This window comes from Stenella coeruleoalba (genome assembly GCF_951394435.1).
Source record: "Stenella coeruleoalba genome assembly, chromosome: 8".
Classification (NCBI taxonomy): Eukaryota; Metazoa; Chordata; class Mammalia; order Artiodactyla; family Delphinidae; genus Stenella; species Stenella coeruleoalba.
The window spans coordinates 7,628,053-7,749,388 of NC_137154.1; the positions used below are offsets into that span (position 1 = coordinate 7,628,053).

General features: G+C 57.6%; 2 protein-coding genes across 3 annotated transcripts; one reads left to right on the top strand and one right to left on the bottom strand.

The window, feature by feature from the left end:
* Positions 1-8,174: 8,174 nt before the first annotated feature.
* Positions 8,175-108,138, top strand: NRXN2 (neurexin 2; the record flags this gene model as incomplete). Of its 2 annotated transcripts, XM_079929163.1 has the most annotated exons (21): positions 8,175-8,898; positions 19,917-19,934; positions 24,782-24,811; positions 27,183-27,254; positions 32,043-32,344; positions 47,921-48,082; positions 48,757-49,195; positions 52,862-53,248; positions 53,408-53,611; positions 59,658-59,684; positions 61,176-61,295; positions 61,633-62,014; positions 62,633-62,823; positions 64,487-64,660; positions 65,040-65,159; positions 78,204-78,385; positions 83,062-83,233; positions 87,438-87,527; positions 91,023-91,348; positions 93,899-93,977; positions 106,260-108,138. In XM_079929163.1, the coding sequence occupies 21 exons, from the start codon at positions 8,175-8,177 to the stop codon at positions 107,144-107,146; spliced, it is 5,088 nt and encodes a 1,695-aa protein (XP_079785289.1). In that variant the 3' UTR covers positions 107,147-108,138. The 2 variants fall into 2 exon arrangements, with proteins under 2 accessions (XP_079785289.1, XP_079785288.1); XM_079929162.1 differs by lacking the exons at positions 8,175-8,898; positions 19,917-19,934; positions 24,782-24,811; ... (10 more) ...; positions 64,487-64,660; positions 65,040-65,159 and adding an exon at positions 70,517-70,757.
* A 2,294-nt stretch (positions 108,139-110,432) lies between these two features.
* Positions 110,433-118,701, bottom strand: SLC22A12 (solute carrier family 22 member 12; the record flags this gene model as incomplete). The annotated part of the gene is given in 7 exon segments (XM_079928350.1): positions 110,433-110,465; positions 113,353-113,545; positions 116,606-116,774; positions 116,828-117,003; positions 117,500-117,603; positions 118,309-118,674; positions 118,678-118,701. Coding segments are annotated over 7 exon segments (1,065 nt in total).
* Between the last annotated feature and the right edge of the window lie 2,635 nt (positions 118,702-121,336).

Genomic DNA, 121,336 nt, shown 5'->3' on the forward strand with positions numbered 1-121,336 from the left:
AGAGAGGAGGGAGGTCGGCTGATCTGTTAACCGTAAAGCCTCCTGTTTTGTGGGTGCTTTGGCCACTCAGGTCCCTAACTCCTTCTGCCTCCAGGGATGCCTCCAGGGACGCTGGCATCTGAGACTCGGCTGGATCTTTCTAGGGGCAGGGGAGAAGGGTCAGGCTCGGGGGTTCCTTCACTCCTGCTAGAGGAGGTGTTCTCAGATCCATCCTGTCCTCATACCCACAGGGTGGGCGGGACTGACCGACAGGCAGAGGCCGGCCATCAGAGGATGGCTGGGGAGTTCTCTCCAGGAGCCGGGGCCTCTGCTGGCTTCTCAGCCTGGGCTGAATCCACACTATGGGTTCCTGAGAGGAGGGGGCTGGGTTCCAGAGGGACTGTGGGGGACCTCTTTCCCCTCCCAGGCCCTCAGTCTCTATCCAGGTCCAGCTGCTCCCTCCCGCCCACCCTTGCCAGTGACACAGACAACCTGACACTGATACATATGCTCAGTGGCACCCGCCCAGACACACACCTACACAGGCACACACACCTGCGTACACAATACACCTCCCGGCTGCACACCGCCTACACGCCCCGCCCAGAGACTGCCACCTCACTGCCTGCCTCAGAGACCTCCCCGAGGCGCCCTGCTCTCCTGTACGTGACACGCTCATGGCCCCTACCTGCCCCCAGAGCCCCAACACTGCAGTGTCAGCCCACACCCTCAGGTGCACACAGCCCCCCATGCAACCATTCACCTCCCCAGATTCACACAGCCATCTCAGGCACATCTGTATGCTTGCAACATACCTTCACTCCCCGGGACACACCCTCTCCTCCTAGCTGCATCCCACCCCCATCATTAAGCGCCACGTTCCCTTCTTGGTCCTGAGCTCTTTGCCCCAGGCTTTGATGTGCACGACCACAGCCCATTCCGGGTCTGGCCCAGCACTCAGCCACACCTGCCGTCCTCAGAACCTTCCCGTTTCTAGGCGCTCCACCCCCCAGCACTAATCCTACACTCACACCCTGCCTGGTGCCGGAGCCATGCTGTCCATTTATTCCCAGCCCTCATGGGGACACCCCGACCCACAGTGCGAGCCCACGCCACCCACCCTGCTCCTCCGTCTGCTGGGGCGGCTCCCGGCCTGGCCCCGTCCACACCGGTGGGCTACGGCTCTCAGAGACTCATTCAACAAATAATCTGGCATCTGCATGACACCTTGCCGATCCTTGATCCTTACAAAGCTGTCTCTGCTGCTGTCACGCTGGAGTGGGGTGAGAGTGAGGCCGCCTGGGCTCAGCTCTGCCCCTCTGTGAGCCTCAGTTTCCTCATCTGTAAAATGGGGTTTCCCATACCTACCTCATGGGGTTCTTTTGAGGACTAGACCAGATGATTATGCTGACAATAATAATAGTAACAACTGTATCTACAGGCATACTTTATTTTATTGCGCTTCACAGATATTGCGTTTTTTGCAAATTGAAGGTTTGCGGCAACACTGCGCTGTCAGATGGTGGTTAGCGTAATTTAGCAAAAAAGTAATTTAAAATTAAGGTATGTACATTGCTTTTTAGACACGATGCTATTGCACACATGACTACAGTATCATAGACTATGGTATAGTGTAACTGGGAAACAAAAAATTCGTGTGACTTCCTTTATTTCAATATTCGCATTATTGTGGTGGTCCGGAATTGAACGCAGTATCTCCAAGGTCTGCCTGTACTCTGTACCTACTGTGAGCCTGGCTCTGTGCTAAGCACTCTGTGAACTTTGTCGTATGCCCCCGGTAAACGGCAGCTATTTCCAGCATTATCATGGCACGCGTGCACACACCTGTCACGGGTACCTTTAGGAAAATTCCCAGGCACCTCCTGCTTACTCACAAGTCTACCCCTGGAAACCATCTATCCTCTGCATCGCTGGGGTGTACCCACCTGCGGCATCATTCCTCAGCTGTGCATAGCACAGGGTGGGCACAGAGGTGAGCTCACTCCTTTCACTGACTACCCCCAAGCTCCTAGGCACCTGTGCTCCGGCTCCCACTCTGCCGAGTCATTCATTTGCACCTCGGTCCCCAGCCCACCCGTCTCCTCAACCCCCCACACCTGGCAACAGCTGCCGCTCTTGTGCTCAGCCCCCTTCACGAACACCTGCTCAGGGGGACCCTCGCACACACCTGCCCACTCCCAGCCGTGCTGCTGTGGGACCTCCACTAGTCTCCAGACCCATTCATCCCTTTCCCACCTTCCCAGGTAGGAGGAGGTGCTCAGCAGAGTGGAGGAAGGCTCAGCGGGCAAAATCTGAGTCCCAGCTCTGCCACTGACAGGCCGTGTGACTGTGGGGATTCTGCACCCAGTCAGCTCCCTAGCACCCCCTACCCACAGGTGGACTCTGCAGCCTTGAGCCAGCGGTGATGGGAGCTGGAGGGGGTCGGGGTGGGAGTGACTCAGCTGCTCTCAGGATCTCAACTCTTTCTTCCCCCACAGAATCCTGTCCCACAGAAATGGGCACTCAGAGGTCCCTTCTCTTCTCTGAGTGTCAGTTTCCCCATCTGCCAAGGGGGGCAGTTATAAGGGCTGCATTACTTACTTCTCTCATCTGGCCTTGGTGAGAACCAAAGGAAACAAGAGACACATGGAATTTTGCAAACTGTAAAATGATGAGAGGAGGAGTTTTAAAAGTGATTATTAATACAATACCTACTTTTCCACTTTAGTCTCTGCGAGGCACTGTTTCAAATGCTTTACATATATTAACTCAATTTTGACAGCACTACTAATATCTCTATTTTACACGTAGGGAAACTGAGGCCCAGAGAAGCCAAGCAACTGGTTCGAGGTCACACAGCTAGAAAGGGGTAGAGCTGGAAGGAAACCCAGGCCCCTGAGTCAGTGCCTCTAATCACTGCAGTATCTCACTTTTGCTTTTGCCCTCTGCCGACATGTGGCTGGACTTGGACTTGCCCAAGGTCTTCCCTTGTCACTTCTAGGTCATCAGGGCTGGAAGAAGGGAGGAGGAAGAGGGGGTGGGGCCTATTCGCAGCCCACCAATCCTGCCTGAGGTTTTAGGGAGGAAACAGGACCCTCCAAAAAACACCTTGTGCAACTGAAAGGGCCCTCAGAGCTCAAGCACTTCGATGCCCCCTCCCGTATGATTCAAGAGCCCCTCCTGAGCATCTCTGAGCAGTAGTCATCCTTTCTCAGCTCACACACCTCCACAGACTGGGAACTCACCGCCCCCCCCCTCCGGGAGGCAGCCTACTCCACTGTTGGCTGTTTCGCATTGCCGGCAAGTTTCTCTTTAGCTCGAGCCAAAATCTCCCTCCCCATAACACGTACTCTCCCACCTGTCCACGGGCTGCCTTCTGGGGCCACCAGAATGTGTGTAAACCCAGCTCTTCCTCCCTGATGTCTGGGGGAGGCCCCTGCTGTTACACTCCCAGCTGGCGAGAGGGAGCTGGCGTGAGGAGAGCCAGAGGGAGGCTGGTGTTCCCATGGCTGGAAGTGTGTGTGTGTGTGTGTGTGTGTGTGTGTGTGTGTGTGTGTGTGTGTGGTGTAGATGTGGCCAGAGAAGGGGCTGAGTGGATGCTGGGAGAAGACCCCTGACCAGGGGCTCTGCCGGGATGGGTGCAGACGATCTCACCCTGGAATTCACATCCATTCACTCAGTTTGTGCTGGTGGTATGGGGCTAGGCCTTTGGTCAGGCTAGAAGGCCCGGGAGTAGAATAGTGGATACAGGGGAAGCATCTAGAATGGGAGGCCAGCGACCTTGATTTTAGCCTTGCTCTTCTCTATGGCCCTGGGTCAGTCACTGCCCCTCTCTGGGACTCCGTTTCCACCTCAGAGAAAACGAGAGGGGTAAACTCCATGAGCTCTGAGGTCTGTGTCTTTCAGCCCCCAGGGCAGACTCGGAGTCTGGATGGTCTGAAGAGCGCAGGGGCCCCTGTGAAGGTTGGGTCGGAGAAGGGTGAGCTCTGTGGCCTGTGCACAGTGCAGGGTAGAAGGAAGGCCATAGATGCTGGAGCCAGCCGGCCCCGTACCTGCACTTGGGCAAATGAATCCATCATTTGAAGCTCAGAGTCCCTGCTTGTAAGCCTGGGGTGACAAAAATACCTCCTAGAACTGGAGGACATGTAAGAACGTGCATGTGGTGGTCCAGCCTGGCACCCGATGCACAGTGGGAAGCCCTGAAGTTGCAGCCCAGATGCCACACTGGCACTGGCCTGGCCATGGGAAGATGGGGAGGAAGCCGCCAGCCTAGGAGGACCCAGAAAGAATCGCTGGGACAGGATTCTGTGGGGGAAGAGAGTGGGCTGCGGCCCTGAGTGCAGCTGAGTCACCCCACCCCCAACCTCTCTAACTCCCATCACCGCTGGCTCAAGGCTGCAGAGTCCACCTGTGGGTAGCGGGTGCTAGGGAGCTGACTGGGTACGGGATCCCCAGTTACAGGGAAGAGGTCTGTTCCCCAGAGGAGCGGTGGCCCTGGGCCAGCAGTGGCTGGCAGTGTGCACTGCACTGACATCAGTCAGCAGGCAGGATATCCCGACGCTGCTCTGGCAATGTCCCTGCACTAGCAGTAGGCACTGGAGAAGAATCAATCTTGGGGAGCAGCACCTGGACACTGTGGGTGCAGGGGGGCTTCCACTGTACTGCATGAGCCTCGGGGAGGAGCCATGTGCAACTCCAGGGACACTGTTTACCTGATGTAATTGTGCAAGGCCATGGCCCTCGCCCACGGGGAGGAGACCTGAGGCCAGAGAACTGCGTACCAGGAGTTGAGGAAGGATGGAGCCTCCTAGGTTAGCAGGAAGCCCCTGCGTCCTGGGAGGAAGGGTGGGTTGAAGGCTGGGTCAGCAGAAGCTTGGTCCTGGGGAGGGGGGAGTCTGAAGGGAGGGGACAGGAATGGTGAAGAGCAGCAGGTTTCCTGGGAACTGTAGGGTGGCGTGGGGTGGAAAGAACCCGGGTGTCCGCTTAGCTCACACTCCTCTTGGGGCTATCTCTGCCTCGCAAGCCTGAAGCTGCCTCATTGGTCCCTGGGTCCCTGGAGAGAGGACGCAGGGAGGGCTGGGGCTGCCTCCTGGCCAGCTCTGCAGCCCCTGTGCCCCTGGCGCTGAGCTAGGCAGGCCTGTGCTGCAGAGCTGCAGGCTGTGGGGAGAATGAGTAATGAGCTTTGAGGGGCGGCAGGCCCAGACCCTGCCCCAGCCCCTCCCGGAGGCACCGCAGAAGCCCAGCCTCTGCCCTGGCAGGCGCTAGCAGGCACGTGCCTGCGCACAGCACCCTCTCCCTTGTCACACTCTTCCTCCACATCTGGGCACACAAAGACTGATAGAGTCATCCCCTCCTGGACTCTTACCCACTTTGCCGCTGCCGCTCCCATCCCCCAGCCAGGTAACATTCCTTCCGGCTTTTAGGACCTAGGCGCCTGCCTCCCAGCCTCTGGAGGCCGCCTCATCAGCCTCCACTCTTTCTGTCCTCTGCCAACTTCCTGAATGAGGGAGACCCTGACCCTTGGCTTTGCCGGCAGGAACCCCTCTGCCACCCTCTAGAAGGTGGGGGATGTGACTATGACAGAGGGACTGGGCTGGGGGTGGGGCAGGGGAACTAATCCCCTCCCTTTCCTGAGCTGAGGAGTGAGCGGACAGCAGCACGAAATCCTATTCCCTCTGCCAGCAGAAATCGATAGCTAATTAATTCCCTCCCCAAAATAGTGTCTGGAGGAGGGGGTGGGGGCCTTGCTCAGAGGCAAGGCCAGACTGAGACTGAGACCCTGGGTCGGGGAGGGAGGGAGGTTGCCATTCTCCGGCCTCCGGAGCCGTGCCTCTGCTGGGGGTCTCTGGCTGCTCCTTCTGAAGAAGAGGGGGAGTTTGGCTTTTCCCTCCCCCAAGCCTGAGGGTCCCTCTCCCCTGCCCTGGGCTGGGGTGAGGGTGCATGCGTGTGGGGGTAAGGGCGTCAATCAGGCTGGGAGCAGGTGCTGCATTTAATTTGATTGGCTAATTAGCCCGCGCATGTTAATTATCTCTATTACCCAGTGAGGAGAGGCAGTGGCAAAGCTATATATAACTGCGATAGTGTTTGGAAAGAGAAGGGACTGCTTGCCTGGAACACCTCCCTCCCTGGGGCAGCCCTTGGAGGGGTGCTGGGGCAGGACACTTGAGACCCTCTTGGAGCCTGTAGGAGTCGGTGGGGGGGCAGCAGTCAGAAGGAGCCAGATGGAAGGACCTGAGAGCTGGATTTGGAGGGTCTCTTGGAGATGGCTCCCCAAACTCTCTCTGTTGCCAGCCTCCTGAGGCCTTCTCTGCCCATCTTCTTTCTGCATACATATCACTCCAACCATCCTGCCCTCCCGTGACTCTCTGCTCACCCCCCTCACTCTGGCCTTTTCGGGGGGTCCCTAGGTTTCTCTCTCCCCCTTCATACCCCAACTTCCTCCCATGTAGGGAGGAACCACACTCATCCAACCTTCTCTCTCTCCAAGTCACCCCTCTTCTCTTCTTTTGGTTCACACCTCTCTGAACCACACCCGTGGCTGCCCTGCCCTTTGTCTCTTTTGTGGAGTTGCTGGAGTCAGACGTATGTGGATCTAAGTCCCAGTTCCCTGCTGACTAGCTGTGTGACCTTGGGCAAGTCCCTAGACTTCTCTATGTGGGCTTCCCCAATGGTTAATGGGAATAATGGGACATCCCAGACTGATTAAGTAAAATGACATTTGTAAAAGTGCTCAGCATCCAGGGCCTTGACAAATGCTGTTGGAATTTGGAATTTAATTTTCTCTGTCTTCTCATTCCTTTTCTCCCCATCAGGCCACCTTTCTCCTCAATTACTCTTCCTTTTCATGCGATTTCTCTTCTTCCTCTCCACGCTCCCCTTCAATCTTTCCCTGTCTCTTCCTAAACTATGGTCCTTCTCTGCTTCTCTCTCAGGCTTCTCCCCACCTCTTTCCCTTCCTCCCTCCCCAAAATAAAATCAATGCAATATTCAGGAGGGTTGTTGGATATAAATAATTACGACTCAGAGTTTAACGAGATGCAAATTCCCCTCCCCGGCGTGGGGTATAAATTGCTCTCTGACAGCCCGTTACAAGGGTAATCATTTCAGAAAGGCAATTTTATGCAAATGAGGCTGCCTGCCTCCTGGTGGCTCCCCCAGGCCTGGATGAGGAGGAGGGTGGAACTGAGGGGTGAAGAGAACCCAGTTATCGGAGCAGGTCTCAGGCTGAAGACTGGGAGCTGGAGGTTGGGGGTGACAGACACTTAGGTTCAGGAATGACCTGGGCTGGTGAGCAGGAGGTTGGGGCCCAGGAAGGGGTGAGTGTGGTTTTGGGGTAAGTGGAGACACAGAATCAGACGCCTGTCTCTTTGCATGGATGAAGAGGGCTTGGGGTCTGGTTGCCTGGGTCCTGGCTGGTTTCTCTCCCTTGCCCCCTTCCAGCCAGGTTACCCAGTGATACCATTGACAAATTGGCATTTAATTAATCCTAATGAATTATTTAGCAACTTCATTATCCAGCATCAGGAACTGATGAGAGAGAGCCGTGGCTGGTGGTGGGAGCCACGCACAGGGGTTGGGTGTCTCAAAGAGGAAGGGGCTGTGGTCACCAGCTGAAGGAGTCTTTAGGCCTCATCCACAGGAGCTGGCCCTGGTCCTGATGGGAGGCGGGGGTGAGGGCATCTGGGTTGGGCTCCTGCTGGACACGAAGGTGTTACCTCCCTACCTGTCTACATCTTAAACCAATAATGCCCCTAGCGAGTGTCATCTCCCCCACCCCCAGGGTTGAGCCCCCAGTGCTCCCGTCATGGTGGTGTCTCTTGTTTTGAGACCCTCTCCAGGTCAGTCCTAAAGGGAAACAGTTGAGCTCTTGCTGGTGTGAGGGGGGAGCCAGACACCGACACCTCCCCTCCTCCGAGCCCCTCATTAACACTTTCCTCTCCATTTCCCCGCAGGCATCCCTCCCCCATCTTCCGTCGGAGCCCGCAGCAGGGGAGGGGCGCCTCCGCCTCAGTCCGTGGAAGCCGGCACCTGGGCCTCTGCTCGCTTCGCCCTGCGGCCGGGCCCATGGCACTGTGAGCCGGCGAGGGAGCCCCGCTCGGCGCGGGGGGCGCCCGGCCCCCTCCCCGCCCCATGAGCCCGCGGCTCTGAAGCCTGAGCGGGGCCGGGGGCCGGGCGGGGCCGGGGCCGCCGGAGGCATGGCGCCTGGGAACCCGTGGCGGCCGCCGTCGCTGCCGCTGCTGCTGCTGCTGACGCTGGCGGCGGGTGCGGGCGGCCTGGAGTTCGGCGGCGGCCCGGGGCAGTGGGCGCGCTATGCGCGCTGGGCCGGAGCGGCGAGCAGCGGCGAGCTCAGCTTCAGCCTGCGCACCAACGCTACTCGCGCGCTGCTGCTCTACCTGGACGACGGCGGCGACTGCGACTTCCTGGAGTTGCTGCTGGTGGAAGGGCGCCTGCGGTTGCGCTTCACGCTCTCGTGCGCCGAGCCCGCCACGCTGCAGCTGGACACGCTGGTGGCCGACGACCGCTGGCACATGGTGCTGCTGACCCGCGACGCGCGCCGCACAGCCCTGGCGGTGGACGGCGAGGCCCGCGCCGCCGAGGTGCGCTCGAAGCGGCGCGAGATGCAGGTGGCCAGCGACCTGTTCGTGGGAGGCATCCCACCCGACGTGCGACTCTCGGCGCTTACGCTCAGCACCGTCAAGTATGAGCCGCCCTTCAGCGGCCTCTTGGCCAACCTGAAGCTGGGCGAGCGGCCCCCCGCGCTGCTGGGCAGCCAGGGCCTGCGCGGCGCCGCAGCCGACCCGCTGTGCGCGCCAGCGCGCAACCCCTGTGCCAACGGCGGCCTCTGCACCGTGCTGGCTCCCGGCGAGGTGGGCTGCGACTGCAGCCACACGGGCTTCGGCGGCAAGTTCTGCAGCGAAGGTGAGTCTGGGGGGAGCCCCCGCTGGGTGCCTGGGCGCGGAGTGAGGGGCGGGAGAGTTGTCTGGGCCTGTAGGGGCGCCTGCGGCCCGCGGGCTCAGGCATGGGGGCGGGTGAGAGTGTGTACCAGCACGCAAGTTGGGAGGGGCGTGTGAGGACGCCTGTCCCAAAGAGAGGGCGCGCACGGTCAGCCGGTGAGCTGCAGGAGCTGCGGGGTGCTGAGGGTTGGCGTGGGCGTGGCCGGCCTGCGGGTCCCGTGTGGGCGCGGCCCGTGTGGGCGCGGCCTCGTGAGCCCATCCAGTGCCCCTCTCCCTGTCCCCTAGTGAAGGTCCTGTGACGACCTGTGGGTAGGACTGTGTAGTCAGGTCCAGCTAGCGAGAGGATGAGGACCGGCCCCTGCAGGCGTGTGGATCGGGTGGGTGACTGATTGTGAGGCGCCCGTGAGGGCTGGTGGATGTGATCTCTGTGGGCGGGGCCTATGTGATGCAGTGGGTGGGGCCTTGTGGGTGGGGACGGTGGGAGTCCTGTGAAGGAGTCCCGAAGACGGTGTGTGGGGCTTGTACCGCTGGGAGCTGCGTAGGGCTGTGAAGGAGAGGGTCGGCACGAGGAGGGGGCGGGGCCTGCGTGGGCCGTGGGTGGGGTCGGTGCGGGCGGGGCCTAGGAGGCGGGCGCGTGGTCGGCCCAGGAGGGCGGGGCCGCAGTCTGAGGGTTAGCGCGTGGGCGGGAAGTACTGTCTGAGAGGCCGGCGCTGTACCACAGGATGAGGGCCCCGGACGGAGGGCGGTTGGCGCGGCGAGAAGGGCAGGGCGGCGCGTGCGAGGGCGGATGAGGGCGAGTGGGGTTCGCCAGGGTGCCCGCACGCGCCAGGAGGGCGGGAACCGAGTGTTTTGAGAGTGAAGGAAGCCCGAGGGACAGGGTGGCTGAGGCCTCTCAGGCTCGTGACTAGAGTTGCTGGTTTCGTTGACGGACAAAAAAAATGGCTGGTCGTCTCTCCCGGGTGAGAAACTGGAAGTGGAGGCCTCTGTTTAAAACACTGGAGCCCTCGCGAGCGTGGGGTTTGGAAGGGTGACTGGAGGGCTGGAGAGGAGTGGTGAGGACTCTGGAATATGGAATTGGGTGTGGATTTGGGACTTCAAAAGGAGGTCAAAGGAGGGAGAGGTTCCGCAGGCTCCCGGGCTGCCAGAGGCTGCAGTGGGCGAAGTGAGGGGACAAGGTCGAGGGTGGCGCCAGGCCTGGCGTGGGCTGTGGCTTTAGAGGGGGTGGGGGAGGAGGGATTTCGAGGCCCCTGTTGTGCTTTGGTCTGGCTGGCGAGTCAGGGAGAGGTTCCCCATCAGTTTGGGGACGGGGCGCGTGCATCTCCTGCTCTGTGGCAGCCGTTTTTTAGCAGATGTGTGCAGACAGATGAGCGTTCCGCTCCCCCAGCACCTCTAGAAGCTGGAGTACTTAGCAGTTGCGTGTGTGTCTGCCCTCCAGAGGTAGGGTCTTTGAGGAGTGTGTGTGCCCACAGACCAGCACGGCCCTGGGGCTGCTTTGGGGATGGTGTCCTACTGGCTGGGACCTGCCTCCAGCCATGGGAGGAGCCACATCTGCAGGTGTGGCTCTGGGCTTGGGAAGTGTGTAATTTGATTATGTATCTGCAGTTGTGGTAGAGGAATATATAAGGAAGGTTTTGGATGGCTCTTGGGAGTTGTTTGTACAAGGTTGGGGGATGTATCTTCAGGAACTATGTGTATTAAGTGAATCTGACACCTTCTCACCTTTTCTCCAAGGAGTGCAGGTGCTCCCTAAACTGTGAAATCGTGTGTCTGTGCGTGTTTGCTTGCACGCGGTGGTGCGTGAGTCTGGCAGTGTGTATGTTACGTGTGAATGGTCTGTTTGAAAAGTAGTGTTTGCAAATAGAAGTGCTGTGCCTAGTAGAGTGAGTAGTACACAAGTGTAAGGGTGTGGGTGCTTGTGTAGGTATCCACATGCATGCATTTTCATGTGAGATCTCAGTAAGACACCTGGACTTTATGAGGAATCTTTCATGACCTTTAACTTGATTCTCTGGCCCCTATGACCCCTCCCCTCCAAGCCTTCCTAAGAAAATAGGATGAACCACCCTTCTAACTTGATGGGAGGGAAATTTGAGCTACAGAGAGGCTACTGGTCCATGGTCTCACTGTGGCAGAATTGGCCTGGGTGTATGAAAAATGCAGCCAGAGGCCCCCTGGTCAACCAGAGCCTTTGTATTAATTCCCTGAAAGGGTTCATCGGCCAGAGGCTCCCAGTAAGCCATACAAGATGTGCGCTTCTGAACGCGCGTTGTGTGGTTGTGTGTCTGCGATGTGTTTGGGTCCCTGTGCGTGACAGGGATGGTTGTATCATGTGTATATGTGATGGGTGTGTATCAGCTGTATGTTTGTGGCAGCTGTGGTAGAGCTGTGAGAGGCAGTTGCGTATCTGACCCACTGTGTGTGTGTGTGTGTGTGTGTGACATCTGTGGAAGGAGTTGTGCTTTGTCTATGATAAAAAGGGAGGGATATTCATCTGGCACTCCGTGGGTGTTTGATAAAGATCTGTGTAATGACTGAAGAGATATTAACAAGTATTTGATAGAATAAAGGCTTGGAGTAAGGCTGTATGTGTATATGAAACGATGTATGTGTGTATTTTCAGATATATGTTGTAGGTGGCCATGGTGGTTATAAACACTGATTACATCTGGCGATGACAGGCACAGTGACAACTCTACTGATTCTCCTCCCCACCCATGACCTCATTCCCTCCCCTTATACTTGTTCCTTGCTTCCTGGGCAGCTTTTGTAATATCCTGTGCTCATTACACTTCTAGTACATTCCCATCCAGCCAGGGAGGACAGGAATGAGCTTCCACCCTTGGGTGTTGGGGTTAGGGTTGGAAGATTTTTAAGGGGAACAGGTCTGGCTCCAGATGAGGGCCAGAGTCTTCAAGCTTCCCTGGAAGTTACATTTACTTCATTATTATCTGCTTTGAGTGGTTCGCAACTTCTTCTGAGATTGGGGACTTTTTTTTTTTTTTTTTTTTGCGGTACGCGGGCCTCTCACTGTTGTGGCCTCTCCTGCTGCAGAGCACAGGCTTCGGACGCGCAGGCTCAGCGGCCATGGCTCACGGGCCCAGCCGCTCCGCGGCATGTGGGATCTTCCTGGTCCGGGGCACGAACCCGTGTCCCCTGCATCGGCAGGCGGACTCTCAACCACTGCGCCACCAGGGAAGCCCCCAGGAAAGCTTTTAGATGGCTTTGATGTTATATTTGCCATTGTGGTTAATCAAATATACATTAGGAAAAATAGTTTTAGCTTTATATGCAAGACATGCCAATCTGCCTTCAGATATTTGATGTGCATATGGATTTGTGGATCCTTTGGACCACGCTCCCCACCGCCCCCACGCCCCCTGCCCTGCTGATGCCTTCCTGGGACCGCTGACTGAGAACCTCCATGCTAGGAAATCTGTTTCTTTTCTCTGGGGCTCTGGCCACAGGTGATTGAAGGCAGAGCTAAGTATGAGTCACTGAGTGTGTATACTGCTGCTGATTGTCTGCCGAAGTGGGGATCAAGTAGGCTGGGATTTTGCATTGGTTTACGTGTGAACTCCGCCTCATGTCACTCGTGTGGGGAGAAAGGGCTGAAAAGTGATCAAGGAAGAAGAGTATGCAGGTGTGTGTGGGATACCTCGAGTGGAGTGGGGATGTAGATGTATACGATGGTGCGTACCTCGCTTGGGGGAGAAATGAAACCAGTGGTAATGCGTGTGTTGGCAGGGAGATAGACGCATGGGTCTCGTATTTTGTAGGTTTGTTGGCAATTTAATTCAACAGATTGTTGTCAAGTCCTCCTTGGTGATAAGCCTTGTGTTGGGGGCTGAAGGTGAGTCAGACATGAAGAAGACACTGCTCAGGGAGTTGCCTGATTAATTGGGGAAGCAGATGAAAAAGCAGTCCAGGGTGTGGTTAAGAGCACAGATGCTGTAGTCTGGCTGTCTGGGCAGTGACCTTGGACTTAAGCCGTCTCTGCCCTGGTTTCCTTATCTGTAAAATGGGGACAGTAATAGTACCTACGTTACAGAGTTGTTATGGAAATTAAATTGGCTAATTCACATAAAGTGCTTAGAATAGTGCCCGGCACGTGGAAAGTGCTCAATAACAAGAATAGCATGGCATATGCAGTGAGATGCAGAGATGCAGTGAGGCAGTGTAGCTTAGTGATTAGAGCGTAGTCTTCTGAGGCTCAGATCTGGGTTTAAATCTGATTTCTCTACTCACTCGGCCTGTGAGTCAGATGAGTACTAACCTTCCGACTAATTTTTCCTGACCTGTAAAATGGGGATAAGCGTGCTTATCTCACAGGTTTGTTTTGGGAATGAAGTGAGTGTCTGGTACATAATTAGTGGTGTAAATGGTAGTTGTTATTTATAACAGAGTACTCTTGGGGTTTTGAAGAAGGGGTGAATTTACAAGTCAGGGGATTAATAATAAAAGGCATACTATTTAAGATTGGCCTTGAACGTTGATCAGTAAACTTGGTGTGGGGAGGTCACGCTAAGCAATGGGACTAGTGAGGACAAAGGCGTGGAAGGGGGAAATGTACATCATCATGTCCTTAGAGGGGCACCAAGGAGTACAGGGAAAACAGTGGAATCTATAGCAGGAGAAGCAGGATGAGGCCAGGTCTTGGAGTTTTTCTTTTTTGGGGGCGTGCCGTGAGGCTTGTGGGATCTTAGTTCCTCAACCAGGATTGAACCTGGGCCCCTGGCAGTGAAAGCACTGACCACCAGGGAATTCCCCAGGTCTTGGAATTTTGACTTAAATCATTCACCTAACATTTATTGGATGCTGTGTATAGAGTATTGGTAAATGGAGCCACAAAAGAATTTTGAGCAGGCACGTGAATAAGAAGAGCTGTGTTTTGGAAGCTGGGAGTGAAGGGTAGAATGGAATATGGAGGGCAGAGTCATGCGGTGGAGGGATCAGTGGGAGATGGTTCAGGAAAGGGATATTGGGGCTCTGACCCTCGGCTGTCTTGGGGACTGGCAAGGAAGGGTGGTGGCGGCAGTGGTGGCAGTAGCAGCAACAGTGGCTGAGAGCTTTTGCTGAGACTGAAGCTGCAGGACTCTGCCTTTCCCACGTGGAGGGGCAGAGGTGATGAGGTTTCAGGTTTGCTTGCTCGGAAGGATGGCGGTGGGAGTTGCGGGGAGGGAGAAGTTGGGAGGGGGACCAGGTTTGAGCCACAGGTCATGCACCTGTCTTGGTGTTCCTGGACAGAGGCATCCAGACAGTTGGAAGTGTGAGACCAGAGCTTTGAGTTGAAGGTGGGCCTGCAGGTAGAGACCTGGGAGCCACGTGTGTGGAGAGAGTATTTGAAGCTTTGGGATCAGATGAAGTGGCCAAGGAGAAGGTGAAGAGACTTCAGGGGGGCTCATTTGGGAGGAAGAGGGAGAGGAGTGTCCGCAAACTCAGGGAAGGAGCAGTTAGAACAAAAAGTAAATCGGATCACACAGTCAAGGGAGGAGAGAGCGGGGCCTCACAGCTAGTGGGCATTTGCTGGGTGCCTTGAAGGCATGACCACCCCGTGAGATGTAAGAGCTGGGATCTGAACTGAGCTGACTCCGAGGCCCCCCACCTTCTCCATGCTGCCTCCGAAAAGGAGAGTCAGTCAGTCAGCTGTGTCCGTGGATGACCTGCATTTGGCTTACTGGAGGTGCCTAGGGACAGCGTTTCATTAGAAACCAGCAACCACCCCAGATTCCTTGGGCCACAGCTTCTCCTTTCAGCCACTATGTGATGAGGGTGTTCCTGTATTTGTCGTCCCAGCAGTGAGAGAGGGCAGTGGAAATCGATCAGGAAACTCACAGGCTTCCGGAGCCCGCGGGGAGGAACTCACCCTGGAAAGTGGGGCATTATCCCATTAAAATACACCGCTCACTAGCATTTACAGCATTACAGATGGAAATCTTTTAAAAATATGTTGCACACCGTTCTGCCTCCCTAAGCATATTTGGAATGTGATTTAACCTTTTTGGATGACTCAGGATGTCTCTATTCCCCTCAGGTATTGCACCGGACTGTCACACAGTGGTTCCTTTGTTGAGGTTTGTCCCTGCCTGAAATGATGCCTGACTTTTGAGTTCTTAATGTTAGCTTTTTCTAGTTTTTCCACCTCTGCCCTGAGGAGGAGTTGTCAGGTAACAATCCATATCCCTCTCTCTCTCTCTGTTTGTGAACTTGGAAATCAGCATTCCCAGCATGTTAGAATTGGATGTCGCTAAGAAGGAATGGATTCTGGGTTGGGTCTGAGAGGCTCTCCTATGAGAAAATAACAGTTTTTAATGCATAACTGTTATCGTGTCAGTTTTGGCTGCTCAGAACTGTTTCTTTTCTTTGGTTCTGGTCTTCATCCCTGTCCTTGATAATGAATCTGCTGGAATCCCCAGTTCATGTTAGCCAAGGCAATGCCATTTATGCCCTCGGGGGAGGCACTCAAGACCTGTGTGTATGAAAGTTGAGTAAATGAAGTCACATATGTGGAATCACTCTGTCAGCTCTAACATCTAATACCTGTGGTCCTGACAGTTTCTGCTGTTGGAAACGGCTCTAGGCAGAATGGGATGGACAGCTCGAGAGAGAGCTGTGCAGAGAGCGACTGCTGTAAGATCCCAGAGATGAGATAGATGCTCCCAAGGAAAGCCTCCTGTGGCAGAATGGTTAAGAGCATGGGCTGACGGGTTTAATCCCGGCTTTGCTACTTGCTAGCTGTGTGAACTTGGACAGTTTGCTGAATTGCATTGTTCTTCAATGTCCTACTCTGTAAAATGGAGGTCATGTGTTGTTGTAGGACTAAATGAGCTAATACATGGAAATCCTTTACAATGTGCCAGGCACTATTCTAAGTGATCAATAAATGCTACGATGATTATTAACCCTCGTGGTCAGAGAAGGCTTCAAGGAGGAGGTCGGAATTGGCTAGATCTTGAAGGATGACTGAGTGAGATTTGTGGAGGTAAAGGAAAGACCAGGGTTTCCCCGCCAGGAAAATGTTCTAAATGAGGAGTCCAGAGGGTATGAGTCGAGTGTATCAGACCAAGATGGTTGTGCTTTATGGGAAATAAAATCAGAACTGTAGATTAAAGCCAACTTCTAGAAGTCCTGAACTTCAGGCCAAGAATGCAGCCCATCGAAACTTTTAAAGCCAGACAGATTTGGTTCAGATTTTGACTCTGTCCCTCACCAGCAGTGTGACCTTGGATAAGTTTCTTCCACTTTCTGAGCCTTGACTTCCCCGTCTTTACAAGGGAGTAATAGTAGTATCTGTTGATGAGGTAGCACGGAAACGAGGCATGGAAAAAGCCAGGCACATTTGAAGTGCTGGGTAAGTGAGAAGTGTTCACTTCTTATTTTTTATTCATTCAACAAACACAGGCATGCCTTTTTCTGAGCCAGGAACTGTGTAAGCAGCTGGATATAGAGAGATGAATGAGACGTTGTCCTTCCTCTTGGAGATCTCACAGTCCAGCCAGGAAGCAGACGTGGAAACACAATCGCAATAGAGATGCGATAAGTGAAATAACAACCCGAGCTACATATCGAGAACTGGCACAAAAGAAGGATGGCTAGGAGGTCAGTTCAGAACATAGACCAATGTATACTGACTTGGTCTGAAAGCAGGAGTCGACTTTCTCAGGCAGCTGAGGGTGAGAGGAATGAGGATGGGGAAGGGTGTTTCAAGCGGAGGGAATAGTATGTGCAGAGACGCGGCATATTAGGGAAAGGGGGAGAAATTGGGTGTGGCTGAAGCCCGGACTGTCGCGGGAAAGGAGGTTGGAGGGAGGCATGGTCAAACCCAAATGGACTTTCCTGAGAAGATTGGACTTGATCCTGTAGGCCCTGGGAAGCCTTGAAGAGTTCTAAGCAGGGTCGTGACTCAGTTGGACCACTTTGGTGGTGCTTGGACTGTGACTTGCAGGATAAGAAGACTGGCTGTAGGGGGAGATCCTTTAAGAGGCTTATTAACATTCCGAGGAGAGGATCTGATGAGGGTTTGGCCTTGGGGCTTTGCTGATGGTGATGGAGGGATGAAAAGTGTTTCTAGGAGTCGAGTCGAGCTTTTAGAGTTTTACAAGTTGGAACTGATAGGACCTGGTGATTGGTGTGAAAAAAAAAAGAGCAAGGCTGATTTCTGGGTGTCTGACCTGATCCGGGAGTGCAGGCAGGAGGAACGGGCTTGCAGGAGCGAGGGTTTTGAGGTCCATCTTGGACATGAGGACATTCAGCCCATGAGACACTCAGGTCAAGCTTCTCTGAAGGCAGATCAGGAGCACAGAAGAGAGGTTTGTACCCAAGCTACTGAAAAGTTCTAACCGTGTGTGTGTGCGTGTGCATGTGTGTTGATCATGGCAGTACTTGTCAGGTGTACCTGGTACATGTGCCCAAGAGCGAGGCTGGGCATGGGCCGGGGGACCAAACAGCAGGAGGCTAATGAAGGAAACCGGGGGTCAGGGGTGAGCATGGGGGCTCTGATGACCTAGGAGCGCAGTGGACAAAGGCAGAGGTGATTTTGTGCTCCTGGGCAAGTGTCCTTTTCTTTACAGAGGAGGTAGGTAACACACCAAGCTCGTGAGGGCTGCTGGGAAGCTGATGCGGACAACGCACGTTGAGGGTCTGTACGGCGTCTGGCATGTGGCTAACTCTTGGCCTCTCTGGAGCCTGGCAGAGTGTGGGGCACATGCTGGGTGTTCAAGAAGCGCTGGTTGAGAGCAGTGCCTTTGCTGAAGGCAGGGAAACGGGAGCTTTGTTGCAGCGGGTGGAGATGTCAGATGCGGCTTTAGTGGTGGACTGGGTGTCAGGAGCTGAGTGATTGCAGAGCGCATGGCTGGGGGTGCAGGACTGGCCCCCAGGGAAGAGGCCAGGGATGAAAATACAGGTTTGAGGGTCCCTTAGCCGCGAAAGTGCACTCTCGTGGAGGAGTGAGGGAGAAGAAAGAGGAGCGTGGAGGGCCTGGGGCTGAGCCTGGAGGGGCCCATGATGGCAGGTGAGGGGCACAGATGAATCAGCAGAAAGCGAAGGGCAGCCGAGAAAGAGAGGCCAGTGAGTCCCCAGGGGACCCTCTGCGAAGCCAGGAGAGGGGAGACTCATGCAGGCAGCAGGCTGTACTTGGTCGTCTGACCTTCCTGAGCATAGCACGACCCACATTTGTGGCAGGTGGGAATAGGGTTTGGAATCCCCGCCATGTCGGGTGATGTGCCTCCTTGTTTGTGCAGGAGCTGGAGAGATGAGTGTGCTGACCGGCCAGGGCCCCGGCACACTGCGACCAAGAGATCCGGACACAGGGCTGCTCTCGAGAGTTCAAGGGTTTTCCTGAGGGTCCCTTCCTAGCCAGCTCCCCTCCCCACCATAAATGTCACGTGATTCAGTTTATTTAAGGAAATCATTGTATACATGGCCTCTGGGGGATGCAGCTGTCAGGTAAAAGAAGCTCTGTGTTGTATAGAAGTGCGTTTGTAACACACGTGGATATGTAAAGGCCTGTGTGTGTAGGTTTAGAAAACAGGAGACCGATAGATGGATAGATAGCGAAAGGGGGCTGTGTTCCTCCCGGGGGGGTGTGTCTCTAGTCCCTGGAGGGAGTGGGGGGTGGTATGGTGTGTGCATCTCATGTTATGTATTAGGTCACAGCGTGCGTATGATTCTGCATTCAGCCTGTGTGTGTGTATTGTGGGCATGCTATAAGGTGTGACAAATGACAGTGTGTGTTTCTGGAGTTTAGCTCACCCCCTAAGAGCGGATGAGAAGAGAACACAAAGTGAGGCTGGAGGTAGGAGGTGGTGTGTGCACACGGGCATGAGTGTGTCCTGAACAGCTGTTTGCGTGTACACGTGTGTGTCCCGGGTCCACATACGTGTGCTTGCGTGCGTGTGTGTTTGCCGGATAGGTCTGTTTGTTTGTAGGTCGTGCTGTTCCTTTTCCCCCTGTTGCCTCCTCTAAAGGCTCCCGGTAGGTGGCAGGTCAGAAATGCTTTCAGAGGGGCCTTCTTGGCGCTCTTAGGGAGCAGGCCGGAGACCAGCCTGCTTGAGCTCCGTTGAAGGAACTGCCTCTCTCCTACCTTCCTTCCTTCTTTCTTGATCTCTTTGGTGAGCCCCAGGGACAGGCCCAGGCAGGCCCCTGAGAGGTGAGGGCTGACTGCCCAAAGGCTGTGGCACGACAGAGGGATGGGCCCAGTCTGGCCCCCTGAAGTGGCCCGTCCGGCCTGGGGACCTTTTGCCACACCCAGCTGTTGAGAAGGCATTTATCCCAGAATCACAGAACCAGAGCCAGAAGGGTCCTCAGAGGAGCTCTAGTCCACCCGTCTCATTTTTGCCGAGGAGGTACTGGGGGCTCAGAGAGACTGGGCGACTGGGATGGGAGTCACACGGCACTCTGAGGCAGAAACTGTGTTTTCTGAGTACGTTGACTTTTCTCCCCCGACAGGGTGGCGGTGGGGAGTGCTTGGGCCCGAGTGTGCACAGGTTTCAGGCGTGAGTCGTGTGAGAGATTATGCATGTCTCTGCATCATTAAGTGCCTATGTGTGTCAGTGTGTCACTGAGGGTGAGCCCGGCGTGAGCGTGTCCCCATCTGTCTCTGAGACGCGATGGAGTGCGGGGGTGGGGGGAGCGTGCGGGGGGAGTCTGGACGCCTGACTGCTGCTCCTGGCTCTGCCTCTGATTTCCCATGTGACCTTGAGCGGTTAGCTCCCTGTCCTGGGCCTCAGTGTCCTGAAGTGTAACTCGAGGCTCATGTCCCCTTGGACTGTGTGACCCTGTGTGTGAGGCTCTGATTCGGGGAACAGCTTGGTCTCTGTCTCATCCCCACAGGGCCTTCCTGATTGGGTGACTTGTGTCCGGGCCTGGGGGGGCTTGGACCCACCTTCCATCACTCCCCTTGGAGCCCTGTCCTTGGTACCCTCGCTAACTGTCCTCCTTTTTTTCTCTCTTTCTGCATCCCCCTTCCTGAACCTCGCCGGCCTGTAGAGGAGCACCCCATGGAAGGTGAGTGATACCTCTCGGTCGCTGGGGTGGCAGATCAATCGCCGGGGGGCCTGGTGGTTCCCTCCCCTGCCCATGTGTGGGGCCCCCAGGGAAGGATGTCTGGGTGTCCTCTTGGCTGCCTTGGCCCGCCTCTCACCTGGTCCCTCTTTCCGGTTTGCTGGGGAGAACTGCCTGGTAGAGGCCGTCCCTCCATTGCCTGTCTTCAGCACATCTGCCCACCGGCCTTTCTTCTTTCCTGGGAGGAGACCAGACTGGGGGTGGAGCTGGAGGGATGGGGCTGGAGCATTCAGAAGTGTCCAGAAATGATTGAGGAGATGTGTTTTTGCCCAGCCCAGCTGAGGAAGCTTAGAAAGGCCACGCCGCCAAGGGTTGGGGTGTGGCCGGGGCTGGTGGTTGGGTAGAATCTGCTCCAGGGTCTGAAGAGCGCAGGCAGAGGCGGGGCTGTCGGGTCCCCAGGTCAGGGGATGTGGGCTGGGTGGCGGCTTCTCCTCTTTGACACACTTGTAGTCCCCTGTCCCCTGTCCCACGGGCTGGCCTAGGTAGGTAGGGGTGGTCTGCTTCTTCCTTCAGCCCAGGCCCGGGGAAGGGCGGGGAACGTGCCTCGTTTCGGGGTCTCTCTGTCCATTCTCTCCCTGTCTTCTGCTTCATTTGCCTTCTCTCTCTTTCTGGTTTTTGTCTTTGCCTCTCTTTTTCTCCAGGGTTCTGTCCCTGGACCTCTCCCTTTGTTTCTGTCCTTCCCCAGGCTCTCTCTGTGTTCCTGTCTGAACCTTCTCTCACTCACCGTGCTTTTCCCTGTTTCTTTTCCTTCTTCGAGGTGGACCACGTCAGGGAGGGAAGACTGGGTTGAATGGTCCAGGCTTGACACCTGGGCTGCAGGGGAGCTCATGTGGCCCACACAGGGAGGGCATGCAGCGGGCTGGGAGGGAGATAGGACCCCAGTCACCAAACCTGCCCCACACTTTCTTCTTGGAGTAGCAGGTGTGGGAAGCATATGCGCAGCCCCAGGCTGGGAGCTCCCCGGGCCTGGCCCTGCCCTGGATGCAGGAGTCTGGGGAAGGAAAGAAGGGGCTGGAATCCACTTTCCCTGGTGGTGTCCATGGTTTGGCTTGTCTGTCTCTCTAATGTCCCTTCTCCTTGGGTGCCCTCAGGTCTCCCGATCCCTCTGGGCAGGCACCCGTATGTGTGTGTGTGTGTGTGTGTGTGTGTGTGTGTGAATCTGTATGCACACTGTTCACGCAGCTCTGCTGCTCTGTTATGTCTGGGTGTCTTTGTGCACGTCTGTACACGTATGCCTGTGTACATGTGTCTGCGTGTGTGTGGAGGTGTGCGCCCCTCCAGCATCGTGTCTTCTGTGGCGTGGCCCACATCTCCGTGTGCCTCTGTAGGAGCATCTGCATCTGTGTCTGCATCTGTCCTGTCTGTGTCTGCCTCTCCGTGTGTCAGTGTTTACCTCTGTGTGTGTGTGAGAGAGAGTCTGCGTGTCTGTGTGGTCGCAGCCTTCTGAGGGCTGGAGATAAGATTTAGTGCTGATGGGACTTCTACTTGCTCTTGATGTCATGTCTCCTCTGGAACAAAGGGAGAGATGGAGGAGAAAGAGAGGGGAAAAGGGTGGAGGAAAGGGGCTCGGGGGGAGGGAGCAGGGGGCAGACAGACAAGAGGAAGGAGAGGGGGTAAGTAGAGGTGGGAAGAGGAAGGACACAGTGGAGGGAGGGGCAGAAAGGGGAGAAATGGGGAGGGGGAAAAGGCCAGCCCAAGAGAAGAAACCGGAGGAACAGTGGCCTGGAGCTGAAGGGGAGGAAAAAGAAAACAGTTCTTCTCCAAACAAGTAGAATAGTAGAATAGAGGGACGAGACGGGAAGCTGGGCCTGGGGGACAAGTGGGGAATGAGACCACTTAGCCACCTCTTGGGGGCGCCATGGTGGCCTGCTGGTCTGGATGTGGCCCTTCGTGTGCTTGCAGGTCAGTGGCTGTGCAGGGGTGTGTGTCTGAGGCTGTGTGTGTGTGTGTGTGTGTGTGTATACACCAGGGATGTGATGCATCTGTGTGTCTCTGTGTCCTGGCTGCTTGTGTGTCTCACAATCTTGTCCCCTGTAACCTCTTCCTTCTTTCGATGTTGGTCCTCCCTGGGGTTTTGTCAGGAGAGTGAGGGGGAGAGACTGAGAGTGGGGAGGTGGGTCTGGTAGGTGGTGGCTTCACGGGGGGTGGGCTGGGGGACTCCTTGGGGGCATTACGCTCTGGACTCTGCAGGTCCCTCTTCAGATCTCTGAGTCCTCCGTGCCTTCACCCTCTTGTCTGGTCCTTCGACACTGTGCCTCAGACCTAGCTTTCTCCCAGGGACCCAGCCATCCAGCTCCCCAGGCCCCTGCCGAGCATCTCCTTTTGGGGATCCTGGTAGCCCCACCCCCTTCCCCCTAGCTTTTTGTAGCAGGGAGAGAAGACCCAGAAGCAGCCAGATAAAGTGCCCTAGGAGGGGACCCTTGGTAATGCCATCCGTCACTACCAGCCTCTTCTCCAGTGGCTGGAGGAGGGACTGATGCCACAGGTAGAGGTGGGGAGGGGTGTAAGGAGGGGGGCTGGGGCATGGGGAGAGCAGAGATTTCAGGCCACGGGGTGAGGCAGGCTTTAGGGAGAGCACCCTCGGGCCAGGCTGGGCTGAGCCTCAGGTAGACGGGGCAGGGAACCGGCCTCCCCTTCCCCAAGATGGCTGGTGCTGTCACTCCTGAGGGAGCTGAGCAGCTGGTTGCCGTGGCGACAGAGGGAGAGTGCGTTATGCTAATGAGGCTGGCTGGGAGCTGGGCAGTGGAAGGGTCTTCGAGGCAGAGTTGCCACTCCCCCAGAGCAGTGGTACAGGCGGCAGAGGGGACAGGAGACAGGTTCACAGGTCCCTCGGCTCCTGGGCCTGGAAGAGTTGGATGAGGGGTTAGGGCCCTGGGTCTGGGTCCTGGATTTAGGGGATTTGGAAGATGCTGGTAGTTTTGGGGGAAAGAGTTGGTGGGGGGCGTTCGGAGCAAGGAATAAGATTTGGTCCAAATGCTTGGGTCCCCTCCGGTTTTGTGGATAAAACCTGTGTCTTCCCAAGAGCTGTTTTGTCCTGAGGCAGCCCTTGTCAGCTGTGGCCCCCTCCCCCGACTGGCCTCAGACCCAGCACTGGGGAGAGATGAGTGCTGCGCGAGACAAGAAGGGGGCAACATGAACCATCTACCCAAATCTTCCACAGGATCCCGGCCCTTGGCCCCCGGCCATGCCCTTCTGGCCTTTTTGCTGCCTTTCTTTTTGGAACCCAGGCATCCTGGCCCTCAGCCTTGCCCCAGAGACTCCTGGAGCGCTTTTCCCTGTCTTGCATCCTGGTCCCGGCTTTCTACCCCCAGGGCCCACATCTCATGGCCTCAGCAGTGGGGATGGTTTCCAAGGGTGAGGTGGTGCTGCAGGGCTGTTCCTTCCCCATCCTCTTGGCCAGACACCACGGGTGCAGGGATGGGGGAGGCGAGGGCTGCGGTTCGGTGGGGCTGGTCATCTCAGGGATCCCTGGGGTCTCAGCTCAGCTGTGGGGCATGTGCTGCAGCCTCTCTGAGGGAGGGTGTTCCTCGGCTGATGCCTTCTGGGGACTGGGGTACTGGTCCAGTGGGCCAAAGTCTCTCCCCCTAAGGCTGGGGGGGCCCCAAATCAGGGCTGACCAGGCTCTCTCAAGGGACCAAGGCACCGCTGAAAAAAAATCCCAGACAATCTTGCTCTCAGTCTTGGCTGTCAGGCTTCTGTTTTCCCTTTTCAAAATTCAGCTTTTGGGTCACCTCAGAGAGGGCCTGTCCAGAGAAAGGGGGTCGGTAGAATAGTTTCGAATGAGGTGTGTCGACCTCTCAGAGAGCTGGGGCTCCCGCCCATGGGTCTTGGCTGCCCTCTTTGGTCTTTGCTGTCCAAGAGTGCTGGCGTGGCCTCCCAGTCCTCCCTGTGGAAGGATCCAGGCCCCCATCCTTGCTCCAGTGTTTCCCTAGATTCTGTTTCCTCCAACCTGCTGTCTCTCTAACTTTGTCCTCCTGAATCTCAGTTTCCTCGTAGAATCCGGGTGAGCAGGGTGCCTGTTACCCATTTGGAGGCTGTTGGGAGGATTGGATCTGGACAGATGCCTTTCCACAGCCCCCTTTGGTGGGAGATTCCCTCTAGGTCCAGGCTCTTCATACCCCCGTCTTCCCGGTCTCTGCCAGGCTCGAGGGGTAACGGGATGGGGTGGGGTGGGGGGGTTTGGATATCCCTCTTGTCTGCTCAATCCCACGCTAACAGGACACTCTCTCTCTCTCCAGGTGGCTTTGATTTTTGTGTCGTGTTTTATTTTCTCCTCCATCCGAATCGTTTTTCTCGTTGACTGTTTTTTTTTCTCTCCGCCTCCCGGAAGAAAAAAAAAAGAAAAAAAGAAAAAGGAAAAAGCAGCCCTCCCAGCCTCATGCTTCTCCTCCTTTTCCTTTTTTTTTTTCCGGCAAGAAGAAAAAAAAAGAAACCAAAATCTCCTGTCCCCCTGCAGTGACTCCCTGCCCCAATCCTTCCTCTGGTTCTGCCTGTACCCCCCTCACCGTCTCCGGCGCCCCCCTTCTCTCTCTCTCTCTCTCGCCCCGCTTCTCGTGCCCTCCACCCTCTGTTTCGGCATCGGGCCCCTTTCCTCAGCTCTGGGCTGGGGGCTTTCCCCCGATGTCTGTCACAAGTTAAAAAGGGTTTTTAAATTGTGGCAGCAAAAGCTTTTTTCTCCCCTCTCTCTGGCTGATTTTGATGACTCGTGTTTTCTTTGTTTCTTTCCCCTTTTCTTTCTTTTTTCTTCTTTTATTGTCTCCTTTCTTTCTTTCTCTCCTTCCCTTTCCAAGGTCCGGCTCACCTGACGTTAAACAGCGAAGGTATGGTTTGAAGTTCTGGCTTGGTTTGGATTGGATTGGATTGGATGGCCCCCAACCTGCACCTGGATTTTCTGTCCACCCCCCCTTGCCCCCCTTCCCCCTCCTCCACTTGTCCCGCCTCCTTCCTGCCTTCCTACCCCCTTCCTCTGCCTTGTCTTTATTTTATTTGGGCGCTGGGGTGGGTGGGGGCTGGTCCCCGTGTGTGCTCTCCCCTCTCCCACCTCCCCCGACACACTCCATCCGCCCTCATCCCACCTTGGTTTCTGACATCAAGAGATGTTTGAACTCCTGCCGTTGTCTCCAGTCACCTTTTTGCGTTTTCCTGATAGTGTATCTTGCTTTTTTTTTTTCTTTCTCATGGTGGTGTTTTATTTCCTTCTGCTCATTCTGCTCATTCTTTCTTTTCTGTGAACCCAAATAAAAAGAGAAAAGCATGGGCTGGAGGAAGTGGATTTTAGGCAGCCTCATTCCCCTCATCGCTGTGGGATGCCCCCTTTCCACAGCAGTTCCCCCCACCCCCGTACACCCTCACCCTTGTGTCTTCTGGATGTCTCCTGACCCTGTTTGACAGATGAGGACATTTAGGTCCAGAGAGATGAAGTGACTTGCTAGTGATTACGCAGCGTTTAATTGGCGGTACCGTTGGGACTGCTCATCTATTTTTAGCCTCCCTTCGACCAAGTCCTTACCATCTTTAAAAGCCCTGGTGTTTGGCAAACCTGGAGACAGACCCCAGGAGTCCTGACCTTGATCCCCTAGCTCTGACCTCCCTGTTGCTGACTCCCTCCCAGATCCTCAGGCACTGCTTCCCTGCCCCGCTGGTCCTCTGTTGGGGCTCATCTTCCATAAGGACAGGGTGGTATTCTTAGCCTGTAGGCAGGAGAAGCCTACAGGATGAAGGCTGGGCTGTGGGGAGAGACTCAGATCGGGAATTTGGGATGGATTTAGGTCTGGGGAGGTAGAGGGCTGGGATTCTTGCAAGGATGTGAAGTTATGGTAAGAAATGTGGGGAAAGAGGAAGTCCCGAGTGGGGAGTCAGGGCCTGGTGGGTTTACTCACATCCTTCTTGCATCTCAGTGCCTGATTCTGGGTTTGCTGGCTGTGGCTCACCTTCGTCCTAGATGAAGCCCTGAAGGATCCCTAAAGCCACCCCTCCACCTCCCGAAAGGCCACAGCCCAGGTGTTATTCTAGCTTCAGTTCTGGGGATTGGGGTTGGAATAAGGGCCCAGACAAGGACTTTTTTTTTTTGCGGTACGCGGGCCTCTCACTGTTGTGGCCTCTCCCGTTGCGGAGCACAGGCTCCGGACGCGTAGGCTCAGTGGCTGTGTCTCACGGGCCCAGCCGCTCCGCCGCATGTGGGATCCTCCCGGACTGGGGCATGAATCCGTGTCCCCTGCATCGGCAGGTGGACTCTCAACCCCTGTGCCACCAGGGAAGCCCCCAGGACTTTTAAACTCCATTCTTGAGTTCCCCTTAAGAACCATCTCGTGGGGTCTGGCAGTAGGTGTGGTGCCTGGGAGCCGCTGGTCAGGGCTGGGTGGAGAACTTAAGGTAGCCTGGAGGCCAGACATGGTGACGAGTGCCTGCGGGACTCTGGAGGCCTGGGCTGGGGGCGCTGGGCGGTGGCGAGCCGGAAGTCCTCCCCGAGAAAGGCCTTCCCACATCCACTGTGAGCTCAGCCAGGCAGGACCTCCTGGTGTGCGCAGCCCTGCTGAGGGCACAGTGGAGGGACAAGGAGCAAACAGAGCGCGTGGCCCTGCCCCTGGGAAGCCCCGCGGCCTAACTGGCCAAGAAGTGGATGAAGGCAACATTGAGAGCGCTCACTGCAGTAAAGGAACAGGTGTAGAGGGAGAACCAGCTTGCCTCGAGGATGGGCAAAGAGGAGAAGAGGGCTTTGGTGCGGGAACGGGGCGGTTTTGGAAGAGGGGTGCTCTGTCAGGCTGTTGGACTAGTTGAAGAAGAGGAACCTGGCCCAGCAGAGCGCGGCCGAGAGTGGGGGAGAATCTGGATGGGAGGTCAGGGCCCCCAGGGCCAGAGGTCTGACCTGTTTGCACGTTGTTGGGCAGAAGGGGCTCCTGAACCAGCAGCGAGGCCTCTGCTCCTCTGCTCGTCTCCCTGCCCCTGGGCAAGGAAGGGGAGGTCAGTGGTCGTGAGTCTGACGGGGTTTGTGGGGCTGATGGTTCCCGGTTTGTCAACTGGCTCCTTCCCCAGAGGCCCTGAAGCGAGCGAGTCCCCAGAGCAGCACCCCACCCTGACCCTGTACCTCCAAGCCGGCCCTCTGCCCTGGACAGGGCCCTCCATCGCCTCAAGGCTGGGGTGGGACTGCCTGGGTAGCCCCCTGTGCCTGACTCCCCAATTCTGCTTCTCCAGTAGGGTCCTTACTGTTCTCCGAGGGGGGGGCCGGGAGAGGAGGAGCCAGCGATGTGCACCAGCCGACAAAAGGTCAGTGACCCCACGGTCCCCAGAGAGCCCAGCCCTCACCCTCTGTAGGCCAACTTCACTTTCTGGAGGGCAGCTGAGTCAATAGAGGCATGTACCCTTCAACTCCCTCTGAGGTCCACCCGCAGTACCTGCCTCGGTGTAAACGGCCACAAACCTCCATTTCTTTCCCAAAGCCCAGTTGTCCTGATGACCTCTTTCTAGAACACGGATGTCCTTTTTTTCTTGGCCGCGCTTATTTTAGTTCCCCGACCAGGGCTTGAACCCGTGCCCCCTGTGGTGGAAGCGCTGAGTCTTAACCACTGGACTGCCAGGGAAGTCCCCACAGATGTCTTTTGGTGGTAGTTGTTCAGGCCAAAGAACAGGGATGACTAGAAAGTATCTGTTTCTCTGGGAGAGTGGCTAGGCAGCAGGGTCAGCCCCCCATTTAACCATCAAATTCTGCAAGCACGATAGGTGTCAGCCCAGGGAGATTCTGGTTGGGAGATGTGGCATTTATAATAAGTTGTGTATCACATGCGTCACCTAAATGAGCCTTGACAACCCCCTGTGGAAGGGCTCATTGCCCTTGGTTTACAGATGAGGAAACTGACGCTTGCCAATGCCCCTGAGGCCAGCCCAGGGCCCTTTATCCTGTCTCAGGGCTGTAGGTTTCAAGCTCCTTTTTTTTTTTCTTCACTGAGGCTGCCTCTCTCTCTCTCTCTCTCTTTTTTTCTTTAAATAAATTTATTTATTTTATTTATTTATTTTTGGCTGCGTTGGGTCTTCGTTGCTGTGCGCAGGCTTTCTCTAGTTGCAGCGAGGGGGCTATTCTTCGTTACGGTGCGTGGGCTTTTCACTGCAGTGGCTTCTCGTTGCAGAGCACGGGCTCTAGGCGCGCGGGCTTCAACAGTTGTGGCACGTGGGCTCAGAAGTTGTGACTCGTGGGCTTAGTTGCTCCGCGGCATGTGGGATCTTCCCGGACCAGGGCTCGAACCTGTGTGAGGCTGCCTCTCTTAAGAGACTCTCTTCCCTAAGAAGTTTACAGGGCAGTGTAGCAACCCCTCAAGGAGTTCCAGTGGGTGCCAAGCCCTGGGGCTATCAAGTCCCATTCTTTAGTACTTGCTGTTCTGTTGGCCTGCATTTCTGCCATCCCTGCCCTCTTCCCCAACCATTTGGCATCCCTTTCAGCTGACTCTCGAAAAAGCAGCCAGGCCACCACACTGGAAGTCTCCCCCAAACTCCCCAGGCAAACCCAGAAGCTGCTCGGCGTTCCCTTTGTCTACACCTCCATTACATCACTCGCCACACGGCGAGTAACTGTCACTTTACCTGTTTGCCTCCCCAACTCCACCGAGCTCCCTGAGGATGGTGATTGGGTGTTTTCGTTCGTGTACCCCTGATGCTTTCCACAGCTCCTGGCACATATGTAGGTGTGTGTTCAGCAGATTTATTTTAAATGGGCGAATGGGCTCTGTTCTCAAGGGGCTCACTGATGTTCTAACAAAGAACTACGATAAAGTGTGGTACGTGCGAAGTATAGGGAAAGTGTGGACTTTGTGCAGAGGAGTTAATTTATTCATTGATCTAGAGAGAGAGGCAGCACATACACACAGAGAAAGTTACATTCCAGCGTAAGAGTCGTTTATTTGTGGAATGGTTTACAGTTTATGAAGCCTCACCTGGTCTGGTCTCTTTCTAGATGCCCACGGCGACCTGTGAGGTAGGCCGATGATGAGTTCCTTTGTCCTGAGGAGGAAGCTGGGGCTTAGAGATGTTGCCTCTTGGCCAAAGTCACAAAACTGGTGCAAGAGCCAGCATTAGTGCCCAGGTCTTCTTTCTCACATCACACTTCCTCTCAAGGGAGCAGTACAAGATGTTACTAGGCAGTAAGAGCCAAATGAGCTGAACAGACAGCTGTAGTGCTTGAGCGTAGGGAGGGGCTAAGGGGGCTGGAGACCTTCCCAGAGGAGGGCTTTGAGCTGGGCCTGGAAAGGAGGCAGCTGCTCTGCCCCCCCATGGCCATTAGAGATCCAGGACCACAGCAACTGGTCTCTAGCCACATTCAGCTTGACTGTGGACACTTGTGGGGCTCCATGTTCCCCGACCCTGGGAGATAAACAGGTATCAGCAATGACCCCCTTCCAGTGCCAGGGGCTATTAGGAGCCGGTAACTGTTCAAGTGCTGCTGGGAGTTGTGGTTCCGGGGTCGTCCGCGCGGTGAGGTGGGGGAGAGCGCCCCCTGCTGTTCCAGGTCTCGCTCCTCTTAGATCTGGTTGGTGCTCTTCTGAGCACGGTTGTCAGGGCAGCCCCCACTTGCTTACCTGACACACTAATCCCTAGAGGTCCTACTGCCTCCTCCCCACTCAGGGGCTATCTCTGTCCTTCCCACCACCTTGGGCTTTCTTGTTCGCATTTGTTCATCTATTTTGTCGCTTTCCCCCAATTCTTTCAGATTCCCTCTGGCTGCTCCAAGCCTCTTTCCATCCCTGGGCCTACCTGGGTCCGTGGCGGTGATGGGCGTTGGAGAACATGTAGACTCTGGCTCCAGAGTGGCTGGCTCTGCTTCCTCTCCTAGGAGACCAGAGCTAGAGCCCAGAGGAGTCGAGGAATGGCCTCATTTCTCCACTTTGCCTTGGCAGCCGTGGTCCAGCCTTAGGCCCGCCTCTCTCCTTTTTACTGGCCTCTTTTGTTCTGTTCCAATCACTTTTTCACGTGGTTGCCTTATTCTTTCCTTTCTTTCTTTTTGACTCTCCCTTTAATATTTTCTTTGACTGCAGTGAAGGTGAGGGAGTGGAAGGGGAGGCCCAGCTTCAGGGAGGGAGTAGGATGCAGAGCAAACTCAAGGTCAAACACATTCCCTTTTCTGGTCCTTGAGCACCCCCCCCTCCCGCTCTGCCAGTGCCTGGGCAGCAGGCCTGGTTGCTATGGAAACAGCAAGGCCCTAAGAAACCCTTGGCTTCCTTTCCTGGGAGGTCTCTGTCCCCTTTTCCTTGCGGGCCCTCTTCCCATCACCCTTACCTGTCCCCTCCCAGCTTGCCCTCATCTTTATCCAGATTGCTTCCCCCCATCACCTCTTGGTCCCTCACAGCTCTGCGCTGTCTCCATTTCCCTTCTGTCTCTCATGGTCCATCTTTCTCCTTCTCTACATGGCCTCCCTCCACATCGCCAGTCTTTCCCTTCTTGTTTCTCCTTGACTCCTTGTCTTTGTTTTCTGGCCCTTCCCACTGGAGCCCTAAGGTAGGCAGAGTGGGGCTTGTGGCTGTCCCCATGTGGCCCATGCCCCACCAGCCTCGCTGCCCTGTGACCTCAGGAAACCAGGCCTGGCCAGCTGCAGTGAGTGCGGTGCCAGGCTCTGGGGCAGCAGCTGGTGCCTTGGCATCCGGAAGCAGTGAGGACTGAGTCTGTGGGCAGACTGCCCGGAGGCAGAGAGTGGGGCCGTTGTGCAGGGGAGAGGCATCTGCAGGAGATGCACCCGGAGAGCCACGGCTTCCACACGCGGCGCCTGCTGCTGGGGCCCGGCCCCCAGGGGGGCGGGGGCCTCTGAAGGCCGCGTGTGCCCCCTGCACCGGCATCGTGCCCTGCTTCTTCCTGGGCCTGGGGGCCTGTGCTGAGAATCTCTGCACTCCATGAAGGCCCTTGGCCGGCCATCTTGTTCGCCCCCACATCCACCCTGCAAGGTGGGTGGGCCCAGCTGTTGTGCCACCGCCTGCTGGGAGGAGAAATGAGTTACTGTCAGAGTCCAGGTCCTCTGCGCTCCCTTGACTCCACGGCCTGTTTTCTTCCCTCTGCGTGGGCTCCGGCTTGTGAAGGTGTGGGGCTGGGACCCACCTTCCTTGCACGGAGCCATTGTCACCCACTTACAGGACACTAAAAGTCCCTAAGGCCCTTCCAGTTGTTTTCACTCCTGTTTAAAGCGTGCCAGTGGAAGGAGCCCCATGCAGGGCGCTTACCCGTGTACGCACACTCACACACACACGCACGAGGGCCGGGTCTGCCTGTGCACTTTTGCCCCCAGCCATCTCCTGGCACACAGGGTCCCACACCTGCCCTCTGGGGACCCTTGGAGGCTCTCTACCTAGGGCCTGTCTGTGCTGTCCTCTCAGGTTGGACTAGGAAGCTGGGGAGGCGGTGACAGCTGGCATGGTGGCCACCTGTGTCAGCCCCGCCCAATGGCCCACTGCTCCCTGACACACATCCTTGCCACCTGCATCGCCCTTCCATGTGTCTTCCCCCTGCCTCCTCCACCCCATTCTCCTCATCTGCTCACTGCTACAAAGTAGGCCTACTAGTCCCATCCCATGTGGTGAGGCCTCAGACTGTCCCCAGGCACTGAGAATGGCCATCACTGGAGAAGAGGCGGGAGGGGGAGGTGGGCTGCACTCAGGAGACCCTTGGTGCCCCGCCGTAGGGGGCACTCTGGGAAGATGTCCGGTGCAGTTTCCTGTTGCTCTACCACACCCTTTGGTTAAGGGGTGGCCGATGGAGGGCCAGTGGGGGAGGAGACAGTGAGAACGTCTGCTTCACTTGGCCCTGTGGCAGCTAAGTTGTCAGCTGTCAGTGTGAGAGCCACTTAGCAGCCTCCTGCTTTGGAGACAGACGTGGGGGAAGCTGACTTCTGACATCAAAGACGGCAGGGTCCAGAGAGGAGGGTGGACAGCACGGGGAGGGGAGAGAGCCTAAAGCTTGCAGTTGGGATCGAGGGGCTCCCGGTGCCCAGGACCTGCGCCTGGGTGGCTGGAGGGGAAGAGGGAGGGTCTGGAGTGCCCTGCCCCACTCAGCCCTCTCCTGTTTCCCCACCGCGGCGTCCAGGCAAGGAGGAGTTTGTGGCGACCTTCAAAGGCAATGAATTCTTCTGCTATGACCTGTCACACAACCCGATCCAGAGCAGCACGGACGAGATCACGCTGGCCTTCCGCACCCTGCAGCGCAACGGGCTGATGCTGCACACGGGCAAGTCGGCCGACTATGTCAACCTGTCCCTCAAATCTGGGGCCGTCTGGCTTGTCATCAACCTGGGCTCGGGAGCCTTTGAGGCCCTTGTGGAACCCGTCAACGGCAAGTTCAACGACAACGCCTGGCACGACGTCCGGGTCACTCGAAACCTGCGCCAGGTAGGGGGAGCAAGAAGGCCAGGGGCCAGCTGTATCTGGGACAGTACGGGAGTGGGGAGAGCGGGCTGCCTGGGGTGTGGGGCGAGGCTTCAGGGCCAGCAGCAAGGCGTGGTTCTGAAGAAGGTTTAGGCCGCGGGTGGGCTGGGAGGGTCCAGGAGCGCAGCCTGCAGTGTGCAGGCTTCAAGGACCAGGATGCTGCGCTGGGGAGGAGGCTGCCTCGGGGCCAGAGCCCGAGGGAAGAGGAAGGGCCAGGCTCCGATTGGTGCCAGGGGCCGGGTTCAAGGGTTGGGGCTGAGGAATCAGGTCATCTGGCAGGAGGGCGACTGGGGGGCTGGGAGGAATGAGATAGAACCTGAACTGGCGGGGCCCTTGGGGGCTACGGGATGGGGAGACTCTGGCCAGACTCTGGTTGAGTCGGTGTACCATTAGGGCAGGAAGCCTGGGCCATGTGGGGTGGGGTGGGGTGTGGCCTACCCTTAGGCGGGGCCTTTCTAGGGCAGAGGCAGGCCTGGGCTCAGAGCAAGGTCGGGGAAGCAGGCGTGAGAGGGGAACGGACTGGCGAGGTGCTTGGTCCTGCCTCTCGTCCGGGCAGTACCCTCTCTCTCCTGTCCCTTCCTGTCCCTCCAAAGGGGTGCAGGTTCTCCCATGGGTCGGTGGCTGTCTTTCCGTGGCTTCCAGGCCAGCCCATATGGGAGCTCGAGGAGACTCTTGGGGCAGCCCCTGCAGGCAGGACAGTGTCCTCAGCGTCCCCTCAGCTCCATCTCCCAGACTCCCCCCCACCCTGGGGGCTGATGCTTCTGGGCATCGGCGCTGTCCTCTCAGTGCAGTGGCCTCTTCGCCTCTCACAAGGCACAGGGTGGCTATGGCAGGCGAAGCATTCCCTCTGGCTGGGCTTCTGCTTGACAGCAGCCTCCACAGCTTGTTTCCAGCCCTGAGAAGTTCCCGCCTCAAGCAGAGTCCAAGCCAGACCCTTCTTCCAAAGCAGGAGAAGCCGCTGTGCATCCTCAGTGGCTCCTGGATCCACCTTCTGACTCCGTGCCCTGATCGCTTGGCACCTGAGGCCCAAGTGCCCAGACTCTTGCTGGTCCTTCTCTCCGGGTCCACCAGCTTCTGTAGCTGGTGGCAGGGACACTTTTCCAGCTCCACCCCCAGCAAGCTCAGTGCAACCAGGAACACGGAGCCTCTGTGCCTGGGAGGTGCTGTCTCGGCTGGTTTGTAGCCCTTCTCTTACTAGGTATCTGCTCTGTATCTCCTGGTTCTAGCTGAGCTTCCTGGTGGCTGAACTTCCGATGTCTCTCCTCTTCACCGTCTTTGTCACCTGCCCTCTCCTCCTCCCCTTCTTCCCCCTGAAAGGCTCATAGTGGGCGGGGGTGGGATTCCGGCTGACCTCACACTGTTCTTACCTGCGCTTCTTCAACCCACTGAGTGACGATCTAATGGGGAGTCCCCCTCCTCTGGTGCCTTCCCCTTGCTGTAGGGACACCGTGACTAATCCGCCTGCTCTTTCCGAGCCGCTGCTCCCTGCTGCAGTCGGGCTCCCACCCAGGCACCTGCTCTCAGTGCGCCCTGAGCTCTGAAGAGCGGCACTCCTCCTCAGGGTGGTGCCCCCTTCATGTCGCATCATCCCCTGACCCTGCCGGAGGGCTGTCTTGTGTTGTCACCACCGTCTGAGCAAACCTGAGTATTTGCGCTGTTTGTCATACTTTCAGGCTCCACCCACATTTACTGCAGGGGTGGGCGGAGTTGCCTTCTTGCTGATGTTCCCTCCCCAGGCCCAGTGCTGTCACCTGGTGCTGCCTTTGGCAACACGCTACAAGCCCAGAGTCCCTATCCACGTGTCCTTTGGCCAATGTATTGTCCATCTATACTGGATACCGAGGGAAAAAAGACATGGGCCCCGCCCTCCCAGCCCTTCGGCTCTTGAGGACACAGGATAAGTCTGTTAAAAGTGAACAGAGCAAAGCCACACAAGGGCCACCTGAGTGGCAGGAATCTTAAACGTTCTAGGAACTCGAGAGACCTAGAGAGGAGGGAGAGGTCTGTGACCAGGGAAGGCGGGAACGCCATACGGAGGGGGTGAGGCCTGGCCTCAGCAGTACTGAGTGTGGACAGGGCCCCATAGTAGCCTCGTCCCGGGGCTCACAGAGTCCTGGGTCTGAGCTGGTAACTGGTGACCACGTCCCCCTGGCCTGCTGTCCCGGATGGGTCAGAGCAGAGTCAGGTCATGACCTGAACATAAGCCTTCGGGGCCACAGAGGGTGTCTGCTTCAAGACTTGGATTGAGAGGTCTCCTTAGAAAGGGTTTCTGGAGAGATTTATTTGACTCCAGTCCACATCCGTAAATATGAGCTGCAGCCCGTTTTTGGTCATTGTGACCATCAGGGGGATGGAATGGCAGCCCTAAGGCTGTGCTCTGGATTCATTGCCCTCGCTCGGGGCCTAGCCTGTGACCAAGTCCATCCTCACCAGGCCTTTTGAGTGCCTGTCTTTCAGGGCTTCTAATAATTTATTGGGTCCTGCTGTCCCTAGAGCAGTGGTTCTCAACCGAGGGCGGAGTGCCCCCCAGGAGACACTTGGCAATGCCTGGAAGCATTTTGGGTGTCACAACTCGGGGAGGGTGCTACTAGAATGTAGTGGGTAGAGGCCAAGATGCTGCTAAACATCCCACAATGCACAGGGCAGCCCCACAGCAAAGAATTATCTGGCTCCAAATGTCAGTAGTGCGACGAAGGGGAGAAACCCTGTGCAGACACGTTTATACAGGGGCCACGTGGTGTCCTGGGGTTGGAAAGATCCTTTTATGATCTTAGGAGTGACGTTGGGTTGGGAGTGGCCAGGAGCAAAGACGGGGGTGGGGGGCTGAGGTAAGAAATGACATCTGCTTCTGCCTTTAGGGTAGATGGCTGGGATCTGAGGACACTGGGATCCACATTGTTTTCCCCAAGTGATTAGAACAGCTGGGGAGACTGCCTCCTGGGGAGAGCCTGCCCCAGGGCAAGCACTGAGGGGTCTCCCTTCCTCTTGGTCCTGCAGCTTTGGGAGACTGGAAGGAGGCATTTCAGCCCCTCCCCTGAACCAGATAGTGGTCCCCGGAATTATCCAGAGACTCCTAGAACATTGCAGTCAGGACCGGAGGACACCTGACTCAGACCACACCCCGCTCTCGCCCTCCTCTCCCTCCGAGCCCAGCCCTGAGGACCCTGTGCCCGGTGGTGTCTCTTGGGGGATCTTTGCAGGAATAATTCCATCTGAGGATTCCCTGAGGCCTATTTTTAATCCTGGGCCCACCCTCCTCCCACACCCAGTATGCCTCCCCCCACCATGCAAGCCGAGTGCCAACCCATTTCATCACTAGCCAGCATGAACTCTGGAAGACAAGCTGGCTTCCAAAATACCATGTGGAGCTTCCACCCGCTCAGCTCCCATGAGGCCGTTCCTCAGTGGGGAGATTTTCGGGAGCCCCCCTGGGCCCCAAGGAGGGACATCCCCCAAGGATGGGGCCTGGCAGGCACTTGGGACTTCCTCCCCTTCCGGCCTGGGCTGCCCTGTCTCTCCGGCCTGTCACACGCCCCATCTTAGGGCCTAACTGTGGTGCTGTACACACCCTGTCCATACTGGCTTCCCGAGCTGCCCACCTCATTCCCACAGAGCTCCCACCGTTCACCCTCCTTTCTGCCGGGTGAAACCCTAGAGCTGGGGTTTGAGTCGGATAGACTGGGTTCAAATCCCAGCTCTGCCACTAGTTGGAGTGACTTGAGGCAAGTAATGTAACCTCTCTGTGCAAAGTGAGAGGGGCCTTTGAGGACTAACTGAGGTGGTGGCCTGTGCCTGGCACCGTGTGAGCAGCGGAGGGCTTGCTGCCGTCATTATTGTTAGTTGTGGGGTTTTTTTTTTTTCCAATCCTTCAGGCCCAGCTGAACCGCCACCTTTTTGTAAGGTCTTCCTTGATCCTCCGGGTCCCCTGGCCAGTCTCCCTCTTTGCTGTGTTCTGGCCCTATCATCACACTCCGTCTGCATGGTCAATGATTTGTGTTCACCTCTTTTCTCTATTTCTGCATGGTAAGCTCCTTGAGGGCTTAATACCAGCAACTACTGAGTGTTTTTATTTGTTTTTCTAGTGGTTTTGCTGGTTCCTTTGGGCTCTTTCTTGAAGCCAGTTGGTGAGGTTTTGGACATGAGGATCCAGCAGATCTATTTCATACGAGCCCAGAAATATCTCTTGTCCTCTGGGAAAAGCTCCACCTCACTGTACTCTCCCGCCCCCTCAGAGTCTCCTCAGGACCTGTCCCTTTCTTACAGCATTGTTGAGATTGCACCCTCACATCTCTCCTCCTCCGGAACCCCCAAGTTCAAGGGTCTCTTTTCTCTTTTGAATCTCACCTAACTTTTCTAACAATCCTGTGAAGTGGGAGATACTCCTATTTCACCAGCGAGGTTGAAGAGCTGGCCCAAGGCTGTCCTGCAGGAAGTGGGAGGATGGGAGTCTGACTCCATTTTCCTGCCTCCCGGGAGGGCCTGGCTGTCGGCCTTGGTGCGCACTGCTAAGGTGCCTGTCGTTCGTCTTGTGGTACCGCCATTCTTGGGTGTTCCGAAATCTTGAAACATCTAAATGTTCTGCTTGTCTTTTGGAAAAATGGGCCCCTCTTATCTCTGAATCCTCTTTTCTTTGTCCTGAGCGTCTCTTGCTCAAGCTCCACAGAGATTGCCTTCACTCAGACTGTTGTGATTTGTGCGTATAATCCCCTTCTTGGCTTTCTTGAAGGGCTGGAGCTATGCCGATAGATCAAGGTGAAGATGGGGTAGAGCTTTGTCAAAGGCCCTTGGCCATGGTAAGTTACACTTGCTACAATGACTGACTTCTTCATGCCCTCCTCACTCATCATGCACTGTCATCCTTGTGCTCGTGGGCTCCAGGAGCCCTCTAGCTGTTTCTGTGGGTGGGGCAAAGCTTTCCTTGCTCATTTGTTAGTCTGAAGCCTCCGCCCTCCCGATCCCGACACTCGGAAAGGCGTGGGCTGCTGCATCACAGGTGCCAGGATGGGTTCCAGTGGAGGCTCCACTCTAGTATTTGGCCACAATTGCCCCCTCGGGCATGATCACCATGGACCGGGTTCTGGATCTGAAATACCTAGGTCTAGAGGGGCCCCGTCTCGCCCACCACAACCTCGCTATTTATCAGAGGAAGCCCGGATCTCCTGACACATCAGTGGAAGGCCCTCTCAATCTTGTTTCTTTCTTTCTTATTTTTTAATTTGGCTGTGCTGCACGGCTTGTGGGATCTTAGTTCCCTGACCAGGGATTGAACCCGTGCCTTCAGCAGTGAAAGCGTGGAGTCCTAACCACTGGACCACCAGGGAATTCCCTCAATCTTGTTTCTCTTTTTTTTCTTTTTACTTATTTATTATCTTTGGCTGTGTTGGGTCTTCGTTTCTGTGCAAGGGCTTTCTCTAGTTGCGGCGAGTGGGGGCCGCTCTTCATCGCGGTGCGCGGGCCTCTCACTGTTGCAGCCTCTCTTGTTAAGGAGCACAGGCTCCAGACACTCAGGCTCAGTAGTTGTTGCTCACGGGTCTAGTTGCTCCGCGGCATGTGGGATCTTCCGGGACCAGGGCTCGAACCTGTGTCCCCTGCATTGGCAGGCAGATTCTCAACCACTGTGCCACCAGGGAAGCCCTCAATCTTGTTTCTTAATTTGCTCTTGTACTTGTTAAAAAATTGAAGTTGTCCATGAAAGTCGAAAACTATTTTTTCCTTGTTTTAGTCTCCACAACCAGTTCTAATTAAAAAAGAGTAGTAGCTGGATTTTTACCTCGAATGCCTTTTTTCCCCTATCTTGTTTGACTAGTGCAGTGATACCAGAGCACTTGTACCTTTTTTTGTGCCATGGGTTTAGCTGCCCTGAAGCTAATGGTCTTGTCCTGACTAGTTGGCCTCTTCATTTCCCAACGGTCCTACTGGCTGATAGGACCAATCCTTGTACCACGTGTTATCCCCTGTTCCAGCCTCTGCATCTGCAGTTAGACTCTTGTCTTCCTGCTATGTAAACTGTTTCTGCATCACTAATAATTAATATTGGTTATTTAGCACTTCTTCTAGCTGCTTAATATTGAATTCTGTTATTTTTAATGATACAAGGCCCTTATTAATTGTCTTACTGAATTAGTCCTGTGCCCACTGGTTATAATAACTCTCTAACTAATGGATCTGTCTCTAGAAGACCTCTCCTTCTCACAGTCACACTCTCGGGCGCACAGTTTAGTATTTGATGGACATGAAGCAGTAGTGTCCCAATATCTCTGATACACTAAGTGAAGCTGCCTCAGCCCCTTTGCCATCTCCTCCTCAAAGCGTAATTTTGAAGGTGGTTCTTTGACCATGAGGAGAGGAAATGAACATAAAGCCACATGGGGGCGGGGCCTCCAGAGTCTGGGGTAGAAGAAGCTGGCTGATAGTTTACAGAGGAGTAAGGGATTTTAGAGGGAGGTGGGCCTCTCTGTTCCTTTTTATGGTGTGGTATGTGGGGGGGAGTGAATTTTTGCTGCTGGCTGTGGGGAGCGGAGGCGCGGGGGTCTGTGGGTGTGTGTGGAAGGAGGCTGGGCTGCTGGGAAAGCCTGACCAATTCCAGGGACTTATAGGAGTGGTGGTGGTGAGGGGGTACTTCATTCTGGGAGGAACAGCTGCCCAGAGGAGCATAAGAGAATAGGCATGGGGTGATTGAAGAACTGGGGGAAATTTGGGGGTAATATGGGCTCTGAAAGGTCAGTTTAGGCAGGAAGGAGGAGTCAGTTCTCTGTGGGAGGGCGAAGGGGAGGGAGGAGGTTTTGGGATGATTAGCTCTGATGTGAGAGTGAGCTTTCTGCCAGCTCATGGAGGGCAAATTTCCTTTTCCCTGTTCTGGTGGTGACTTACTCTCTCTTCCTTTCTCAAGGAACAGAAATGGGAAGAAAAAATCCCAACCCTCCCCCCACCCCTCTGCCAAAAACAGAGCTGCCCCTGCCCCCACCATGACTCCCTGGATCTATTTGCTATCCTCCATCCCCAGGAAAAGCAGACACCCATATCCCCTCCTATGCTCCCTGGGAACACCTTCTCCTTGCCTCCAAATGAAATTGCCTCTCATTTGAGCCAGTCCTGGGATTATCTGGGGGCCTTGGCCACTCTTCTCCCAGTCTGACAGCCAGCTGGCCCATCACCAACCAGTTAACCCATTAACTTGACATGGTCACTGGTCAGCCAGTTGGCCAGTACCAACTTGCTCTTTAGCCAGTTCTCTGGAAAGCCATCTGGTTGACCAGTTAGCCAACAAACCCATCCGTCCATTCCCTGAGTCAATAGCCCATCCCTTTCTCATACCCTGTTCCCCTCCCTCCCTTCCCCTCAACTCCCTAACATTTCAGCCCATAGGACTTACTAATACTGCATAATTGGGTCTGCTTCTTAACCGCCTGCCTTCCCTCTCTCACCTTCTGTTGGAAAACCCCGTTGCCAACTCTGTGTGTGTGACTAACACGCTTATAACCTGGAGGACCAAGGGATGGGCAGGGACAGGTGGGGCAAGGTATGCGTGAAAATCCGAACTAACCTTTCTGTCTCATCGCGGAATGTGGCCATCTTTAAGTCTTTGCTTTCCTGGTCCAGTTCTTTTGTTGTTTTCTTCTCTACTAACCAAGGTCTTTAACTGTTCCCCTTCTCTGCAGCCGGCTCTTCCCGGAGGGGATGATGGCGGGGAGAGGAATCCAGAGGAGGGTTGGGGGGGAGGGGATTGGGAGAAGGGATTTAATTTTTGTGTGTGTTTTATTTCTCCCTCCCATTATAATTTAATTTTCTTTAAACAAAATACTTCAGCTGAGCTTAAGGTGGGAGGGTCTGAACAACCAAACATATACGGATATATATTTTTCCTCCTTCCTTGAGTTTCACAGTTGGTCATTTTCTTTTTCTTTTCTTTTCGTTCTGTTCTTTTGTTGTTGTCTTTGTTGTTTTCTTTGACCCCACCCCACCCCCTTCCCCCATATCTCCGGTGAAGCACGCAGGCATTGGACACGCTATGGTAAACAAACTGCATTATCTGGTAGATATCACTCTAATTGTCTTACCCTTTGGTTTGCCGTGGGTTTTTTTAACTGTTCGATTCTGCCTCTTTCGTTACCTTTCCCCGTTTGGTTTTGGTTGTTTTGCTCTTCCTATTGTTTTCTGCGTCCTGGACAATCTTTAGATTTTGCTTCTCTCTTTTAGTTTTCCTCTTTCCCTTTTCTTTCTTTCTTTCTTTCTTTTTTTTTTTTTTTTTGGTTCAAACTCAAATCCAAAAGCAAATGGAAATCGAGGAATTTGGTCTGTCCCTGCCCTAACCCCCCACTGCTGAATTCAGATTCCTGGCCAGAGAGACCTGGGGCAGTCCCCATGTTCATCGGCTCTGGTTAGACCAGCCCCGATGCCAGGCTGCTTACTTTATTGCTTTATTTTCCTTTTCTCCCCTGCCCTGCCCCTTGTTTCTTTTCTTTGATTTAGCTTCTTTCTTGATCTCCTGAAAATCCATGGAAAACACCATCCCATGACATGCTACGCTCTGCTGACTGTCAGCTCCCGGACAGGCCCCTTGAGTTGGGGGAGGGGGCTGGGGGTGAGGCCTCCAGTGGCAGCCAGCTCCACAGGCTGCAGCGAGGGAGGTGGCCTTGGGGGATGCAGAGCCATCTGGGGCCGGTCCAGAGCTCCTTCAAATCACCATTCATACCAGTTTAGGAGCTGCCCCATGCTGGCTGCCAGGGAAGAAGCGGCATCCCCTCCCTCACTTCTCAGTCTTGAGGGGTCCTGGTTCCGTCTCCCCCGACATCTTGCATGGCATGAATGGTCTTTTCCCCCCACCAGGGACAGTGTCCAGTTCCCCCACCACTCTGCTGCTCTGACTAACACTGTGTCTCACACTGTCTTCCTTCCTTCCCTTCCATCTCCTGTCCCCTGTCTGCCCCCTGCCTGTCCCGCATGGCCTCTGACTGGGGTTGGTTCCCTTCCCTGTTGAGGGGGTGAGAGGAGGAGGCCCAGCTGGGGTGAAGTCGGGGTACTTGTCGCCAAGCTCCTCTGTTTGGGTTGGGCTCAGTCCCGGTGAGTGTTGGTGTGGGTGTCTGTGTAGACACAGCTGGTGTGTGTTGGTGTGTGGGTGCGACTGTGTGTAAATGTTGGTGTGACATTTAGGGGGCGTTAGTGGGAGACTGTACTGTGTGTTTGTGATTCTCTGCTGGTGATTCTACAAGTGTAAACGCCGGTGCGAGCCGGGGGCTGCGTGACTGTGTGCTTCTGAGCTGGTGAGGGCTCTTAGGGGGTGGGCTGTGGGGACAGGGAGGGCAGGAGCAGGGGAGGAGCTGAGGGCGGCCCTTTGCTCCTCGCCTCCCCTTGGAGCGTATGCCTGCAGCCCCTGCTGTGCGCCATCCCCCGGGATTCCCTCCTGCCTGCCCGGTCCTGGCTCTGCGGCAGCAGGCAGTTAGTCATCGCCTATTAATAATGCAGAGTGACTGAGCACCAGGCTGGGGACCCTGCAGTTGGACGTGTCTGCTCCCACGGGGCCCACGCTGCTTGGGGCAGCTGCCTGGCCTTCCCAGCCTCCCAGGTCTGCGTAGCTGCCTGGCTGCAGAGGAGGGAAGCCTGAGAGCCGAGGCTTCCTGTCTGAGTGGCTCCCCCACCTCCCCAGGAGGATGTACCTCTGAGGCCACATCTGGCCTGTCCTGATACTCTTGCAGGTCTGTGTTTCCCTGCGCCCACAGACCTGTGGTGGTCCCGTCCTTTGCCCTGTCCTGAGCTAGTGCCCGTGGCCACGGCCAGCCTAGCCCTCCCCAGTCCAAGACCTCATTTGGCCACTCTGTCGTCCCAGTGTTTAGGTGGAGCCATGTGGTGGTCCCAGCACGGCTCCTCCACGGGCCTTGTTCTCCAGCTGCTGCTGCTAGGAGTTCACTGCTGTCCACACCTCAGGCCAGGCCACTGAGTACCTGTTAGGAGCTGGGCATTTAGAACTCTTTCTTTACAGAGCTTCACTAGACAGCTGAACTGTGACTTCAGGGACAGAAGGGAGGCAAGATAAAGCCAACCCCTGGGGATACCATCTGAGAATCAGGGCCCTACAGACCTCCCCTTCCTTCTAGTCTCAGTTCAGTTAAAAACTGTGTGAACTGGGGCTAAAGCTGTTTTCTCAGCTACCAAATGAGCTGCTGATATACCTGCATTGCCTATGTCATGGGGTCAGTGTGAAGATCAGGAAGGGGAATGGAAGTGAAAGCGTGTGTATTCTGTAAAGGGAATTATAATTTTATTAAGCTTTATGAGATGTTAACTGATTATCTCCGTGTTTCCAGAGCAGGGAAGTTTTGTAAAGAAGCAATTCCCTTCTCATAGCAAACCCTGGAGAATACAGCATATCTGGCCCCATTGGAGATCCTATTACCGTCCTTGCTTGGGAATCAGTCCCAAAATAACTGCATGAAACCCCAGAATGCCCCAGGAATCGGGCCTGGGGAGGATGGAATGACTTGGTTAAGTTGGTCAAGAAGCAAACAACCCTGTCTGGTTTCAGACCTTGCCAGGAAAGTCCCTGTGAATTTCTAAGTCTCCAAAGTCCACGCTTTCTAGCATGAGCATCACTGCTTGACAACCAGAGCTGGTGCCCATGGGTGGCCTGAGTTGCCTCATAAACCCTCAGATACCTGTCCCAGGGATCAGCACTTTCAGCCAAGAATGGAGTCAGACAACCGGGCACCCAAGAGACAGGGTTCAACCTGCTCTGATTCCCGGGCATTCCTCGGCTGGACTCTGGTTGGTTTTGTATTTATTTTTACTAACTTCTTTATATGGACTCTTTTTGTTATTTGAGTATTCCTCCTTGGGGGAGAGGGTGGATCCGGATCAAAAAGGCCAACCAGTGGAGAGGTTTGGGTCAGGTGTGGTCAGGCTGAAAGAAGTGTTCTCTGCTCGTGACACTGGAGGCTTTGCTTCTTCTAAATAGCTCTCATCTTTTGACTATCATTTAAACTCGATGAATGCCTAGATTGCAGGCAGCAGGCAGAGATTATTCCCAGTTAACAGATGGGGAAACTGAGGCCCAAGAAGGCCTGGGGTCATATAGCAAGTAGTGGAAGAGTTCAGTGGTTTCACTTTATTGATCTCATTTGATCCTCATAGTAAGCCTGGGAGAAGCAGGAGTGATGGAAGTTGTTAAACCCCTTTTACAGATGAGAGTCAGAGATGTAAAGTGAGATTGTTCTGGAAGATGGTAAAAGCCACAGGAGAACTCAGGATTTGTGACATGAAGTTTCTGTTCCCAAACTTTATTAAATCCAGTCATCAGGATTCACCGTGGGGCTATCACTGCTGGTTAGGTCATCTTCCTGGTGTGTCTTTCCAACCTGTTTCTCTCTGCAGCTTCTCCCCACCCCAAGCAGATGGCTAAACTCAAACATGTAACAGGGCTGCACACGCTCCCTCGGCTGTCCTCCGTCCTCATGCCCTCATGCTCCCACGTCCACAGTCCTAAGGGCAGGCCAGGACCTTCTTCCTAGACTAGTTGTCCTTACCCGTCTTTGGCTCAGGAACCTTCTGAGAATTTGGTGGCAGCAGTGGACTCTCGCAGGAGAAAGAAGCCCATTGAAGCCGTTTGCATACAATGCCAAGGGGTGTCATGACTCCCCAAAGCCCATCTAGCCTACCTACAGGTTAAAAACAGTCTTATTCTCCCCCAAATAATCCCCCTCCCAGGAAGGTCAGCAACCCTGTGATGGTAGCAGGGAGCTGGGAAAGGCTCTGGATGATGTCAGAGGGGTATTTTCCTCTTTCATACCCTTTCCTCCAGGTGTGCGGTGGGCATGGAATGCCCGAGTGGATTTGTGGCCAAGACCTGGTTTCACGTCCTAGCAGCCTGCCTAAGGGGGAGAGGAGCAGAGCAGAGCAGAGCAGAAGAGAGGTGGGGCCAGTAGGGAGGGTTAAGAGCCCACCCAGGTCATAGGCTGCCCCCTGCAGCCACCTCTAGCCACCCGCCCCGTGCCCGGGGAACAGCGGGGGTTGGGCGCTGGGCTCCTGAGTCTCCTGGCTCCTTCCCCTCATCCCTGGCTGGCCGTGGCTCTTCCAGGGCAGAGCTGTGGCTCGTTCCTCTTGTCCTACTCAGCCCCACTCAGGGCCCAGCCTGTCTGTGTTGCGTGGATTGGTGTGGGTTGGGTGCAGGGTACCTGCTGTGTCTTGGGGTGCTAGCCGTGGTTCTGATGACAAAAAAGGATTCTGCTTGGAAATGAGCCTGTCAAGACTCCCTCCCACTGCCTTCAGTAAGACGTGGTGTGTGAGCAGGCGTGTCTGGGGTCGGTGATCAGTGATCAGTGGTGAATGCGTGGTGGGAATGAGTGTCTGGGTCACCCTCTGGGGAGGAAGGTCTGAGTCTAATGTCCCATCCCTTTCTTTCTCAATCTGTACATGTCTCTGTTCTAGTGGTGGCTCCTCTCCCTTCCTCTGTTGAAAGGAAGCTTCTCCTTCCTGCACCCCTACAGCTCTTTCGCCTCCATCTCGGCTCTTCCCAATGCCCCCCGGTCCCGCATGCCTTCCCACCTGTGGCTGCCTTTCTCTCGCCTGTCCTGCTGGGCCAGGCCCCCCACCCTGGCCCTCTAACCTGCACGCGTCCTAGCTGTGGTGGCTGTTCTGTGTCGCATGCCCCCGCTCTGCCCTCTTCCCCTGCCGTCCCCACCCCTTCCAGAAGCTGCGCGGGGGGATTGGGGGGCAGGGGCATCATGAACCCCTGGGGTGGAGGGGGACCGGGGGAATTATTCCCCTGTTTCCTGCTTTTACTAACGAACCTGCCATTTTTGTGTCTGGACTTTGATTTGTCTGAGGGAACAGTTGGGTTTTACTAATCTCAGTCATCTCCCTCCTTGCCTTCCCCAGAGACCTTCCTCCATTCCCCCGACCCTTGGCTTCCTTTCTACCCAGTGCCCGTCTCCCCCTTTCTCTCTCTTCTTCCCCCACCCCCAGGCTGACCACCCCCCCTTCCTCTGTGCACCCTGTGTTACCCTGCCTCCTGCTACCCTCTCCCCACCCCCTGGGCCGGGGTGGCTCTAAAATAGGGACAGATACAAAAGGGATTAAGTCAGCCCTTTCCCAATAGGGGCACCACGTGGTGGTGATTTGCGTAAAGCCATGGCGGGCAAGGTCAGATCTGTGCCCAGTCTGGAGGGGAGTTGAGGAGGGTCCCCCCCAAGTCAGGTCCTTCTAACTCTGAGGGCGAAGGCAGGTGAGCTGGCTGAATGGACTGGCGGAAGAGGGCCCATAGGGTGAGGAAGATGCCGGTAGCTGGTGCCCTGGCCTCTGGGGCTGGGGAGGGAAGACACCTGAGTGGCTCAGGCTGCTGGTAGGCCGACGTATATATAGAGCGAGGAAGAGCCTCTTCTGGGGGAGCTTTGGGGCTGGGAGGGCCCTCCTCATGCACAGGAGCAGGGTCATCCCATCAGAGCAGTCTTGGAGGACTGAGATTCTGTCCACCAAAGGCCCCCGAGGCGCTGGGTTCATAGATGGGACACAGGCAAGTGAGAGCCAAGTGTGGCCCTGGGTCACAAGGTGACTTGACATTCATTTTAATGATGGAGACGTGTCCCCTGGACTGTGCTGGGATTAGTAGGGTTACAAGGACACATCAGGCCAGGGGCCTGGCCTTCAGGAGCTGACTCTCTAGCTGGGGTGACCAGACACAGGCTCAGGAACTAATAGTGGCCCAATTCCTGGTCTCTCAGTGCAGCCCCGGGAGTGGAGATGGAGGGCAGTATGGAGGCCCCTTCCCCCTGCCTCCCTGTCTTACCCCCATCTCTGTGTCCCAGCCCCCTTCTGCCCTTTCTCCAGCCCCCTTCTGCCTGTTCTAATCTTGTCTGCATGTTTTTGTGACTAATACTTTGACCCTTCCCTTTTCCACCCAGATCTCCACTTCCTAGCCTCGGGTGGGGTGGAGGGAAGAAGAAATAAACAATAATGACGAACCCTCCCCTCAAAACAAGACTCAAAAGCTTCAAAGTGCCCGCTTCCACAAAGACGCCCCCTTACCTCTGTCCTTGAACCTAGTCCCCCCAGCACAAGATTTGATGGCTCCCAGGAGGGGGCCCCTTCGGCCCCTCCCCTCTCACTGTGAGGCTCTAGCCCAGCATGAGGGGGACTCGAGGGGCCTGTGAGGGACGTTCCCCTTGGCCCCATTCTGCCCATGTCCCTTAGGTGTTCCTAACACCCACTCTGCGGCCCTGCAACAGTGGAACCCTGGCGACCAGTCACTGGAAGATGGCTGGTGGCATGTGGGTATGGACTGATGTGGGGAGGACATCACGGGCTGCGATTAGAAGGCCCCAGTCTCCAGACTTGGCCCAAAAAGGGGGTGCTGAGGCATGTTTGGAGTGTGGGATTGGGGTGAGCTGTGGCCTGCAGAAGCACAGTGTCGGGTTCACCGCGAGTCAGCTTCCTGATCACCGCTGCAGGAGCCTGACCGTCCTAATCCACAGCCTCCAGAGAGCGGGGGCTTATGGTCCCCTGGCCTCGGCTCTTCCCCACAACCTGGCTGGGTGTGGGATGCTCCTACAGCTAGACTTTTCAGGGCTTAGGTGGACATTTGTCTGGGGAGCAGGGAATCAGGAGTTCCCTGTATTGTCACTGCCCCCCAAGGTCACTTCAGCCTTCTCCAGGCCACTACTGAGCCCCTTTCACCTCCTCAGAGCACCAGGTATGCCCCCATCCCTACCCATCTTGCTTTCTTACCTGACTTCTCAGCCCAGAGTCAAGGTAACATGAGGTTAGCCTGTCCCCCTCTGTTCCTTACTCTGGCCCCGATGACGGTGGTGGTGAATGAATCAGACAGACTGATGAATAGGCCAACGGCTGCCCTCTCCTTGGGGGACAAGGAAGTGACTTGGAGAGTAAAGAGACAGACTCAGCAAGGGGGCTAGGACCAGTTAGGGGGGTGCTGGTGGGAATCAGCCCTGAAGGGTGCTATGTGTCCCCCAGGAAGTTCCAAGTCTCCCCAGGAGTATCTGGGTTCCTGTTCCTCATGCCCTTGCTGTTGTCCACCTCCCTCCTGGCTAAGATTGAAAGGACTCCTCCACGCCCTGCAGGGAGAGCTGCAGGGGGGGTCCAAGCCACCAGCACCCCAGGAGAATGGGTGTTCTCTGCCTTGTTTATGAAAGATGCTCTGAAGTCACATGGGGGTCCAGAGACCCCTTCAAGAGGAGAGAATCGAGGGCGCCACTTGCATCCTGCCCTGCTGGGGCCCCTCCCGAAGCTCCCACTCCCGTCCAGAGCCACTTCTTGGTGCTGTTCACAGTGAGCACTTCGAGCGCGCTTCAGGCCTCTGCCTGCCGCGCTGGGCCTTAGCCCACCCTGAAACCATCAAATCTTGTGCTGCCTCCTTCCCCCACTTCCCCCCCACACCCCCACTGTTCCTCCTCTGAGACAAGCAGACATAAAAATGGGGGGGGTCCCCCTCCCCTGCTGCCCCCCGGCCCCTCCCTTGCTCAGCCCGAGGCTCTTCCCAGGGGGTTGATGCCGGTTGTCTCCTTGTCTCTCCCCCTCCCTCCCTGGGCTGGGCAGGTGACCATCTCCGTGGACGGGATCCTGACCACCACAGGCTACACGCAGGAGGATTACACCATGCTGGGCTCTGACGACTTCTTCTACATTGGGGGCAGCCCCAACACGGCGGACCTGCCGGGCTCGCCCGTCAGCAACAACTTCATGGGCTGCCTCAAGGATGTGAGTAGGGCCAGGAGGGGGCCAGGGGTAGCCCGGGAACCCTGTCTGCAGTGTGATTCGGTCTGACCGGCCAGCTGCCTGGGGCCTCTGTTCCTTCTGGTCAGTGGTGGGAGATCTCTCTTCAAAACCTAAGGCCCATTGACTCCGGCTTCTCTCTTGCCTCCTTGAGCCCCAAAGGCCCCCGTCCTCTCGGAGGACCCTCGAGGCAGCTGTGTACAGAGGCAAGAGTGGTGGACGTGAACACTAAAGACCTGTGTTTAAGGCCCACTCACTAGCTCCATGACCTTGGCCAGGTCCCTTGACCTGTCTGACTCTTAGTTTCCTCGTCTGTAAAACGAGTGGTCAGTACCTACTTCTCAAGGCGGCTGTGAGGAGCAGATGAGAGCATAAATGTCAACCAAACGTCAGTGGCGATTGTCCTGAGGTTATTACGAACTGCAATTCAGTAGCCCCGAGGGCCGCCGTGCTTGTGCTGGGCAGGGAGACAGGACAGAGAAATAAGTGGGGCAAGGGAGGTGCTGTTCACAGCCTCTGCTCGTGCAGTTCTAGAACAACGGTCTGGGGTGTGGAGTGGGGCCCCGGGGCTGGGTGGCAGGGGCCCATGCCACTGGGCAGGAGTGGCCAGGCCCTAAACTGCTTCCTCTTCTTCATCCCACCCCCACCCCTCGCTGCAGGTGGTGTATAAGAATAATGACTTCAAGCTGGAGCTGTCCCGCCTGGCAAAGGAAGGAGACCCCAAGATGAAGCTGCAGGGGGACCTGTCTTTCCGCTGTGAGGATGTGGCTGCCCTGGACCCTGTGACCTTCGAGAGCCCTGAGGCCTTTGTGGCGCTGCCCCACTGGAGCGCCAAGCGCACCGGCTCGATCTCGCTAGACTTCCGCACCACTGAGCCCAACGGGCTGCTGCTCTTCAGCCAGGGCCGGCGGGCCGGGGCTGGGGCCGGCAGCCACGGTGCTGCCCCGCGGGCTGACTACTTTGCCATGGAGCTATTGGACGGCTACCTCTACCTTCTGCTGGACATGGGGTCTGGGGGCATCAAGCTGCGGGCGTCCAGCCGCAAGGTCAACGACGGCGAGTGGTGCCATGTGGACTTCCAGAGGGACGGGCGCAAAGGTCAGAGGCCTCTGGACCTTCCCCTTTCCCCTGCCCGCCCCTCTCCACCCACCCTGACGGTCTCTTTGGCTGTTCTCCTCCCGCCCTCCCCTGGCCCTCCCAGCTCCTCTGTTGTTCCTGTTGAGTGGTGCCTTGGTGGAAAGAATGGAGTCAGTCGGACCCGGGCACACACCTCATGCTCCCACTTCCTGCGTGTGTGACTCTAGGCCGTCCCTCAACCCCCTGCAGCCTCAGTTTCCTTCTTTATAAAAGGATCATTAAACTGGGGTGCTCAGGAGGGAAAATCAAGAGAACACCTGTAAAAGCGTTAGTGCAGTGTGTAACACAGTGGTTATCCCGTTCTCTCTCTCTCTGTCTTTTTAAAACATTTATTTATTTTTGGCCGCGTCGGGTCTTATTTGCTGTGTGCATGCTTCTCTCTAGTTGTGGCGTGTGGGCTCCAAGGTGCATGGGCTCTGTAGTTGTGGTACACGGGCTTAGTTGCCCTGTGGCGTGTGGGATCTTAGTTCTCTGAGCGGGGATCAAACTCGCGTCCCCTGCACTGGAAGGCAGATTCTTAACCACTGGACTACCAGGAAGTCCCTATCTTGTTCTCTTAAAAAAACTTCCCAACCTTGCCTCCCTTCTATCTAGATTCATTCAAACTTCTTTATTAACTCACTTGAATATTTAGCAAGCACCTACTGTGCGCCAGGCGCTGTCCAGGGTGCTGGGATGGGGCAGTGCTGAGCTGGAGTCTTGGCTGTCCCGGAGCTCGTGTTCCAGTGGGGAGACACAGACAGTAAACACCACGCTCCGCGTGGTGAGGTTCTTGCACAGTAAAGCAGCGAGGCGGAGGGCACTGGGGCCGGGCAGGTGCTGTTCTTGAATCGTCTGCTGCTTCTTGCCACCCCTCCTCCGCTCTTCTTTTTCAGTCTTCCTTTCCCATCCTCTTTCTGTTTTCTGCCTATTTCTCTTTACTCTTCTCCATCTTGCTGGACATAAGAGAAAGAATTGATATAAATGAGAACTGACACATTATCCAATTTAAGCTCTTATCAACGTCAGCTAAATTTTCATGCTCCCCCAGCTGTCGCTGCACGGGGCTTCATGTCTGGATGGAGTGAGCGTCCCCGCACACACAGGGAGGAAGGGGCTGCCATGGCTCCCGGAGGTGTTGGCCTCTCGTGGGCTTGCTTGTTTCTTCCTCTCCTTTCCTCAGGGAAATGAGGCTTCCCCAGGCTTTGCGGTAAATGGCTTCGTCCCCTTGTTTTGTGTCATGATGGTACCAGGGAGTCTTCACAGAGAACTTGTTGCCTCCCAGGGTTTCCACACAGGGGATCTGTAACTCTCTAGGTTGGAAATCTGCTCAGGTCTTGCATAGAACCCCAGGGCCTTCCGCTCTTCTCTGTCTTCAGGAAGTGGTCTCCTTAGCCTCGCTCGATCTCCAGAGCCCACACACCAGCCCTGGCTAGTCCTTGGGTCACTTTGACCAGCTCTTTTTTTTTTTTTTTTAGCAGTACGCGGGCCTCTCACTGCTGTGGCCTCTCCCGTTGCGGAGTGCAGGCTCCGGACGCGCAGGCTCAGTGACCATGGCTCATGGGCCCAGCCGCTTTGCGGCATGTGGGATCCTCCCGGACCGGGGCACGAACCCGCGTCCCCTGCGTCGGCAGGCGGACTCTCAACCACTGTGCCGCCAGGGAAGCCCCGACCATTTCTGATGGCCCACATTTGTTCGTGTACACCAGCACAGACTTGGGACAGTCACTCCCACAAAGCTCTCTTTGACCTTCCCCATGTTTCTAAATTTTATTGTGGTAATTTATACATAACATAAAATTTACCATTTTAATCATGTTTAAGTGCACAGTTCAGTGGCATTAAGGGCATTTACATTGTTGTGTAACTATCCCCACCCTCCATCTCCAGAATGTTTTCATCTTCCCAAACTGAAATTCTGTCCACATAAATACTAACTCCCCGTCCCCCAGCCCGATTACCACCATCCCACTTTCTGTCTATGAATTGCCTACTCTAGGGACCTCCTATACGTGGAATCACACAATATTTGTCCTTTTGTGTGTGGCTTATGTCACTTAGCATAACGTCCCCAGGGTTCATCCACGTTGTAGCATGTGATGGCATTTCCTTCCTGTTTCACAGCTGAATAACGTTCCGTTATATGGATAGACCACCTTTTGTTTATCTACCCATCTGTCGTGGGACACTTGGTTTGTTCCCTTCCCATGTTTTAGAGTCACCTTGAAAGAAGACCTATATTCACTTTACTTTCCTTTTGCTGACTCTCCATTGTACACCCTTTCCCCACCATAGCCTTCCACCCCCTTCCTTCTTTCATATTCTGTTCGTCTGTGGAGAGTCCAGTTGGGTGGTGTCCATGTCCAGGAGGCCCCACAGGGGGTGGGTGGAAGCACCTGGGGAACCTGCTACAAATAGAAGTGTGGGTGATTGGGGGCCACGTTTGGGGGGCCGGGAGGAGCAGTGGGGATCGGACACCTTGTCGGGGAGGACAAGCCAGGGACCATGGTGTTAAAATGGGGCCCAGGGGAAGGGCCTCTCTGGTGCAGGGAAGGGTTTGCACAGAGGAGCACATGCTCCAGGTGCGGAGCCAAGTGTGCAGAGGAGGCCCTGGTCCTGCTCCTGCCGCTCCACGCTTGGTGCCCATGCTGTCTCTTACCACTCCCCACCCCCGATCTCTGCCCGATCAGGCCTAGCGTGGATCAAACCATCCTTACCTCTCTCTATTAGCCCCTCTGAGATAGGCAGACTTTTTATTTTTATCTTTTAAAGAATTCTTCCAAACTTGAGAAAGGAGAGCGGGAGGAGAATGTATGGAATAAAAATTACGAACGGAATAAGGCTTCTAACGTATAGGTTTTGGTTTCTTGAGATCTCAGGAAAGGCTTTGAAGCTCGCACCTGATCCCAAATCCTTTTTCTAAGATAACCAGCCGCTCCATCCAAAGAACTCTTACAACACAGAAGCTCCATGCTTGGTTTCCCTTTCCTGGCTGCCGTCCTGTCTCACAGGCTCCAGGAGCTGATCAGCCTGACTATCTCTCCAGGTTGGGGGGTGGGAGATGCAGGTTCTGGGGTCCTGCCATGTGGGTGGTACTTTGGCTCTGGTCCTTACTCGCTGCGGCACTTTGGGCAGCTTCCCCAGTCTCTCTAAGCCGCATCTGCCATTTCAAAGTGGGATCGTAAAGGACCAATTTCATAGGGTTACCGTGAGACTTAAGAGATATGATATACATGATGGGCTAAGTGCCTGGAAATATAGTCATTAAAGCTCAATAAATGTTAGTGGGGGAAACCCTTTGGATTCAAGCCTTTCAGCTTCCTTGGGGGTCTCTGCCTCTGACTCCTGGTCTAAGGGGCTGGCTGGGGGAAGGACATGTGAAGGATCCAGCCCTTTGGGGGCGCGTCCACCTCCTGTACATCCTCTGAGGACTTGCTCTGGTGGGAAGGAGGAGTCCGGACAGAGGCCCACTGCACACTGCAGCTGGGCTGGGGCTGGTTCACACTGGTTCCTGAACTTGGCACCTTTGTCAAGCAGTGTCTGCAGCCCAGGGCTGCCTGCGGTGTGAGGGCAGGACATCCTTTTCTGGCCTGTGGGGTCTCTCTGTCCTGCCCTCCCCACTGAAGCCCACTCTTTCTCCATCTGCAGGCTCCATCTCGGTGAACAGCCGCAGCACGCCATTCTTGGCCACCGGGGAGAGCGAGATTCTGGACCTGGAGAGCGAGCTGTACCTGGGCGGCCTACCTGAAGGCGGGCGGGTGGACCTGCCCCTGCCCCCAGAGGTGTGGACGGCGGCGCTCCGGGCTGGCTACGTGGGTTGCGTGCGGGACCTCTTCATAGACGGGCGTAGCCGAGACCTCCGGGGCCTGGCTGAGGCGCAGGCGGCTGTGGGCGTCGCCCCCTTCTGCTCCCGGGAGACGCTGAAGCAGTGTAACTCCGCCCCCTGCCGCAATGGCGGCGTCTGTCGAGAGGGCTGGAACCGCTTCGTCTGTGACTGCGTCGGGACCGGCTTTCTGGGGCGGGTCTGTGAGAGAGGTGAGGCTGGCTGTCATCCCGGTGCCCCCTGCCCATCCCTGTGCCCCTCGTAGACCAGCCCTGGGCCTGCCATCCCTGCACTGATTCTCTGGGTCTTCTCTCTCCCTCCACTGACCTCTGCCTGTTCCCCCCTTCTCCCTCCCCCCACTCCTGGGGCAGAGGCCACGGTCCTGAGCTACGATGGCTCCATGTACATGAAGATCATGCTGCCCAACGCCATGCACACGGAGGCGGAGGACGTGTCTCTGCGCTTCATGTCTCAGCGGGCCTACGGGCTCATGATGGCCACCACCTCCAGGGAGTCAGCTGACACCCTGCGCCTGGAGCTGGACGGGGGCCAGATGAAGCTCACCGTCAACCTCGGTAACCGCCCTGCCCGCGCCCCTGGCCCCTTCCCCGACCTTGCCTCTCACCCACACCCCCTCTGTCTGGAGAAGTTGGTGGTGGTGCCAGTGAGAGATTGGTGGTGGGGAGGCACCAGCCCTGGTCAGAGCCCCTGAGAACTTCGTCCCAGAGAGGATGCACAGCGTAGGGCGATGCCTCGCGCTCGGCGGCACTGTGGGGAGGGGGACCCCGAATGTGTCTGGGCTGTGACAGCCACCCTCCCGGGGCGCTCCTGGGTCTCGGAGGCATCTGTTCTGCGCGTGCACACGTAAGGACGTAGCTTGTTCCTGGTTGTCGGCTCATCCACTTGCTCATACGTTGGTTCATTCATTCGTGAAGCATCGCAGACACCGACTGGTGCTCAGCCCAAGCTCAGTGCAGTGGCAGATCCGGAGACAGGAGGACCCAGCCCTCACACAGCCGCCCTCGTCTGCTCTGCGTTTAGAGAGCCGTGTGTGTGTGTGTGTGTGTGTGTGTGTGTGTGTGTGATGCACAAGGGGACATGTCATCTTCCCCTTGTCTGCTTTCACATGTGAGTCCCCATAGCTGCCCCTGTTTTATAGATTGTGAAATCCATCTACTGACCTGTCCAGCATCACAAAGCTATAGTGATGGTCAGGGAAGACCCCGGACTCAAACGCAGGCCATTTGCCCCGAGGTTTGGTGCTTTCCTCATTGCCTCTGACAGAGCTGGGGGGTGGAGGGGCATCAGGGGCCCTTGCCACCTGAAGGCTCGATGCCTCTGCCCCTGCCCAGAGGAGGCACAGCTCCACTTCACCTGGCAGTCCCTGGGGCATCCATGTGGTGGGACCGTGAGACCTGTTGGACTCTCCGTAGGCTTCAGCTCTTGTGGGCAGGGTCAGAAGGAAAACAGCAGGGCTACTCATTCAGCTGACATTTATGGGACACCTTCTTAGTGCCAGTGTGTTCTGAACCTGGGGCTACAGTAGTGACTAAGGTGAGGTCCCACCATCATGGAGCTTTCAGTCAGGGGAACCCTAGAAGCTAGAGGGCCTAAGCTGCCCAGGCTGGGGTCACATCTGTCCCTTTCAGGCTAGCCTTTGAGCGTATAGAAGTGTAGCACCCAAGGGCCTGTCATGTGGGAAGTTCAGGCCCCTGGGGTTGCTTCTTGTGTCCTGGGCCTGGAGGAGAACTTGGGCTCTTCTGAGCAGGTTAGAATGCTCAACTGGAGAGAACACGGAGCTTTGAGCTTTAAATATTTATCTGGAGTCTACCTTAACATTGGTCTCCAGGGCATTTGGGGGACAGACTGTGGCCTTTTGGGGACCCATTACCTCGCTAATAAATTTATACTGTGTCCTTTCCCCTTTTGGCCACCTGGCCTTTGTACTCCTAGGACAAAGATTTGCCGAGTGAGGCGGGGGCTGGAGGTGGGGAGGTGTGCAGGCGGCCAGGGCCCCGGAGGTGGGGGACTTTAGGGTTCCCTGAAGCTCAGCTTCTGACCGCAATCACAGCCTACAGAGTGGGTGGGGGGTGGGTGGCAGTGGGAAGCGGGATAGGAGACACCCTTTGGCCAGCGCTCCACGGGTCTGTACAGCGGCCTCTGGCACCCCTGAAACGGTCACAGGAGGAAGGCGCCAGCCCAGGACCCCGTGCGTGGCCCTGCGGTTCTCAGACTGCCCAGGTTTGTGTACCCAGGGTGAGGTACCCCTTCACCCTGGCATGTGTTCTCGGTGTGGTAAGCACGTGGCTCTGTACTTGGTGGGAACACTGCAGGGGGAATCTGGGGCCTTCTATTTGCAGGGAAAGCAGATGCTTCTTCCTCATTTGGACTGTCTTAGTTTCCCTGTGAAGAAGCGTGGGTTCCTTCAGGTTCGACAGGAGGCAGCAGCCTTGGCCAGGACAGTGCCCTCTGGGGGACCCTCGGGACCTTTCACCCTCAGGATCTACCCTCTCCTTCCCATGGATATGCTTTTCTGTCTGTGCCACATAAGTATTTAGAAGTTAAGGAACAAGGTGGCCAGCAGGACAGTCCTCCCACATCTCTCGCTGCCTGCTGTGCCCGCCTCCATCCACAGAGATGCCATTTCTAACGGCTCATGACAAGCCGTGACCAAATGCTTGTTGCAGACACATCTGTCCACAGACACCAAGTGATGTGTGTACAGGGAGGCGTGTGACCTCTGTGTGAAGCACACAGGTGGTCCACACCCAGCCACCAGCCTCAGGCTATGATGGGAAGAGCACTGGGCCTGGGGCCAGAAGATCTGGGTTCTAGCCCTGGTCTCCTAGACTGCTGGGTAAGTCATTTCCCCTCTCTGAGCCTCTGTTTTTTTGTCTGTAAAGTGAGGATACGGATCCTCACTCTGCCTCCTTTCTGTGGTGGTTTTGAGGCTCAAATGGAATAGTGGAAGTGAAGACGTTATATAGATGCAAGCCACACACATAAAGACAGACCCAGCCGACTGGAAGGGAAATCGTACTGGGACACGGACCTAAGCTTAGAGCCAGGCCTGGGACTTGCTTCCACATTGCATGACCCAAGCTGGCCCCACCTCAGGAGCCCCATTCTGATCCCCATCCTGCTTGCTACCCAGGGCCTGCTCCACCGAGGCCCCGGTCCTGGTCTGGACTTGCTGCTGGAGGATGGAGAGGAGCCCGGCGGGCTTTGTCTTTGGCCTCGTGGTCCCATCCTGTAGTGAGGGAAGCCAGGCTCCCACAGGCAGCTGTGCAGCATGTCAGGGGCTCACTGGAATGACGCAGACTTCGTCCTGAAGACAGCGGAGCTGCCCCTGGCCATGTGGTGGGAGGAGGAGCTCAGTGCCAGCCTCAGGCGCCTGGGTGTTTGCTGGGCTGGAGAGGGCCGAGAAGGCCTGAGGCTGCTGCCTCCAACCAGGCAGGGGTGCCAGAGAAGCCGGTTGTGCCTCCTGCCCCGGCCCCGGCCTCCACCACGTACGCCAACGCTGAGCCGGTTCCCGGAGCTCTGCTGTCTACGGGCCCTGAGCAGGGTGATTGGTCTCTGTCCTTAGAGGACCGTAGAGTCCCTGGATTCTTCACCCTGTTCCAGTGTGACCTGGGTTCCTGGGTTCCTTCTACCTTGGGCGTGGCCTCTGGGGCCAGTGCCCAGCCTGGCCTGTCCCTCATCACCCCCCTGGAGTTGCCTTTCTCTAGGTGTGCCCGTTGGCAATCCCAGTTCCTAGTGAGGATGACATGAACGGCGCATTGTAACTGAAGAATCTCCAAGCTGGAGGGGCCCTCAGAAGGCACCTCGTTCAGCCCGCCCCCGTGGGTGCATCCTCTGTGCCTTCCCCCACCAATGGGAGGCTCTCCACCTCTGTTCAGATGCCTCCCGTGTCAGGAGCATCCCATCTCTGAGATGGCCACCTCAGTGATTCTAATCTCTGGGTGGTTCTTCCCTGGTGGAAGCTTCCCTTTCTGAAATTCCTACTTGTGGACCTAGTTCTGCCCTCTCAAGCTGTACAGAGCAAGCCTGACTCTCATTTGTGTTGTAAGCCAGGCTAAATGCACATTACGTTCCAAAGCCCTTTAATCTCTGGGACCGTGAGACGGTGCCTTGTTCCCATGGGGGCGCTGTTCAGTAGGTCTTGAGCTCCTTCTGAGGCTGGGCTGCTGGGGAGATGGCTGTGAAGGAGGGCTGCGCCGGAGTGCATGCTGCCACTCTGCGGTATCACCTCCAAGACTCCAGCCAGCGGGCTCCGGAGGCTCCTTGCATTGGAGCCTCTGTTCTCTCTCCCCCACCTCCAGTCCTTGGGGCCTGGGTGGGGGGCAGGTGGGTCACAGAAAGAGAAGCCTGGCTTCTTTTCCTGAGCTCCTTTCCATGCAGATGACTTTTTCCCACCAGTCTTATCACACATTCATACCATCACCCTGGTCTCCATGTCCTGCCAGGACCTTGGTGGGTCTCTGCAAACCAATCGCTTCTGTCCGTTTGCCGAACGTGAGGCGTAGGTTTCTAGTCAACAGATCAGCAGTTAAAGCTCCCTGAGCTGCACTCTGCGTGGGTGTGGGCACCAGAGGGCAGTTTCTCCCACTTACTCACAGTTCCTGGCTTTCCCCTGGGATGGTGCTGCCTGCTTCCTGGGGGCCCATCTTCAAGGGGAGTTTGCTCCTCTCAAGCCCCACTGGAGTGGTGGCTCCTGCGGGTGGGGTCACTGCAAGGGGGTGGGCCTGGAACTGACACCTCTTCTCTGGACAGATGGACCCCCCCCCCCTCTTCCTGGTGCTCCCCTGCTGGGGAGGGGAAGAACTGTGCTCCTCTCTAGACCTCTTCTCCAACAGGGGATCGGCCTGCCTTTCCAGCCCCCTTTTTTCTTTTTTGGACCCTTCATTGGTGAAGACTCTGCTGGCCCTGAGAGAGCCCCCGTGACCTGACTCCAGGCCTGGCACCCCTGCCCTCACCCCGACATCCTCCCCTTCCCACTCTGTCCAGCTCCTCCTTCCCTCTGCTCGCCCTTTCTTCCTCTTTTCTCTCCGCATCCTCTCCACTTCCTTCCTCTCCCTATGACTTCCGACTTGCCCCTGTATCTGCCCCTTGACCTCCCTCTGCCTCTCCCTTGGTGCCAGCCTGTGGCTCAAGGTCCCGGCTGCTCCCCCCACTCTTCTGCTGTGGTTGACAACGCGTGTGGGGCTCAGCTGTACTGCCCGAGGGGCCCATGCCCCCAGAGCCACAGGGGAGTCTTTCACCTCCGCTGCAGGAACCTTCAGGGCCCAGGGGATGCCAGGTTCCCCCACCCCTCTTTGCCTCCTGGGCCTTGTGGGCAGAGCCTGTTCCGGGAGGAGCCACGGGATGGCAGGATATTGCTGTTAACAGAGGCCTGGAACTTGCCCCTGTCTGAGAGGCAAGGGCCAGCCCAGTGGACACCTTTTCTTTCTCCCAGCTTAGGATCCTCTTGTTCAAGCCCCTCAGCTCACAGGGAGAGAAGAGATTTGCCCGCAGTCACATGATGAGATTTGGACCCAGCGTTTCTGCCTCTTCCTGCAGGACCTTCTGCAGCCCCAAGCTGTCTGGGTCTGATGGAGCAGGACAGGCGTCCAAAGGGCCCTAAGCCCCAGTTTCACAGGACGCTAGTGCTCTATTTCCTCGGCAAGGCTGGCTGACTCACATGGGGTGGGTAATGTATCCCACCAGGGGTGTGGCCAGAGGCCCTGGGGCTCCGGGCTGCAGCTCTGTGTAGACAGTGTGCTTTCGGAGCCCATGGGGCCCTCCGAGCCTGGAGTTGCCGGATAGGAATGCTGGGGCTGGGGAAGGGGCAGGAGACTTTGCCTATGGTAACTTCTTGTCCCCGAAGTCCTCAGGAGTAATACACTGGGGGCCTCGGTGTCTTCATCTGTGAGCCCCTGGCCCTCCCCTAGGAAAACGGATTAATACTAGTTCCTCTTCAGGGTGAAGGACCACCCTGGTCCCCAAGGACAGCCTGGCATCCTCCAGGTTAGGAAGGGTAGCAAGAAGGTTCCTGTAGGGGTGGTGCTAGCCCCCTGGGACTTTAGGAGGTGTGTGGCCACGGGAAGGGGGCCCTGGGGCAGACTCCTCCGTTTAGCTCAGAGCCCAGAGGGCACGGGGTGATGTGTCACAGCCTGGGCTCTGAGCAGGGAGTTGTCCCAGAGCAGGGGGTGCAGGGGCTCTGGCCCTCCCCGCCCATCTCCCTCTCAGAGGTGGGGAGATGTCGGGTTGGTCAAACCCTCAGTCCCCCTCACTGATCCCCTGTACGACTGGGATTCCCAAGGTGCCCATCTCCCTCAGACATGAGAGGCCTGGGCCCCTCTAAGAAGGGAGATGTAAACCTTCTTCCCATCACCTGGCTGCCCCGCCTCCCAGCTCTGGGGAGGGTTGGAGCCCTCTTGGGGGAAGGAGGGAGAGGGGTCCAACTGAGGAAGGGGAGAAGGCACCTGAGCACGCGTGGTCCCCAGAAAGTGGCCCTGGGGGGAACCCCCGCCCGCAGATACCCCTCCCTGTGAAGGATGTAAAAAAAAAAAAACAAACAAAAAAAACTTGTTCTGCCTTTTTGTCTCCCCTCCCCCTCTGCCCGCCCCATGGCCCCCCCAGACTGCCTGCGCGTCGGCTGCGCACCCAGTAAGTGGCTTCCCTCTTCTTCTGCAGAGCCCCAGGGGGCCTGGGATTCTGGACTCTGGGATTTGGGGAGGGATGGTGGGGGAGGAGAAGGTTTCCTGGATAGCTTGTGTGGGGCTTGGGCAGTGGGTGTGGAGAGGGGAGCTGGAGTGGTGGGGGTGAGGGTGGTACGGTCGTGGAGGGCAGAATGAGCCCAAGGAAGCTGACCCAGGGGCAGCTGGTGGAGGGTCCGGGTCAGCATGTTCACCGGGACCGGGAGAAGGAAGGCCCAGAAACTTCAAGTCACCTCACATCCTCTGGGGGGTGGGGCAAAGGCCTGGTGGCACCTACAGCAGGATGGCTGGAGGGAGCCGGAGAGGGGCTGGGACATCCTGCTGCACCTCCAGAGGTGGCCACAAGGGGGAGGGCGGGGCACACAGGAAAGAAGATGAGGGCGGAGGCGAGCAGGAGGTGAGCTTGGCCAGGGCTTCAAAGCTCAACCCCCACAGCCCCTGTTTGGGGTGGGGGGCGAGATTCTGCCAAAGGGGGGCTCTCTCAGAGGTGACAGTGAGGCTCGCAGCAGGGGTGAGATGGAGAGCGGGTGTGGACAATTCTGAGCACCCCAGTGTGCCTGGATTCAATGCTCTGTCTCTGAGAGTGTCTGCATGGTGTGCCCTGAGGTCACGTAAGAGCACAGGGACGTGGCAGCCACAGGCAGAGAGGGTGTGTACGTACCGTGGCTCTGGTGTGTGTTTGGCACGTGTGTGCGCATGCATGGTGAACCCTGTCCCTGCTGGCAATAGCACTGGGGGGCCCAGGTGTAACCTGGGGGTGCTGCAAATGGACTGCAGCACCATTCTAAAGCTACACGTTTTTAGTCTTGGGAGTGGTTAATCCAGGTCCTGAATAAATGGCCCTAATTCCTAAGAAACATTCTGCTCTCTGGCCAGGCTGGATGTGCTGTGTATATGATTGCGTGTCTGGGTGTGTGGAATTAACCAGGCATGTGCAGAAAGGTCACGTTGGGTTCCTCTGGATGGGGGAGCTGTGTGTCTGTGTGTTTTCACTGCCAGCAGTGAGTCTGTGGGTGCACATTCACATTTGGGTGCGTGGTAAGGCTCAGTAGTTTTGGAAGTTTTAGGCCTATGTACATATGCTGGGACTTTAGCTGCTGGCTACACACACTGACGACTGAAGGTCCTTAGGAGATGTGGGGAGGAGTATGTTGGTGCAGGTGTGAGTCTCTGCGTGCAGAGTCTCAGGGCACAGCTCCAGAGGCACCGCGCCATTCACGCCGTATTCTTTTCGAACAGCACCCTTGGATGTTGCGCAAAGTGTGGCAAGACTGAGCATGTCTGTGTTTATGACTGGGTGTGTAAAGCTCTGTGTGTGTGGGTGTGTGTACCTGTGTGCATAGGTGCGTGCAGTGGTGAGGCTCTGTGTGCCCAGGGTGGTACATGAAGCCAAATGCGAGCGGGTGGAGGTACCATGCTCACTCCCCCCTTGGTGCCGCAGGTAAAGGCCCCGAGACGCTCTTTGCGGGGCACAAGCTCAATGACAATGAGTGGCACACGGTGAGGGTGGTGCGGCGTGGCAAGAGCCTGCAGCTGTCAGTGGACAACGTGACCGTGGAGGGTAGGTGGTCTGCGGCCCCATTCTTGGTGACCACTACCTGGGGCAGCATTCTGGCAAGCTGCCAGTGCCGTTGGTATATCATGGGCTCCTGGACCCCAGGGACCATTTCAACTCCCCGCAGGCAGCTTTGCCCCGCAAGCCTGTCGGCCCTGGCCTAAAGAGTCCCGCAACTCCCCCAGACCCAGGAGCCGTGCTTGCTGCCAGCACCCACCTGCGAGGGTTTGCCAGTGTCTCTCCCATGTGGCCCTTGAGTGGAGGGGAGGTTCCTGGGGACCCAATGATCCTACGATCTGGGCTCCAAAACCACGTCCCCATCTCTGTCTCCTGTCCCGAGCAGGACAGATGGCAGGAGCTCACACGCGGCTGGAGTTCCACAACATTGAGACAGGCATCATGACGGAGCGGCGTTTCATCTCTGTGGTGCCCTCCAACTTCATCGGGCACCTGAGCGGGCTGGTGTTCAATGGCCAGCCCTACATGGACCAGTGCAAGGACGGCGACATCACCTACTGTGAGCTCAATGCTCGCTTTGGCCTGCGTGCCATCGTGGCTGACCCCGTCACCTTCAAGAGTCGCAGCAGTTACCTGGCACTCGCCACGCTCCAAGCCTACGCCTCCATGCACCTCTTCTTCCAGTTCAAGACTACAGCCCCCGACGGGCTCCTCCTGTTCAACTCGGGCAATGGCAACGACTTCATTGTCATCGAGCTGGTCAAGGGGTGAGGTGCTGGGCACTACACCGCTGTCAAGGACGTGGTTCCCCCCCACCCGCCATGACCAAGATGCAGCTCCCCCAGCCACTGGCTGAGATGTCCAATCCCCCAGACCACAGGTCAAGGTTCAGGTCCGCCCCCCACCAGCCAAGATGGAGAAGCAGCACCCTGTCCTCCACCCTGGTGACACCCCCGCCCCCATTACTTCCTTGCCAGGGATTTCCCAGTCATATCTGTCCTCTATTCGCTGTCCTGGCTCAGGCAGAAGACAGGGCTGTGTCCCTCTGGCCTCTCTTGCCTGAGAGGTCCCCGCCCCAGAGCAGCTCTGTCCCTGCCCCCAGAGGACCCTGCTGCCCTCACAGATATCTCCCCCCACCAGCTTCTCTTCTGAGCCTGCCCCTGGAGCCAGGTCCTCTGTGGCCTTCCCTGCCCGCATCCACCCATGACGGGACCTCACACCAGAGTCCTCGTGTTGTTGGCTTGGGTCCCTCCACTATGAGGTCTCCCTCTCCACCCCTTCTGCTTACAGCTCCCAGCCCCACCGCAGCTATAGCTCCTCCTTTCCCCGCCTTCCCAGCATCGGCCCCCACCTTGACCCAGTGTCTCCTCCCTACTGTGGGGCAGGTACATCCACTACGTGTTTGACCTGGGGAATGGCCCGTCCTTGATGAAGGGGAACTCTGACAAACCAGTCAATGACAACCAGTGGCACAACGTGGTGGTGTCCAGGGACCCCGGCAACGTGCACACGCTCCAGATCGACTCCCGCACTGTCACTCAGCACTCCAATGGCGCCCGAAACCTCGATCTCAAAGGTGGGGCCTGGGGCCTCTGCAGAAGGCCTGGCCCTACCCCAGATGCCCCCTCGGCCCCAGCAAGATCACCCCTGACCTGGGATGCTCTTTCACGCGCGTGATTCTCCCTCTGCCCCCACCCATGGTTTCCCTCCCTCTTTCCTGTTCTCCACTGTGTCCAGCCTGACATCTTCCCGTCAAAGTTCTGCTCAGCTCCCCTGCGAGGCTGCCCTCCCAACACTGAAAGCCTGGTTGCAGGTTGTGTCTGTCTCACGGGGAGCCTGGTGGCCTCACTCTAGAGCTAGGAGTAGGCAGCTGCACCTTCTGAAGACCTCTTGGCCCTCCAGGGTTGAGAAGTCTGCCTTGGTTGGGGGCTGGAGAGAGAATAGTGTCCTGGCAGATGCCTCCCTGCTGGGGCAGGAGGGGGCAGTGATGTGGGGAGGAAGGAGGGGCAATAACTGGGTCCCCACATGCTGCCCTGGTCATAGCCCTTGGGCATTGGCTGGACTAGGTCTGGGAACTTTTTTGGACTCAGAGCCTCCCTGGTGGGCTCAGCGTCATACCAGGGACTTACATTCCCCAGGGTGTCTTCAGTAGCTAATGAAAGTCATTGCCTGCCCCCAGAATGAGTGGGTGAGAGAGGAGTGAAGAGGATGAGCTTAGAGACCGGGGTTTTGGCACAGGAGTGAGGACAAGGCCTGCGGCTTTTCCAGAGCCCACCGGGGTAACGTGAGCGACCCTTACATGCCCAAAGCAGCCCTCAGTCCCTTAGGGACCACTGGTGTCAGTGCGACTGGGACTGTCCGAGCTGGGGGAGGGCCCTTAGAGACTATTCATCCCCCTCTTGGAGAGACAGAAATGGAAGCTTCAAGAGGCTACATGGTTTGCCCAAGGTCACAAAGTGAGCCGGCCGCAGAGTTGGAACCAGAAGCTTGGTCAGATCCAGGGCCCGACGAATGGCACAGTGCTGTCAATTCTCCCTGATGCCAGAAGGGGGCGATGTGTCTTGGATAATCCTCAGTGGCAGCAAACCCGGGGTGGTCTGGGCTGGTCTTGCATTGCACTGAGTGCAGGGCAAGGGCAGCAGGGTTGACTCATGTCTTGTTGGAGCTCTGCTGGGGGCCAGCTATGATTTCCAGGGAGTTAGGGTCTATGTGGCCAGGCAGTGATGTGTCCCTGAGGAGAACTTCCCCGTGTCACCCAGAGTCCCCAGGCCAAGCCCTAGTTGTTGTTGGAAGGTGCTGGGCTTAGAACCCCCAGGAGACAACTCAGAGCCGGGAGAGGCTGGCAGAGGCCTGAAGGAGTTCTGGGGATGGGAGACTTCGGAAGGGAGGGAGTGGGGGTGGAGGGGATCGGGCTGCACATCTATGAAAGGCCCTGATTACAGGCCGGAACTGGAATCAGATGTGTGGGAGAGAGCACGGAGCAGGTTCCTCCAGCTGCCCCCCTTTCCCGGGCATCTGGGCTTCTCTGGGAGGGGAGCAGACAGATGGCAAAGTGGAGAAGGAAGAAAGAAGAGTGGAGGGTGGGCATCTGCGGGCTGCTGCATCTCTGAGAGGAAACTGGAGTCCGGGATGGGACACTGTGGGGCTGCATGACCTGACAGCTGGGTGCCGATGTCCTGGGAGGGCAACGGGGACCTGGGGAGCGGGATGCCGAGGTTTTGATCCCACTCCCTTTGCAGGGGAGTTGTACATTGGCGGTCTCAGCAAGAATATGTTCCACAACCTGCCCAAACTGGTGGCCTCCCGGGATGGCTTTCAGGGCTGCCTGGCCTCGGTGGACCTCAACGGGCGCCTCCCCGACCTCATCGCTGACGCCCTGCACCGCATCGGGCAGGTGGAGAGGGGCTGTGACGGTGAGTGTGGGGCACGGAAGTCGGGTGTGACTCTGCACGCTGCAGGGGGGCCAGCGGTAGAGGCAGACCAGGGCCGCTGGGTGGCCTTCTTCTCAGGCCTCACAGGAGCTGCCACTCTGGGGCAGAGTATGGGGGAGTCAGGGGGGTCACTTGCCCTCCCTGTTGCCTCCCACCCCGGCCACTTATCACAGTTCCAGGCCAAGACTAGAAGTCCTTGAGCTCCCCTCCATCCCCCTCCCACTCCCATCAGTTCTTGGCCCTTTCTGCCCAGCAGAACGGAGGGCAAGATCTCTCGGCCTGGCCCCGAAGCTTCCATACCTCCTGAGGCTAGAGGGGGCTTGGCTGAGCTGGGGGTGTTCCTTCCTCCTGCTTCTTCCAGGCCCCAGCACCACCTGCACCGAAGAGTCTTGTGCCAACCAGGGCGTCTGCCTACAGCAGTGGGATGGCTTCACCTGCGACTGCACCATGACCTCCTACGGAGGCCCCGTCTGCAACGACCGTGAGTGCGGGACCGGGAGAGTTCGGGGTGCTGGGGGGAGATCCTGGCCCGTCCCCGGCCCCAGGGATGCTCCGGAGGAGGGAGGGTCTCTGAGAGCCGTGCTGCTTGCTTGCTTCTCATCCCTTCTCGTCACGAGAGACCAAGGGAGCTGCTGGCTGCCGTCCCCTCCCGGAGTCCCCTCTCGGGCCTGTGCAGGACTGCTGCTGCCTGCATGTCTGGGGCAAATCGTTGATAGACGGCCTCTCCTCTTCCTTTTGAGCTGGCGGGACACCGCTCCCTTCACCCCTCACCAAGGGCGTCAGCCTCTGTCGCTCTCCCCATGCGATCCTGGCGATGGTCTCACAAGTCGTAGCTCACACGTACACACTGTTGCACAGGGTGGGGGTGGGAATTGTCGACCTGCACCCCCTTTCCTCTGGTGCCCTCAGAAACGTGCAGTGGAAGCCTGGGATTTCCTGCCCAGGGTAGGCCTGCGCCCCAGAGGACGGGCTCAGGAGGGCAGGCCTCTGGAGCTGGCTTCCTTGGAAGCCGGCTGTGGTGCAGTTCCCTGGTTTTCCACCCAGCTGCAGGGTGTCCCTTGGAGCCACAAGAACACTCCCTAGTGTCCTCACCTGGCTCTTCTCCTCCCTGGCTGGGTATCTGCTGCCAGCCCGCATATTGTTTGAGGCCCCTTCCCAGAGAGGGCAGCTTCAGCAGCAGTTTCCAGTCCCTAGTGGTTGGTGGCCAGCAGCTGGTTGAGCTTGGCAGACGGAGGGCAGTGGGGCAAGAGCGGGGGAGAGCCAACCTCCTGCTTGCAGGGGGCGGGCTGGGGAGCACGCAGACTCTTCAGGTGTCATTTGAGTGGTCTTCCTTGGGGTAGCCCTGCTGAGACCAGGGACATGAAGGGTCAGCTGCCTGGGAAAAACACACAGACACACACACAGACACACACACAGACACACAGAGGAGGCTAGGGCTTCTTTTACAGACATGGACGCTGAGGGCTGGAGGGGTGGGTGGATTTCTGGAGGAGTGAACGGTAGATCTGGGCTGAGAACGGGGGTCAGGGCCTTTGCCTCTGTGCCACACTGCAGAGCCTTGGCCATCTGGGCAGAGTCCTGAGTTTCTTACGGGATAGATAACCTACTGGTTTCAGGGATTGGGCTTTTGCGTGGGTCTTGATTTTTTCTTCTACTTTGTGAGAATGCCCACCAGTCTCCCTCAGTGCTTTCCTGGTGCTCTAAGGCAGACCTGTCCTTCGGTACCTCCACATCCCGTCCTGTCCCCCAGGATTTTTCTTGTCCGACCTGCCACTCTCTGTACCTTCCAGCCTCCAGACAATGGCCAGCTCAGGGGCGCTCCAGCCCTGGCTGCCGGGGAATAGAGACGGGGCTGGGCCTCGTCCTCTCCAGCTCACTCAGCTTTGCACGGGCGATCTGGGGATGGTGGTGACTTTGCTGTTTAACAGTAACATTCCCCACTGATTGTTTCGTGTTTTGCAGCTTGCAAAGCCCTTTTAATTTGTCCTCAGAGAAGGCAGTAGGATGGAGACCAACCATCCGATTTAGCTGCTGAGGACACTGAGGCCTCAGTAAGAGGCAGTTCCCTGCCCTAACTCACAGGTGCTAGAAGCTAGGCGTCCCTAAAGTTTGCTGCCCCTGTTGCTCATTTAGTCCCTGGGCTGGGGGCGGTGGCGGAGGTGGAGACGGTGCCGACGGTGGGCATGGCTGGCCCGGGCTGCAGGGCATCAGGGCTGAGAAGAGCTGCTGCCCGTCATCACTATTACACTCCCACATGATGGAGCCTTCTGGAAGGGAGCGTAGAGAGGGATGGTGGTTTAGGGAGTCAAGCCATCTTTCAGCAGGGGTGGGAAGGGAGCTTGGAGCAACTTCTCTGGGGGCAGGTGGGAGGCAGGGAGAGTTGGGGCTGGGCACGTCTTGGGAAGTGTCACTGTCCCCGAGCACTGGTCTGTGTGTCTGGTGGCAGAGCCTGAGCAAAGCCATGGAGGTAAGGACAAGGTGGGTGCAATCTGGGAGCCTCCAAACCCTGGCCCTGGGGTACCTCTGAGATCTCTGGCCCCAAAGGTCGAGGCAGGAATCTTGGGTCAAGCCACACCCCTTTCCTCTTGAAGCTGTGCCTCCTCCCGCTTCTCCGGGCTTGGCTGTTTCCTGTTCGTGCTGTCTCTCTATGGCGGGTCTTCTTGAGGCTCCACTGATGCACAACGTCAAGCAGGAACTTGGCCCAGAGGCCTGTTTGCTTCACCCCCAAGTGTGAAGGCCCTGGAGGCACCACTGGGCACCAAGGGCCCCTGTGCCTGAAGAGAGGGAGGCGGGTGGGAATGGCCCAGGTGTCCTTAGAGGGTTGGGCCTGGGGTGTGGAGCTGTCTGGTGGTAAAGAGACTGGAATGAGGAGGAGTCCGACCTTCAGGACAGCCTTTCCCCTTGTGTGGCCTCAGTTTTTCCGTCTGGGATATGGGCATTACACCTGGGGCTGAAGGTACCTCTGTGGGCTCAGGAGTCTGCCCTGGGAAGGCAGGAGAGAGATCAGAGGGAGAGAAGTCATCTCCAGGATGGGAGAGAGAAGAGTGGAGAGAGAATGAAAAAGAGAATATGAACTCAGAGAGGAAGGAAGCTGGAAGGAGGCACGCTTCCTGGCAGGGCCTGAAGTCCCAGGGCTGAGGTCAGGACAGCTCGCCTTGGCAGCTCAGCCTCCCAGAGCCTGTCTCTGGCTCGCCCGGGCAGTCAGTTCTTCCCCATCTCTGCCCCTCTGTGTGTTTCTCGTCTCTCCACTTGCTCCACAGCCTCTATTGATCTCTTTGCACACCTCTGTCTCTCCCTTCTTTTTTACCCTCTGTCTCTCCCCCTCGATCCCCAGCGTCACCCCCTCCAGCTCTCCACTTCCCACTCACTGGTATTGATTGGCCTCTAGGCGGTTTCCCTTCCTCTCCTCTTGCCACTGGCTCCTCCCTCCCTCCCTCCCTCCCTCCCTCCCTCCGGGACCATACATTTTCTGCCTGCTCAGAGCTATGTCAGTCTCTACCTCAGCGCCAGGGCCAAGAGCGTGCACGGGATGAGAGGGCAGGAGGACAAGGCTTTGGGGGCCCCAGCCCTGCTCCTCAGCCTGCAATCTCTCCTCCCTCATGGGGCCACGCACCACCTGGAAACTTCCTCCCGGGTGCCTCTGAGGACCCCTTTCTTCCCTTCTGAAGGGCTGGGGGCCAAATGGGGCCCTGGCATCTAGCAGGGCTGGGGAGGTAGCAGCTGCGGCAGAGGAGCTGTCCTGGGTTCTGACTGCACCCAGGACCTGGGTGCAGAACTTGTGGGGCTCCTGGTAGCAGTTTTTGCTCCAAAACGGAATTCAGAATCAATAAGCAGGAGCCAGCCCCTCCCTCCCCTTTTGCACCTGCTTCCTTTTGCCCTTTCTTCACCACCTCTCCTTCTCACACTATGACACTCCTTCTTTGCCTCCTTCCAGGTCCCATCTCTACCTCCCTCCCTCTCTACCTTCAGCATCTCCCCCCCTCAGCCCCCCCCAGGCCCCATGCCGAGGTGGCATCCAGAGGAAGGGAAGAAAGCCCCCCTGCACTTATCTCTGGGCCTGTGACACGTGCTTCCCAGAGGTGTCCCAAAGTCTGGGAGGGGGCAGATCTCAGTGGAGGGGCCCCTAGAAAGAGAAGTGACTTCCTCAGCTGGACATAAGTGGCCCAGGAAGGGTTTTGTCACAAGTGGGCCACTCAGTGGATAAGTATCCTGGAAACTCCCCTCCCCAGAGGTAGAGGTTGAGGCAGCGGGAGGGGCAGGGGAAGTGGACAGGAAGGATTGGAGGAGTCCAGGAGGGTGTGTGTGTGGGGGAGGGGAGCACCCTTTTGGAGAGGTGGCGAGGGACTCTGTGTGTGGCATGTCTTACTCTGGAGCACCTTTGAGCCTCTGGGTGCGTTGTCTGTGTGCGTATGGGTGACCCTGTTTTTGGAGGGTGAGCTGGAGGGAGCCGTCCGTGTGTACGTTGGCTGTTCATTCATTACCTGTGACCAAACATGTATGTGTGTGCGCATGTATTGCCTCCGTGAGCATGTGTACACGCTCGGCTGAGTGTGAGTTCGTGTGCCAGTGCCTATGAGCACATGTATGCATGTATGTATCTGAGCTTATGTGTGCGTGCGTGCACACTGATGCCTGTATGGGCACGTGGGTGTCTCCATACCCGAGGCCGTCCACATCCTAGCGTGCACGTGTGTTCCGAGGCGTGCGTGCAGAGGTGGCGCGGTGTCCACATCTCTGCGCCCTGGACCAGCGAGCATTCCTGGGGTTCGTCCAGGTGGGGGGGAGGGAGGAGGTGGGAGAGAGCGGCCTCTTCTGCTAGCCTCAGTCCTGTTCAATTATTCAGCAGGTCCCCTTCTCCGGAGGGGGCGGGAGGGGAGCGCGCGCCAGGGCGCGGGGGAGAGGCGGGGCTCGCGCAGAGGAGAGGCGAGCCCCGAGCGGGCTAGCCGGGAGCCGCGCGGCGGAGCTGCCCAGCGCCGCCCGCTGATCGGGAGCCGCCCGGGTCCCTCCGCCCTGCCCCCTCCTTCTCCCGCGCTCCTCCTCCCCTCGCCTCCCCTCGCCTCCCCTCTCCACTCCGCTCCTTTCCTCCCTCCTCTCTCCCTCCCTCTCCCTTCCAGCCCTCTCAGCCTCTGCAGCAACACTCCGCTGCCTCCATCTCTCCGCCGGAATCTAGCAGGCTCGCGCCTTTCCTCTGCTCAGCCCCGCTCCCCTCCTCTCCTCTCCCCTCCTCTCCTCTCCCCTCCTCTCCTCTCCCCTCCTCTTCTCTCCCTTCATTCCCCCCTCACCCGGATTTGCTTCCCTTCTCTCTTCTCCCGCCCCCCCTCCCCCGGCCCCTCCCTCCTTTCCCCTGTCTCCGTCGGGCGGCAGCGGCAGCGGCAGCGGCCCTAGCCTCCGTCGGTCTCCCGCTTCTCTCCTCCAGTCCCCCTCCTCCCCGGCTCGGTTTTTCTGCAGGATTTCCCCCGCTCTCCCCTCCCTGCTTGGCCCCCGCGCCTCCCCTACCTCTCCACCCGGCACCATGCCCCCTCCCCCGGGCGCTCCCCCGGGTTTCTGACGGCTCTCTGCGCCGCTCCGACCCCGCCGGGATGCGGGGAGACCCTTAGCTCCTCGCGATGGACCCAGGCGTCCTGGACCTTGGCGTTGCCACTCTGCGGACCCCGGATTTCCCGGCGGTATCCAGTTGATTTCGTTGGCTCGGGACCGAGGCTTGGGCTCTGGTTTTCCTTCTCTTCACCCCTACCCCCCTCCCGGGGCTCGGAGCCGGAGGGGGGCTTCGCGGGGCTACGCAGCCCCGCGTCCCTGCCCCCGGCCATGGGACTGTGAGGCGGCCGCCCCCGGGCCGAAATGCCCCCCGGGGGGAGCAGGCCGGGGGGGTGCCCGCGCCGCCCCCCCGCCCTGGCCGGGCTCGTGCCGCCGCCGCCACCTCTGCTGCCGCTACTGCTGCTGCTGCTGCTTGGGGCAGCCGAGGGGGCCCGGGTCTCCTCCAGCCTCAGCACCACCCACCACGTCCACCACTTCCACAGCAAGCACGGCACCGTGCCGATCGCCATCAACCGCATGCCCTTCCTCACCCGCGGCGGGCACGGTAAGTGGCGCTGCCGATACCGGCCGGCCGGCTGGCTCCCGGGGCCTCCCGTGTGCGCGGCCCTGGCCCCCGCGGGCCGCACCCCAGCCCGTGAGGGCCGAGGCCCGGCCCCTCGGCCCTGCGGGCCCGCATCCCCTCACCTACCATCTTCGGTTCCCAGCATCTCAGCCCCACCCTCGCCTCTCCATCACAATCCCCCCACCCCGTCCCTTTATCATCCTCATCTCTTCATCACTTTCATTCCTCGCCTCACCTTTACCTCCGAATCCCTATCTCTGGTTTGTTATCACCCTCCTGTTTAGGTCCCCTCACCACCTCCCCATCTGTCCTTTCATCCTCTCTGCCCAGCTCTCCCTTCCGTTTCTCTTGTCTTCACCTCCTCCATCCCTGCCCCTTATCATTTCTCCACCTGGCTTAGCTCCACCTCTGCCTCACCGTCGCCTTCCCACTGCTGGTCCAGCATCTCTGTACCCATTATTTTCTTATCTTTGTCCCCCACCAACCTCTCACCTCTGTCCCACCTATCATCTCTGGCTCAGACGTGTTCCATCTCTGCCTCTTTCACCTCTTCATATCTGTCTCTATTTTACTTCTGTTCCTCCAGCAACTGTCCCGTCTTTGTCCTGTCTTTCCCCTGTTACTGTCCTTCCACCACCTCCAAGCAGTCACCTCACTCCACTGTCCCATTATTCTCCCAGCCTCATGCCCTGAATCTCCGGTTTCTCCTCTCCACACCTCTTCATTTCTGCCCTACCTCCACCCCTGATCCTCAGCATCTCCCACCTCCCACTATTTGAATTTCTGTTCCCCTATCCCAGCCTCCCCATCACCTCCAGAGTCAGTCCTCTATCACTTTACACTGACTATCACCTCTTATCTCAGCGCCCCCTCCCATAACCTTCCATCTCAAAACCTACTTCCTCTTCCCTCTCAGACTCCATCACCTTCCATTTCTGACCTCTATCACTTCTGGTTTCTGCCCTTTGTGGGTTTGCTGGCCCTCCCAGCCCAGTCCCTTCATCACCTCATACCTTAGACCTCTAAGATTCTCTGGATGCCATCTCTTCCCATCTCTGTACCTGCCACCTTCCATCTCTGTCTTCCGTATTATGTGTACCTCCATCACTTCCCGTTATTGCATCCCCATAACTTCCAATCTCTGCCCTCCCCACTACCTCCCATGTGTGTCCCTCTTCACGTTTTATTCCATGTCAGACTCCATCACTTCCCATCTCAGTCTCTCCTTCACATTTCATCTCAAATCTCCTGTTACCTACCATCCCAGAGACCCCCATCACCTCCCATTTTAGTCCACTTCCCTTCTCTGTACTCCACATCACCTCCCATCTCTGTACCTTGCTATCACTTTCCATAGGGTACCACCGTTTCTGTACCTCTCTCACCTACCATATGGTGCAACTCATCACCTCCCATCTCTGTACCTCCATCACTTCCCATCCATATACTTCATCACCTTTCATCTTCGGTCCCCATCTCATCCCTCCAACACTCACCGTTTCTGTACCTCCATTACTTCCCATCCCTATATCCTCATCACTTCCTATACCTGTCCTCCCATCACTTCCCATCTCTGAACCCCTATCACCTCCCATCTTCGCACTCTGACATCTCCATGCTTCCATCACCTTTTATCTTGACTCCCATCACTGTGCCTTCACCAGTTCTCACTCTGTACCTTGTTGCCTCTAATTTCTGTATTCCCATCACTTCCATTTCTATTCATCCATCCCCTCTCATATTTTTTTACTCCATTTTTGTTCTGCCCGCATCTTTCATGCCTGTATCTTCACTTCCCATCTATGCCCTCATGGCCTTCTATTTCTGCACTCATCTCTGCCTCCCCATCATTGTTCTACATCTGTCCATCCTTGCTTCCCAATCTTTGTTCCCCCATATCACTTTCAGTCCTTCCACCCCTTTTCTACTCTCCTTCCCCCTTTTTTCCTAGTTCACCTTTATCTTCTTCATGTCTCTACTTTCTCTTCATCCAGTTCTCAGGAGCGGCCTCTTCCAACACTCTCCTTCATTCCTTTCCTCTCCCTTGCCCAGCAGAGTGTCCCTGGCTAGCCCCTGTCCCAGCTGGGGTCCTCTCTGTGCAATGCTCTCTAGACTCCTTGCTCCACTTCCCCCCACACACCTTGCACCTGACTTTAACTCCCCTTTTCTCCCTGCGAGCAATCTGGCCCTGTTTGCCTTTCACCGTCCCCTTCATCATCCCTTCTGACTCCCTTGAGGCTCAGTCCCCAGAGACACCCAGATAGGACATGGTCTTTCTGGGCAATGAGGAGAGGCATGAAGGGACAAGAGAAGAAAGGCTATTGGGGGAAATCATGGTGGGGGGAAGAGGAGAGGAGGTGAAAGGGGAAAGGAAAGGAGAGAGGGGCTGGCCCAGGGGAGCTGAGCAGATTGGAAGGAGGGACCTGGGAGCCAAAGTGCCAGAAGAAGGCTCCGTGAAGGAGTTGGAGTCGGGATGCAAAGAGCTGGGGGAGAGGGAGAGAAAATGGAGGAAAGAGCTTGTGGGGGGGGTGTTGGGGGAACCTATGGAATGTTGGTGCTGGGATGGCCTCAGAGACTCCCTTGCTGTGCAGAGGAGACAAACAGCCCCAAGAGGGCCGATGGCTGCCGAGGACCACGTGGAAGCAGAGGAGGTGGAGGGTGCTGCAGGGCCGTGATGGAAGGTGGTGGGGAGACCGAGTGGAGGAGCCCGAGAACGGTCAGGCAGTGAAGAGGAAGGAAGAGGGTCAAAGGACGGATAGAAGAGGAGGGAGGAGGCCAGCTGTCATGGCTGAACCTCACCTGGGCGCACCTCAGATGTGGGGGGAGGCGACAGGATGGGCTTCTGCTGGGACCCCATGCTTGGGTAGAGGAAGAGGCCAGCTTGGGAGACCTTTGTAGGCCAGGGGAGACCCTTCCTTTCTGTGCCAGATGAAATCTTCCTGGCTGCACCCAGTGTGAGAAGCCTCTCTTTCCTGCACCTGCGTCTCCACTTCCCGACTCTTTGCGTTCTTCCTGCATTCCTCCTTGCCTTCCTTCCCTCCTCTCCTCACTCTTTCCTGCCTTTCCCTTTCCACCCTCAACCCCACCCGTTACATAATATCCCTACTGACCTGCCGGACACTCACTGACACTCCTGCACCTGATGTCAGTCTGAGCTTGGGAGGACCAGTACACCCGGGTCCTAAAAATGGCCTGAGGGGGAGACACTCTCCTGATCCTTGACCCTGATTCTAGTTTCAGAGCCCTTTACGAGCCTTGCAGCCCCTGACCTTCATTTCTTGTACCCTCTGAGGCCAGGAATAGAGGGGTCAATCCCGGTTCGGTTCTGAGTCAGGAGTTTCCACGGGTTCTGGATTCATCACTCCAGCTTCTAAAGGGGGCTGGCATTTCATCTGATTTGCTGGATATGGGTGTGTTCACTTGGATTTCTGACTGGATGTCTTATGGCCAAGAACAGGCTTAAGAATTGAGGGGCTATTGTTCTGGGATCAAGAGCGACCTGAGCCCAGGGCTCTGGACCTGGAGAGATAACCCCGCGGACTGTGAGGGTCTGTATTCAGAGAGCTGGCGTGGGCTGTGGGCACCCAGGACTGCGGCTTTCCTGGATGGTACAAGACGTTTTATCCTCTCATGATTCGAGATCCACCAGAAGGTTTTTGTCATGGCTTCTGATGCGGCAGGGACAGGCAGACAGAGGGTCTGCACGTGTAGTTTGAACCACAGGGGCAGCACTGCATGGGTGGTTTTTCACATGGGATGATTATGTTGTTTGGGTCTGGGTAAGCTAACCATTATTAATGGTTGGTTGGGGTTTTTCTTTTTTTTTCTAGAATGCAGGTGTGTGGGAATTGTACAGAAGATTCTTGATCATTTAGTGTTCTATTGGATCAGTGAATTTCTGGGTCCAGGAGGCATTGAGGGGACTATGTTGGGTGTGGGCAGAAGGTTCCAGGCCAGGGCCTTTGGGTGGTGGCCACTTGGGCCTGGGGCATTTTGTGTCTGGCCAGAGGCTGTCTTGCCTTGGGCTTCAGGGCTGCTCCCCACCCTTCCACACTGCAATGTTGTGTACTTTGAAGCTCACTAGCGTTTTCCTGGGGAGGTCAAAAACAATGGGTCTGGACCACCCTAGGGCAACATAATGGGCCTTGGCTTTGGCCCCTTTCTTCTCTGGAGCCCTCTCCGGAACCTTTCAGAGGTTCTAGCTGTGGTTCGGTGTCCTGGGCTCCATGTGCCTTCGCCCCCCGACCCAGGACGCCCGGTGGCCAGGGCAGAGGACGGCTTGCGGAGTGAGAGGCGGGAGGCGCCTACGCCTACGCAGCGCGGCGGGGTGGGACGGGGAGGGACCAGGCGGAGTCCCGCCCCTCCGCCCGCGTTCATCCCAGCCCGAGCCCTGTGCGCCCGGGCTGGAGCGGGGTGCCGGGGAGAGAAATGTCTCCACAGGGTAATTAGTGCCGCCCCAGTCCGATAAACCATTCATCCTTCACCTCTTCGGCCCAACAAGTGTCTCTCCACCCGATCCCCCCACCGTGTAATAAACGCCCTTAGGCTTTAACAGGCCAGCCCCCCCGGAAAAAACTGGCGGCAGTGGGAGAGCAGCTGTGTAATAAATCCCGGGGGAGGCCCGGCCGAGCAGGGCCCTGGCTGGGGACTGGGGGAGGCTGGGGCGGGGGTGTGCGGCCCGTGCGCCATGGGCCTCGGGGGCGGGGACCCGTGCGCCTGTCCCGTCCTGCGCAGTGCCAGCCAGCCGCTGCCCTCGCCGCCTGCCAGGGCCCGTCATTGTGCGCTTACCGCCGTGTTTCCCGGCTGTCTCCTGTCTGGGGTCTGCCTCTCCACACTGGGTCTTTGTGCGCAGCTGGCTGCGTCGTGGCCTGTGTGTGGGTGCGGGGTCTGCGGGGTTGGAGCACCCGCCCCGTCTCTGATCCCTCCGGCCTCACTGCCCTATGGGGCATTGGGCGTGCTCGCTCCGCGCGCCCTCTCCGGGCTCAGCCTGATGTGCTGTCTGGGTTCCTGGGGTGGGAAAGTGAGGAGAAGGGGCCTCCTTTCCCCTAGACCTGGGAGATTTGGGAGGCTCCAGGTAGATGGAGTTTCTTTCGCTGGTCTGAGGGATCGAGAAACCCAGTAAGCCCCTCCTGCGTCTGACTGGGAGGCGCTGGAGCCCAGGGGGTGAGAGGCAGCAGCCTCAGGTCTGGGAAGCAGGGAGGGGTGTATGTGCAGGAGGGTCAGCATCTTAGCGCCCCTGGCCCTCCTCACCCCCCAAATTTTGTACATGCAGCTTGTGAGTGAGTGGAGGGGGAAGGGAGGACCCTGGCTATTACGGTTACCATGGAAACAGCCGATTTTCCAGAGTGCTGCAGTGTTGGGAGTGGAGAGACCGTTGCTGACTGAGGCCTACCCTGCTCCTAGCCTTCGGGCCCTGCCCTGTCCAGGCAGTGACCTGCTGGAGGCGGGTGTGTGGCTCACTGCCCCAGTCCAGCTCTCCACCCTGATCCTGGGACCCCATCCTGAGAGTTCAGATCTCACCACTGAGCCTCCGGGGCCCTCAGGTAGGAAGCATCCCTCAGTTTGGAGGGGCAGAGCCGAGCTCCCTCTAGCTTCTGCGCGGGGACTTTCCCTGCAATGTGCTGTGGCAAGATATCAGTTAATTGACATCAAGGTGGTTCTTTCCCACCTGCCTTGCCCCCCCGGGAGTCACCTCTCCCCTCTAGCCTTGCCTGGGGAGACCGAGGGCCCTGATGACAAGCGCTCTGGGTGACAGCTCCTGCCCCCCCAGCCCCAGCCCCCTGCTGGCCTCGCTGCCTCTCTGCAACCCAGGCAACAGCCTTCCCTTCTCAGCTCCTCCTGGGCCGGCAGATGGTGCCTCCCTCCAAGGCACTCAGGAGTCCCCTCTCCTTCGGGGGCCTAGGAGCTTCCTGGGATAGAGACCCCTGATCCCCGATTGCCCAAACTACAGTGGGGTTCCCAGTCCCTGAGGTGAGAGACCCCAAGGTGCCTGAGAGGCCTGGCCTTAGTGTTACCAGCTTGGCTGCCATCTTGGCAGAGCGCTTTGGCTCCAGGGAAGTACCCCAGGCCTTCCCTGACCCGGACTTCCCATCCCACCCAGAGCTCTCCCACCCCCAAGGCCTTGCTTTTCTCCCAGCCTGCTCCAGGCTTGTGCCCTCACGCCCCATCTGCCTCTCTCCTTCTCTCTGGATAAGTCCTCCCCTGAACCCCTCTACCCGCAAGAAGTGCTTTGAGAGGAGTTGTTAGTGGCTAATTATTTAATTAAGCATTTTATGAGTCTCATCTGCTCCATTTATGTTCTAAAGAATGCAAGATTGTTGTCTTTCCTTCTCTGAAGGCCCCAGAGTACTAGTCCTCTAGGCCTCCCAGACAAAGCTCCCTTCCCGGAAACTGGGCGACCGGCCCTGACTCCTGCCTCCACCCTGGCCATCAGTCTGCCCCCACCCCCAGGGAGCCCAGGCAGCCGCAGGAGGGAACAAGGCGACTAATAGGGTTTATTTTGGGGCTGAGATCGTTAGGGACCTCACACCCGCCCCGGCAGCAGCCGGATGGCAAAGAGGAGACAGAGGGGGAGAGAGGGTGGGATGGGAGAGGGTAGGGAGAGGGATCTCTTCATCATCTCTGGCTCCCACTCTCCCGCCTTCTCTCACCTACACCCCTCTCTGTCCCTCTCTGTCCATCTGTCTCTCTGCCTCCTTCCTCCTCTGGCTGTCAATCTCTACCCCCCCACCCCCTTGTCTGTCTCTTCTTTTCTGGGCAGGGCTCCAGGACCCCCCCTCCCCCCACCCCGTTTTGGCACCCAGGCAGCCCCCTAGCTGGGAGTAGAAGCAGGGAGTCCGGGCAAAGTGGGACCAGGATTTGCAGGGGCTTGGGAGGGGGTGGGGAGCAGGCGCTGGAGCGGGGCCAGCCTGCAGGCTGTGAGTCAGAGCGAACAGCCCCTGCTCTTCCGGCCGCCATCGCCTGGGGCTGCTTTTGCCTTGGTGCCTGCTCAGCTCAGGCCCCACACAAGTACACACCTCGAACCTGTCACCTCTGCCAGCCCTGGGAGCAGCCGAATGGCTCAGGCCCAGGCCCCTTGGGTCCTGCCCGTCCCTGGCGATCTTCTCTGTCCCCTTGCAGCCAGCCTCTCTCCGGGCTCTCTCTCTCTGTGTGTCACTCTCTCTATTACCTCTCTGTTTTGCTGTAATTAAAGCTAGAATTCTTGATGAGGCGGCTACATCTGTCTGCGCGCTTGCACGGGCTCCCACCCAGGCACCCGCCTGTCAACTGTTCCCTAGGAGGGCAGGGCCTGGTGGCCGCTGTGGGTATCACAGTTGAAGCCCCCGTACCCTAAACCTGGTGTCCCAGTGCTCTGGTCACAGCCCCAAGGACCTGCTAATCTCGCCCTCCTGACCTCGTATCTCTGTCTCCCTTTCCTTCTCTCTGCAGCCGGGACCACATACATCTTTGGGAAGGGGGGAGCGCTCATCACCTACACATGGCCTCCCAACGACCGGCCGAGCACGAGGATGGACCGCCTGGCCGTGGGCTTCAGCACGCACCAGCGGAGCGCCGTGCTGGTGCGGGTGGACAGCGCCTCCGGCCTCGGGGACTACCTGCAGCTGCACATCGTAAGGACGCGGGGCTGGCACCCCCGACCCCCCAGCCTTCTGCCCCGAATCCACTCAGTCCTCTCTTGCCATGGGACCAGCACCTCGCATCTTTCCCTCCCGTGGAGCCCTCAGAACCTCTGTTCCCTGAGTGCTGGGGTTTCCAGTCTGTGGTTCCGCACCTGAGACCCATTCTCCTCCCGGTTGTTCACTGAGGCCCCCAGAGCCACCTCCGCTCACCTGAAGCTCCCCAGCTCCCCACCCTGAGACCTCAGGGGCTTCCTTGAGCCTTCCCGGCCATTCTCCTGCAGACTGTGGGAACATCCCCACCTTGTGACTGCCCTGGGCTGCTGCCTGCTCACTCCTGCACCGCCTATGCCTCCCACTGTGTCCTGCACCTTTTCCTGTCCCCTCCTTCGGGCCTCCCTGCCCTTGATTACTGTTCCCATGACCTTTGCCCTCCCAGCCGCCCCCTTACCCGGCCTCCCTTACAGCCCTTCTGGCCATAGCCCTGCTCATTCCTCCCTGACCTCGGCCCTACCCCACATCTCTGCTCTGGCCTCCGGTCCCGCTCAGCTCTGCTTTTCTCTGCCCAGCTCCCCTCCTCGCCCTCTGCTGCTCCCCACTGCCTCCCTCTAGGCCCCCCGCCATGCCTGTGGCTCCTCTTTTCACAGTTTCCATCCTAACTCTGGTCTTCGGGCGGCCCCTTTTCTTCCCCCTCTCTGCTCTGGCCCCACACACTTCCCTGTGGCCTCAAGCCTTGCTCCATTTCATTTGTGCTCTTAGCCTCTCCCCTGCCCCCGGCCCACTGTCTTAACCCTTGGGCCTCTGACCTCAGTCTCCATTTTCCACCTATGCAGCCGCTTACGGCCCCCTCCCTTCCCTGCCCGCATCCCACATGGTGACCCTGGCCAGGACCCCGAGCTGGGAGGGTCGAACAGGCTGGCCAGGCTCTGTGTGCTGGAAGGGTCTGAGTGGGGGGCCCTGAGCTTTCAGGGGAGCGAGGGAGCCAGGGGAGAAGGCTCGTTTGGGCTCTGGCCCCTCCTTACATGACAGCTTTGCAGGGTCCCCAGCCTGCACACCCCTTCCCCGACACGAGGGAGGGAAGGAAGGAGGTCTGAGGAGAGATGGACCGTGGACAGAGCGGAGCTGGAGTAGAAGTGGCAGCTGATGGACACCGGGCCTGGGAGGCCGGGCAGGGAAACGAGGGGGAAAGGAAAGCAGAGTAAGGAGTAGCCTGGGGAGAAGGCCTGCAAGTTCTGTGCGTGTGAGCGTCTCCACCTGCGTGAGAGGCAGTGCGGACGGTGACTGTATGTGACAGTGTGGGCCCCGTGCACGTTGATCGTGTCAGGAGTGCTGGGGGGCGGCGCCGTGGGGGACAGTCTCGTGGCCTCTGATCGGGTGTGTCGCTCTATATTTGTATTTCTTGGCAGTGTGGCGTTTGCTGCTGTTTCAGTCTCCTGACTCTGCGTGGCAGGTGTGACTGTGTTTCCGGGTCCCTCTCTGTGAGTGAGGGCTGCTGCTCTCTCATCACATAGTCCTGAGAGGTGGTGTGTGGCTTTGGAGCAGATGCCTGGGTTTGAGTCCCAGCTCTGCCGCGTCCTTGCTCTGCCCTAGTGCATCACCTTGTGTCTCCGAGCCTCAGTGTCCTCATCTGTGTAATGGCATGATAAGCGGACAGAGATGCTCGCAGGTTTAATAAGCGAGACCATGTATATAAAGCACTGAGGACACTCCTTGCCCAGCCCGTAGGAAGCACTGTGTCCACTAATGTCCTGAGCACCTGTGAGCATCCGCCTGGGTGAGCAGATCTGTGGGTGCACTGTGTCCGCCTCATTTGACAACTTCTGTTGATATGCCTGAAGGTTTAGGGGACAGGGTTCCCCAGTGCTGAGGAGAAGGGGCAGGGGGATCAGGGTGCAGGGAGAAGGAGTCTCCTTTGCTCTCCCAGCAGTTGCCCACAGCCCTCGCCTGGTGCCGGGTTATGGAGGAACGAGGGTTATGGAGGAACGAGGGTTATGGAGGAACGAGGCCTGGTGCCTGGTGCCTGGTGCTGTAGCCGGCGGGGCGGGGCGGGGCGGGGCGGGGCTGCCCCTGGGATGAGGAGCCTGGCGAGGGTCGGGGGCCCTGGAGGAAGCGTGGGAGCCATGAGAGAGGTCAGCTCTGAGGGGAGAGCTGGGCACCCGACGGGCTGAAGCCCCCTGGGGCAGCCCCCAAGCCCCCTTCTCCCCTGGTGACATATCAGCTCCCACCGCCGCGTCATTAGCAGCTCTCAGAGAGTGGGGAGGCGGCAGCAAAATGAGAGAAAAGCAATTTGACGTTTCTAATAAAGCGTCGCTCCACTTTGCCAAATTAATTTTGACTCCCATAATTATTTGCTGTAGGAGCGGCCTCGTTCTCCCACCGCCGCCTAATGAGGTAATTGGGGAATTAGGAATTAATGACTTTAAAAGAAGTGACAACTGACTTCACGTGGGGAGCAGCTCTGGGAGCTGCCTCTCCCCTGGAGTGCACGGCTCTGGGCTCTGGGCTCGGCTGCCTCCTAGGAAACGCAGGTGTCCTGCCTTCCAGCCGCCCTGGACAGCCCTCTGCCATCCCGGCTCCCAGACCACTTCTGCTCCTTGACCGTTGTCACCACCCAGCTGAGCCTCGTGGGGAGAAACCCTCAGAGGCACCCAAGGGGCTGGTGCTGTTCTATGACTGACAGTAGTACTGAGGTCTGTTCCTCTCACGTGGGGAGCAGAGACCACCCCTTCTCCCTGGATGTCGTCAGTCTGTGGGTGGTGGATGAGTGCGGCTTGCTAGTACCCTTTGTTAGGCAAGCTCGGCCTCAGTTTCCCTGCTTTGCTGCATCTGAGGGACGCTGCACGTGTATGACTCTGTGTGTGTGTGTGTGTGAGTGTGTATGACTCGTGTGTGTGTGTGTGTGTGTGAGTGTGTGTGTATGACTCTGTGTGTGTGTGCGCGTGTGTCTTTCCCAGGTTCTAGGAGGGGGAGAACTGGACCCACAGTGGGGAAGGGATAGGGTGTGGATCTTCAAGTGGGCCACGGCTGCACGTCCTGCCCCCCCCAGCTCTCTCTGCAAAACCCCAATCCCTGCCGCGTCTGTGAGTCACCCCATCCCCACACCCAGGGCCACCAAGTCTCTCAGCCGTGTTGGATGCTGGAGGTGGCAACTAAATGCTTCCTCATGCCCAGGCCGGACTGCAACAGTCTTTCAGGAAGACTCCAGGAGTGTAGTGTCTTCCGTGCTGATCTGGTCCCCGTGACTGTGTGAGCCTGCGCGAGTGTCTGTCCTGTGTGGGAGGAGGGGTGCAGGAACTCAGGAGGCCGAGTTCGGGGGTGCTGCTGGGTAGTACAGGGAATGGAATAAGGGCTCAGGTTTAGGGCCGAGTGGGCCTTCCACTGGCTTCTTTAGACGTCTTTGGTCTTGAAGGAAGGTTGGCCTCAGTAGCCTCTCAGATCACCCCCACCTCCAGCACCCTGAGTCAGTGTCTCCCGAGACTGGCAGGCAAAGCGGGAGGGAGCACTTGGCTTTGGAGTCAGGCCAACTGGGGTTCAAATCTGGGGGTCCGTCCTTATGAGTTGTGAGATTGGGGGAGGTTACTTAGCCTCCCTGAGCCTCAGTTTCCCCCTCAGTAGAATGGGATGCTGTCTATTCCTCAGAGGGTTGCTGTGGGGATGAAGACAGCATGTGTGTACAGTACCCACAGAGGACCTGGCACCATTTAGGGGTTCAGTGAGGCTCTCCCTCTCACCCTGGCACCATGGACAGAACTCTTCCTGGGCTGGATCCTGGGTGGCCTCTGAGGGTTCCCTATGCAGGTCCGCTCTGGAGCCTGGGCCTGGGAGAGGTTGCTCAGACTGACTCTTTGCTCCCCTTCTCCAGGCCTCAGTCCCTGTCTTTCCTCTTCCTGTCGCTTCCCAGCTGCTGGCCCTATCCTCTACCATTACACCCCCAAGCTAACCTTCCCTTAATAAGCCCAACATGGTTTGTCTTCTTGATCTCTTTCTATACCTGACTCCCTCCAAAACACACAGTCCAGACCCTGCGCCTGTGCCCCCTTGACTGCAAAGGGGCTGCCCCCGCACTCAGGCCTGACCTCCATGGGCTGACACCTGCCAATGCCCTGGTGCCAGAGCCCTCAGGGACTCGCCCAGTGCAGAACATGCAGGGGAGGCGAGGGTTGAGCTTGGAGGTGTGAGGAGTGGGGAGGCCAGACCCTCCTCAGGCACAGGGCTGGCTTCTGTGGATTTCTCTGTTGGCTGTGCCTTGGTGAAGCCTCCACCTTCTGTGGTCCCACTGGTCCTGGGTTCCTCTTGGTCGTCCCTGTCTGGGGCCTGGAGGCTCAGTGGCCTTTGCATGGAGGAGGTGCCCTGTGAACATTTTGATTGAACCAAAAAGCAACAGGCAGGTGTGGTCAGTGGAAGTGCTCCAGGCCCATGCTGTGCACCCCACGGCTTCCCCAACCTCTCTGAGCCTCAGTCACTCCCTTGCTTGCATATGAGGCAGGGAGGGGACAAGCCTGCCCACCTCCTTGGGCAGGTGAAAAGGTCCAGTAAAGACGCGGCTGGGAGGTGTGTTGTAAAGCTGTTAAATGCCGCCGAGCTGGACCGGTGGTGTTCACAGGTGGAGTTCTAGAAGGAGTGAACGGTCTCTCCCTCCGGATCCCTGACCTCTACCTCCCTGTCCCCAGGACCAGGGCACCGTGGGGGTGATCTTTAACGTGGGCACGGACGACATTACCATCGACGAGCCCAACGCCATCGTGAGCGACGGCAAATACCACGTGGTGCGCTTCACTCGAAGCGGCGGCAATGCCACCTTGCAGGTGGACAGCTGGCCGGTCAACGAGCGGTACCCGGCAGGTAGGCGGCGCGGGGCGCAGGGGAGGTGCGGGGCAGGGCGGGCGGGGCGGCCTCTGATAGGAGAGCTGCCTGCACCGGGGGCGGGGTTAAGTGGCGAGGCTTTCGGCTGCGGGAAAGGCGTGGCTTGTAGGGGCGGGACGATGGCGGGGCAGGGCTAAAGGGAAAAGTTGGGATTTGTAGGGTGGGGGCGAGACTGTGGGAGTGGGTCAGCTAGGAGGAAGGCGGCACAGCTGAACAGGGAAGGATGCAAGGTCAGGGTCCAGTTTGTGGATGGGGGAGGAGAGGAGGGAAGGAAGGTAGAAGTAGGGAGAGTCTGTCGTAATTGAGGGAAGGATGAGTTGAGAAAAGAGGGACAGGCGGAAATGGGGAGGCAGATGCAGAAACCAAAGAGAGAAGATCCAGAAGTAACCCAAAACGGATCTTGGCAAGGAGGCAGGACTGTTCCCAAGGATAGAACCAAGGCAAGAACCCAGGTCTTTACAAAGAGCAAGTCAAAGGTTCATATTAGGTGATCTCGATAAAGGAAGAGAAGTAACCATGGAGACCCAGAGAAAAGGAACCCCAGGGTCTCAAGAAGTAAGGGACATGGTGAAAAGGAGAGAGCGACAAGTGACAACGAGAGCAAAAAATAGGTCAAGTGCCTTCAACAAACCTTCATCGACAACCTACTAGTATCAGGTCCTGTGCCGCGCCCTGAGGACACAGCATACAGCCCCTGCTTGCAGGGAGCTCGCGGTCTTGGGGCTGGGGGAGCACGGGGATGCAAAGAGACCCAGTTCAACAGTGTGACAGCTGTGGTGGCCGAGGACAAACCAAGGTCTGAGGAGCACAGGGGAGGGACAGAAATGAGGACCTGAAAGAAATGAGGAGGCAGAGACTCTGCAAGAATCTGAGGGAGGCAGAGAAAGAGCCTCAGAGTGAGAGGAAACCAGAGGAGGAGCAAGGGAGCGAGATGGAAATAGTCACCCAGACAGAAGCGGAGACGGAGGCAGCTCCCAGAGGGGTGCAGGGAGATATATGGAGCCGCTGTCGTGCAGACCCAGCCAGCGAGAGAGGAGGTGGCCAGAGCCTTGGGAGGGAGAGGAAGAGAGCCCCAGTGCGGGAGATGAAGAGGGAGGGGAAGTGGAGGTACTGCAGAAGAACCGCAGAAACACAGAGATGTGGAGATACAGGCTGAGCAGCACTGCAGAGTCACACGCGCGGGTGCCGACTGAGAAGCAGCCCCTGAGAAGCAGAGAGAGCGTCTTCGGGCTCAGCCCCTCTCCTGGCAGAAGTGATGCCCAGAGAAGCTGCCCCGTGCTGGCTGAGAGAGCCGTGGGCAGAAGGACAGTGAGAGGTTCAAGTGCACAGACCCTCATGGACCCGCTTACATGCTAGGATGAAAACGCCAGTGTGGGCTCACGGCTCACAGCCGTGTAGGCTTGTACCCAGACGCTTTCAGGCAGGCCCTGGAAATAGAGAGAACCACACGGGCCCCTAGGAAACTCAGAGGCTGACAAACACACAGGCCAGCCCCAGACACACAGACAACTGCAGATATTCATACGGTCAGACAGACACGAGGTAAAAAAGAGCCCTACAGTGGGATGCCAGCTTACACCAGGGCCTGGGCACGTGTAGGGCAACTCAGGCACACAAACGCTCCCATGCTGAGTCCCACAGATGCGCAGACACTGACAGGCCAGGCTCTGCGGGCATCAGACTTCGCTCTGTCTTAGACACACACACCAGGGCCACCTTTGTAGCAGTGAAGACACCAGCCTACACTGGACAAGGCTGGACTTGGGGAGCATGAAGGCTTTACCATGTCAAGCCAGAGCTCCTCCCCTTGGAGCCCTGTAGGCTGGATGCGAGGTTAGAGGAGTCACGCCTTCTCTCCTCTCCTCAGGGACCCCTGGCTGGGGTACGGAAGGCCACTGGGTGCCCCCTTACCTGCCAAGCAGAGCACCCTGAGGGCCTGGTGGCTGCCTGTGTGCCCTGTGACAGCAGATCCCTTAGGAAAGCCGAGAGTCACCCTGAGCAACAGCAGTGTGCGTGGCCCAGACTCAGGGAGCTCAGAGACACAGCCCAGGGACTCCGAGTCAGCAGGACCAGGCTTTAAATCCTGGGTCTCCGACTGACAAGCTGTGTGACCTTGGACAAGTCATTTAGCTCCTCTGGATCTCAGTTTCTACCTGTGAAAGTTGGGGATAATATCTACCTCATAGCCGTACTGTGAGAGTTCCGTGAGATAACCTAAGGAGAGTGCTAGAATGGCGTGGCGTAGCAGAGGTGCTCAGAGGTGCTGTGTAAACGGAGCTTTTGTTAGAATTGTTATGTGTGCGGGTGAGACACACATACATTCTTCCCGTCTTCTCAGGACCCACACGCAAATACATGCCACACACACACACACAGACGCACCCACAACTATCCCAGTGCAGGTAGGTCCCTGAACGCCTCCTGCCCTCCTGCCTCTCTGCCTCTGTCTGTGTGTGCCCTCTCCCTCCCTTCCCCCATCTGACACTCTTCTGGCTACTATACTTCTCCTCCAGTGTCTTCTAGGGCCCCTCTCAGCCCCATCCCCAGGGCTGTGCTACCTCTAACAGAACACAGGACACTGCTGGTCACTTGCCAGTCTCTCCTGCTTGGCTGGGGCTCCCGGTGGTCAAGGACCAGACGTTCATCTTTGCATCTCCAGTACCCAGCACCAGGAACAGAACAGGCACTCAAGAAATGTTTGTTGAGTGACTAAACAAATGGGTGATCCATTTTTGTCTGAAACACAAGTGACCTGAATCTGTGGATTCAGAACCTGTGGAATCTGTGGGAAGGCAGGGTCTCATTGCCTCGTAAGCACCTAGGGAGGCCCCATCCATGCTCGTGTGAATACACCATGGGCTCATTAACGGGATGTGTACGCAGGCAGGCCCAGGCCCAGGCCCAGGTCTCATTGGGCAGGTAGTACAGCTGTGCAGTGGGAGATGAGAGGGAAAATGCCCCCGGCATGAATGTTACTGAAGATCGTGTAGGTGGTTTCAGTGGGTAGAGTGGCCAGATTTCCAAAGGAAATCATTTCCATTTCCACGGCTGCAGTTTGGGATCACCCACAGCCTTGGGGAAGAGCTCACAGGACACACAGACACAGACAGACAGACACACGCACACACACACACACACACACATCCTCCTTCCTCCCTGTGAGTGGAGAGAAGAGCAGGTGTGTATCCAGATGGGCAGCCAGGGTTGAGAGGAGGAGTGGAGGTTAGGAATCGTGGGGGGAGGAACCTGAAGGAGGAAGGCTCAAGTGGGAGCTGGACTGGGCTCCGCAGGGCTGGAAGGAGAGGGGACCTGAGCGGACAGGAGTCTGAGGGTCTTGGAGTGAAGCTGAGAGAGAGGGGAAGAGAGCAAGGTGCCGCCAGGCAGAGGAGGGCTGGGGCGCCTGTAGGGTGGACCAGGGGTGGAAGAGGTGAGATGCAAAGGGTGGGCGAGGCGGCTGGGTGACATCCAGCTGCCACAAGCAGGCACCTGTGCCCAGGGTGAGAAGCCGGAAGTGCCTGCAGTGAGAGCAGCTGGGGGCTTGGGGGGATTCAGGTGGAAGCTGGTGGTGGGGTGGGGTGGGGTGGGAGGTGAGGGGAAGCTGGGGGTTGAGCACAGAAGGTAAAGGGAGCCGAGGGGGCTTCGAGAAATGGTTGAAATCTCACTGTTAAATGCGTGTGCTGGGCCACCCCTTAAATGCCGCATAAACCCCCCGCTTAACCCATCCCTCCCACTTCTAAACAGCCCTCTAAACGCAGTAACCCGCCGGCCACCGAGGCCTCCCCACCCCCAACTTAAACCCGCTAAATGCCCCTCCCCGCCCCTCTGCCCCGCTCTGGGATGGGGAAGGAAGTGGGCAGACAGGGAGAGCACAGACAAACCTGTTTAACCTCTGACCTTTGACCTTCCAGCTGCCTTTTCTTCCTTTCCCCTTTCCTTTTCTTCTTTGTCCCTCTCTTTTTCTTTGGGTCACTCCCGCCCCCAGGGTGGGGCTGGCTCTGCATGGGAGCCTAGGGAGGGGGACCGGAGGGAGGACGAGGGACCCGCGTTTCTTCTCCCGCCTTGGGTGGACCTGGCCCCCTCTCCGTTGAATGTCGCTGCTTACTCTGAGTCTCCTGAGAAATGCATAATTACTTTTCTAATTTCGCCGCCTGAGAAACCTACTGTCTTTCTAAACTTTTCCAAGGAAACTTTGATAACGAGCGCCTGGCGATTGCTAGACAGAGAATCCCCTACCGGCTTGGTCGAGTAGTAGATGAATGGCTGCTCGACAAAGGTAATTAACCAGAATTAATTAATTAATTAATTAATTAACTTTAAAAACACTATCTTAAAGGTGCAGAGCTCTCTCTTTCCCCATCCGTGCCTTCCCCATCGCCCACCCCCTAGTAAAAGGACAATTGTCCGGCCAGGTTGTTCCCTTCCTCTCTGTTGTCCAGGGTCCCTGTCTTTTAGAGTGGTGGTTTGGGCAGGGGAGGGGCTTTTCCTAGAAGACGGAGAGTCCTTGGTCTCTTTCTAAACCTGGGAAGGGACTAGGGTCATAGGGGAGATCCTGGAACCCCTCCAGGAAAGCAGGCTGGAGTGCGGGTTGGGAGGGAGCTGCCCTGTTGGCTCAGAGGTTTTGTCAAGGGCCACCTGAGGGCCACAGCACACTGAGAAGCAGGAAGGCTTTGGGAAGCAGCAAGTGCTGGTCCTAGGATCCAAAGGCGGGTAGGAAGGGTCCACCAGGGTCATCTGAGGAGCAAAGGGAAGAGTGGGGGGCTCAGATCCTACTGGAAAGACTGCCACCCTGAGAGAGTGTCTGTGGGACTGCCATCTCTGGAACGGGCCCACCTTGGTCCGGAAGGTCTCCTAGAAGCAGTGGAGGTTGCAGGGAGACTAGGAGATGGGGAAGAGGTGGCCATCCCATGGGGATTCCTGTGCCTGCTGAGCCGATGAGGAAGACAGAACAGGCTGGCTAAGCGGCCGTATGTGTGAGGCGCTGCTGGGTGTGAGGGAGAAGGCCACTTGTCACCAAGGGAAGTTGGGGCCAAGGGCAAAGCCATCCCATTCCCTTTGGAGAGGGGGCGAGCTCTGTACCTCTAAGGCTAAACTCTAGGGGGGAAGTAGAACTGTTAAACCTCCACCTAACCAGCTGATAACTGTGCTTTTAAATGTCCACTGGGGCCTGCCCCAACTAAAACCCCCAATGTCACTTCCAGCCCCCAACGTGGCCAGCGGGGACTAAACATGCTGATAACCAGATGTGATAAATCCATAACAGGACAAAAAGTTAAAGGGACTAACAGACATCGCTAAAACCTACAGCCCCCGGCCACACTGGCTGCTCTCTCCAGCGGGGCGAACTTTAACCCTTTGAGGAGTTCATGGTGGGTGGGGCCCCAGAGGCCTAGTTGGCTCACCTGTGTAGCTTCCTCTCCATTACCCACCTCCTTCTCCCGGAATCAGAGAGGCCAAGGGAGCAGCTTGGGCTGAGGCTGGGACAACTTGTGACCCCAAGGGTAGGGAGAGCCGGACAGGCCCGGTAGGGGGGTGGGGGTGGAGGGACTCGTGGTCCAGATGAGGGAAGAGCTCCTGCCGGCGGTTTGGAAGCCCAGGCATCCTTTACTAGCTGCAGGGTCACATCTTCTCTTTAGGCCTCTGCTTCCTCTTCTAGAAAGTGAAGGGTTGGCCACATACTCTAGCATTTCCCAGAGTGTGGCTGGAGGAGCTCACTTGCTGCATGGCCTTGCTCAAGGCTTCCCCTTCCCGAGCCCCAGTTCCCTCCTCGGGGAGACAGGGCTGGTGATCCCGGCTCAGCCTGCCTCACACCGGGTGCTGTGAGGATGAGATGAAATGAGGAGCAGGAAAGTATTTGAGAACAAAAGCTGGGCATTCTTGGAGGGACTGCTTTACTGTTGGCACCTGGCGTGTGGTAGGTTCTCAATAAATATTTATTGAGTGAATCCAGTTCCAAAACAAGTCCTGTGAAGCGTAAGTCCCATGAGATGCTTCACGATAAAGAGATTTGTGGTTATAAAAAAGAGAGAGAGAAAGAGAGAGAGATTTGTGGTGAAATGAGCTTGAGAAGTCTGAATCCTGTTTCTTCCTCTTGGAGATGCATATGGACATGGATTTTAATAAAGGCTCTGAGAGGTCCTGTGAGAGACAAACCCCTTGTGTAATTGTGAAATGTTTGTTTTCCAAACTCATTTGACCACTGTGAACCTTCTCCCCTTCGTTTTTCTCATAATTCTCATATGCGAGAATAAACTCTGGACACAGTGCTCCTCAAGGGCCTCTCTGGGTCTGGTGTCCAGCTGCCACTCACTAGTTCTCCGCTTCTGTGGGCTCCGGCTCCCCCATCTGTAAGATGGTGACCCTGCTCCAGGCCTGAGGGAGGTGCTGGGCGGAGGGAGAGCTGGAGGAGGTACAGAGGTTGAGCAGAGGGGCCGAGCAGACACACCCCTGGCTGATCATTGACCAGAGGCCAGACAGATGGTTGGGTGCCCCAGAGGCCTGGGTGTCCCAGGGAACCTGTGTTGCCAGCAAGGGTGTGGGTTTCACAAGTTGGACCGTCCTCAGCCCAGGTTTGGGGGGCAGGGCTTACAGGCACGTAACTCTAAACCAGATCTTTAACAAAGCACTAACCAGAGGCTAACAAGGGCTAAGCCAGGTCTTAAACACCCCCAGCACCAGCAGCTGAAGGTCCAGGGGAGCAGGGGGCAACTTAGTAGTTCCTCTGACCCTCTCCCCCCAAAAATAAGCAACATCAAAACCAAAGTTAAATCTAAACTTAAACACAATAAATATCTTTTCTAAAAACCAAACCAAAGCAACAAACTCAGAGGGTTAAACTGACCCCCAGATCCATTAAAACCAAACAGAACAGCCAAACCCCACCCAGGTGGGCATTCTGAGGTGTAACTGCTAAGTAAAGAGTGAGGTTGGAGCTGGAGTGGGGTTTTTTTGGCTGTCAGCGAGCGAAGCAAGGTCCCTTTAACATTTTCCATCTCTGCGCTTGCACATCCTGGCGGGGAAGGAAGGTCTCTGCTCTCCAGGGCCTGATCCCCAGGCAGTGGCTGGGCCTTGGAGGGGAGGAGGAGAGAGGGGGGCCTGGCCAGAGGTCAGAGGGCCTGGTGGTGGCTGGGAGGGTGGCGTGAGGTCCGCGGCTGCTCCCAGCCTCACTCACGCTGGCGCTCCTCCCATGCGCTGTCCACCCCTCGGTCTCATCTCCATCCCTGCCCTGACATGCACGGACCATGTGGCCTGGCAGTCGCTGTTCTGTCTCTGCCTTTTTGTCTCCTCTACCTGCTGCTTCCGAGGGTTCTGTGGCTTGGGGCTGGACACTGGGTGTGGGAAGTTTGGGGAAGCACAGAGGGAAGATGGGGGGTCAAATTGAGGGAAGGGAAAGAAGGGGAGCGATGCCCCTGGAGCAGGAGAGGAGGGGGGATGGGAAGGCCAGAGGCATGAGCATGGTGGGGAGAGTGGGGAGCTGGGCCCCCTTTCCCAGCCCAAGTGTGTCCTGGAGATCCTTCCTGTCCAGGGTCCCTACCTGGCTGGGCTGGGCTAGTGGCTGACAAGGACTTTCCTTTTGGTGTCTGCCCCTTCCTCCTTTCTCCCTCCCCACCCCACCCCCACTTGCTGGTTTCCACCTCCACCCCTCCTTCCCTCCCTTGGATCTCCATCCATTCTCCCTATCCTTTTCTGGTCTCCCCACCCCACTGCCTGCCCCCCCCCCCCCCCCCCCCCCCCCCCGTCTGTCATTCCTGCCCCTTCCCCTCCCCGCCAGGCCGCCAGCTGACCATCTTCAACAGCCAGGCTGCCATCAAGATTGGGGGCCGGGATCAGGGCCGCCCTTTCCAGGGCCAGGTGTCCGGCCTCTACTACAATGGGCTCAAGGTGCTGGCGCTGGCCGCCGAGAGCGACCCCAACGTGCGGACCGAGGGCCACCTGCGCCTGGTGGGGGAGGGGCCGTCCGTGCTGCTCAGTGCGGAGACCACGGCCACCACCCTGCTGGCCGACATGGCTACCACCATCATGGAGACCACCACCACCATGGCCACCACCACCACGCGCCGGGGCCGCTCCCCCACGCTGAGGGACAGCACCACCCAGGTGAGGGCCCCTCCGCTGGTGCACGAGGAACGGGGCTCCAGGTGGGGAATAGGGCTGATGTCTGCATAGCAACTGTGGTGCTCAGGAAGGGTCGGAGGGGACTGTGGTTTAGGTGGGGCTGGCAAGGTCTCCTTTCTTTCTTTTTTTAAAAATATATTTGTTTATTTATTTATTTGGTTGTGCCGGGTCTTAGTTGTGGCAAGCGGGCTCCTTAGTTGTGCCTCGCCAGCTCCTTAGTTGTGGCATGCAAACTCTTCGTTGCGGCATGCATGCGGGATCTACTTTCCCGACCAGGGATCAAACCCGGGCCCCCTGCATTTGGAGCACGGAGTCTTAACCACTGCACCACTAGGGAAGTCCCCAAGGTCTCCTTTCTCAAAGCGATTGTCACCCTGATGGCCAGGGATGTTGTAGATGTGGAGGTGACCACTATTTCTAGGGGGACCATTCCCAGAGTTGAGGGGGAGTTTGGTACCCTAGCTAGACCAGGGAAGACCACCCCACTTATGAGAGAGGAAGTCCGGGCTGGGGATGAGGGGTAGAATGACCCCCTCTGCCTGCCCCATAACGAAGGCGACGCCCAGTGTCGTGTGGGCATCGAGGGAGAGATGGGGGGAGCCAGGATGGCGTCGCTTTGCGCAGGGCACAGAGACGACAGCACTGGAAGGGCTAGTGGCTCACCCAATGGTGGCAGCCCCTCTCCGGAGGCTGATGGAAGCAGGAGCAGCCTCTCCCTGATGGCTGGTGTCCTTGCAGTGAGACTGCCAGCCCGCTGCCTTCACACGTCCTCTCCGTGTGACCTTGAGTAGACGCCGCCGTGTAGCAGGCCTCAGTGTCCTCCATGCCTGTGCCTCAGAGCCGGGGCTGGTACAGACAGTCCCCTGGTGCTTTACCCTCCCTCCCCACTGCCTGCCCCACCTGCTCAGGTGCTCTCCCTGTGTCAGGTTTGAATTTATCTTCTCTTGCACCCAGGGGAGCACCGGAGGGGGCTGTACCTGAGAATGAGGCTCCACTGGGGAAGGACAGGGCTGGCTTTTCCGGTGGCCAAAGCCGATTGAGTATATGTGACTTACCAAGGCAGCCCTGGAGTGCAGCTGAGTTTTCTAGTTGTTGCTGCCGGTCATTGTTGGCCAGCGGGGGGAGGGCTCACACCTGGCACACTGGACCTTGCTCAGTCACCCTGCTCCCTCTGCCCAAGCTACTTCTGGCCCCCATCACACATGGCTGTGGGCCTCTGGGCCTGGAGGGACCTCTGCCCTCCCCAGGTGAAGGAGGTGCTGGGTCAGCCATGGGGATGCGTCTTACCTCCACTGCCAGCCCGCCTTCAGCCTCTGTAAATGAGGGCTGGGTTCTCTGAGCTGCAGTCCCCTTGTCCCTCCCCATCAGTGCTGCAGGGGCCTGGGTCTGGCTGACAGCCTCGTCCAGGCAAGAGAGTCAAGCCTGAGCCCCCTTCCGTTCTGCCTTCAATGCCAAGAAAATCGAGGGGACCTGAATGCCAGGCCTTGCTCTAGGGAGCGGGGAGCCCTGGGAGAAAGGCCTGGCTCTAGCCAAGGTTGGGCACCGGCCATGCCCAGTGCCCAATGGCAAGAAGGGCTGTCCAGTCTCAGTGTGAGGTGATGGGCAGACCATCCAGGTAGAAGAGAAGGGTGGGGTTCTAGGGGTCATAGCTGTGCTGGTGGAGCCTGCACAGGGGAGACTGGTGCAGAGGGGCGGAGATGCAGAAGGAAAATTAGTCTTCCAGGTCCCACCTTGCCCTTGGGTGAGGGCTGCAGTGTCCGAAGCTCAGGGGGTGGGGAAGAAGCAAGATGTGACCGTTTCACCCCCTACCCACCCCAGACTCCTCCCATCCTTGGCCTTCAGCCTGGCCCTCTCCCTTCACCCGAAGTCTCTCAGAGTCCGTTCCTGCTTGGATTCTGGGTTTCCCTCCTTGAGTTTCTTCCCTAGCACCCCCTGAGAATCCCTCCCACCCCTTAACACTCACTCTTCTTGGGGATTCTCTTTCTTTGCAAGCAGGAGAGAAAATGCTGACAAAGTCGACTCCTGTTGTCATGGCAACCACAGCCCTAATTATCGTGTGCAGCCCGGTTTCCAGGCTCCGGGAAGGGGGTTGGGAGAGAGATGAAGGTGGTGGGGTGGTGAGGCTGGAGCCAAGAAACCCCCCAGGTCCTGCTCCGTGTCTGCCTGTGCTGGCCTCCAGAGGCCCCTGTGCTTCACCTCCCTGCTGCCCCGGGCCCCCTCGCTCTGGCCCTGCAGTCCCAGTTCCGGGGTCCAGTCTCCCAGCCTTCCCAGAAATAAATGGCACAACGTGTGCTGTTTCATTGATCCCCGGGAGCGCGGGAACCGCCGCAGGGCAGGCGCTGTTCAGTCTACCTTTGCACAAGGGAGGTGGAGGCCCATGGTCACCCAGCGAGCGATGAGAGAGCTGGGGTGTGGACCAGGGTGTGTGTCTCAGCCCAGGGCTCATCCCCTGTGCCTCAAGAGGTGGCTGCGGGGCCTGCTGACCCAGCCTGGAACCCTCTTCTTTCCCCCCACCCTCCTCTCGCCCCCAAGAACACAGATGACCTCCTGGTGGCCTCGGCCGAGTGTCCGAGCGACGACGAGGACCTAGAGGAGTGTGAGCCCAGTACTGGTGAGTGCCTTTCCCCCCTCCCCTGCCCCGGGCCCGCTGCAACACTGATGGGAGGGGGGCGACTGTCCCTGCCACCTGGCCCGAGCCCAAGGGGCCTGCTGCCAGGCCTTAACTTTCCCTGGTAGCTTCCTTTCCCCTCCTACCATTGCCCCAGGTCCCGCAAATGCCCCCTGGCGAGGCAGTTTCTGGCGTTTTGGTGCCCCTCAGAGATAGTGAGGTCCTTAGCTTGGGGTCCTGGGGTTGAGGGCCAAGGGATGCTGGGAGGGAAAGAGGGAGACTTTTCCCTAGAAAGATGAGTAACTGCAGCTCCCATGAGTCCTTAGGGTGTGTGTGTCGGGGGGCGGGGTGTGTGGGGGATGGGGATGGGGAACACAGGCCTAGGAACTACAATTCCCATCGACTCCTGGGTCCAGAACTACAACTCCCATCAGTCCCCGAGGCCTGGTGTTCTTTTGGTCGCTAGAAGAGGAGGTCTCTGCTGGCTCCTGAACCCTCCTCATTCCCAGAGTCAGGGAGGTGGCCAGACACTGCCGGGGCTGCCAGGCCAAGCTGGGGCAGTTACTGCACAGTGTCGGGCAGCGTGCTGGGTAGGAGGTGCCCCAGCCAGACATGATGTCCCCCGGGGAGATTGGGCCTGGGGTCTGGTCCACATTTCTAGTTGGGGAGCTGCTATAGGAGGAGAGCAGAGCTGGGAGGGAAGGCTTACAGGGGGAGGCATTCCAGGGCTCTACTTGATGCTTCCAGCTGGAGAGAAGGGTGCAGCCCCAGAGAGAGAGAGACCAGATTGGCAAGGCAGGGGTGGGCCTTGGGTGCCGACTCAGAAGTGTGGGGTGTGGAACGGCACAGGGGGTGCCTCTGAACAGGTGGGCGGTGGCTGGGAGGAGCTGAGGTCCTGGTGCTTGAGGCTGGCAGCGGGAATGGAAGGAGACTGGATGTGGCCAGATTTCCCAGTGGGAGCGCGTGGGCTTGGTGGTGTCCTGGATGAGCCCCTGGGAGCCTCATCCCTTGCTTGGGTTTCCAGAGACTTCTCTCCGTTACTTTGCAGTGTGTGGCACCTGGGTTGTTGGTACTGGAAGGCTGGAGGTTGGGGCAGGTGCCCACAGGGTTGGGGCGGGGGGTGATGGGGTCAGCTGAGGTGGGCAGTGTGACCTGGGCATATCCTGTGAATCTGGCCTGGGCATGAGCCTAGGGGGTCTGCCAGCCCCAGAAGAGACACTCTGGGGCTGAAGGTGAGGGTGGGCTGCAACCAAGGAAGGAGTGTGAGGAGCCTTGGAGCAGAGGCTCAGGTTCCAGAGACCAAGGGCAGAGAGGTTTCTGGGGCGCAGGCCGCCAGGCCCAGAGGCTGAAGCCTGACTGCTCCGTGTCCCCCCAGTAGGCCAGAGCTGAGGGGGTTGTTCTGGCAGTCCTGGGCCCTGAGGTCCTTGGGGGAGCCTCCGGCTGCTGGGCTGGAAAGGCCTCCTCCGCCACAGCCAGGACCAGTGCTTTCCGGACAGACACCCTCCACTGTGGGGAGTCTCCTCTGCTGGGGGCTCTCCCCTCCGTCTCACTGGATGATCTCGGCTCAGGGATGCACCCTCACACCCCACCGTTGCTTTGGGAGGCCCTGGGAATCTGGCAGCTTCGACACAGCACTCTCCTTGCACCCTGCTTTTCCCCCTACCTAGTTACTGGTGGGGCTTTCCTATAGGTGGACACAGTACCTCAAGCCTAGGCCTGCGGGGAGCACCTGGGACACATGGTCCCCTGAGAGCCCCGGGATGGGACTCTGGGGACAAAAGGCTGTGCGGTCACGAGAAAAGGGCCCGGCTTGGCCCTGCCACATGTGTTTGCACACTCAGGGGTGGGAACTGCCAGGTGACAGGAGGAGCCTCTGCTCTCCCTGGACCCTGCAGAGGGCCATGATGCAGGGACGGGAAGCGCACACTGGGCTACCCCAAGGCCACATCCTGTCCACCAAAATTCTGGCCTCCCAGCCCCAGCCCGGGGTCTTGTCAGGGGCCTGGGTGTGATGCTGAGCGCGTGCACAGGTGGGCCGAGCTCTTTTAGGCTGTGTTGGGACCACGGAGTGAGGAGGAGCTGAAGTGGGCGGGTCAGCTGCCCTCCCCGCATCAAAGGGCCAAGTATGTGAGGGGACAAGGAGGGTGGAGGAGGAATGGAAGCTGGGGGATGGGGAGAGGCTGGCGGGCCAGCCCAGCATCCAGCTTTAAAAATAAGAGGGAGGGAGGGCAGAGTGCATGCTTGAGCCCCCAGAGAAAACCATCGCAACCCACAGGTGTGCATCGCGTATGTTTGCACCTCCACGCTCATACTGCCCTGAAATGCTTAAATTGGATTTTTATCTTGATGGGAGGCCAGACAACGACCAAGATGACTCCAGGGTCCCTCAGGCTGATTTAGACTGTGATACACCCCACCTGGAGAGGGAGGGGACTCAGGCCAGAGCCCTCTTGTGCCCCCAGTGTAGGGAGGCTTTTTCTCTAGCAGACAACCAGGACTCCTTGGGCTCCAAGGTCAGTGTCAGAGGTGGAGGCAGCCTGGCTGGAGACAGCAGCTACCCAGGGGCTGACCGCAGGCTCTTTGCACCCCTCTCACCTGCCAGATCTTCCTTCCTGGGTCCAGGTGTGAAGCCTCGGGTCATCCCTGAAACGTTTCACACCTTCCCTTGACTTGGACCCCTCCACAGACCCCAGGTCCCAGCCTCCCCAGCCTGGAGAGCCCATCATCTAATGGTTATTTTACCTGAGGTTGGCAGCCCAGCCAAGAGTATTGTGTTGATGGACACGGTGTTTAACTTCTTTTGAATGGGAGTGCCTTTATGGGGACCTGCCCTGCATAGTGGGCAATGTGACCCAATGCCCCTCGCTGCCTTAGCCAGCCTGTCCCACACGTTGTGTTACGGGCCTGGCCCCTGTAGGAATTGCTCCCCTTGAGGCACATAGGAAGTGCACACACAGACTCACCCACAGAGGGACCCAGCTACATGCACACTCGTGTCTGACCGGAGGCACGCCCACGTCCAGGCACAAACATTTATGGACCTACCAGCAAGCTCACGCACATCCACTTCCACAGGTACTCGTATGTTCAGACCTAAAGGGCACCATCTGTGCCTAGAGCGAAAGAGGCGCCAGGTGCTTAGATCTAAAGAGACACGCGTGTATTCAGAGCCCCGGGAGTCCGATGAGCACAGACAAACCCACACACGTGCACATCTTCACAGAGGTACACACGTGTGCTCAGAGCTGCAGTCCTGCATGTGTGGGCTTAGGGCTCCACACCTAGATGTGGACTCACGGGTGTCTGCCAGTGAGTAAGTGTAAGTGTAAGTGTCTAAAGAGACACTTGCACACGAGCTCAGCTGCACAAGGGTGCATACGCAGCATGTCTTCAACCCACCAGGGCAGTTGCGTGTGCTCAGAGCCGCACATCCACGTGCACACAGACCCACTGAAGCGCACGTGTGCACATCTCTCGAGGAGCAGACCAGATGTTCAGAATCACACGCACGTGCTCAGAGCACTTGCATATTTCACACACTCACGAGACACGCACACCTATGTGCTCAGACCCTCAAGGCCCAGGCATATACGAATCCTCAGACTCTCAGAATTCCACATCCACGCTCAGCTCACAGAGGCACACACACGTGTACAAATCCACTTGCATCACACACATGCTCACACATGTGCTCAGGCCACAGAATCCTCCACGTGAGCTCAGACGTACAGACACTCACAGATGTTTCAGAATCACAGGTATGTGTGTGCGTGTTCAGGGCAGGCACGTATACGACATGCACACATGTGCACGTGGGCGTGTGAATTCAGGGATGTACACGTCTGCGCCCAGGCTCACAGAGGTGCACGAGTGTCACAGCGCCACCCCCTCATACACTTGGGCTCAGACCTACAGCCGCCTGCACATCTGTTCCCGTACTCTAAGACACACACATCCTCAAAGGCATATCCTCGTGTACCGACGTGTGTGCTCATGCTGAAGGCCATGAGGGCACACGTGTGTGCATCCTCAGGCAGGCTGTGTGTGCCCAGACCCAGGGGTCCAGGCATACGCACACATTTCTTCAGACTCACAGACCTGCGCCCCTGCCCCACCGCCCCAGGAAAGGAGACCCTCGGAGGCCCACCTCAGCTCAGACCTTCTGAGGCTTACTCTGATGTGCATGCCTTATGCTCAGACACACACACACGTGCTCACACCCCTCAAGGCATGCATACTCGTATTCAGTCCCACGGTGGTGTACACACACGTGAACACACACACACACACACACAGAGTCAGGCCAACACTGACACGGGCGCTCACAGCTGCTGGTGTACTTACTCATATGCTTAGAGGTACACATGCAGCTCCACACAGAAGGACGCCCACATATCCGTGGACCCTCAGGCCAATCACACATGTTCAGACACAGTAAAATGCATGCTTCCGTGTTCACCAGGTGAGCACACAGACCCACAAGGACCCACACATACATGTGTACTCGGCTTCATATAAGCCCACGTGTGCTCAGACCCAGAGAGGCAGCCTCATGCACTCGGCCCACTACAGAGGCGTTGCCCCCGTGCACACATACACAGGGCCCTCAGAGGCGTACACATGCTTAGTTCCACAGGCACAAACACATTTGCTCAGACCCACACATCTAGCTCAGAATCACAGAGGCACAAACATGTTCAGATTCCAGCGTGTCTTAAGGTAACACTAGTTGTAACAGAGAAACTCTCGGCACCCGTGGTTAAACACATAGACATTGACTTCTCCTTCACGTAAAGTTATAAACACTGTTCCTGATGGGTGAGCAGCTTTTTTTTTTTTTAACATCTTTATTGGAGTATAATTGCTTTACAATGGTGTGTTAGTTGCTGCTGTATAACAAAGTGAATCAGCTATATGTATACATATATCCCCATATCCCCTCCCTCTTGCGTCTCCCTCCCACCCTCCCTATCCCACCCCTCTAGGTGGTCACAAAGCACCAAGCTGATCTCCCCGTGCGATACAGCTGCTTCCCACTAGCTATCTGTTTTACATTTGGTAGTGTATACATGTCCATGCCACTCTCTCACTTCGTCCCAGCTTACGCTTTCCCCTCCCCATGTCCTCAAGTCCATTCTGTACATCTGCGTCTTTATTCCTGTCCTCCCCCTAGGTTCAACAGAACCATTTTTTTTTTTTTTTTTAGATTCCATATATATGTGTTAGAACACGGTATTTGTTTTTCTCTTTCTGACTTACTTCACTCTATGACAGACTCTAGGTCCATCCACCTCGCTACAAATAACTCAATTTCATTTCTTTTTATGGCTGAGTAATGTTCCATTGTATGTATGTGCCACATCTTCTTTATCCATTCATCTGTCGATGGACACTTAGGTGAGCAGCTCTTTTCAGGGCGCTGATTCAGGGCTGGTCTGTCTCCACCTTGAAGCTGCATCATCTTCACCGTGACTTCCCGAGTTGTGGTGGAAGGGGATACGCAGGGAGGGGCATGAAGGGGAGGGTTTATGGGCCAGGCCTGGGAGGAAGAGGTGTGCATGGGCCCTACTGATTCTGTTCTCCAGAGCTCGGTCATGTGGCACGACCTAGCTTCCAGGCAGTCCAGGAGGAAGCAAAAACAGATTTGGTGACCAGCTAGCCATTTATTTGCCACAGTCTGGGCTTTGGGTCACCAACGATCCAGTCCACTGTTCCCCCCACTGACAGAACACACCCACTCCTACCCAGGAGAGACACCTGAAGCCCTACCCGGTTAGGATAGTCATCTCAGAGGTGAGGATGTCTGGGAGATGGACCCGCTCCATTGGGTCCAGACTTGGCTCCTGGGTACCCATATGTGGTCTGGATACCCATGAACTAAAAGGATAATTGATCTCACTGCCCATACAGCCCAACACACACCCAGAATACCATGATGGGCCAGAGAAAACCACCACCATAAAACCCTGCGTCCAAAGGGAAGGATGGAGGGTGCATAGCAGCTTGTAGTTCCTAGTGTTGGGAAGATCCAGCCAGCAGGCAGCTTGAGGCTCTGCCCTCAGTAGTGGGGAAGTTTCTCCCTGAAACCCCACCTCTGCTGTGTGTGAGAAACTCCCCTCTGCTTTGTCTGGGGCCCTGGCGCTGCCCTCTGGCAGACCCTTCCCAGTCCTCCATCCTCTGGGTGGGTGTCGGGAAAATGACCTCCTTGGAGGTCTCACAGCCTTGACGGCCCTCTCTTCCTGCTCATGCATATTTGGGGGCCCAAGGCTCCAGCAGTCAACGGAACGGCACTCAGAGTTCTCTCCTAGACATAATTCTCAAGCCTGTTTATTTCCTTGTTTCTCTGCCCTATCTCTTAATTTAGTGGTGACTATCTTGAGGGCGTTTGAAACAATAGGCGGGGAGACACACCCTTAGTGTGATCCTTGAGGCAAGGCTGAGCCCCGTTTTTCAGGTGGAAGTGTCACTGGGCCACTATCCCTGAAAGCCGTTTCCAGTCTTCTCTTTTAAGATTTGGGGTTTGGGGGCAGTGGTTCTTCTGACACTTGCCGGCCCCGCATTTCTGGGCTCTCGCTGGTCCCTTCATCTCTGTTGCAAACGCACCAATTCTCGTCTAATGTTGTTTCTTTCTTCTAATATGTTACCAAACACAGAAAGTAAAAGCCGGCATTGTCCCGACTTTTCTGGCACCTTCCCTTAGTGCCTCAGCCTCAGTAAGCACGTGGTCTGTCCCAAGCAACGGTTGGTGCCAGGTGCCCTGCCGCTGCATTATGTGGTTCTGCATCTTTCCAGCCTCCAAATCCATTTTCTTGAATTGTTACCTGAGGGCCACAGGTTTTTGTTAATGTGACACCCACTTCTGGCTGTGTCTGTATTAGTTAAGGTAACATGTGTTTCTGTAACAGATAATCTCCCCCCGAATCTCAGTGGGTCCTTCAAGGGGAGTTTCTGACTCAGGTGAAGCCCCACCTGGGTGCTCCTGACCAGCAGGTGGCTCTGCCCCAGGGAGTGCTTGGGGAATCCAGAGACCTCCCATCTGTGGCTCCTCCATTTCAACACGTGGTTCGCAAGGTCACTGGAAGGAGGAGAAGGAGTGCGGAGGATCGGGCACTGGAGCTTTTATGGGCCCGTACTGGCACTGACCACTGCTTACTCCTGTGGCCGCACCTACTTGCAAGGGATGCTGGGAAATGTAGTCTCACTACCCGAGGGCAAGAGGTGGTCACAGAGGCACAACCGCGTGTGTTCAGACCCGTGGTGGCACGCTCACATGTTCTCAGCGACACATTCATGCATTCACATGCACACACGAGCTCGGACCCAGGCCTAGAGGCAGGCGGACCACACACAAACCACGTACAGAGCACAGGCTCACTCACATGCACGCACGTCCGCTAAGACTCGCTGACATGCATGCTCACGTGCTTGGATTCATTGAGGTTCGAGCGCGCGCGCGCGCGCACACACACACACACACACACACACACACACACACACACACACGCTTAGAGACACGTGCCCAGCTGCGCAGAAACAGACCCTCAGAGGGGTGGGTGCACATGCATGCACACAGTAGGCGCTTCACCGCCTATGACCTTGACTCCACCTTGACGTTTGCCCTTGCTGTGTGTGGGTTTCCAGGTGGGGAGGGGTGGTACCCTTCAGGCCACTGCACACAGTTGCACAGATTGTTCTCTGCTGGAACAGGTGAGTAAGGGCTGAAATCTAGCCAGTGCTCTGCTTGCCAAGCTGTGTGTCCTGCGCCCTGGAGCGGGGCTGTGCCCACCAGGAGAACAGAATGCCTTTTTCCAGTTTTGCACAGAGACACTGTTTGCCAAATGGTGTACCTGCAGGGCTGTGGCCACACTGAGGGTCTGCCATGTTTCTAATCCACACGAAATGCCCTGTGGACTAGTGGCCTTCTTGCCGTCACAGCCTGGGCAGGGCACCCAGCACTGGCAGATGAGGCCTCGGGCAGCTGACTGCTTAGTCTCTGACGTTCAGCCTCAGTTCTACATGCTGCTTTGGGGGTGGGCGCATCTTGCTTGGGAGGGAATGGGGTTCTTGGGTAGGTTTTCAGTCAAGGGCCTTCTTTGCCCTAAAGGCAGAAAGGGCCCAGCTTGCTTGTCCAGCGGCCCCCAGAGGCAGGGGAGCTGGGGGAGGAGGGTGCTCGGGAATGGCTTGTGGTCTCCTTGGCCAGAATGGAATTTCTTTTAGTAAGCGGAACTGACATGCACTGAAATTCAATTTAGGAGCAGAGGGTGGGTGGCGTCTATGATAAGTGCTCCTGTGAATCTTTCCCAAATGCTGCAGTTGCCTGAAGTGGGGGAGGGGAGGGAGGCTGCCTAGGGTCCTTATCGGACCCCCAGGGGCACCCCATCCCAATGTGCACCCTTGGCATAGAGCAGGACCCAGGGTCCGAGGCACCATGAGTCTTCATGAGTTTGCACCCCTAAAAGCCCAGTGGGAGGGGTGTCCTGGGAGCCCCCAGTTGGACTTCTGCAGTGAGAAGTCTCTGAGGGTTCCTGCCCTCCTCCAGGCCCCACTAACTCCTCATTGGCACAAGCTTGCCTGACCCTTCCTGCATGACCCCAGGAAAAGACGGTACCCTACTGCCACAGAGCCCAGGCCGACTTGAGTGAGAGTTGGGGAAGGAAGGCAGCGTGGGGTCTCAGTAGTGTGTCGTCTTGTGGTGAGGGGTGTAGGGCCCAGGGAGGAAGTGGCGTGGGAGGTGGAGGCTGAGGTTCAGGGCCAGGAGAAGGAGACACCAAGGGGCAGTTGTGGCAGTGTGGGGGGATGTGAGTGAGGGCAGGGCACCCTCAGGAGATGCTGTCAAAGCCTTGGGCCAGGGAAAGTCCCCAAAGGAGTTGGGGATGCAGGGACAGGACCGAGACCCAGAGATGGAGGCCAGGAATTGGCTGCGGTTGAAGGGCAGGGCCGAGAAGTCAATATGACCAGGACTGGGAGGGCTCTGGAGGCAGGGCTGGGGGAGGCAGGAGGCTGCACAGGGGGACCCTGGGAGCCTGTGTGTCCCAAGGACCTAAGGAGCCAGTGAATTGGGGCAAATGGTTGTGGGCGGTGGGGGTGGGGGGCGGCTCAGGCTGAGCAGGATTTGTCTGTGGTCCAAGGCCTGAAGCCCCCATACACCCTCATCTACTGGGGAGGTGAGCAAAAGGATAGAAAGCCAAGGTCTACGCCCTGATTGGCCTGATCAACCCCTTGGGCCATGATGTGTCCCCAGCAAGGGCCTTCCCTGGCAGTGAGTCCAAACCTGTGCCTCCAGGACAGAATAGGGACAAGGTGTCAGAGGCACCCAAGGCAGGGAGGAGCCTCTGGAGGTCTGCCTGGAAGAGGAGGTATTTGGTTGGATTCAAAGGATGAATGAGATATCAGCAGGGGAAAGGTGTTCTGAACAGAAGGCAAAGTTCAGGAAGGGGGCAGGTGGTGTGGGCCAGCAGTGAGGACCCCAGATGTGTTCAGGGTCCACACAGGGAAGGGAACCTTGTCATGGCTGGGCCCAGATGCTACCACTCGAAGGGCTACCAGCCTCCTCCTGAGACCTAACAGCTGAGTTTGCCACTTACCCAGGGGCCAGGTTGCTGGGCCATCCTTGGTGGGTCTAGGGCTCAGTAGGGATGGGAGGACAATCTATGTTCATCCACAGGCTGGGATCCAGGCCTTGGCCTCACCCTGGGCCTGGAGCCCAATACCCTAATTTTATAGATGAGGAAATTGAGGCCCAGGAAATGAAAGAAACTTGCCCACAGTCACAGGAATTAATGACAGAACAGGTCTTGGCCTCCCACATTAAAATCCAAGCCAAGAGTCAAGCAGCCTAGCAGATTCCTGCAGGCGTGGGGAGGATGAGTCAGGCCTTCCGGGGCTCCTTGTGAGACTTGGCCCTCGCCTGGCCTCTGAGAGCCACAGAAGGGACTGGATAGTCTATTCATTCATGTAGCCTGACAGTGACACCTGGAAGACCCTGGAAGTCCTGCCCACCCCAGGCCTCAGCATCCTCCTCCATAAAAAGCCGGGGTTGGACAGTTCCAGCCCCACAAAACATGCTTCTCTGCTCTTGGCTCAGTTTTCCAGTGTGGCTGAGCCGGTGGAAGCCCAGGTGCCCCGAGGCTTCACAATCTGGGGTGCAGGTGAGCCCCTGTCCAGGGGGAGATTGGAGCCTGGTGGGGAGAGCAGCCTGAGGAGCTCAGCAAGGCTGTGAGTTCAACAGCAAGGTCTTGGCCGAGCTGGCTAGTGTGGCCAAGGACAGCTCTGCCAAACTGCTGGAGCTTGCGATCGGAAGGATCAGCAGAGGTGTTCGAACAGCAGGGTGGAGACCAGAGCGCTTTGGGTGGGGGGAGGAGGAGGAGAGGTGCCAAGGTGTGGTGGTGGTGGCACATGGCTGGCCTGGATGCACTGGGGCAGAGGGGTCTGTCGGGGAAGCCCTGAGAAGCCTCCCATGGAGCGGGTGGGAGGTTTGTGGTGTGATCTCTGAAGATCAAACCCTGCAGAGAGACCAGCAAGCTGCACTCAGATGGGGGCAGGGCTTGAGCTGTGCTGGAGGGAGAGCTAGAGAGGAAACCTACAGCCCCTACCAGGCCCAGAGCTGCCCCTCCAAGAGGAGGGAGCCCTTCCACCAGCCACCTAGACCCAGGGCTGCAGCTCTGTTCTACCCCAGACCAGTGGGTTGCAGTGCTTTTGTTTGAGAGGGGGCCCAGCGGGCTGATGGGAGTTGTAGTTGTTGACCCAGGGGCTGATGAGAATTGTGGTCCACACCCCTGTAAGAACTAATGGGAGTTGTAATTCTCACCCTCTGGGGGCTGATGGGAATTGCAGTTTTGGCCCAAGGGACCCCAGTTATCCGACCTAGGGAGTGAGGAGACCTACACCCCTACCCCAAAGGCCCTCCCCAGTAGTTCTCCTGGGCCCTATATTAGCAAGTGCATCCTTCCCAGATGGCTGTGTATGTATTTTCTTTTCTTTTTTTGCTTTCTTCTTCTTTCCGTTGTTTTATTATTGTTTTAAACAATAATAAGAGGGCCAGAGGCCGTCAAGCCCTGGCCAGGTCCTGGCGGCCCATGGGGGTTCTGGGGAGGGGGAGGGGGGGAAGTCAGTGGGGGTCAGAGGTGGAGGGTGAAGAAAGAGAAAGTTGGGGATTTAGGGTTAGCTCAAGAATCATGTGTCCCTGCCCAATTCCCTCACTCACTCCCTGTCCTTCCTCACCTCCTTACCTCAACATGGCTTCTCACCACCACTCCCAAAGTCCTATAGGATAGGACCCTCCTCCAATGTGCCCGTGTGTCCCTGCCAGCTCTTCCTCCTGGACCTCATCACCTCCCACCTTCAGTTCTCCTCTCCCCTTGACCAACCTGCAGTTAGCCTTCAAAGCCCCTTCCCATGCTCATCGCCTCCCAAGTCCTCTCACCCATGAGGCAATTCCTACGCAGCTGCCTGTCACGTGCCTCCTCCCCAAGCCTTCCTTCCCACTGCTCCCTCCCTCCCCCACACGCTGACACCAAGTGGTGGTAACAGTTCCTCAACGCCAGCCTTCACCGTGCAGATTTCAGCTTTGTGTTTAATGAGGGGGAGAGGGCCCAAGTGAGGGAGGAGAGAGAGTATTCTGGAGGAAGCAAGTTGTTCAGGGAGAGAAGAGTGAGGGAGGGAGATACCAAACAGATAGAAAGGAAACGTTGTACGGAAAAGTTGTTTTTTTCTTATTTTTTCCGGGAGAACCCGCTTACACAGCTCTGTTTGTAATTTTTTTCTTCATGCTAAAATCACACGGCCTATTTGTTGATGTAAGTTGCCTGAATTCCGTGGTATGCTATCTTCTTTTTTAAAAACAAAAGAAAAAAAAAAAAAAAGCAAAAAAAGAGAAAAACCCAGAAAAAACCCTAAAAGATATTGTTGTTAGGTTTGTTTAAATGCTGCTCTTGTATCTGTTTTTAAAGCCTTAAACCAGTAGAATTCTTTTTTTCTTTTCCATTTCTTTTCTATTTCCTTTCCTTTCTTTTCCTTTTGGTTTCTTAAGACAAACAAAAGACCAAAACCCAGAGAGCCACAGAGCCCGTGCGTGGGGTGCCCAGGGCATCCGAGCCGCTGCCCGCTTAAAGCTTAAAGCGCAGTGCTCCGGCCGGCTGGCGGGCGGGCCCAGCCCGCTCTAGTCTCCGCCAAAGCCAATTGGAACCGATTTGGGTGTGTGAGGCTGTTGTTTCTCTCTCTGTGCCGGCCGCCTGCACCCCGGCCCTCGCTGACGCCCTGTCTTTTCTCTTCTCTCTCTTGTTCTAGGAGGAGAGTTAATATTGCCCATTATCACGGAGGACTCCTTAGACCCCCCTCCCGTGGCCACCCGATCCCCCTTCGTGCCCCCACCCCCTACCTTCTACCCCTTCCTCACGGGCGTGGGTGCCACCCAAGACACCCTGCCCCCGCCCGCGGCCCGCCGCCCGCCCGCCGGGGGCCCGTGCCAGGCCGAGCAGGACGACAGCGACTGCGAGGAGCCTATCGAGGCCTCGGGCTTTGCCTCCGGCGAGGTCTTTGACTCCAGCCTCCCCCCCACGGACGACGAGGACTTTTACACCACCTTTCCCCTGGTCACGGACCGCACCACCCTCCTCTCCCCCCGCAAACCCGCTCCCCGGCCCAACCTCAGGACAGATGGGGCCACGGGCGCCCCTGGGGTGCTGCTCGCCCCCTCCGCCCCGGCCCCCAACCTGCCAGCGGGCAAAATGAACCACCGAGACCCGCTGCAGCCCCTGCTGGAGAACCCACCCCTGGGGCCCGGGGCCCCCACGTCCTTCGAGCCGCGGAGGCCCCCTCCCCTGCGCCCCGGCGTGACCTCCGCCCCCGGCTTCCCCCATCTGCCCACAGCCAACCCCACGGGGCCTGGGGAGCGGGGCCCGCCGGGCGCAGTGGAGGTGATCCGGGAGTCCAGCAGCACCACAGGCATGGTGGTGGGCATCGTGGCGGCCGCGGCGCTCTGCATCCTCATCCTCCTCTATGCCATGTACAAGTACCGCAACCGCGACGAGGGCTCCTACCAGGTGGACCAGAGCCGGAACTACATCAGTAACTCGGCCCAGAGCAACGGGGCGGTGGTGAAAGAGAAGGCCCCGGCTGCCCCCAAGACGCCCAGCAAGGCCAAGAAGAACAAAGACAAGGAGTATTACGTCTGAGCCCCCGGCACCGCGCCCCACTGCCAGCTGCCCCTCCTGGGAGGGCCCGAGAGGAGGGTGCGGCCCTCTCCCTGCCGGGGCCCTGGGGACCCACTCCCTGGCTGCCTCAGACTTCTCTCACGAAGAGGAAACGCAAAAAAATGAAAGGAAAAAAAAAAAAGGAAAACCCCGTGCTCGTCCCCTTCCTCCTGCCGTCCGTCGGCGCGGAGTCATCGTGCGTCCTGGGGCTGTCTGTCCCTCTCAGCTCTGCGCCCATCGGGCAGGGCACGTGCTCACAGCCCTGGGTTGATTTATTTTTTTAAGGGGGGTAGTTTTATTTTGGTGGGGTTGGGAGGGAAGGAAGACTGGGGGTTTTGTACAGTGTCAACTACTCGTCCTGTTCATTTTCCTCCATTTTTCTTCCTCCTCCCTCTGTTCCCCCAGCCTTCCTTCTCTTCCCAAGCCCTCCAGTCCCCACCCCAGGCTTGCTATGTCTCTCTGTCCCCACCCTCCTTCCCCAGTTCTTTTTGTGTGTGTCTGGTTTCCCCCTTCCTTTCCTCCCTTTGGGTTTCCAGAGTCGGTGGGAGAAGGGCAGGAGGGTGGGCGGAGCGTCCCAGCGGGGGGCGGGGCCGGGATGGCCCCGAGAGCCATGGCTCCGCCCACCAGGAGGAGGCGCCTGCCTGGTTCCGCCCAGGGAAGGGGCTCGGGCCTGGGAAGACCTGTTCTGTTGTGTGCCGCCGGGCGACGTGCATTGATGGGGAAGCTGCTGGAGGAGCAGGGTGGGGGGCGGGTGGGAGGGGAAAGGCAAATGCAGATATATATTGAAGACAATTAATCTAGATATCGCGAGCAGCAGCCTGTGGCACCCATTGGGTGCGGGCAGCAGGGAAGAGAGGGAGCCAGGCATTACCCGCATACTGCTGGGGTCACTTATCTGCCCACAGGCTCCCTGCTCCCCAGTTTTTTTTTTTCTCTCTTTGTTAACAAATGTGTCTGAGTCTTGGATAACACCCCAACCCCGGAAATGTGTGGGAAAAGAAAACAAAAACTTTCCAAATCCAACGGTCCTGTGCAGTTTGTTCGGGTTGGGTGCTTTTGGGACATTGGTCTGAGCTCTGGGCTGGGGTCTGGGTGCAGATTGGAGCCCACGAGAGCTGGTAAGTAGCCCCCAAAGTTTTGGGCTGAGCATGACTTTGGGCACCTTGGGGCAGCTTGTCTTTGTCTCACCCCCATGTCCCAGCGGGCTGGGGAAGGAGACCGCAAACAGGCCCCAGGCTTGTGAGCGATGACTGGTCTCTGGTCCCATTGGCCACGGACCTTAGCTTCTCTGGGGGCTGACAAATCCCGAGACGGGAGCAGTGTTTTGCCCCCTAGTGGCTAAAGAGGGCCTGCCCTTCTGGTGGCTGTGTGTGCAGGGCATTGGCCTTGACACAGCCCTTGGGGGAGGTGATGTTATTCCTGGGTGGGAAGAGCTTCAGTGGCTGGTCCAAGGTCTCAAGGTAACTCAGTGTCTGAGTCCAGATTGGCCCCTAGTTCCGCCTAACTCCGGTCTCTGCCCCTTCTGCATCTCTAGGGTTTGGACCTTGCCCCCTCCTGGCTGACCGTGGGCAGCCCCTGTGGCCGCAGGCGGAAGTAGAGCCAGCACACCTCAGACCAGGTGTTTGCTTCTTCATGGGGACACTAAACAGGCTCATGGTCCCAGACATGTGAGATGGGTCTGGATTTGTTAAGCCTCTCCGTCGAAAGGAGCCGAGACTCTTGAGATGGGGGTTGTACACGAGGAGCCGCGCACCTGGGCACCCTCGGGAGAGCAAGCAGAGTGTGGGTGGGCCTGTGTCTCCCAGGGGGCCACGGTGGGCCGCCACGCCACTGGACACAGGACTCAGCCACGCTTCCGTCACTCAGGTCTCCTCTGCCTTCGGCTTGGTGGGTCTCGCCTCCCCCTCCTGGCTCTGCTTTCTCGTGCTCTTGGCTCACTGTGGCCCTTCACCGCCCTATTCTGCTTCCTGAGCTCCTACCTCGGGCGGCTCTGCTGCTGGCCAGCTCGTTCTTGCAGCATCTTCCAGCTCACAAGCCTGGTCTGTGTTTAGGCCTGGACAGCACCGAGGGCCCTTGGGCTCAACTGCCCACAGGAGCCCCACCCAGGGCCGCCTCATCTCCCCCTCCTTCCCTCCATCCTGGGACGAAGCTCTTATCGTGGGACCACCCTTCCCACCACAGGTTGTGCCCCAGTGGCCCTTGAGAGTCCTCCCCCCACCCCCAAGTCCTAACATGGGTGGGAGAGCGAGTCTTCCCCCAGCGGCCCCTGAAGGTGGGTTCCCATGGACTTGGCCTCCCCTTGCCCTCCTGAACCAGCCACCAGGAGGGAGGTTTGGGCCCCACTTGCCTCCTACAGCTGCTCAGTCTTGGAGATCAGCATCACCGAGGCCGCCTCTAACCCTCTGTGGGAGCCCGAGGGGGGAGGCCTGACCTGAGGCAGGTTTGTCAAGACATCCTGTTCCTGTGCCGGTAATGGCCTTGCCCCCGGCTCTTCTGCTGCCGCTCTCTCAGTCCAAGGAATGGAGACTTAGCTCAGGTTCTCCTCCCCCATCACCACTGGCCAGAGAAAGCAAAGAGAGGCAGGCAGGATTTCCTTGGTATCAAGAAGGGAGCATCCTTACTCCAGAAATTCTAGAGTGGCCTTGAATAGTCTATCAGAGTAGGGGGCCAGAAAGAGGGAGCGTGCAGGAGCTGGAAGGATGAGCCCCAGTCCGGCTCACTGCCGTGTGCCTGTGGGACTGGGTGTTTTCCTCTCTGCGTAAGGAAGCTAAGAGCCCTGCCACCCAAGGACTTGGTAGTAAGAGGAAAGCTTCCTGGACTCTGCTGCTGACTCAGTGTACTTGTCCGTAAGAGACGGTCACCTTGCTCTTAGCTCCTTCATCCTGTGCATCTGATATTGACCTTAACACCTGGGCCGGACCTGGGCTCCTTGGTGTCTGGCTGGGCTGGCAGTGACCCCCAGGAGAGTCCAAACAGCATACGGGGGGGGGGGGGCCGGAATTCCAGGCACGCTGCTCCTTGCCAGCTGGTACTGGCAGGGGTGTGTCAGGAGATTCTACCGGGGGAGGGGGATGGGAAAGGAAGGACGGAGTTTGGGGAAGAAGCTTGCAGTGAAGTCTGGCTGCTGCCTTCTACCTTGAAGACCTGCACTGGCCATGAAAGCCCCCAGGGGAGGGAACACAAGCTCAGCCAGTGCTAGGGCTCTTCTGGGAGGATGTCCTCCTCCTGGGGGTGGACATGGGGCCTGTGTTGCTGACACTGTCCTCCCTCACACACCCTCCTGGGTGAGCTGCAGGCCTGGCTGGAGGCAGGAGAATGGCCCAAGTGGGTCCTGAGGCATTTTCCTGTGCCTGCTGCCTGAGGCGTCTCCTGCCATGGGGGGCGCGGAGACTGTAGGGGTGGTGGTGGGTTCTTCTTTCCCACACCCACTTCCCTTGGCTCTAACACTGCAGGGTGCCCAGCAGCTTCCGGGGCCGGGAGCAAACTGGCACGGGCATCAAAAGAGCGAGTGTGTCCCAAGTGAAGACCTGCCTTTCGGGTGGTGGCACCTAGCTGATTGCAGGCCTGTGGCTGCTGCCGAGGGAGGCCCCTTCTCCCTTGGTAGGGCGCCCACTCTGTCACTCCCTAGCTGCCCCAGAGGGGCAGGGCCCTGCACCTCCCAGCTTCTAGGTCCTGTTGAATTAAGTGAGGAGTGACATGTTGGAATTAGGTAGGCCCTGGGTCCTGGAAGGCTGTGACCGCCTGGAAGGACCAGGAGCAAGGCCGTTCTGAATTTGGGCAGAGGGACAGCTCTGACCACTCGGTGAGCTGGAGGACATCGCTGGGGAGAGGAGGGGCCATCTTCCGCCAGCCCTGGGGTCTGCCTGCTGGAGGCTTCCGGACACCCATAAGGCCCCAAGAATGCTAAGCAACAGCAAGTGAGGCAGCTGAGGCTCAGCTGGGCAGCAGGCAGACAAGACAGAAGGTCACGGCAGGCTGGCGAAATCTCACCTTCGGGCACCTTTACAAACGTGATCCCCACACCCAGCCCCTTTGTTCTGGGGGTCTTCACTGAGGGGTGGCCACAGGCAGACACCTAAAGGACACGACCCCCCAGAGGCCCAGGCAGATATGACCAAGCCAGGGAGCGATCCTGTCTCCTGGGGCCAGGGAGCTGCTTCCTGATTTCCCGTTGACCTTCTTACGTGTGTGCCCACGTGTGTACACCTCACTGATGTGTGTGTGTGTATGTCGGTCGAGGCTGCAGCCTTCTGCTGAGGTGCCTGGAAGCAGAGGCACAGGCACAGGTGGACCAGAGACCACCTAGCACAGGTCTGGGGTGACTCAGTAGATGGGGCAGCTGGCGGGGACCCCGCTGGGCAGGAAAGGCCTCCTGCTGCACCCATGAGTGTGTTAGCTGGGGTGGGGGAGCTCGGGGCCCATCCCTTTCCATCTGAGCTCTTGCACTGGGTTTCCCCATAAGTGATGCCAGTGAGGGGGTTTGGGATGGTTTTTAGAGGGAGGCCCTGCCCTCGAGAAGCTCACTGGATGCCCAGACTTTGAGGCCTGAGGCCAGGCTGGGGGAGTCGGGGCCAGAGCTGGCTCTGGAGGCCTTCGGACCTGCGCTTGACTCCTAAGCTGCCCCTCCTAGCTGGGTGTCACGGGCACCCAGGCACAGCTTCTCTGAGCCTTAGATATCCCGTGTGTAAAATGGGGCAACATCTACCACAAAGCGTTCAGGAAAAGATGAAACGAGACGATGCCTTGAGGCGTCCAGCACGGTGCCTGGCCCACAGCAGAGGCTGGAAAAGGCAGCCACTCGGCTGGCACTCAGGACAGGGAAGCTGGCCTGGGAAAGGGCCGTCCCAGGGAGGAAGTCCCACCCCCTGCGCCGGCAGACCCTGGGGGCTCATCACTGGAGTCGCCGAGGCACAGTCCTTGATTCACTCTCCCGTCTCCCTCGCACCAATGGCCCTCTGGTCTGTGTGGGAGCTGGGGACACGGGGAGGCGGACCACCCCAACCCTCTGGGGACTCACAGGCGTGTGGCCGCAGCCGTGGTAAGAATTTCACTGGAGACTTGGGTTGGGCGCTGGGCCCCAGAACAAGGCCATTGCCCTGGGTATGGGAGGCTGAGGCGGGGGATTTGTCAGGTAGGGAAGGTGGCAGAAGCATTCCAGGCAGAAGACCTGGCTGCGTGGCTGGAGTAGCGAGGGGGATGGGGAGGGCCCGAGCCGTCTCTCTGGTAAAGTTGAGGGGCGCTTGTGCGGAGCCCTCAGGGTGGCGTGAGAAGCTGGGGAGGTTTTGAGCGTGGCTGACGTCAGCCTGTGAGCTCAGGGCTGGTGAGGGGCGAGGAAGCATAGGGTCGGGTCGGGTCGTGCCCCTGCTCCTCTCTCAGCAGCCTTGAGAGAAGGTCGGGTGATGGTGTACCGGGCAGCGTCCTGCCAATCACACCTTCCTTGGCCCCTTCTGTGTTCAGGGCGGCTCCTTAGATAGTGAGAGGCTGGGCTCGGCTGGAGGGGCAGCGCCCCGGCCCTCCGGAAACCGAGGCCTTTGCTCTCCTTCTGCAGAGAAGAGCCTCCTCCTGCCATCCCATCGCAGGCTTCCCAGGAGGCCTAAAGTCGTGTGGATTTCAGAACAGGACCCCCCTGGGTGCTGTGTGTTGCCTTCTTTACTGCCCTGTTCAGGAGAGGCACGGAGGGGTTGCAAGTCACGCCTGACCCCTGACATGTGTCCGTCCTGAAGACTTAGGAGATACTGCTGCCCTGCTCTCAGGGGCCCAGGACTGAGCTCCCTGAGCACATCGTGGGGGATGGGTGCACAGTGACAGCCTTGATAGACGTCTAGGGGCTTTAGTAGTAGAGTCTGGGGCCCGTGAGGACCTGCAGCACAGCCGTCACACCCTCAGCTCTCCCTCTCACAAAGTCCCTTCCCCTTGATCTCTCCCGAGGTGGAGCTGGGGGGTAGCTAGGGCATTTAGGTCTCAAATGGTGGAATGAAGGGTAGGGGACAAAGTCCATACTGTCAGCCGGGAGACCCAGCCCTTGGTCTCCGATCTCCCAAAAATGTGCTGTGTGACTCTGGGCCAGTCCTATCCCTCTCTGGGCCTCTGCTTCTCCCTCTGTCCAGCAGTAGGGGTGGCTGCCAGGCCTGCCCTCTTCTGGGGTTCTCCGGAGGGTGGAGGGGATGGCCCACTCCCTGGCTCCACACATATGGGATAGTGTCGCGCAGTGGCAGGCTCGGGGTCTCGGGCAGCAGCAGTGCAGCCAGGCCGCTCGGCACTGGCACCGCCCCGTACACCAGCAGGGGTAGGGAGGCACCGTGTACACCCAGCAGCCGCAGCAGAGGCCCCAGGATGGCTCCCCCTCGGGCTGCCGTCTGGCCCAGGCCCACTGCGGTCATCCTGCCTGCACAGATGCACCTGTGAGGGGCCGCACTGCCTACCTGTGGCTTTGGCCTCTCACTCTGGCCCGGCCCTGCTCAGCCCAGAGAGGCGCCGTGGGTCAGGCTGGGTCGGGATGCACCTGGGCAGCCCTGAGACCACGTGAAAGAGAGATTCAAGGGCGAAGGCCCAGCCCCGCCTCACCTCGATGGTCAGTGCGTCCCGCACTGCCCTCTCCCGTTGACGACAGCCACCCTCTGTAGCTCCCGCAGGCCCCTCTCCAGCCTGCCCGTCCCCTTCTGCCCAGAGGAGTGGCCTCACTGGCAGCCGAGGCTCAGGGTGGCTGAGGTCGGGGGAGGCAGCACAGGGCTCTGGGGCTGCGGAAGCCGCGCCCTCTGGCACCCTCCTTCCCCTGCAGGCCACCCTTTCTCCCTCCTCCCTCCTCCCTCTCTTGGGCTGGGGTTGGGGGCCCCTGATCTTGCTTCCTGCCTCCTTCCCAACCCCCTGGCCCTTCCGCGGCCTCGCCCGGGACCCAGGGCTGGTGGGCCTGCGTGCAGCAAGGACGCCCTCAATGGCTCCAGGACCGCAGTCCTGCAAGCCCACCAGGGTCCCCCGCTGTCCAGCCCTCCCCTATGTCACACGGCCCTTCTGTTTATCCCCATGGCCACACCTTCCTGCCTGAGCTTGCCCCTCCCCAGGTGCCCCTCCCTGCAAACAGGTCCACACCCACCAGGGGAGGGGCTCAGGCCTGCAGCAGGGTCCTTGGTCCTGACATCACCAGCCCCGTCCACCTGCACCCATCAGTCACCAATGCCCCTCACCTCCAGCACCCCTTGCAGGTGACCGGCCCACTGCCCTTGCCTCACTTTTGGCCCTTTCGCCCATGCCCGGTGACAGTCGCCGCCTCTTGAGTGCCAGCCAGCCTCAGGCATCCCAGTGCCCCCTCCCCGTGGCAGGGCCCAGGCTCAGGGTGGGCCTAACACTAACCTGTCTCCCACCCCCTCAACATCAAGCCCAGATCCCCTGCGCCATCCAGGCCTCGGAGCCCCCTCCGTGCCCACCACTGCGCACAGGCTCCTGCCTCCAGACTCAGGTCCCCCAGCCAGACACGTTGCCCCCCGCACCCCGCCCCCAGCAGCAGCCAGGGCGGGGCCGTCTGCTCCACAGCCACCGGGTCCCTGAGATCCTTGGGGGTTTGCAGAGCAGGGACTCAAGCGCACATTAGAGGTAGAGTTGGCAAGACCCTGTGACCTACTGGACTTGGGGTGCGGCAACCGTGAGGGAGAGGGAGGTGTCAGGTACTCCAGTACCTGTGGGTGGGGTCTCGCCGTCAACGTTGGGGAGGCCCTGGGAGGAGCAGGGGTAAGGAGATGCTACGTTTGTGATGCCGAGACACTGGTAATGGGGACATCACGCGGGTGGCTGGAGGCCGGGGAGCGGCAGGACAGGGGAGGGGGTTGGGGGCCTGCAGTGTTTGGAGGGAGAGCAGTGGGCACAGGTGAGATCCCCGGAGAGAGAGCATCGGTGCCCTTTTGGGCAGGGGCCGAGTGAGGGGAGCAGAGCGAGGGCGGCAGGGTCATTGGAGTGGGTCTGTGTGTGCGGACGCTTCTCACGAAGAGAAATTGGGTTGGAAGAGAGGCAGAGGAGCTGGCGGGAGCTGAGGGGCCAGGGGGCCCCATCCTCAGATGGGTCCACATCCCCCACTGATGCGTCAAACCCCAAGCGTGGTTTGTGATGCTGTGATGCAGGGGATTTCCTGCGAGCTCCACGTGGGCAGTGACCCTGTCCGTGCTGCTCATCGCTGTCACCCCGGCACCAGCCAGTCCCCCCCCATGGTGGTTCTCAGTGCAATTTGTTGACGTGATGAAGTAGTGGAGTAATGAATACACGTGGGCACCTGTGTGGGCCTGTCCGCCAAGGAAAGTGGGGCTCAGCCCCGCGAGTCAGCCTCAGCATCAGAGAGCCGGGAGGGGTGCCCTGGACTCTGCATCACTGACATTTGCCCTTCACCCTCTTGTTATGGGGGTCAGTCTGCCATCCCAGAAGGCCACCTGTCAGGTACGAGTGCCCCGTCTCGGAGCCGCTGCGTGAGATGTGATTGCCTCCTGCGCTGGCAAGTGACTGCAAATTAGTTGCTAAAGGCTCCAGATTAAGAACTTTTCTGCTCCAGGCTGTTGGGCTGGGAGAGATTTGTGGAGCCAGCCTTCCTCGCAGTGCGGGTGCAGGTGCCCTGTCCTCCACTGGGCCTCTGCTGTGCTCCTTTCTGCGGTGGCTGCAATGGCCAAGCGACTACCAGGTGCTGGGCCTGTATATATGTGATGAGCGAGGCTCAGCCCTACCCTGAAGGGCCATCCATCCATCCACCCACCTATTCATCCATCCATCCATCCACCCATCCACCCATCCATCCACCCAACCATGCACTCATCTATCTGTCTGCCTGTCTATCTATATATCTATCTCTCCATCCATCCAACAAATATTTACTGTGCACCTGCTGTGTGCCAGGAGCTTGGTCAGGGCCATGCCGGATTCATTTCAGGTCAGTGCAGACATTTCCTAGCCTCCCATGTGTCAGCCCTGTGTGGAGGAACCAGGGCCCCCTCTGACAATTGGGTTGTGGTCCTTGTCCTCTAGCAATAATGTCAGTACGTAAGGCTGACTGTGGCTGTGTTTTGGGAGTGTGTGTGTGTGTGTGTGTGTGTGTCTGTGTGTGTGTGTGTGCGCGCGTGTGTGTGTGTGTGTGTGTGTGTGTGCTGGATCTTTGCATCCCATCCCCCATCTGGCCTAGTCCTGCCATGCCTGGCACGAAGGAGGGGCTCAGAAAACGTGCCTGGAGGCACACTTGCCAAGGCAGGCGATGACCGGAGAGGGGAAAGGGCCGACAGGTGATGGGAAAGAAGGCGGAGGGAGTGGAGACATGTGGGAGGAGCAGGGGAAGAAGCCCTGGGTTGAGTGGGTGAGCTGTGGCTGTACCAGGCTCCCGTGGCTCCCCTCCGGCCTCCTGCACCCCGGCCCTCTGCGCCCCGGGGGGAGGGTGGGCAGTTATCTCCTCCGAGGAGGGGGAAGGGTAGCACCCACCAGGGGTACACGAAGCAGAGGAAGAAGGGGTCGGAGCCCGCCAGCCGCAGCAGCGCCCAGTCGCGCACGCCGTAGGCCACTGCGGCCATCAGGACCGGGCCCAAGCTGAAGCCCAGGGCTTTCAAAGTCATTGCCAAGGCACGGGCTTGCGCTGATGTCCACTCCGTCACTGCAAGGAGACAAGTGGGTCAGCCTGGGAGGCTGCACGAGCCTCCCCTGCACGGCCCGGGTCGGGGGACCTATGGGGAGTGCCGGTGTTCATCGTGACGCCCGCCACGGCGAAGGCCACCAGGAAGCGGAAGAGGCGGTACACGGTGAAAGTGTGGAGGAAAGCGGCTGCCGTGCCCCACAGGGCCGTCGGAAAGTAGCTCCAGGTCAGCACCAGCCCGAGTCCAAACGTGCGGCACACGCACGGGGAGGGCGGCCGGGTCCGCGGTGTGCCCACCCTACGCTCGCCCGCTGAGCATAGCGGTGCTAAAGTGCCTCTCAGGGCCAGACCCACATTCTGCGTCCGTGGAGGGAGGGCTCGTGGGCAGCGCCCCCGCGGCCCAGGCAGGAGTGAAGGCGCTGGGCAGGGGGTGAGCTCCCTGTCAGCAGGGGCAGCCAAGCAGCAGCGGAAGGCAGGCACGTTGCTGAGCAGGTTTTAGCAGTGAACGTTTGATGAGGGCAATGACCTTTCACGGCCGCAGAGGAGGGTCAGTGAAACCGAGGCCTGGAGAGGGGCTGAGCTTTGCTCAGCGGCACAGCTGGAGGGTGTCAGAGCGAGACCCGGGAGCAGGTATTTCCACTGCAAGCGGAGTTTTCTCCCCAGGCCGGCTGCAAGAGGCCAGTTCAGGGCCAGCCAGGGCCAGGAGTCTGGGAGCACAGGGACAGTGAGGGGAAAGGGGGCCTCACTTGTTAGAGGCTTGGCGGCACACAGCAGCTCCCACCAGGATCCCGTCCAGGTAGATGGACTGGGCCGTGGGCTTCCGGGCCTCGGAGTCACACATCAGGTCCCCCTGGTGGGAGAGGAAGAGGATCTGAGCTCAGGAGCCTGGATAGCCCAGGTGGGAGGGGCGGAGGGCGCAGAGGAGCCAGATGGGAAGGCCCAGGGCACTGGGGCCGGGCGGCCGGCCTGGTGACCTCTGGGGCTGTCACCCCTTGCCTAAGCCCCTCCATGGCTCCCTACTGCCCACAGGTCCAGGATCAAGCCCTCTCTGGCCTCACCTGCCTCCTTTGCTTTGGCCCCTCGGCAGCAGCCACGCAACGCTGGCGCCTCCCCCCCGCTTTCCCGAGGCCGCGTCCCTCCCGTTCCACAGAGAGGCCCCTTCTGCCTGCTGGGATGGGCCGCCTCTCCCGCTCTCCCTCATTTGCTGGATCCTGCCTCTGGGAACCCAGCGACTCTCCCCTGAGTCCCCTGAGACTCCTGGGTGGAGAGAGCTGCCCGAGTTGCAGCAGTAGGGCCGCCTGGGTATCAGACCTGCTCTAGTACCACCCGCTCTTCCACAGCCTGGGGACAGTGTCCGTCTGCAGGCTCATTCCTGCCACCAACCCCTGTAGGGCAATGTGGCCGAGGAGGAGCCAGAAGCCACCTGTGAGTGTGGAGGCCAGGGGTGGCGGGTCCCTCCTGGGACTGGGCCATTTTTGAGTCCAGCCAACTGTAATCTGTGACTTTGGCCTCTAAGGTGCTAGGACCTGGGGAGGGTCTTGGGGGAGGCCCTCACCTTGGCCACGCTGGTGGAGGTGCTGCGGTCATAGACCCAGCCATCCACGTGTGGCTCCGTGGCAGCCTCGCTCCAGTCGGTGGCTGCAGGAGTTGCCAGGAGCTGCCACTGTGGTTGGCGGAAGCAGAGACACTGGTGGGGCTCGTGGTTGGGACCCGGTGGGATGGAGACGGCCAGGAGGGCCTCAGGGTCCAGGGCCCTGGGGACACTGGCCTGGGTAGTGCTGTTGTCCAGGAGGGGCGCCCAGCCACGGTGGCTGGGCATGGTGGCCGAGGAATTCTCCAGCATATTCTGAGTGGTGAGCCACATGGTGGGGACCACAAGGGCCACCATCTGGAGAACCTGGAACCTGCCCAGGCTGCCCACTCAGTCTGGGAGTTCGGAAAAGGCCATGGAGCCTGCCCAGGGGGCCAGTGGAGGTGCCCACTTCACAGAGGCCGGCCCAGGGCAGAGGGGCTGACGTGAGGGGCCTGCCTCCCCCGTGGCATCTCCTGCTCCGCCAGCCAGGCCACCTGGGGCATGGCAGTGGCGCCCGCTTCGCAGACCTGGCCCGCGGGTATCCGAGCGCCTGCTCAGCCGCCGTCACTCAGGGTGGCTCCGACGGGGACCTGAGCCTGTGAGGTGTGACCCTGAAGCCACCGGCATCTCCCCAGAGACGCAGCTGCCCCTGGATCTCTGGGAGAAGCTGAATTGGGGAAGTGGGGAAAGCGGAGGCTGAAGTCACCCAGGCTGGAGTTACTGTGTCCAGGTGACACTGTGGAAGAGGGGTTAGTAATCATTTCCTTGGTCAGTTTAACCCGGCTCTGAGGGAGGTGCAAATTCAAAGGCACGGCAGCTCCTGCCCCATGTGGGCTGGGAGGCCTTGGCTCTGCCCTGGTTGCCGTGAGGCTGCCGCCGCCCCCAGCATCCCTGCTGCCCCTTGGCCTGGCTCTGCCGGTGCAGAGGGCTGACCCAGGAGAAGCATTGCCCGGGGTCCTCTTAATCTGGGGGCTGGTATGACATCGTGCGCCGTGAGGACTTCTGTGTGTGTGTAGGCTGAGTCACCGGCAGACATCCAAGCACCACGCGTCCCAGCCAGTGTGACCCAGCCCTCCCCCCACGTCCCCTCGCTTGTACGTGTCCACTGTCATTGATGCTGCCCCGCTTTGCAGTCACCCCCTCCTGAGTCCTTCATGGGGCTTTTAGTGTCACCAGACACCCCATGGGTTCCTCAAGTTCAGTGTTTCCCCAAGGTCTCTGCCCCCTCCCCAAATCCACTCCCAAATTCCGTGTCTTGTTTCATGCTTCCTGTTACTCACTTCCCAACCCCTCCAGTGGCCAAGCCCTACTAACTTCTCCTCCCCCACCTCTCTGTCTCCACAGCTGTCCCTTCCCTGGTCTTCTTGCCTCTGTTCCTGTCCCTGCAACCCATCTCCCACACTGCAAAACCCTCTTGTCAAATCCTGCTTAAAAGCCAGGGGGCACCCCCTCAGCAGCAGCTAGCCAATGTATCCCATGGCCAGGGCGGGGGTGGGGAAGCAATGCATGCTGGGGGGAAGGTCAAGAAAGACTGGACCTGAGCCAAGAGACACCCCCCCCTCGTGGTTGCAATAGTTAATTCTCCAGGCTAAAGGGCCAGAGGCCACAAAAGGGCAAAAAATGTGTGTGCATGTATACATGAGTGCATGGATGTGTGTACACACGTGGTGCATGAATGTGTGTGCATGTGTGTGTGCATGAGTGTATAGATGTATGTGCACATATATGTACATGAGTGTGTTCAAGTGTGTGTGTGACGTGTGGCAGGTAGAGAGTGGGCAATGGAGCAGTGATGGTGACCCAGCCATTTATTCTCATGTGCTTTGGAGCATGAGGCCCACCTATTTTAAGAATATCTCCCCTCCCACTGCTTCCTTTTGTCTTGCCCACTCTTCCCTTGGCCCATTCATGTAGCTCACAGGTACTACCTCCTCGCCTCCCTGGCCTCTGTACCCCAACTCACCCACTGCTTCCCACATGCACCCTGTGCTGGCTCAGTGGGCTCCTGCCCTTACTCAGACAGTGCCCCTAGCCTAGAATGCTATCTCCAGGCTCACCCTTGGGCCACATCCTCCATGTACTACAAGAGCCTCCTCCTCCAGGGAGCTCTCCTTGATTATTCCTGCCTCCCCGTGGAGCTCAGAGTGGGCAGTGGAGCCCCCCTCTTCACACTGTCCTGCACCCTTCTGTTATTGTCCAGCTGGCCTCAATTCCATCCAGTTCATGTTAGGCAGGGACCCTTCTTAAGAGCATCTTTGGAACCCAGGTTTGGACAGCAAACAAAGGTTCCATGAAGACGTGCTTCAGCTGTTTTTAAAAACAACTTCTTTTTTTCTCCTGATAATAAAATTGATGTATGCCCCTTCCAAAAAATTCAAAACATATTGAAAGGTAAAAAGAAAACAAAAATCTCTCCTAAACTCACCAACCAGTGATCACCACTGGTAACAATTTGGTGTGAATACTTCCAGACTCTATTTTAGTCATTGTATGTTCTGCTTCATAAGCCTGGAATGCAAACTAAGCTTAACATCTCCTTTTGTAAAGTCCAAATGAAAAGCCTCTGCCTTTTACCTAGTGATTCTAGCCTATTCACATTTATTGTGGTTATGGTCATGTTTGGCCTTTTGATGCTTTTTCTTCTTTACCATATTTTCCCTTTAAATCTTTTCCTTGTTCCTATTTTCTGTGGAATCCATTGCTTTTTCTTGTTCTATTTTTCTTCTGTTGTGGTTTGGCAGTGACATATTTTATTTCTGTTAGCCTTATATTTGAACACACAAACTAGGAGCTCTTTTATACCATCTCCTCTCTTCAAACCTCCCACCTCCTCTTCTGTCCTCTCAATAAATGTCTTTTCTCCTTATTTCACTAAGAAAATAGAAGCCATCAGAAACCAACAGTCTGAGTCTCTCACCGAAGCCAACAGGCCTCGGTGCCCCAACATTCTGCCTTCCATCCTGCCACCGTAAATGCCCTACACGTCCCCTCTCATCGTGGCCAGCTCCTC